Genomic DNA, 117,137 nt, shown 5'->3' with positions numbered 1-117,137 from the left:
ATAAAGGGGCACCTGGGTGGTTCAGTGGGTTGAGCATCTAACTTCGGTTCAGGTCATGTTCTCGTGGCTCGTGAGTTTGAGCCCCACATCGGGCTCTCAGGCTCTCGGGCTCTCTGCTGTCAGCGCAGAGTCACTTTGGATCCTCTGTCCTCCTCTCGGTGCCCCTCCCCCGCTGAGCGCATGTGCGCTTTCTCCCGTGCTCTCTCTCCCAAAAATAAATAAACATTAAAAAAATTTGTTTTCAAGGATAAAGATCTAGGTCACCCCACCAGATTACCCGCCCCCCCCCCCAAATATGACTGGCTGAGGTGCTTGCTGGGGACAAAGAGAAAGGGTGGTGGAAGAACACTCATCTCGTCATGTGACCAATCACAGCCGCGAGCACAGTTGTGGCCAAAGATGTCCTGTGTCTTACTTTGATATGGACTTTTGTACCTCACACTTGTCTTTTTCTCCTCTCTCATTCTCATGCTACCAGGAAGTATTAATGTATAAATCATGGCTATTTCCGTAACTCAATATTAGGCTACAGGATAGCAGAATCCGAATCAGGAAACAAAGGCACATTTATTCAGAGATGGGTAAGGGGGAACTTTGGGTTTCTTCTTTCGGTTCGGCTGTCGGAGGGATAGCTGAATCATACAATGTGAAAGCATGGTGCTCCGAGTACCTTTACTTGGAAGTTAAATGTTGAAAAGGAGGCGTTTGGATGCAAAGCTGAGCTGCATCTACCAGGGGTAGATTGTGCTGGGCTGGTTGTGGTTAACCCGGCGCCACCACCATTCATTTTTAAGGCTGAGAACTCTATTTTCCAGAATCCCCTTTCCCTTAGGGTTTTGGGATAGAGCCAGCCAGAGAGAGAAAGTTGTAGGAGGTTTGGAAGATGGAGGTGAATCAGTCACGGTCAAGTATGTGGGTAAACAAGAGATCCACACTGGCTTCCTGGAGCACGACCCCCTTCATCACTGAATTCTGAGATGGTCTGTACAAGCTTCTTGGAGAATCTTGAGACCCACCCACCTTGGTGCTTCAGGCTGAGGTCTTTAGCATGAGCTTCTTTGCTCTTGCAGATAGCTTCCATTACCTCTGTTCTTTTGGCTCTTCCCACACTCACGGAAGTCCCTGATTCTTTTTTTTTTTTTTTTAAGTTTATTTACTTATTGAGAGAGAGAGAGAGGGAGGGAGGGAGAGAATCCCAAGCAGGCTCCGCGCTGACACTGCAATGCGGGGCTTGATCCCATGAACCACGAGATCATGACCTGAGCTGAAATTAAGAGTCGGATGCTCAGCCAACCGAGTCACCCAGGTGCCCCTGATTGTAACACTTTTTTACACAACTTTTTTAGTTTTTAAGTAATCTCCACACCTAATATGGGGCTCAAATCCATGACCCCAAGATCAAGAGTCAAACACTCTTTCAGCTGAGCCACCCAGGGACCCCTACAAGGTAATTTTAGAACCTTTTTGTTCTTTTAAAAGAAACCCTGTACCCATTAATGGTCACTCCTCATCGCCTCTCTTGGCCCCAGTCCTAAGCAACCAGGAATCTACTTTCTGTCTCCATAGGTCTGCCTGTTCTGGACATTTCGTAGCCATAGAATTCACAATATGTGATCTTTTGCAAATGGCTTCTTTCACTTAATATCATGTTCTCAAGATTTACTCCTGGGCACCTGGCTGGCTCAGTCGGTAGAACATGTGACTCTTAATCTCGAGTTTGTGAGTTCAAGCCCCATTCTGGGCATAGAGTTTCCTAAATAAACAAGCAACCCAGTAAATAAATAGCTTTTAAAAAGATTTACTCATATTGTAAATATGAGTAATTGTAATTTACTCATATTGTAAATACTTCGTTCCTTTTTATGGCCAAATAGTATTCCATTGCATGGGCATACAGCATTTGGTTTATCCCTTCATCACGTGGCGGACATTTGGGTTATTTCTACTTTGGGGCTATTGTCAATAATGCTGCCATGAACATTTGTGTATCTGTTTTTGTGTGGGCCTATGTTTTCAAAATTAAAAAATATTTTGTACCGAAAAACGACACTTTCCAAATGAAAAGACAATCTACAGAATGGGAGAAAATATTTCCAAGTCACATATTTGATAAAGTGCTTACATCTAGAATATGCAAAGAGTTCTTACAATTCAATAATAAAAAAAGTTAATAATCCAAATTAAAAATGGGTGAAGGCCAGGGCACCTTGGTGGCTCAGTCGGTTAAGCGTCCGACTTTGGCTCAGGCCATGATCTCGCAGCCTGTGAGTTCAAGCCCTGCATCAGGCTGTCTGCTATCAACACAGAGACTTCTTGGAATTCTCTGTCCCCCTCTCTCTGCCCCTCCTCCTCTCATGCTCTCTCTCTCTCAAAAATAAACATTTTTAAAAAATAAAAATGGATGAATGGATAAAGAAGTTGTGGTTTATATACATGATGGAATACTGCTTGGCAATGAGAAAGAATGAAATATGGCCATTTGCAGCAACGTGGATGGAACTGGAGAGTGTGATGCTAAGTGAAATAAGTCAGGCAGAGAAAGACAGATACCATATGTTTTCACTCTTATGCGGATCCTGAGAAACTTAACAGAAGACCAGGGGGGAGTGGCAGGGGGAAGCAGAAGTTACAGAGAGAGAAGGAGGCAGACCATAATAGACTCTTAAATCCTGAGAAGAAACTGAGGGTTGATGGGGGCTGAGAGGGAGGGGAAAGGGGGTGATGGGCATTGAGGAGGGCACCTGTTGGGATGAGCACTGGGTGTTGTATGGAAACCAGTCTGACAATAAATTTCATATTCAAAAAATAATAAAAAAACAAAAAATAATAAAAATAAAAATGGGTGAAGGATTTCAACAGACATTTCTCCAAAGAAGATACACAAATGACCAATAAGCACAAGAAAAGATACTCAGCACCTGTTAGTAATCAGGGAAATGCAAACCAAAACCACAATAAGACACCGTTTCACAGTCACCAGGATAGCTGTCGCCAAAAAGACAAACACTAATAAGAGTTCGTGATACGAGACAGAGCTGGAACCCTCACACGTTGCTGGTGAGAATGTAAAATGTTGCAACAGTGTTTGGCAATTCCTCAAAAAGTAAAGAGAAGGCTCAGCAGTTCTGCTCCTAGGTACATAACCCAAGAGAGTTGAAAATATAGGTTCCAGGGGAGCCTGGGAGGCTCAGTTAAGGGTCCAGCTCTTGATTTTGGCTCAGGTCATGATCTCACAGTTCGTGGGTTCGAGTCCCACATCGGGCTCTGTGCTGACAGTGCAGAGCCTGCTTGGGATTATCTCTCTCCTTCTCTCTCTGCCCCTCCCCCTGACTCTCTCTCTCTCTCTCACACACAAAATAAACAAACATTAAAAGAAGAAATAAATGGGGCACCTAGGTGGCCCAGTCAATTACGCGTTTTACTTTGACTCAGGTCATGTGGTTCGTGGGTTCAAGCCCCACATCGGGCTCTCTGCTGTCAGCATGGAGCCCCCTTCGGATCCTCTGTCCCCTTCTCTCTGCCTGCCCTCCCCCCCCCGCTCTCTCTCTCTCTCTCTCTCTCTCTCTCTCAACAATAAATAAAAAACATATTTCCATACAAAACGGATACATAAATGTTCATGGCAGCATTATTCACAATAAATAGCCCCAAAGGAGAAATAACCCAAGTGTCCACCAAGTGGTGAATGGATAAATAAAATGTAGTATATCCACACGATGGAATATTATTTGGCCATAAAAAGGAACGAAGCACTCATATACACCACGATATGAGTAAATCCACTCTCTCTATTTTTTCTTTTGGCATTTGTACTTTGGGTGTCATACCTAAAACACTATTAACTAATGCAAATTTATAAAGATTATTCCTCTGTTTTCTCCTAACAGGTTTTTTTTTTTTTTTTGAGAGAGGGTACAAGTGAGTGAGGGACAAAGAGAGAGGGAGAGAGAGAATCCCACGAGGAACAGAGAAAGAGAGAGAGAAGCAGGGCTCACCCAAAGCGGGGCTCAAACTGACGACCTAAGAGATCATGACCTGAGCCACAGTCCGATCGATGTTTAACTGACTGAGCCACCCAGGCGCCGCTCTCCTCTTTTATAATTTCAGCTCCTCTATCTGGGCCTTTGATCCTCTCTCCGGGTCTAAGTTTTTGGACAGGACCCTTCCAGTGCAGTGATCGTGTTTTTCCCCCAGTGATTTTTGTTCAACGTTAGGCTGAAAAGCCCCTTCCCTGACCTCAATCCTTTCTACTCATGTACAAATTAACTTATCCAAGGCATTCATATTGTGATTCCTGAGGTGTTAGGGGCTGGATGTGTATATAATAGGTACAGTATTTGTCAAACAATCGTATTTATTGGGCAGCTGCTGTGTGCTTGCATGATACCGGAGCTAGAAAGGTGAGTAAAATATGATAGTTGTCCTCAAGGAGCAAGCACACAAGCTGGAGATTCATTCAGAAGTATTTATTTATTCGGTACTTTGTTTTATTTTAAGTAGGCTCTATGTCCAATGTGGGACTTGAACTCAGGACCCTGAGATTAAGAATCACATGCTCAGGGCGCCTGGGTGGCTCAGTCGGTTAAGGACCTGACTTCGGCTCAGGTCACGATCTCGCGGTCCGTGAGTTCAAGCCCCACATCGGGCTCCGTGCTGACGGCTCAGAGCCTGGAGCCTGCTTCGGATTCTGTGTCTCCCTCTCTCTCTGCCCTCCCCCGCTTACACTCTGTCTGTCTCTCTCTCAAAAATAAACAAACATAAAAAAAAAAAAAGTCATGTGCTCTACCGACTGAGCCAGCCAGGAGCCTCTGTCCAGCACCTTGAAGTGCCCAGCACCAAGCAAATAAGACATCCCTCTTTACTTTTATTTGCTGAATGGTGGCAATGAGTGCACAGGAGGGCACTAAATCCAGTCCAGGAGGAGGGGCAGTGGAGGAGGCAAGGTCTCTTAGAGGAAGTGATGACTGGCGGTCTTCCAGGATGGGTGGCAGTCGGCTGCTGAGGAAGGAAGGAGGCCAAGCCGACCTTCAGAGACGTGGCCTGAGGCGCAGAATGTACACTTCCTCGGTGGGCACCAGGCTGTGCGCGGGGGAAAACAGCGCTCCTTCCACCCAGAGAGGGAGGGTGGAGGAAGCAAGTTCCGGGCCGTCTGAAGCCATCCCAGGCAGAAGGCTCGCTTCACCCACTTTACTGCGTTGCCTAGAACATAGACCCTTAAATAATAAGACGTCAGATGCACAAACTCAGAGCCTCCCGGACGGTGTTCTGTACAACAGAAGATGCAGACGTTCACTGTGGGAAGTCCACCGTTCTCCAGACGGTTTGGGGAGCTTTTCACCTGAGCATCACAAGAAATACATTGAGTGCATGCCGGGAAATGCCATGTCTGCTGCACTCAGGCGGTGGGGGTGCTGCGTGGCAGGTCCTATAGGTCCAATTCTCCCTGAAGTGGCTGCTCTCCAGAAGCTGAACACAGCTAAAGGCAGGCTAAGGGAGGTGGCTGCAGATGTATAATGGTGCGAAGACCCAAAAGGGACGGTGAAAGCAGTTGAACGGCTGACAACTTCACCTTCCCCTACCGCCTGGTGCAGTAAGCGCTTGGCGCCCCCAAGGGCCCACCTTACTCTATGGCTGGAAGGCATTTGCTCCCTTCTCTGGCTTCTTTGCATTTTTCTGACCTCTTGGGGCAGCAGTGACCCACATGGATGTTAAAGTCAGTGGCTGTTCTCACAGCTGGAATATTGGTTGAGAGGGAGTAGGACTTCTTGATGGGGAGAGGAGAGGTTGGGAAACAATTTGATCTATTTCGGTCATTAGATGTTTGAGAAACTTATGCCAGGAATTCTGGTTTGCAGAGTCCAAAAAAAAAAAAAAAAAGCTAGCGAAGTTTTTAAAGTGAGAGCTACCCGAGTCACGTATCATCCGAGGGCTGCTCATGCAGAAGGTCTGATCTACTCTTCGACATCAGAGGGGAAGTACAGGTTCCTCCCGATTCCAGAGCCTCTGTCCTACGTCACCTATACCGAGCAATCAGAGCCTGAGTGAGCCACCTGGGGTCAGCGGTGGGGCCGGGTGAAGCCTCGGTGTCTGATGGATTTGGTCTTGAAAGGCAGTGGGGCCAGCATGGGCTCCTGGGAACAATGTCACCTGAGGGGTTGGCAAGTCTGAGGCGCGGGAGGCAGAGCAGAGCCTCCAGAGATCGTGCACCTGTGCTTCCTGTGCTGAATGCCACCAGAAGGGGTCGTGAGCTCTGAGGTGTCTGGATTTGGCCCTTTGGCAGCATTTGGGGTGGTGGTGGCTGGTGGTGGAGGCGTGAGGAATTGGAGGGCCAGGCCAGTTAGCAGGATGGGAAGCTCCAGGAGGCGGGAATGAATGGGCGGCAGGAAGCCCGTCTGAGCCCGAGCCAGGCCCTGCAGCCGCTGCCCTTGGATGTCACCTACCCTTTCAGTGTGCTGTGGACAGAACTGCTGCGGGCACTGCCCACCCGCGATCCCCATTCCCCCAACTGTGACTCCAGGGCTCCTCCGCCTGTACCTCTACCTCTGCTCTCGTCCCACGGCCCTTTCTCAACGCTGCAGCTCAGAGCTCTTTGCAAAGTAGCTCGGGGTCACAGGGAGGGTAAGGTCCCCGTTGCCCTCACCTGGAGCAGCAGCCACGCCGGACCCCCTCTGCTCCTGCTCCTGAGACGGGAGCCACCGAACGCTGTGGGCTGTCTGACCACGTGCCACTGCCCCCCCAGACCCCGACCGTTGGAACCATTCCCTTCCTTGACCTCACTGTTCTTCGTTATGACTTCTGGACTCTGCATCTACTAAGTCCCAGGGAAACGGAGGGTCCTGTCTGTTCTCTCTGGGGAACACAGCGCCCACCCAGCACAGCGCGGGGTATACACAGCAGGTGGCTGTTTTACAGCTCATGGGTGAACGGGTGGAGTGTCTTGTTTTCGCATTTTAGGGTGTTAGGGAATGTTCTCAGGTGAAAAAAGGGCACAAGAGAAATGTGGATGAGGGAAGCCATGGGAAAGTGAAGGGTCACGGGGACACCCATCCTTGTGGGCAGGGTGGACACCGTCAGGGGGAGCTATGAGGGAGGTGTGCCGGGGAAACGGCGCCACTGAGATCTGACCCCACACCATCATCTCCGTGTGTTCGTATCGCTTTTCTTGACTGAATGAGTCTGGGAACAAAAGTCACTCACTCATCTGTTCACGTCCAACTTGTAGAAATACTATCTTGGGGCGCCTGGGTGGCTCAGTCGGTTAAGCGGCCGACTTCGGCTCAGGTCACGATCTCGCGGTCCGGGAGTTCGAGCCCCGCGTCAGGCTCTGGGCTGATGGCTCAGAGCCTGGAGCCTGCTTCCGATTCTGTGTCTCCCTCTCTCTCTGCCCCTCCCCCGTTCATGCTCTGTCTCTCTCTGTCTCAAAAATAAATAAAAAACATTAAAAAAATTAAAAAAAAAAAAAAAAAAGAAATACTATCTTACTTCCATCGAATTTGACAAAAGTAACAATCCTGCCCAGGGACAGGAGGACATTAACACTCACGCCTGGCCAAGCACCCCAGAGACACTCATGTGGGGCCGGAAGGTGCACGGTTCGGTTCCCAGCTGCACACACAACCCTCGGAGCTTCCTGGAGTCACAGGAAATTTGACTCACATCCTGGGGTTGCCAGCTTTTTGTATTAAGGCCACCCCTGACGCGCTGAGTAGAAGGCAAAATTCTCCCAGCATAGGGGCCCCTGCGTGGCTCAGTTAAGTGACCCACTCTTGATTTTGGCTCAGGTCATGATCTCGTGGTTCGTGGGTTCGAGCCCCACGTGGGGCTCTGTGCTGACAGCGTTGAGCCTGTTTGGGATTCTACTAAGTAAAAACTTAAAAAAAATTCTCCCAGCTTAGATACAGTTCAGGGCCCATGCTGGCTGAGGCCAACTCTGGGCCTGGTTCCCAGAGCTCTCGGAGGCCTGCCCTCTCCCATCATGGCCACTTAGGGGTTTATGGCTGCCTTGGTCTGTTGCTGCTGTAAACAAACCCACCGTCCCCCTGGGAAGGACAATGGTGCCCTCAGTGGTCTCTGCCAACCCCAGCTGTTTGGGAGACCTGTGCAGACGACCGTGCTGGAGGCTGAGCCCTGGGACCACAAGACTCGGGAGCAAAAACTGCTTTATTCAGATCTGCGGTCAGTTACAAACTTGGTTTGTTTTTTGGTCACAGGCCCCAGAATGCCATTATTCTGAGTTCACATCAAAATACAAAGCTCAACATTTAGTTTGGAAACTTAAAAAAACCCAAAACACCCAAAACAAAGGTTTGGTTTAAAATCGTCGTTGAGATGTTCTCTCTGGTGCGTCCCCTGTAAGATGAATGCATGTGCTCGAGACCCTGTGGGGATGACTTTCGACAGAGAACATGAAATTGCTGTGTAGTATGAACATTCAAATGTCATCAAAAAGTTAGTGTCTTTGCACTCGATTCTACTGAAGGTACAAACAATGCCTTTGACCATCTTTGGTTGCAGCACCAGACGATGCCCAACTCCCATGGCCCAGCCACATCCCCTCTGCCCATGGGACAAGCGAGCCTGTCTCGGATGAGGCAGTGACGCTGGGCTGCCACCAAGCAACGTGCTTAATGGCTTGGGGGCCAGGAGGGAGCCAGAGGTGAAGCACTGGCCCACTGAGCATCTGTGCTCCTGGAGGATCTTTTCTTCTAGAAAGTGGAGCTGTAGGGCCCAGCCCCAGAATTGCTGGCAATGCGTGAAGAGTGACCCTCACTTTGCCAAATGCGATGGCAAAATCTAGGTTTAAAGTCAGGAATCAGAGAACCATCCTCTAACTTTCTCAGGAACCTCTAGGGTTTTGGAATCTTCTCTGGAACCAGACACTGAGGGACCGTCCTGCTGTCGGCAGGGAGAGGAGAGGCACGCCACCTTGCCAACCTTAAGGATGGCGAAGCCCCTCCTGGGCAGCACTGCCTCCCAGGCCTCACACAGCTAGACCCTGGGGCGTCAGGTTGGAGAAACGCCTGGAGGCCCATTTCACTGCAGGGCCTGTGGCTGAGGGAAGCAGGGAGGACCGAGCGGCTGGGTCCGGCACCGTCCTGTGACACTAACAGGCCCTTTGATGTCACTCCCTTCCTTGGCAAGCCTGGACCACACCCTTCCGGTTTCATCTCCTCTTACGCGTGGCATGGCTCCGTGGCTGCAGGAAAGTGGCCCCCTAGCCCGGAGGTGGCCTCTCAGGCTCGAGGGAGAGGCTGTGTGGGCCTCTCGCTGGCGGCCCTGCATCGGCACCCGGCCTGAGGTCAGAGATGGTGCAGCTTGCTGCGCTCGGTGAGCAGCGTCATGGCCACAGCGTACAGGAGGTAGCCCAGCACGAGGAGCAGGGCGCAAGGGAGGGGCCCAATACAGAACAGGGAGGCCACGAAGAAGGCCAGAAGCAGCGAGAGCAGCGTCCGGTAGCTGCCCAGGAAGCGCAGGCTGAGCCTAGGGCCCCGGGGACGGCGGGCCGCACACCCTCGTGCCACCGGGCTCAGCAGGTGCCTGTCTGCCAGCCCGGGCTCCGTGAGGTGGTACCGACAAAAGCTGCCGAGGAAGTCGGCACGGGAACACAGGGCTGCCATCGGGCCTGCAAACTGGGCAGAGACAGAGGCACGGGGAGTGGGCGCGGGCAGGGCCGCACGCTGCCCCGGCCTCTCCCCGAGGGTGGCAGGACCAGAGGCGGGGGCGGCCCTCCCGCGTGCACTCACCCTGCGGTTGATGGCGGAGGACAGCCGGAAGAGCACGCGGACCAGGCTGGCGATCTCATAGCTCCGGATGGGCTGCAGCTCTGAGTCACCCTGGTACTCGATGTCAAACCTTCGCAGCCCATTGATGATCTAGAAGCAGCAAAGGAGGCGAGCCCCGGGTGAAACCTGGGCCGTGCGAGCAGCCCTGCGAACGCACCTCTGCGACGCCTCACAAGTGCGGTCTCCGCTGCCGGGCCTGCCGGGACAACAGGGCTCGGAGGCTCGGCCAGCGGGAGCCACGGCCACGCCGCCAGGAGAGCGGAGCCCTCCGGGGTGTGGCCCTTACCTGGTACCGGCCCAGCGGCGTGAGGATGAGCCCGTCCTCCCCCACGACGCAGTCTGGGAGCTGCTTCTTCCCATTCTCATCTTGAGTCGTCCCCAAGGCAAGCGTGAGCTGGGTGAGCTGAGCCTCGCTGAGCTGTGAGGGAGGAAGCCCCGTGAGGAGGCAGTGCCGCTTCCTGCTACCTGCCTTCACTCTCGGGGTGAAGGGAGGAGACTGGCCCCCCTGGGCCTCTAACGGCGACAGCAAGGGGGCCCAGACGTGACATCGTGGGCACGGGCTGTATCTCCCACGGGCTGGGCAGGGGATGAGGGCCGCGGGACCGGACGCCAGGAAGGGGACAGCTCCCCCGGCTCGTACTCGGAACATCTGGCACAGGTACTCCAGGGCCTTCTCCAGGTACTCGTCTGTCTTGCGGACACTGTCCTGCCCTATCTCGTCCAGATCGTTGGCTGCGTAGGAGCCGTTCGTGTCTGCGGAGCAGAAGCCCAGCCACGACAGAAAGGGGCGGCCGGCCGTGCTCTCCCCGCACTGGTCAGAGATGGACTTGGCAGTCTGCTTGGCCTGCGTGATGAGCTGAGCCAGGCGCAAGACCTGCGGGGCATGGGGGCAGGTCAGCCAGCTCGGGTGGTGCCACCGCACGCCACCCAGCCACCAAACAGGCTGGCAGGCGGACCTGGAGGCCCTCAGCAGGCCAGGAGGAGGCCAGGGTCTTTCAAGACTAAGACGTGCATATTCTACGTGTGTGTGTGCGTGTGTGTGTGTATTTCCTTTGGAGAGACACGGAGGCAGACTGTGAGCAGGGGAGGGGCAGAGAGAGAGGGAGACACAGAATCCAAAGCAGGCTCCAGGCTCCAGTTGTCAGCACAGAGTCCGATGTGGGGCTCAAACTCAGGAGCCCTGAGATCATGACCTGAACCAAAGTCAGACACTGAACTCACTGAGCCACCAGGCGCCCCCAAGACGCCCATATTCTAAATGTGAAAACTTTCTAGCAAGTGCTGCCTTTATCATCAGAAAAAACGTAGACCGCACTGAAAAAAGAAAAAAAGCCAAGGTACAGCAGCGTCCACCAACACCCAACCTTCCTCCTTCTGTACAACACGTGTGCTCTCCCTGGCCCTGCTGTTGCCACGGCTTCGGGACGGCCGTGTGGCCTGGGGGAGCCCCAACTCACCAGCGTCCGGACCTCGGGCCCAAACATTGGGGTGTACTTGCAGTCCTGGCCCTCCAGGCTGTAAACGTGGCTCTTCACCTTGAAGGAGGCGTCTGTGACGGCTGGGGGCCACGAGGACAGGAAGCTGCCGGTGAAAGTGGGAGCTGTGAAGAGTCGGTGCTGGCGGTGCGGGATGACGAGTTCTGGCTCCAGGAACAGCTGTTCCCCTGGAAAGCAGAACCCGACTCTGGCTTCAGCTTCCATGGCACCAAACAGCCAGTAGCCGCTGGCTGGCTTCCTGGGTGCCGCTGAGGCTTCCGAGGGATAGGGACCGAGTGGCACAGGGGCCCAACTCCTAATGTTCCCGGAGCCCCCACCAGTCTCAACAGGAAGGCCGACATGCACAAAAGAAAACCAGAGAAGCTAACACCCGATAAAGCCATCTAAGACACGACACGGGCCAAGACTGCTTTCTGATGCCACCAAGAGTCACCAGGGAGACACAGCTCTGAGCTCTGCTTCCCCCGCCCAGCACCCCCGCAGCTCCTGCCCGGCACGCGTGCCACAGGGAAGGCAGGATGCCGCTAGGCTCCGACGTCCACCCCGCCACCGTGCACCAGGAGTCCCCGTGGCACCTCTGCCAGCCCACCGCGAGCCCGTGAGGCACATGCAGGGTCCGTGGGTCCCTCTCTAAGTGCTGCTTCCCTCTGGCTGAGGGCTTACCTTTCTGGATCATTTCAGCCAGGTTGGGCTGGGCAAAGACTTTGGCCACTCGGAATACCATGAGCGCGTTCTTGGGGCTGACCAGGTCGGTGCGGAGCGCGCGGCTCAGGAAGCCCACAAAAAGCTTGGTGTACATCAGCAGATTCTCCTGCACAAAGGGTGCCCTGGGGACCAGGCAGTGCATCAGGGCCCAGAACTCCCACTGGAGGCAGGACTACACCAGTCTATGCCCTCGCTTCACTAGCGCTCTCTTCCTTGGGTTCCAGGTTCTCGCCTGCCACGACCTCATCGTGGCTGAGGGACCAGGGGTGGGGGCAAGGGAGGAGGCACAAGGGAGGCAGGGAAGACCTAGGCCTCCTATAGACGGCGCAATCCTCTGTAGGATGCGGCCCTTCCCGAGAGGGCCAAAGCCTCCGCAGCAGAGGCTGGCCCGGGCACCAGAAGGAGCACGAGGAAGGCAGTCGTGGAGAGGAGGCGCTGGCGGAGGCTGGGGGGTTGGCCGTGAGGGCGGGAGGGGAGGCGGTGGTGGCTGCTATGCAGAACGCTAGTGAAGACGGGTCGGGGGGTGCTTGGGGGCGAGTGCAAACATACATCTGAGGGGAGACAGTCAACGGCAAGGGGACAGCACAGAGGAGTCACCAGCTGTTTCTGTGGGAGATCAAGCCCAGGGCCCAGACAACAAAGCACAGTCAAGGAGGGAGGGGCCTGTGCCCCACCTGGAAGCAGGTCCCCCTAGGGAGGACAACGGGCCGGGGCTCACCATCTCTCCGACACACACCGGGCCAGGCAGTCGCTGCTCTGAGCCTGCTTCTCAGGTGCATACCTCCAGGGCTGTAGGTAGCTCAGCCACATCTCCAGGACCTGGTGGGACACGTGTGCCCTGAGGGCCTGGAGGCTGGCATTCTGCTGGGCTGTGGGGCTGGGGCTTTGGTCCAGGTCCTTGGGTGGCCTGGAGCTCGGCTCCCGGCAGGCAGCTCAGGTGAGGAGGGGGTGATCCTAACCGTGGGGCTTCGGTTCTCCTGGAGGTGTTACCACGTTCTCTTCCCACACGCCACTCCGAGAGGGAGCAGGAGGGAACTCCGCACCCCCTATGATGTTTCTTTTTTCATCTTTAATTAAAATGATTTTTTTAATCTGCAGATAGCTGACACACAACGTTACATTAGTTTTAACCCTCAGGATATGTAACCCTCGTGCCAGCCCTTCGGAAGCGAGTGTGGAACGTGTGGAACACAGGAGTGCTTTCCCCAGCTGAGGGAGCGGAGCCTGTGAGGCTCAGTGGGGCTGGGAACCCACCCAGCGTGGACCCACTGGGTTCCAGGTCAGGGCAGACAGCTTTTCTGTACCTGGGGGTTGGCTCTGAAAACTCAAATGGGCAGAACAATGTGACCCACCAATGTGACCCTCTGCGGCAATAGCTGATTCCTTCCTGCATCCGCCCCACGGGACCTCCCTCATCAGGCACAGAGGGCAAAGACAAAGAAAGCAAGATGGGGCTGACACTCACGGCTCTGAAGGACGCATCCAGGGGCCAGTGGCCAAAGCAGTGCTGCAGGAAAAGGTAGAGTTTCTGCTGGACAAACCTCGGGACGGCGGCCCTGCAGGGGAGGGGAGGCGAGGAGAGGGTCCCCTCATAGGTGAGCCAAGTGGCTCCCGGTTCCAAGGGCCAGCTCTGCCGGGGTGAACACTGGGCACCCCTGAAGGCAAGGCCTCCTATTTTGGGCCCCATTTTTCACAAAGAAACCAAAGTTCAGAGAGATTAGGGAATGTCCCAAGGACACACAGCACACAAGCGGTTGACCTAGTATGGCTCCTGTGACCACCTCTGCTTGGGTCACCACACACAAGTCACCTGCTCTGCCGGCCCCAGTTGGCCTAGGAGTCAGGCCACCGTCCTGGCCCTTTTGACAGAAGGACTGGGGGAGCAGAGGGGAAGAGGAGGGGGAGGGTGCAACACAGAGCTCAGCCTCCCATGACAAATGAGCCACTTTGCAGTGAAGGCACTCCCAGCCCATCGGCTTTCCTGGGCATTCTGAGTGCGGTCAATGTAGATCTTCCACTCTGCCCACACTGGGGAGGAGGGGACAAGACAGGGCAACAAGATGGGGCCTCTTTCTGGCCAGCCTGGCTCTTTCTACTGAAGACGGCAGGCCTGGAAGGAAAGGCCGTGGCAGCCAGGCAGCCCCCACCCGCCTGTGGAGCCAGAGGAGGCGTCGGGAAACAGACCCAGGAGGGGTCAAGGTGATTTCCCACCTGCCCCACCCTGCAGACGCCTCACAGGCCGACCCCATGCCCTAAGGATAGGTTACTGTGGGCAACAAGTATGTGCAGTAGGAGGCAGTGGCAGCCAGGGACACGGGAGGCCTGTGCATGCCCTGTACCCACCGTTTGAACTCCTCCAGGGGACTGGTGGCGTGAGAGTGGGTGGAGGGAGAGACCTGCTCAGGCTTCAGGCTGTTGGAAAAGGCGTGCAGATGCTTTAGCAGCAGGCGCACCACCAACACGTGCTCCTCCGTGGGTGTGAACGACTCCTGAGGTTGAGGGGGAGCTGTGTCAGGACCCAGACTGGTCCCAGGGTGGGGCCCCCAGGCCTGGCCATGTATGTCCCGCCCAGGACCACTTCTCCCCGACAGGATGTGTGGGCCACCCACAGGGCCCTCCCTGGGCCTGGCACGCAGCAGATAGACCTCGCATGCCAGCTCTGAGACCCGCTAAGAGCACGCAAGGCAGGGCGGGACGGCTTTGCTAAAGCAGACCTGAATGCTTCCCTGTGTGCTTCCAACCGCTTCTTGCACCCTCTGCGGCTGACTCGGGTCATTGCTGCCCGGCCAAGTCCTCAGGGGTCCCCCCCAACTCCTGGCCAGCCAGAGGAGGAGCAGGGGGCAAGGCAGGCCAGTATCCCACCCTGGATCCGGACTCAGGGTCTCCTGCCTGCCTCCCAGGTATATGAAGACAGCTCGCTGGGGCCCATGGCTTCCTTTTTCAGGGAGAAACACTCCCAAATTCCTTCTCCTGCTGTAACCCTCACCCTTCCATCCACTTCCTGTCCTGGACACAGCCAGCTGGGGCTTGGCGCAGGGTGGCCCTTCCTCTATTGCTAACAGCCCTGCCGTCAGCACAAGACAAGAGTGCTTTCTATCTTGTCAGGTGAAATTCTCATTCACAAGGTTCAGGTAGGATCTTTAAGACCCAGCCCCGAGGGGAAAGCCTGTCTGCTGGCTCTTCTGTGACGGAATACAGGATGGAGTCTCCAGAGTGGCAGAGGATGGCACCGGCAGGATACGCTGCCTCCGGCTCCCAGCTCTGGGGTGCCCGGACGCGCTCCTCTCCCCACACTCACCCCCCAGGCCTCTGGGACCCCCACAACCTCGATAGAGCTTTTGGCAGCCTAGTCCAAATCCCGCGCAACGTTGAGGCTGGCACAAGCCGTGCCTCCTGGCACAGCCCGGGCACCCAGTCACAGCCCCACCACTGCCCGCGGCACTGCCTTCTCCGCTCTCCTTGCCATGGATCTGTCTCCACAGGCCTAGGCAACACACCACACGACTCGATAAGACTGCGGGGGAAGCTACGGGGCTTCAGGAGGAGATTTTCTTCTGCTTATCTGTAAGCTTAAGCGCTGAACTTGCATCATTCGAACAACAAAAAAAACGTAAGATATTTTCACAGTAACGGAGGATCAGAGGGCACTGTTGCCAGGCTGTGACTCCCCCCAGGAGCCTCCCCCTTTCTCATTCCTGGCCCCTCGCCGACCCACCCACCATCTCCCTAGCGGAGGACAGAGCATTTGCACTGAACCGGGAAGCTCCTTGGGCTATCTTCCCTCTGGACAGAAGCCAAACCTTCCTTCTCACCCCCCCCCCCCCCCCCCCCCGACCCTCGAGAGCCAAATCCCCACAGGAATCCAGCCACCGCTGCTGTAAGTGGGCCTCCTCCACCCGCACGGCCGTTAGGGACACTTTCCCAAAGCCAGTGGCATTTCTCACTGGGCCCAGCCCTTCTCAGCTCAGCAACCCTTCCCATGGTGGGTGGGGGGAGGGCTCTTACCCCTCCTGCTGTGCACTTTTCTCCAGGGATGCTGCTCTTGGCCAAGTGAGCCCTTCCCCAACACACGCTGGAGTGGTACCACTTCTGTGCTAAACCCGCCCCTGCTGGCCCTTCTGGATCATTCTCTTTCCTCTTCCCTGTGGCTGCTGCTTCTGAGTGGGAACCCTGTGCGCACTCACCGCCCCATCCCAGCAAACGTGATTTCTTATCTTGTGCTCAAATATCAGGTTAAATGCGGTGTGCTCCCACTGAGGGGGAACTGGACAGACCCCTGGCCTCGAGCATGGGATCTAGATGCATGCTTTCTGCCCAAACTTCCTGACATTCATCTCACGAATCCATGAACTACCAGACTCCATCTGCCCTGAAACAGCCTGTAGTCCTGCACTCCATCTACCGACCTCAAGACTTCAAATCCCTCCACACTGGTCATCTCTGCCTAAAGCAGACCAGTCTCCGTGAGGCCCTCTCTTGCTCTCGCCTACCTCTGTGGGAGCACAAAAGTCCATAAGAGGCCAGGCCCCAGCATGCTCAAGGGCCAACAGCCTCTCCAGGCTAGGGGACGAAGCCCTTGTCCTCCCTGCCCCTTGGCCTCACACAGGCTTGGGATTGACAGACCATGCCACCATGAGCCTTGGGGCTTCCCTGGGCTCAGTCAGTTCCTAGGTACCAGGCCCGCAAAGCCAGGTGAGTCAGGCCACTGCGAAGGCCACACTGTTTCCGCTCCCTCAACCCAGGGGCAAGCACAGAAGTCACCAACTCCCAAGAGCCTACCACATTCCAACTGGCTTGGGGCTTGGCCAGGCAGATCTGGTGGCCCCACACCCCAAACCCGGGCTAGTCTACCAAGCTGAGGGCTGAGCCAGGCTAAAGACGGATGCCTGCCACCATCCCCAACACACACTGGCCTCACTCTGCTTGGAATTGGCCTGAATCACCCCAGTTGGCCCCCGGCCGGACCCTCGCTTTACCACTGCACTGCCATGCGCTCCATGGCTCACACCACAGGGCAGGGGTGAAACAAAACAATATGAGAGCGGCCAGTACTTGGTAGGCGTGGAGGGCCTGGAGGCTGGGTTGGGCAGGGCTGTGGAGGGCGCTGGAGACACTGAGTCGGTAGTGCAGAACCTCCAGCTGAGAGACAACAAAACAGAGAAGCCAAGAACAGGCAGGGAGGGCAGAGGACAGGGCAGGGGACAGGAGGGGAGAGACCGGGGAGGGGACAGCAGGGAGAGAAAGACAAAAGTGAGCCCAGAAGTAAGGAGAGAAAACAAAAAACAAAAACAAAAACAAAAACAAAAGCACGTCAGTGACAATCCAAACAATCACAGCCCAGCAGCCTCAGACCAATGGGACACCACCCTCTCAGCCGCCCAGACGGAGCCCTTCCTGGTGGGCAGACTAGAGCCAGGCCCAAGGGGTGCTCTTCCACCTGCCAGGCAGAGGGACAGACAGACCCTCAAGGTCACTTGGGCAGCCTCCTTTATGTCTCTGGGGCCTGAAGTTCTCTCCAGCTCCCTGAGGTCAGCCTGACTCACTTTCCTTCCAGAGGGTCCTGCCCTCCCCCAACCCTGAATGCTCTGTGTGCAGCGTGTGCACACTGGAGCCCACCAGGATCCCAGGAGTCTTGCTGGGACACACTGATGGCCACCAAGGCCCTGAAGGCCCCGAGGCTCAGAAGAGAAATTTTTGAGGAGCTAGTTCCAGATGGAGACCTCTTTGCTCAAGAAAGAAAAATTTGGAACTTATTGGACTTCCCTGTGTTGTCCCAAGAAGAAAGTTACCAAACTGATATATGATGAGATCAGTTCCTAGGTGTCAAAGATCCAATCAGCGACCCCTCCTGAATGGGGCTGATTCCCAGGGTGGCACAGAGGCAAGCAAGGTTTAGCTCACCAGGCCTGACACCTTCCACACCCCACATTCCCGAAATCGTTAAAGGTAACGTGAACACTCATGGGTTCGAATCCTGGGAGACCCACCTCTCGTACCTCACCAGGACTCCCCAACTCCAGACACACAGAGCCCTCCATCAGTCCCGACGGGCCCCAAGAATCTGGTCATGGCCGCACACACCCAGAGGCAGCTGGAACCCTGAGGCTGGGACAGCCTGGGCCATGGGGGATGACAGCAGAGCTGGCTTAAGCTGTCCACCCCTACCCCACCTCTGCCCTGCCCCGCTGCAGCGACAAGGCCTGCTAAAGCAGTCCCCTTTAGCCAAGCACAACCCAGAGCCGGCCCTGGCACACATCCTGCCCTGGGAGGGCCATGCCTCCCACCGCGTACCATGCTTCACACGGGAGAGGTCAGAATGCGTGTGCCAGACCTCGAGGAGACAGGCACAGCCACAGACGCGCAGAGCAGGGGCAGGAAGCAGCACAGCAAGGAGGTGTCTGCCCTTCATGGCCTTCCTCTGGGCCAGACCCGGGCTCAGCGACAGCTCTCAGTGAGGAATCAGGGAGCACATGGTTCCCCTGTGGGGGGTCTGCCCAGCCTGCAGGAACACAGTGCAGGCCCCACAGTGTCCTGCGGGAATATGCGGTCTCTACCGACCATCTGACTCTCCTGAAGCCCTCCCTGCCCAGTAAGCTGAGGCAGAGCAGAGGCCCGGGCTGTAAGGAGCGAGCATACACTCCGGACCCAGGCTAGGCATGGAAGCACCACGGGACCTCTCAGAGCTGCGTTTCCTGCATCTTTCACATCAGGAAAACTGACCCCAAGGCTAGGATTTCCAAACGGTACAGCACAGGCCTGGGTAAATGGTAAGGAGCCTCAGGTGAAGCAGACCCCCATGGCTGTCCTTCTCCCCTTCCCACACACCAGGTTTTCTTAGGTTTTGCTTTCAGCCTCAATAGGAGGCAAAGACAAATAGGAAACAAAACAAAACAAAACAAAACAAAACACAACTAAACACCTCAATGGGTACCTGGTGGGGGCTTCCCAGTCGCCCCCTGACTACCAGTCATTCTGAGCAGCTCTCCCCCGCCCTGTGGTCTGGCCAAGAGGAAGCAAACGTGAGGAAGAAGGGGAAGGCTCCCCTGCTCCGGCAGGGACGGCCCACCCTCCTCCCTCGTATAGGGCTCGGGATCCTCACAGGAGACAACCTAGAGGACCTCTGTGACTGGCAGATCTGCTAAAAATGACAGTGAATGTGCTCCCCCTGGCTCAGAAGACAGAACGAGCAGATGGGAAGGCAATGCAGCAAAGCAGCCCCGGCCTCTGCAAAAGCCACATGCACAGGGGCTGAGTGAGCCCCCAGGGCCCTAGGGGGAAGCCTGGCCCCTGACCCCCGTGCACCAGCCAGGAACATGCAGCCAGTCCACTGTGGAAGCAGCAATGGCAGTGCAAGCACTTAGTAACGCGAGAGGCCCAAGACAGAGTTCTGGCTTTCCCTCTGTTCCCTGTGATGTCAAGGACAGAGATTTGGGTCACTCTGCACTTTAAGAGAGCAGTGGTTGGGGGCTGCTCCCCAAATGGGTACTCAGAAGGGCAGCAGAGAAGCAGAACTGGTTGCCAACACTTTGCAGAACCACCACCACTTGCTGGAATCACAGAGGGAAGGTCACAGGCCACCCTCGTGAATTTTAGCCTACAGAGTGTTAAGTCGTAAGGAATCTCTCAAGAATTCTGTCTGGCGTTGACAAAAGCAAAGTCTGAGGAGCAAACACAGAAGTGCACAGAAGCCACAGATCACACAGTTGGTTACAGGCCCCAGTTCACACGTTTCAGGCGGTTTCATGGAGCGTGAACCTAGGTGCCCACCCTGCCTAATAAGAGGCGAACAGAGCTGTTGTACTCTGACGAGTCCAGTAGGCTGCCGGCCCTGGGAACGTTCCAGGGACACAGCTGCCTTCACGCCTCTGCAAATGAGCATGCTGCCCTGTGAGGGAAGAGAGGGGAAAAAGAGGAGGAGACAGGCCAGGCTGCATGCAGGGAGGCATCAGATCCCACCCACTGCAGAAAGGGCTGCCTGCCAATGCTCTGGAGGAGGTGGAAGGCAGTACGGGCACCAAGGTGAGCGAAGTCGGCCGGGTGCCACCTCAGCGGGAAAGCAGGAGACGCTGTGATAGCAGAGGGAACAGGCCCGGATGTGACTCCCAGAGGCATCCGCAGCTCTCCTGGCCCCAGAGCACGAGCACCACAACCTCAGCCATTCCGGCTGCCAGGGAGGGGGCTCTGGAAATAGCATGGGGAGGACCCCAGAGAGGACAGGCCTGCAGCCCGCAGGGTGCAAGCCCACCCCAGAATGAAACCCACCTGCCGTCCGGCATCAGAGTAAGGGGTGATGGTGAGTTTCTGCTTCCCACCATCCAGCCCTTGACAACGAGCTGAGATCAAGGACAAGAAGCAGCAGGTGGACCAGGCACACCAGGGCCAGAGCAGAGGGGATGAAAAAGTGTGGCAACCTACCTTGGCGTGAGGGGACTGCATTTTTTGGTACATCTCCAAGGAATAATGATGAAGCCACATTTCAACAAAAACCTGCAAGAGAGCACTGGATGGTCAAATGGTTTCCATCTTAGGTATCACAGCCATTCCAGGGGCAGTTCTTTTCAACCAACGGTGTTGGGAAAACTGGGTATCTACATGCAAAAGAATAAAGCTGGACCTTTACTTCACACCATGAATAATAAATAACTCAGAATGGATGAAAGGCATACATGTAAGAGCTAAGACTTAAAACTCTTAGCAAAAACTGTGGGCAGAAAGCTTCAGGACACTGGACTGGGGCTATGATTTCTAGCTCTAAAAGCACAGGCAACAAAAGAAACCAGACAAATTGGACTTGATGAAAATTCAAAAATATTTTGCACGTCAGAAGACATTATCCACAGACAAAGGTCACCCACAGGATGGGGGAAAGTATTTACAAATCGTGTATGTGATAAAGAACGGATACCCAGGATAGAAAGACAACTCCTAAAACTCAACCACAAAAAAATAAAGCCACTCAATTAAAAAACGGGCAAAGGACTTGAACAGACATTTCGCCAAAGACGTACCAATGGCCGATAAGGACATGAATAGATACTCAAATCATCAACCATGAGGGAGGTGCAAATCAAAACCACAGGGAGACACCACCTCACATCCATGAGGATGGCTATACTAAAAGATAGAAAATGATGGGCATTGGTAAGGTCGTGCACCGCTGACAGGAATATAAAATGGTACAGCCCCTGTGGAGAATGGGATGGCGGCTCCTTAAAGTATTAAATAGAACTATCGTATGACCCAGCAATTCCCCTTCAGGGTATATACCCCAAAGAACCGAAATCAGAGTCTCTAAGAGATATCTGTACATCCATGTAGAAACAGCTATTCACAATAGCTAAAATGTGCTAACAACCCAAGTGGCCATCCATAGATGAACAGAAACACACAAAGGGGAATATCCACATGACAGAACATTATTGAACTCTGGGGCACCTGTGTGGCTCAGTTGGTTAAGCACTGGACTCTTGATTTCGGCTCAGGTCATGATCTCACGAATCATGAGATCAAGCCCTGTGTCAGGCTCTGCGCTGAGAATGGGGCCTGCTTAAGATTCTCTCTTGCGCCCCCTCTGCCCCTTTCCCCTGCTCGTGTGCATGCGCTCTCTCCCTAAAATAAAGCAAACAAACAAAACCAAACAACAACAACAAAAACGCTACTGGGGCAGGGGTTTAATATCCAAATGATGGTGATCACAGGAAACATCTCCAGCAACGTGGGAACAGGTTGAAAATGTCGAAGGTGGGGAAAGCTTTTACACGGATCCAATGGAAACTGAGCAGCGCTCATATTACCACGAGAAAGACAAAAGTCTTTGGAAAGGGGACGCTGGGATGAAAAATACTACCAATGACATACAGGTTAGACACATGGGCACGTTTCTTCTAGTCTGATTCCCACACGCCACAGCAGGAGAACACCAACAATTCAGAGCCACTTTCAGGCTGAGGACAGTCTTTAGGCCTCTGCCCCTGGGGGTGGAAGGTGGCCAGGCAGTTTATTTTGAAACAGAAGATGAGAAGAGCCTCCTCGCGCTCACCTGAAGCAGAGTTTCTGACCTCCAGATCTCATGGGAGGCAGGGTCTGCATTCACAGATGTCTGATGAGAGATGTGTCGCTTTAGGAGGCTGGTGTGGTGGAGGCCATAAGAAGCGAAGGGCATGGTTGGTGTTCTGAGGGAGACACAGGAAAAGGCCTTCGTTAGGGGATCCTGCTGGCACAACCAGGGGCAATCTCAACATCAACATCACTGGCAACAGTAACCATTACCACTTGTTGAATCATAGAACGACCCCCAAATCCATACAAATCCATATCGATACACACAATCAACAGACAGGAAGAAAAGTCTTTCCTACCACAGAATGCCCACTGATAACTATAGGATGAAACCAGACAGCTATCCTCTGGCAACCAACCAATTAATAACTGATTTGGCTGACGATCGTCAAGGGACACGAACGCCACTGATAATTACAGAGTCTCAGTAGATCTTCCCAACAAATCCCTTTTGTTAATTAATTTAGGCACAAAGGACCCATTTAATTTTATGGTAGGAAAACCTGGCCAACACCCCCTTGGCCCAGCGAACAAGACAATGTTGCAAGCACACAGACTCCACGGGCTGCTGGGTCTAATCACTAGGAAATACCAGAGAACTTAAGATAAGGGCATTCTGCACACCTCCAGGCTGCACGCTTCAAAGGTGTTGAGGTCAGGAACCAGGGAAAGACTGAGAGAGTGTTCCAGACTGGAGGGGGACCAGAGCCAACCACACACAGAGAGTGACCCTCCCCCAGATCCCAGCCAGGTGGCAAACATTAGTGGGGTAGACAGTGCAGCCCGAATGGGGTTTGAGGATTAGATGGCAGCCGGGTAGCAATATTAATTCCCTGACTTGGATAGAAGTGCAGGAGGCTGTGTAGGAGAATGCACTGGCTCTTAGGAAATACACTCCAAGACATTAAGAGGGAACAGGCATTGCATTTATAACTTACTCAAATGGCCCAGGAAAAACACATACAGATAAAGGATGAAATGATTCAGAAACGTAGGTGAAGGACTTATGAAAGTTTTTTGTTATCGTGGCAAGTTTTCTAGAAGTCTGAAATTCTATGTTAAAACAAGCCAACAAAATCGGGCCCAGAGAAACCTGCCTCTGAGAGGGTGTGAACCTGGCCAGCCCTGGTCCTTCTTGGCCGCAGCATTACTGATGCCGGAGCAGCCTCTCCCCACCTCCGTGCCCCCACCTCCTCTTTTCAATCTCCCCTCCTTGGGCACATCTGTGCACACATGTGAGGTCTGGGTCACAGCACGGCACATGTCAGCAGATGTGGGGTGGGCCTGAACCTGCCTCCCAGGGAAGAAGGCACACCAGCAAGACTGAGGAGGGTGAGGAGCACAGCTGGCAGCTCCCAGGTCAGGAGCGTCTCCTGGGGAGAGGCGGCCAATGAGCCACTGGCTAAATGCACCCCGCCAAGGCCTCAGTTCACCCTCGAGTTGAGGCTGGCTGTACACTCCCGTCCTGCACGGTCTAGCCACAGCCCAGCCTTGGACTGGCACGAAAGGCTTTTTGCCCCAGGGCCTCTGGCTCAGGCCAAGACCTGGTCCTGCAGCCTACACACATTCTTCCTGTTCTTATTCCTCCACATGTCAGCCCTGCTGTGGCCTGCCCACAGCCCCTTTCTCTCCAGCACCACCTGCCTAGTGCCATCAGTCAGCCCTGGCAACACACCGCTTCAGTGTGGGGCTTGGATGCACATGTGGGGAGGGCTGCTGTGGGCAGAACCCAGCCCACTCCCAGACCAAAGCCAGCCCTCGTCCTTGTGGCCACAGGACCTAATCACTGAAAACCCACACAGATGTCCTCCTTTACCCTCCTCTCCAGTCTGTGCTAGGGCAGCTGAGGTTGAGATCTCAGGCATAAGAAAAGTTGGGACACCATGAACAAAGAGTGGCACTACTGTCCCTATGAGCAATGCCCGCTGACCAGACCACCCCCTCATGGAAGAACCAGGCCTTAAAGGCTAGCCACAGGACTGGGCCACTCCAGGCCAAGGGCCAGGGCAACCAGAGAGCCTTACCTGGGAGCGGGTGAGGGGTTGGGCCCCCCAGGACTGGAGGAGAGTGCGGGGAGCACACTGCCTTCTGTGGGCAGGAACCATGACAGGTATCTGTCCACGAGGATGAAATAGGCACAGTCTGAAGTTCGTATGTGGAGAGTCCCAGGGAGTGGCTGGAAAAGCAAATCTGCATTGGTGTGTAGCTCTGGGTGCCACCCTGGCTGCTAACCCCAGCAACTGCAGGGCTCAAATCACTGCACATGAGCCCTGGGACATGGGCCATATCCCAACGGCCCGAACACAAGCACCTTGGGCAGTGCCAGGAGCAAAGTTCCCACCACAGGGGGCTAGACCCCACAGTCCTTCTCGGCACATGGGAAGATGACGTACAGCAAACTTCCCGGGCACCTCTGCCCTGCGCCTATGCCCAGTAAGCACTTCCTGTGGGAAGCCTTCCCGACTACCACTCGAGGCATCGGGTCACCCCACATGACCTGTCAAATCCGCCCACCAGCCTGTCATCCTCACTAAGTGAGAATGGCCTGAAGGGCGAAGGCTGGAGGAGGATGCAAAGGAGGAGCTGGAGAAATGAGGTGGAGACGGAAGAGAAAGAAAGTCCTAGGTCACAGCCCCCACCCTTCATGGGGGCTTTGGTAAAGAGCTGCTTAGGGGCATCCCTTTCATACCTTTTGAGTGATGAGGCTCAACGCAAAGAAGAACATGTAGTACTCGAACGGATCTGACGGCAGTGTCAGGGGGCAAACAGGCAGGGGTTGTTGGACCCCCCTCAGCATTACGTCTTGGCCACCCATGGCCTCCCCACCCCTGGGGGACTGACAAAGGATACTGAGGGCCAGGTTCAGGCCGAGGCCCCCCGTCGGGGGGAACTGGACCTTGTTGTGGTACAGGGGGCTGTCGGGGAGCACGCGCTCCTGGATGGATGCCTTCACGGGGCCCTGCGGAGAGAGCGTGTTGGGCTTGTGGACAGGCTCTGGCAGGGCGCCCCATGCAGCGCAGCCTTTGGGAGGGGTGCGGTGGAGGCCACAGGCACTCAGACCCTGCCTGGGGGAGTGGTGCCGTCCTCTGGGTAGCACCAGAGCAAGAGGGCCTCCACTCAGAATTGTTCACGCCATCCTCAGGAACACCCGCAAACAGCAAGGGCAGCAGCTGTTTGAGTTTCTGAGCCTTGTCAAGCACTTGATGTTCCCCGTCTTCTTTGCTCCTCAAACCCCCTGAACAAGTCATCCCTTAATTCTGCCCCCTGGACCGGAGACTCAGAAAAACAGCAACTGGTCACATGGCCCTGCCTGCCACTCAGCCAGGTACAAACCAGGAGTGTGGCGCCTTCCCCATGGGCAGAGTTTGGAATGATCTTTAAAAAAAGTAGCCACTGAAGTTCTATGTGCCACGCCCCCTGGGCCCCGAGCAGACACCATGGTGCCGTGCCCACTGCCGCAGCCCCTCAAGCCCTGCCCGCCTCCCCCACGGCCGCAGCCGCTGTGCAGGGTGCTCTGACCGAGCACGGCTCTCACCCCACGGCTTACTTACAGGCAGGTAGGAAACCGGAAAGTCAAACTTATAGTCTTCGGCCTGGAGCTTATAAACCAACTTCATCATTGGGCCACTGGAGATGAAATTAAAACAACAAAAACAGGGCAACGAACTGCAAACCATCTTGCTTTGACGGTTTTTTCTGAGTTTTGAGAAATTCAGTGCTTCAAGAATGGGATCACCATGAGGAAACATCCGGCCCCTCTCGGGTGACAAACCTACCTACCCGGGGTCTAGAAACTCCATTGCAATGCTGTACTCCACAGGGCTCACTCGCCCCTGTAAGCAGCGGAGGTTCCAGCCAACGAGGACACCGTCCAGGCTGCCGAAAATGCTCTCTACCAGCCACGGGAAGATGGCGTGCAGCTCCTGAAATGGGTGTGCAGGGGAGGCTGCGGGCAGGCTTGCTGAGGACCGGTGCCCACTGCCGGGCTCCATGCCACGTGAGCCTCCCACCCAGTCCAGCCCCGTGCCACAAACTGCCCACCTTGTTCATGGAGTGTGTACACATGAACTGGAAATTTCTGGAGTCACTGACCACCCCTGATGACATTCCTCTGATCATCGGTGAGAATCCTTGTCCAGGCCAGCTGCCTGGGCTTACACTACTATTTGATAATTCTGGGTGTGATTTAAATGTTATCTTTTCAGTATTTTCATCAGGGTTTCTCAATCTTTTTGAGCTGGATGCTTCCTTGTTGGGGCGGGGATTGTCCTGTGCATTTGGGATACTTACTAGCACACTTGGTCCCTACCCACTTGATGCCAGTAGCACCCTCCCCTGTGTGACAACCAAAAATGTCTCCAGACGGTGCTAAGTATCCCATGCAGGACAGAAGCACCTGTGGCTGAGAACCCCTGGCCTACATGCTGACATGTTTAAATGTGTCCATACACGCGACAGTTACAATACTGGGTCAAGCCTCTGTCCAGGGCAATGCTCAGAGGTAGGAATCAGGGGCTTATATAAGAACATTTTTCAGGGGCGCCTGGTGGCTCAGTCGGTTAGGCATCTGGCTCTTGATTTCCACTCAGGTCATGATCTCACAGTTCACAGGATCAAGCCCTGCACAGGGCTCTGCCTGGACAGCACAGAGTCTGCTTGGGATATTCTTTCTGTCTCCCTCTCTCTCTCTCTCTCAAAATAAATAAATAAACAAACTTAAAAAAAAATGTTTTTCAACGAGTATGAGACATGCCCCAAGGAGATGCTAGCACAGCTGTACCTTTGCTGGAAAATCCTCAATGACTTTAACCAAGTCTTGGCACCGCTGTGCAAAAGGCTTATTTACAGAGTCAGCTTTCAGGCTAGCCTAGAAGATAGAACAAACCAAAAAGATCATGAGCATATTCACTTGGTGGCTTTTGCGGTTATCCTGGCTCGAATCAAAACAGAAATCCAAATGATAGGTAGGAGTCAGACATACCACCGGCCTGGTTCCCCGGCACCTCGTGCCTGTGTCAGTGGCCTAAAGGACACGACTAGGAGACGCCTTGGCTCTCCACATCGCCAGCTCTCAGGCTTCTTCCCTGCACCCTCTGTCAGGCATCCCCACTTATAGCAGAGAACTGCACATTTGCATGACCGAGGTGACTTCCACACAATCCATAAGCAGGGGGTCAGCTCCAGGGTCAGTCCCACAACCAGAAGAGGATGCTTATGCGTAGGACACCCCTCAGAGACCACAGGGTACTCACTGAGTGTATACACGTGAACTGGAAATTTCCCATGTGACGACCCCCTGTGATGACCCCACTGTGATCATCAGTGAGGATGCCCAGCAAAATGAGAGTGACAGAAGGCCTCTTAACCAAGCTACCCTTTATTCAGTAGGTAACAAACCAACTAAACTCACTATCTTAAGAAACGAGGCACGCAGGTGAGAAATGATAGATAGCTTTAACCAAATGTTGACACTAATCATGAAGGTGATGGACAGGCTAGGAAATTCAGGACAAGAATGAAGGAAATCTACCCAAGGTCATGGGGTATGGATTAAGATCAGGAGAAAATATCGGAATGTGAACCAAGGGGGCTTTGCCCAAGGATACCTAAGGCCTTAGCCACCTCTAAATGAAGGTGGTGTCTCAGTCAGAGGTGGAAACCTGGCCTGTTGCAGCCACGGAGGGTGGGTAGGTTAGCAGCATGCCTGGTCTCTACCCACTCGATGCCAGAGGCACTGCCTCTGTTGGCTCTAGAGGGTGCACCATGGAAGGATGTCCTTCTGAATAAATGTTTACGAGAAGTATCTTCTGGGACCTGAAATTAGGAATCCTCACCACTGATATCTGCCTCACACCTAACTTCTTGGTGTCACGTTTAATACTTAGAGTACAGTCCTGGTTGCCCCCAGCACAGCAGGGTCCCTGCCCCTCCATTGTCCAGGGATGACAGTACGATTATTAGAATATCCCATAAATGTGTAAAGGTTTACAAGACATGAAAATTCTGATGTATGTCCTTTCCCGTGCTCCTCCCCAGACCTCAGGAAGCAGTAAAAATGGCATGTGAATCAACTTATCTTGTAGGTAAGAAGCTCCTCTTGTAGATAAGAAAAACAGGGCTCAGAGGTTGAGTAAACCCAAGGTCCTACACCATTAGGGGGCAGAGCCAGGTCTAAGGATTCTAATCCCAAGTCCAACGTTCTTTTCCTCACATGCCCCTCAGAAAACCACCAGTGCAAAGTTCAAGTCAGTGGATAGGACTCTCAAGTCCCTCAGCTGTAGAACCATCATCTCACTGACCCTCACGCCGGCAACTGACACTTACCAGGAGGAAGCTGGGCTGCTGCAGGTGAGGGAACGCCATAGCAGCCTCCCGGGGAACGTTGAAAACGGCCACCTTAGGAAACCACTGTGAAAAAACCAAGGCGAAATCTCAACATCTGCCACACGACACTATACTACAGCACAGCCTGTGCTGCCAAGTTTCACGTTTTACAAAAACGCTGTGCTGATGCAGTACGTGGTGGCCAGCTTCAGAGCCGAGTTCGCAGTGGCGAATCTGTAAAGCTTGTACAGCACTTGCTGTGTGGCACGCCTGGTTCTAAGGACCCTCCACGTATTTCCTCATTTAATACTCAGTGGTAGGCAGAATTTTAAAGATAGCCCTCCACGATTCAACCAAATGCTCATGCAGGTCCTGTGAAGGAATTCTGCAGATACAATTGAAGTCTCAAGTGGGCGGACCCTAAGATATGGAGCAGTTCCCATTGCCAGCCAGTAAGGAAATGGGGACCTTAGTTCTGCAGCCCGAAGGAAGTGGATTCTGCCAGCAACTCGAAGAAGCTTGGAAAGATTTTTCCTGAGAGCCTCTAGGTAACAGCAAAGCCAACCAACACCTTGATTTCAGTCTTGTGATATCCTAAGCAGAGAATCCAGCCAAGCCCTCCTGGACTTGACTATAGAACTGCGAGATAATAAATGGACGCAGTCTTAAGCTGCTAAGTTTGTTAAGCAAGAACAGACTCTACTTCCTCACGACAATCTGCTGGGCCAATACAGATAAAGAACTAGCAGCAGAGAGGAGGTAACTCACTTGCCCTCACTCAGCAGAGCCAAGACTCTAATATACTCATCTCCTAACACATCTCCCACAGAGACAGGTGGGTGAATCTCCCGAATGTCACCTGTGCTCTATGAGGATGAATGGAGGGGATGAGCAAGCTGGAGGAAGCTTTCGAACAAGCCATCAGAAAATCAGGAGCAACTCTTTAGATTCCCTTCTCTGACCATCCAGGTCAGAAACGGAAAATATCCAGACTTGAACAGGAAGGGAGCCTGCCGAGTCCCACTGATGATGGCTTTCCTGGCACAGCTGTGCCCACAGCAAGAGTAAAGGTGCTGAGGTGGCAAATGAAAGTGTATGTGGATGGAGAAAGACTAGATGCAAGGAGGCTGTGAGGCAGTGGAGTTGAGGGGAGATGTGCATCTCTGCTTCTTGGCAATATAAGCATCTTCCAGGTTTTCTTCAATTCTTGATATTAGCTATCAAATTCAGGTGTCTTTTTTAAATGGTTATTTATTTATTTAGAGAGAGCACATGAGCAGAGGAGGGGCAGAGAGAGAGAGAGAGAGAGAGAGAGAGAGAGAGAATCCCAAGCAAGCTCTGCACTTGAACCCATGAACAGCAAGACCGTGACCAGAGCCAAAACCACGAGTGATCAATCCATCAAGCCCAACCGAGCCATCCAGGCACCCGCTATCAAATTCAGTTTCAGGGAAAATGTAAACACTTTGCTCCTGAACCAAGTGGCCAGGAGAACACTGATTAAGATGACCAAAGCAGAAGGATCAAAGCAGCGTAAAATCTTGGCCTGTTTGCAAAGGGCAGAGCTTTAGAGACGATGAGGTGGAAGCACCTCCTTCTTAGACGAAGCCTGCATAGGCAGCAGCTTAAGAACTGAGGCCCAGAGGCACCAAAACAAGGAGTATTTCCAAGAGAGGGCAGTGTCTCGTCTGCCCTGTTCTCTAACGCTGACACAGCCTGGCTCGTCCATCACACCGTTCTCCGCTGTGTACCAAGTGTTCCCTTCATCCGCCACTTTACACCCACTTGCTTCAATGGCTGCTTCGGATCCTGTTGGGGTTTCTTCTCAGAGAGGCATCGCCAGTCATGCCAAGCAAATCACACTACTGCCAAGGCCTCCCTTTGGTTGCGCTCTGAGAAGCAGAGTATGTTCCCAGAGTATGCTCACAAGTATGCTGTTAAGTGAGCATGGGAGCTCCATATTACAGAAGACGAAACTGAGGCTCACAAAGGTCGGTCCACACAGGGAGGAAGAGTCAGGCGAGAAGCCACACCCGGCTCTTCCTCCCACACAGCCTGTGGAGCCCAAGGCTCAACTTTAACTTGAATCTCTCCCTTCCGCCAACCCGTCAACGAACGTTAACCAAGCACCCACCAGGACCGGGTGTGCGAGGCGCGCGAGAAGGTGGCACGAGTGCGCAGCCCACGAAGACGGCATGAGCGCACAGCCGAGCCCTTGGCTTCCCAGCCTGCCCGCCCGGCCGGGGGCAGAGCTACCGGCGCCGGGCCTAAGGCCTGCGGCTCGCGTAGAAACGGAAATGACTTAGGCGGAGGTCCGGAAGGGGGGGGGCCGGAACGCGGGGGCCGTCCCGCACGCGGCCGCAACCACTCACCTGTGGGACCCATAAAGTCGCCCGCCTAAGGGACGGAGACCGCCATTCGGCTACCCGGCGCCGAAATGTCGTCATCAAGCTGCGCTTGGCGTCACGCCTCCCCTGGCCTGGCGGGAAACGCACCGCTACCTCGGCGAGCAGTTACCTCAAAGGGCGCGTGCGCAAAGTGAAGGCCGGCGGGGTTTATGGGTTACACCTCCGGATGCGCGTGTGCAGCGGGGGCAGCTGTGTCCCTTAGCCCAGAGTTCCGTGTGCCCTGGAAGGAGCGCGCGTGCGCCTGCTAAAGAGAAGCCGTTTATTGAGGTCCTGGAAGCGCGCCCTCTAATGGGGAACTGGAGCGGAAAAATCATACACTGTGCATTGATTGACTGACCTTCTTACGATAGACGTTTATTGAGCGCCTTCAATATGCCAGGCACTGCCCTGGGTGCTGCTGCCCAAGCGAGAACGACCAATGCGGCCCGACCCTGATGGCCCAGAAACGGGTTTCTGAGGTCCGCCACGGCATCCCCTACGCCTAACACGTCTCCCAGTTGTGGGATCATTGAGTGCGACCCTCAAAAAAGAATTCTTGAGATGATCCGTGCAACTTAGTAAGTTCATTTAGGTAGCACGATACAGGACTTGTGGGCCGAAAGAGCTGCATTTTTGCTGTATGAAGCTAGTGGTTATATGCTTAGTGTTCAAGGGGGAGAGGACGTGCAGGGAGTATAGATCATAAATGTCTTCTTGCAATTTCTACTCCTAAAACTAATGTCACAAGATTTCTCTGGTGCTTATCATTCAGTTCGGTATTAACTATCGATGAGACATACAGGCGGTCATGAGACCCTTTAAGAATGTAGCAGCCAGTACTTATTTGATCCTTATCAAAACTATGCAGGCTATCAGCTTTCTGGGCTAAAGACGCACATTTTTCTGCTTTTATCCCTCATCATCCCGCAGGGAAATTTCTGCGGATCGAATGGCGGAGAGGAGACAAAGCGGTTTGCGCCCTCTGCTGTAGGGCTGCGGGGCAGGCCAGGCGGTAGCGCTTCAGGGAGAGAAGCGACCGGCGGAGCCAGTAGAAGGCGCTGTGGGAGCTGCCGGAGGGGCCCGGCGGAGGCGGGGTCAGAGGAGGGAGCGCGGCGGGGCGGGGCGCTCGTCTTCCCGCTAGCCGGGTACATGGCGGCCCCGGGCGCGGGCCCCGGGCCGGGAGCACCCCCGGGGCTGGAGGCGGCCCTGCAGAAGCTCGCGCTGCGGCGGAAGAAGGTGCTGAGCGCCGAGGAGATGGAACTTTACGAGCTGGCGCAGGCGGCGGGTGGCGCCATAGACCCCGACGTGTTCAAGTGAGCGCGCGCGGGTGGGAGTGCGCGCCCATCCTACCCCCCCCCCCCCCCAGACACCCCTGCTCCCCCGCCCGGGTCTCTGATCTGGAGGAGCCCCCCACCCCCACCCCCACCCCCACCCCGCCCTTTTCGGACCCCTTTGAGCGCCCAGAGTAGAGTTGGGGTCTTGAGGGAAGTGGCCTTCCTGGGCCTGGGCGAGGAAGGCTCACTGCCCACCGCGTGTGTTCTCTCCAGGATCCTGGTGGACCTGCTGAAGCTGAACGTGGCGCCCCTCGCTGTCTTCCAGATGCTCAAGTCCATGTGTGCTGGGCAGAGGCTGGCGAGCGAGCCCCAGGACCCTGTGGCCGTGTCTCTGCCCACATCGAGCGTCCCGGAGACCCGAGGTCAGAGCTGGGCCCGGTGCTCCCTGCCCCTGTGACTCAGGAGGCGGGTGGCAGGGGAGGCACGTGGGCGGTGCCAGACACAAGGTGGGCTTGGTCCTGAGTGGCCTGGCCTTACTGTGCGTCTTCTCCCAGGACCCACAGGGACTGTCCAAGGGCTCGCCTTTTGGTTTCCAGTCCCCAGTTTCGTTTCTTTGCTACCCTTTGCTACATATGCAAGTCCAGATCAGGTGGTCGCAAAGTGGGTGTCCAGGGTGGCCAGCAGGCTAAGCCTCATATGGGATTCTGCCTCCTTCCTTGGGTAGAAATGCTTTCATTCCACAAACGCGGGAACAAGGTGGCTTTGGTTCCTGTTCTCACGGTGTGTACAGCCTCCAGGAAAGTGTTCAGGGAGCGGGGCAGGCAGAGGTCTTACTGCCGCCCCTTAGCCTATACCCCATCTGGGCCCAGGTGCTGCCCAGGAGTCTAGCCAGCTGAGCGTTCTTCCTCGGATTGCAGGACGGGTCATCATGGCAGCCCCTGGCTGCCCTAGACACGCAGGGTGCAGAGGCCTGAGTGGGCCCCGCACTGGGCTCAAGTTTGAGGGGCCTCCTCACTCTCGAGAGTCATGACTGGGGGCTAAGCAGGTGCCCATGACAAAGGTGTCACAGTGGAGCTCCAGCTGCATCCTCCTGGTGTGTCGCATCTGCCCCCAGTTTCAGAAACAACCTGAATGCTTGGCCAGAAGCATTCGGGCACTCACAGACATCCTGAGAAGGGGCCGATGTTCAGGTGGGGGGCAGGCTGGGTCCCTGTGGGAGGGAGTGCCAGGGCCCTGGGTACCCACGCCCCCTTTCCTGAGAGGCCCTGGGCACTGGAGCGCAGGCTTCCTTACTGATCCACGCTCTGTCTGCTCTCTTTGTGTCTCTCTCTGACCTCCAGAGGCCTCCTTTCTCTCTGCCAAGAGCTGTAGTCCCCCTGCAAGGCCCTCCTTTTCCTCGGCCCCGCGGCCTGCGGCCTCTCCGGTTCTGCTCCACGGCCCAGCTGCCACGCACTCGCCTCTCTCTCCAGGGCCCCCCGGTTCCCTCCGGTTCTCTTGCTGCCTGTTCTCTCCTTTTGCAGGTTGCGTTTACTGGTTTATCTCTGGGGGTTGGTGCTCTTTCTTGTTTCTGTGGAAACTGCTGTGGCCCCTATTCGAGAGTCAGAGCAACTTGGAGATGAACTGCCAGGGCAGGACCCTATGGGCCATGCCTGTTACACAGCTTAGGGATTGGGGACACAATTTCAGATCTTGGTTTATTAGAGACCACTTGCAGTACTTCTGGAATGGGACCAACGCCCCCTGCCCCCAGAGGCCAATTCTGCCAGGTGTGACTTGTGCTCTGTAGAGGTGCCCTCACCCCGAGAGGAGGGCAACAGGCCGAGGGGCAGGAGAGCCTTTACTTTGCTGTAGAGAGGGAAGCCTTAGGTGTGAGAAACACCTTGGTTGCTTAGATGCTGTCACCTGACAGGTAGCCTAGAGGGTAAGATGTGATTGTCCTTTCCTGCCTGTTTCCTGAGCCGAGGGTACCTTCCAGGCATTGCCCGGTGTGGTGAGGCTGGAGGCCCAGAGCCAGGGGCGTGTGAGGGCCTGAGATCCCACAGATGCCCTGGCTGTGCTCTCCATATCCTTTCCCACATCACCTACCTCGCTGTTCTAGGTGCCACCTGAAACTCGGCATGGGGAAGGGCCAAGGGGCAGGTCAGGGTAGAGCCAGTAGACTACAAGGCTGAGTTGAGGAATCAGTGGGCAGAGGGAGGGAGAAACTGGGAATGGAGCCCTCCTCTTTCAAGGGGGTGTTGCTGCTTGCTCACCCAGTGACTGGGTGCCAGGCTGGCTCTCAGCGCTGAGGGCTCAGGGGGGCTGTGAGATGGACAGGTCCCCCTTCCGGTTTGGGAGATGGCTAGAGACACCAATGGTGACAGAGACAGGAGGAAGCCAGTGTAGCCAGCCTTGCTGGAGCAGCAAGGGTTAAGCAGGCTCAGAGTCCTGTTGCCCTGCAGCCCTTTGAGGTAGGAGTAGTGGGGAGCGCTCCAGCCTGAGATGCGGGCCCAGGTCACTGGTGGGAGCGGGCCTGAGCTTGGAGGGGAGAGGTGGGAAAGGGAGGGCGGAGAGCCCAGAGGTGGAGTGGGTTTGCTTTGGTGCTCAGAGCACTGACACAGAGGGGCTCGGAGAGAGGTGGGGAAGAAGCCCCAAGCATAGGGACAGGAGTGGCATGGAGTGCTGGGCCCCACAGGGTTTTCTCAAGTGCTTATGCCTTGGGTCTGCTGGGTTGGGCAGCCAGTGGCCAGGATATGAGGACATAGAGGTCCTGGGGAGGTGCCCAGTGAGGGTAGAGGGCAGCCTGGAGAGGGGGTGGGTGGGGAGGCAGTGGAGGGGAGTGGGGCACATGAGGGGCCATGCCAGGAGTGTGCTGTGGCCAAGAGGCAGAGGCCATCGGAGACCAAGAGCTCTGAGGCCACATGTTGCAGAATCTGTCTGTCCACACAGACCTTGGGCAGAATCTGAGGTAGAAAAAAATGAGGAGAGTTGTCAGAGTGATCAGTTGGGGGGCTGTGGTAGCCTAGGATCATGATGGGGGTTTGGGGCTGTTAGGGCTCGCTGGCCTTAGGTTTCCCACAGAATTGGGGTGGCAGCTGCTGCAGACCAGGGGCTGGAGGCCCGCCCAGGAGTTTGATCTGGTAAGCTGCAGCATGCTCAGCATCCAGGTGGCCTGTGGGGACTGTCACTGACAAGCTCATCCATTCCTGGCTTTACTAGGCAGAACATGGGGAAACAGAAGACCCTAAGAGCACAAAGAGGGTAAATGCTTGTCATGATGAGGGTGTGGTCACCAAGGAAAAATAGAATTCGGTCGAGTGTTCTCTGCTGAGGCTTAGGGAAACTGTATGCTTTAAAAAGATGTTCCTCTGGAATGTGTAAGATGAAGTTTGGTGTGCAGAAGCTGTGAGCCCTACACAGAGCTGCGCTGTCCAGTACAGGAGCCATGGGCCCCCCAGGGCTTGCGGCTGAGACTCACTGCAAGTTTAAGTATACACCAGACACCCAGATGCCAGAGAACTGGAACAAAAAGAAGACCTCACAAGTAATTTTCATATCGATTACATGCTGAAATGGTAATATTGCACATTTTAGGTTAATTAAAATACATGATTTACATTAATTTCCTGTTTCTTTTTACTTTTTTTTTTTTTTTAACATTTATTTATTTTTGAGAGAGAGAGAGAGAGAGAGACAGAGCTCAACTGGGGGAGGGGCAGAGAGAGAGGGGGACACAGAATCCGAAGCAGGCTCCAGGCTCTGAGCTGTCAGCACAGAGCCCAACACAGGGCTCCACCCCCCAAACCATGAGATCATGACCTGAGCCGAAGTCGGACACCTAACTGACTGAGCCCACCCGGCCCCTCCCCCACTTTTTACTTTTTAATGTTGCTACTGGAAAATGAGTTACATGTGGTTCACATCATATTTCTGTTGGGACAGTGCTGCTCCAGAACAATTGAACTTTGCCTGAAACGCTGAGTCAGGGCTGTATGTACTGCATGTGTGCAGGAGAGGGTCACTTCTCCTAAGAAGCACAGGCCCAGTTAAGGGCTAAAAGTGCATGTGTGCATGTCCATGGTGCACATCAGTCTTTGTCATTATGTCTGTATGTGTTCTAGAAGCACTGACTGATTAAGCCACTCCTGTGTGCTCAGCCAGAGAGGGCAGCAGGACTGGCTGGTGCGTGTAGACCTTCTGGTGGGCTCTCGAGTAGCAGTGATAGGTGGTCCTGGCTGCACGCTCACCCTGGCCACCAGACCTTGCCAGCCAGCCTTGAGGAGATCAGGGCACTTGCTATGCTGCCTCACCCCCTTGTTCTTTTCCTTCCTCACACACACATCCGGTGTCCGCTTACGGCCAGTCACTAATATTCGACCTCAGGGGCCCCACCGGCCCATTTGAGCACGAGGGAGTGCTCCCACCATAAAGGGGAAAGGCCACTCCCGGGGAACATGGGCAAGATGGGAGCAGCTGCTCACATTCTGGGCTTTTTGTCAACCCTTGATCCCCCCGCACCTCTGCCAACAGAGCTTGCAGGGGATGGGGAGTTGGGATCACATGGGCCACACCAGAGTTAAATGGTTCAGTGGGTCCCGCTGGGGCGGGCCAGCTCCCCAGCCGCAGGGGGTGTGTTTAGGGTTGCCTTTGGGGTTTTGCTTCATCTGGGGTTGGGGGGGTTCGGTCAGGTATTAGGGGTAGGAGGAGCACCAACTTTTTAACACCGTGAGCCAGGCGGTTTTTAACCTTCAGTGCTCATTGTCTTTGACACCCGTGAGGGCTCCTCAGGCATCGGGCCTGGGGGCATGTCACTGCCACCCACCCTAGCCTATAGTCACCTTTGGCTCAGTCCTGCCCTCCAATCCATGGGACCCTAACTACCCCATTGCAGGGAGCTGGGGCAGGGAAGACCGGTTCCAGAAAGTCCCCTGCTGTGTCCAGGACAGAGCAGGTCTGTCCACTGACAGGCCCTCACACCATTCTCCTCAGACCAGAATGCCTCCCCAGCTCTGCATGAGGCCTAAGTGGGTCTCTCCACTAACTGAGAGCACGTGATTCCTGAAGGTTCCAAGAATTGCAGAGCTCGATAAACGGTTAGATGGTTTTCTTAATGGCTCAAATTTACATTGGTGTCTTATTTCCAGGGTTTGTCAGCCTCATCAAGGTTAAAAATGAACATTATTTGCTATTTTCTCCTTTCCTCTCATCCTGGACTTTCCAGAAGGGCCCTGGTCATTATACTGAGGGGGGAGAGGAAATTCAGATATACGGCAGGGTGAAGAAAAGCTGCATTCAGACCCGGGCCCACGTCTGAGACCCACACTGCCATTTTGGGGGTGGCCTATGCTTGAGCTGTATTTTCAGGTCCTTCAGGAGCCCTGGGCCTAGTCTGTAGGATGCCTAAGCACGCAGGGGTAGGCCAGGTGCTACAGATGAGTTATGCCAGTCTGGCCAGGCCTGGAGAGGGACATGGCCTCATAGCTGACCAGCAGGTTGGGAGCTGTAGGGTGGCGGGGCTCGTGCACTCACAGGAGACAGGATCCTTGCCCACTGACCAGTCAGTGGGAACCAGAATATCAGAATGTGTAACAGGAAAAAGGAAATGTGTGGTGACGGTTCTCTACTTTTGTTTTTTCCATGAGCCACTGGCAGGCTGAGTTGGCCCAGCTTCACCCCACCACGTGCCCTTGGCCCTCTGTAACGTGTTATTACATCTCCATTGAATCAAACCTGTGCAAGCCCAGGGAGGCAGGGCAGGGGAAAATCTGAGCTGTGGCATTCCAAGCAGTGGCACCATGGTAACCCTTTCCACCCCACTAGGCAGCAAAGACCCCCTGTTGTTCCCTGGGGAGGAGCTGTTCAGAAATGCTCTTAGGAAGGGCTGTCCTATCTCTGCAGGAGTCCTGGGGAGAAAGTAGTGTCAGAGAGGATGGAAAGGGAGTCTGATGTCTTGAAGAAGCCAGGAACTGCAGTGTCACAAATGTAGGTGCCTCCCCTTGTTCCAGGTGACAAATGGTGAACCAGGAGTGACTCAACATGCCCCCAAGAAATTCATGGTGTCTGTTCTCCAAAAACCCACATGTCCCCATTGCAGGCTGTTTATTTGACTAAGAACTGACATTAAGGTTGAGGGTCAAACATGGGACGCATCCCCTGGTCAGAGTCTGCAGGATGGACCCTGCCAGGCTGGAGCAGAGAGGAGCCCTGGCTGGGGAAGGCCCAGTGGGGAGGGACTGTGACCCAGGGGGTGAGCCTGCTCCCTGGGCACATTTTGTGCCTCCTGGTGTCCTCTCGGTCTCGTGAATGCTGTCAACATCCTGAAGCCAGGGAAGCCATTCCTTTAGAATAAAGTTTGGCCCAAGTGTGATTACAGATCTTCCTGTCTTCACAGAAAGAGGGGAAGGTAAGTAAATTACAAGTCAAGGGATATCTGCACCAGTGGTCTCCATCTGAAGGTGACTACCTGTGGTCAGGGCAAGCTTCCTGTGAGCAGTCAAGCCTCAGCATGAAGCCAGTCACAGGATCCTGGAGCTGCACTTGAGAGCAAGAGGCTTGACCAGCGAACGTTTGCAAAATACTTTGAGGTAGTCAGGGAAACGCCTGAGGGAAAGATTCCAAGGTCCAAATCCAAAAGCCTGACTTCCATTCTTGATGGATGTGCTTCCAGCAGTTCAGCTGTGGGTGATCTGGAGCAGGGAGCGCCAGGGGAGGCTTCGAAGTGGTGGCCCTGGTGGCGAGCCCTCCTGTGCTGCTGGTGGTCGGGCGATTCCTTACACTCTCCAGGGCGGGAGTCAACCGGCTGAGCTCACCTTTCCCTAAATGGGCCTTGCGGACTTTCCCCATTGTTCCTCGTGCTGCTTCTGTCCTAGGACCTATGCTCGAGGGCCTCTTGCACTCTGTGGAGGACTTCTCTCGGATGTGCCCTCTCCAGGTGGTCCTCAGCCTCAGGGCTCAGAGCTGAGAGGATCCCTGGCTGAAAGGTCGCACAGAGATGTACCAGACGTAATGTGCAAGGAACACAAATGTAGTAGGTGTGCCGACTGTGGAGTCTGCCCTGGTTCCTAACAATTGTGTTCTGCGTCCGCTCAGGGAGAAACAAAGGCAGCACGGCTCTGGGTGGAGGCCCAGCACTGGCAGAGCGTGGCGGCCGGGAAGGATCCAGCCAAAGAACGCCCCGACAACCCAGTGCTACCAGGCTGCCGAAGGGGGGCGGGCCGGGGAAGAGCCCCACTCGGAGCAGCACCTGAGACGGGCAGACTTCTCACGCCGCCCAGCTGTGGGCTCCACCAGCCTCCTAGCAGAGGCTACGTGTGGTTTCCTCCGGTTGGTAATAAAGCTTTGTGAAAAACCGAGGGTCCATCCAAGCTGTTTTCTATCGCCTTTTGAATACATTAAGGCTCAAAGATTGAGAATCAGTTTTGCACTGTGGGCCTAGATGTACTGCAGCTGAACGTAACAACCAACTGACCTAAACCAGTGGTTTCACCCTACAATACCTTATTTTCAGGTCATAGAGAAAATATCTGTATGGTTGGCCCATGAACAAATGGGGGTCAGGGGCACCAACCCCTGCATAGTTGAAAATCCAAGCGTAACTTTTGACTCCCCAGAACTTAACTACCAACAGCCTACTGTTAGTAGGAAGCCTTACTGATAATATACAGTCAATTAACACATCTTTTACGTATGTATTATAGACTGTATACATATACTATATATATCATATACTATTACATACTGTATTATGCTCTAGGAAACTAGAGAGAAGAAAATCGTAAGAGAAATACATTTACAGTACCATGCTGTAAAAAATCCACATAGAAGTGACCTGCACAGTTCAAACTCTTGTTACTAAAACTTTTATAAATGCACGTCAACATGTTTCGCTGAAGAGAAAGGTGCAGTGCTTTTGCCGAGACCATTCCCAGGGTAGAGCTGCAAGGGTCTGAGGGTGGAGTGGAAATGCTGTCTTACGGGTTACGTGCACAGTGAAGTCAAAGATGAGCCGTAATCTAGAGCTCACCCTGTGACTGTGAATGCCATGGAGAATCCGATACAACTCCAACACCCCCCCCCCCGCCCCTGCCCAATGTCCTCGCCCTACACATTTGACCCACAGCATTAAGGACTTTATGGACAGCCCCCTTCCATGGACCTCAGGTGTTCAACCTCCAGTTCCAAACTTACACATTAGTCACCATGTGCCATCAACAGAGAAACCTGAAAAATTGCAAATTCCATTGAAAGCCTAACTCAGTTTTGCTAGAATCTAGGCAATCTTTGTGCTTTGGAACCTCAATTTGGAAAGAACTGTTTTCCCCAGGCCATGCAGATCATGTCAAGTATGCACTGGCTCCCTACAGATGTAGGCAGTGCTGTACACAACTCACAGTGCAGCCCAGGACAGCTTTCCACACGGCCTGACAGGCCTTGGGGTCCTACCCATCCGGGCAGTCACATGAGTGTATCCCAAATGAGCATCACACTAGACCGAAGTTTCATACAGAAACTTTAATTGGAAACAACTGAAAACCACCTGTGCTGCAGGGTGGCAAGAGAGAGAGGGAGAGAGGAATGCCTGCCAGCCATGTCCCCATTCAGTATTCTTCCCCTTCTTCAGCCTCTGCTTCCACGGAATCCACACCCACCTCTTCATAATCTTTCTCCAGAGCTGCCAGGTCCTCCCGGGCCTCGGAGAACTCCCCTTCCTCCATGCCTTCCCCCACGTACCAGTGCACAAAGGCTCGCTTTGCATACATGAGGTCAAACTTATGGTCTAGGCGGGCCCAGGCCTCGGCAATGGCGGTAGTGTTGCTCAGCATGCACACGGCCCGCTGCACCCTGGCCAGGTCCCCTCCGGGGACGACGGTGGGGGGTTGGTAGTTGATGCCCACCTGCCAGAGAAGGGGAAGAAAACAGTCTGTGCAACTTCTGTCAAACCCAGAAACGGTAGCTGCTTTCATGGGAACAAAAGACACGCAGGTGCCTTCTTTGTGCCAGGCAAGGTGTCAGGTGAGCAGGGTGCTGGTTTCCAGACCAGGAAAACTGGGGAAAAGGAGCCCTGGCTCCCGGCTCAGTCCCAAGTTGCCTGAAGGGCTGTGTCCCAGCAACTGAGACATGTGACAGGTGCTCAGGTAACAGGGCTGTTTCTTCTAAAAGGGGAGGCTGCTTTGTATTGCTCATGTTATTTTCCCCATAGGCTTCTACAAGATGGGGATTCATTTCTGTAGCTGAAACCTCTTCCACTCGATTCAGAGTACTATGGTTGTATCACCAGGGGAGATCATACCCCCGGTCTCCCACCAAATGAGCCAGCCTGTGCATAATAGGGCGACAGGCACACCCTCAGGTCCTAGGACTGTTGCTACTACCGCAACAGGAGGTGGCCTATGTGTGTGCTAAGTAGGAGAAAGGGGGTGATATTCGAGGGCTGGGTCCAAAAGGGGAGGCATTCTAAGTTTCCAAACCAGGAGACACCACGACCAGAGGTTTGGGCAGGAAGGAATACACAGGGTCAGTTAGAGCTGGGGTCGGCAAACTTTGTCTATAAAGAGCAAGACAGGGACGCCTGGGTGGCTCAGTTGGTTAAGATGTGCAACTTCAGCTCGGGTCGCGATCTCACGGCCTGTGAGTTCGAGCCCCGTGTCGGGCTCTGTGCTGACAGCTCGGAACCTGGGGCCTGTTTCCGATTCTGTGTCTCCCTCTCTCTCTGACCCTCCCCCGTTCATGCTCTGTCTCTCTCGGTCTCAAAAATGAAAATAAGTGTTAACAAAAAAAAAGAGCAAGGCAGCACATATTCTAGGCTGGGTGGGCCACATGGTCTCTGTCACAATTACTTAATTCTCTCTTTGGAGCACAAAAGCAGCCCCAACGAGACACCAATGAACAGGTGTGGGTGTGTCCACATAAAACTCTACGTGGCTGGTCTGCCAACTGTGCCGATCCCTGAACCCAGAATAGGAAGGGCTAGTGAAGGACCCGCTGCAGCAAGCCCACCAGAAGCAGTAAGGTCTGAGCCAGCTAGGCGGCATGGAAAGCAAGGCAGAGGGAAGCACGTTTTCCCAGATGGAGAGCATCGACAGCTTAGCGTCCAAGTACTGGACAAAGCTGAAGAGCTACAGCAAGTTTCCTATTCTGTATCAGATGGAAGACCGGCACAAACTGTGTTGGAGGCAGCCTCTGCCCAAACTTGCCAATCTTACTAACAGAGAAACGAGTACGTTGCCGTTTCTTCCAAAAACATCCATGACCATTTTTCGTTAAATCAAATGCTGCATGGGACGTTTAGATTTGGTTTAATTTCCTTATGCCTGAAGAATGACGTGGGATTTAGGAACACTGATGTTTACAGTGATACCCCAATTTCAAATATCCACATAAATTATCAAAATGCCCTTCAAAATTGCTACATTTCTAAGTCCAAACTATTTTTCCCACACTAATTCTTTCCCCCAGAAGCGGCAACAAAAATCCTTCCAAAAACTTTCTGTTCTGTTAAAAAAGAAAATTCTCACGCAGATACACAATGTGATAACTCAGGAAGGGAGTTCAAATGGCACCACTGAATAAATTCTCACTCCGGCTCACTGATTTAGGACCAAGGGGCTGGCTGCCATGGAACAGGGCATCCCCTACAAAGGGCATGCCGTGCTTGGTCGGCCGCCTGCTGACCGGTAACGCCACTCAACATCACCCAGTCCTACCTTAAATCCAGTTGGGCACCAATCCACAAACTGGATGGTGCGCTTGGTCTTGATGGTGGCGATGGCTGCGTTGACATCTTTCGGGACCACGTCCCCCCTGTACAACATGCAGCAGGCCATATACTTGCCGTGCCGAGGGTCACACTTGACCATCTGGTTAGCCGGCTCAAAACAGGCATTGGTGATCTCGGCCACAGACAGCTGCTCGTGGTACGCCTTCTCAGCTGAGATGACCAGGGCGTAGGTGGCCAGGGGGAAGTGGATGCGGGGGTAGGGGACCAGGTTGGTCTGGAATTCCGTCAAGTCCACGTTCAGGGCCCCATCAAATCGCAGGGAGGCCGTGATGGAGGACACGATCTGCCCGATCAGACGATTAAGGTTGGTGTACGTGGGCCGCTCGATATCCAGGTTGCGCCGACATATGTCGTAGATGGCTTCGTTGTCCACCATGAAGGCACAGTCAGAATGCTCCAGGGTCGTGTGGGTGGTCAGGATGGAGTTGTAGGGCTCCACCACGGCCGTGGACACCTGCGGGGCCGGGTAGATGGCAAACTCCAGCTTGGACTTCTTGCCGTAGTCCACCGACAGCCGCTCCATGAGCAGGGACGCAAACCCAGAGCCGGTGCCGCCCCCGAAACTGTGGAAGATGAGGAAGCCCTGCAGCCCCGTGCACAGATCCGCCTGAGAGAAACCAGAGACCGTGAGTCAGTGCCTGCGGAAGCCTCACCGCCGACCTCCGACAAGCCACGCTCGCTTCTTTGCCTCTGCGGGATGATCACACATTCAAATCGTCCACAGCGCACGTGCAGGACGCTCAGGAGCAAAGCAAGGCAGACGTTAGAGATGTACGGACGCACTGAAGCCACACGTGAAGGGAAACGTGGACTCAAGGTTCTGGCCTGGGGTTTTGCCAGAGCGACCTCCTGGTCGCAATCCCTGCACACCCTCCCGTCCGGGGCAACGTCCGCAGGAAGCCTTCTCGGCACCCCCTTACCAGTTTTCGGATCCGGTCCAGGACCAGGTCGACGATCTCCCTGCCGATGGTATAATGGCCTCTGGCGTAATTATTGGCTGCGTCCTCCTTCCCGGTGATCAGCTGCTCTGGGTGGAAGAGCTGCCTGTAGGTCCCTGTGCGCACTTCATCTACAAAGAGGACACGTGGGCCGCAGGGCTTCAAGCCTGTTGTCAACTCACCAGGAGGGGTGGGTTTGGGGACCGTCGGGATCTACCAAGCACGTGCCGTTCCTCGCGGGTCGGCGGCATCAGGGTCTCGTAGAAAACGTCTCTGCGTCATACGCAGACCACAACAGCAATCTATGGCTCAGCAGGTAGTGTCAAGTGGAGGTACAAAGTCCAATCTGACTGGTCCTCAAAGAAGGGAAACCACTCACACCCGCACACAGGTGATTCTGCACGTGCATAATACGTATGTCCTCCTACCCACAGCTACCTCAAAGAGTGTAACTAAAAAATCGCTTACGTACTAGACAGTCACCAGGTCAGCATGACCTTGGCCGGCCAGTCCCATCAGGGCACCCTCTGTGGCCTGCCTCTCACAGGCTTTAGGGTGACATCCTGTCTTCCCCTGGGTGGCCACTGAAAGGTGCTCTCTCCTGGCAGCTCTCCCTGGCAACCACTTCAGCCTTCTAATCCGGAGGAAGCCAACGAATGTTCTCTACTTACCTTTCTGTCAGATGCGGGTCAAGATTCTCACGCAGCAGCATTTTGGTGTGCGCAGCGTTAAGGAGGGACCGGTGCCTGGGCACCCCGCAGGTGGAGTCTACACAACCACCTGCCCGGGGCTGAGGCGGCCACGAGCGAATCTATTACCAGCCTATGTTTTTCCTGTCCGTTAGGTTCTCCTAACTTAGGAGCCTCAGTTTCTCACCTGATGTGGCCACAGGCGTGTACTTGTACACCCCGTCCTTTCTGCAGAAAGGATTCAAAGGAGCACAGAGGGCACGGAGGGGGCTTCAGGGAGGCTCTCCCACTCTCCCGGGAAAGCCGCCCAAGTGCCCGAGTACCTACCGACCACGGTGGGCTCCAGGTCCACAAACACCGCTCTGGGCACATGCTTGCCAGCCCCAGTCTCGCTGAAGAACGTGTTGAACGAGTCATCCCCACCACCGATGGTTTTGTCACTTGGCATCTGACCATCGGGCTGAATTCCATGTTCAAGGCAGTACAGTTCCCAGCAGGCATTGCCGATCTGGACACCTGCCTGCCCCACGTGGATAGAGATGCACTCGCGCTGGGAACCAGAACACAAACGTTGAGATCCCCTTGTCTTCAAGGGAACCGACGCTATATGGCATGGAAACCATATCAACACACACATCTACACGTATTTCCCATTGTCTATGGCTTTCCCAGAAGGCTTATGTGACCCTTTTCAAGTCCCTATGAAAACTGAGGTGCTCTAAACCACCCTAGCTACTAAGTGCCGGACTTAGCCCCTACACAAAAGTGTTTGCTACCATACACGTAATGTCAATGATAAACGCCACACCATACAGTCACATACAGCCACAGTCACCATACAGCCACAGTTATTCTCGAAAGAGTATAGCGATTAGTTTCTGATGGTGTCCTGTCCAAAGAGAATGTAACAAGTAACAGATCAGGGGAGGAAGAGTGGACTTGGACACAGGTCACCATGGCCCAGGTGCCCGTGGTCACCATATGTGTGCCATCCATCTACCCATCTACAGCCACCCTCTATTTTCTCCACCCAGGGCTGTGCTCAGGGAGGCTGACCCATCTGGACTGCATTAAAGGGGCTTCCTTGCACCTGGCTTCTGGTTGCAGTAGCCAAGGCAGGCATCGGCAAGAGACTGCGAGGTTAGAGGACAGTGTGGTCAGGGTGCTCACTTCCTGGCTCCCACCCTGCCGGACTGCCATGGGCTCCCTGAGTGTGTTTATCAAGGCCACAAACTTTCAGCAGTCAGTGTTCTTGATAAAGCCACCTTCTCAGCTTCTAGTGACCACTCCCTTCACCTCAAGGCTAGGAGTTAATGGCAACCAGACATCACAAATGGTAGGACACCACACTGTCCTTTGGTGGTTTCCTTAGACTCAAAGTACCTATTTTGACTGTATCCTATCTTTCCTGCCATAAACATAACTGTACAGTCATTAATCATTTGTTCTATTTTAGACACCTTATCCTTACAAATACATAGAGGAGATCAAATAAAATTCAAGGTGTCCCACCTACCCTAAATCCTAATATACAATACCAAGAACTTGAAGTCCTGTTTTTTAAGTTTGGCAGGCAATTTTTTTTTTTTATTTTTAAGGTTTGTTTATTATGGAGAGACAGCACAAGCAGGGGAGGGACAGAGAGAGAAGGAGACAGAAGCCGAAGCAGGCTCCAGGCTCTGAGCTGTCAGCACAGAGTCCGACACGGGGCTCGGACCACAGACCGTGAGATCATGACCCGAGCTGAAGTCGGACGCTTAACCGCCTGAGCCAGGTGCCCCTGAAGTCCCGTTTCTTATCACACAAACACCAACTCTCCAATTAGGGGCATAGAGATTCACGTAACGCCACAATACCCTAAGAATCCATCCCAGAAGGAACTATTCAGTTGCAGAAAGAACTTCTCCAATGACAAGGAATGCACTCCTTCAGAGAAGAAATTCATCAACACTCTGGGAAGTCTTTTGGAATCCACACAATCACACCATTTACAGATCAGTATTATTCATTTTGCCTTACTTAAATCCAGGCAGCCGATGCTTCACAGGATGCCTGATTTAGCCTTCTACGGACTCAGCCCTAGTATGATCACAGGAAGCTCTGTACCCTGAGAAAATCCCTCAGGTTTTTCTTTTACAAAATGGGGGCTGGTGTGCTACATGATCTGCAAGGCCACTTCCATCTGATTATCCAATGGAACTAACGAAAAGCAGTCAGAGAAATCATTCCTAGCTTTCAACAGAAAGCCATTAAAAATTCATCACCAACCTCACCTGGATCATTAAAATTTTACCTTACTTTACTCAGCCTTATCTTCATCCTCTTTCTTTTCAAGCTCCAGTCCAACTGCTCTCTTCATATTCTTGGCAGATTACTTTGTTCCCTACGTACCCAGAAGCTTCAGCTTCCAGACAGCAAATGCGCAGACCTTTCTGCTCTCTTCCTCCTGTCAATTGTTTCTACTGATCCCCCTACCCGCTAACAGTCCTCAAAGTAATCACTGGCCTTCTCAGGCCACTAGAGATCCACAGACCTCTTCAGGGTAATTGGAAATTAAAGCGATTTCAAAGTAGGACTACTGACATAACCAGCCCTTTTCACCGTGTTCACATTTCACCGTGCTCACTGATGGTGCATAATCAAACAGTGGGTAAAACTGGGGTGCTTGGGTGCCTCAGTCAATTAAGCATCCAACTTCAGCTCAGGTCACGATCTTACCATTTATGAGTTTAAGCCCCGCACTGGGCTCCGCACTGACAGTGCAGAGCCTGCCTGGGATTCTCTCACGCTCTCTCTCTCAAAACAATAAACTTAAAAAAAAAAAGTGGGTAAAACTCTTAATGCCCTAGTACAAATCAAGGTAGTGGCACCAAACTATACCAGTGTTCGTTAGATTCTTCACCCTTATTCACTCACGGTAAAAAGACCAAAAAAAAAAAAAAAAAAAAAAACACAGGCAATTTCATTTCAGAATATTCATGATGAAGCAAAAAATGATTATTTTATAAAACATCCACCCTCGAGTACTGTGATAAAACGGACAGTATCCATAAAGCACTTGTGCACCTGCTGAAATACAGCTGTTTGAAGAAACAGCACTTGTGTGCTTTCAGTTGCCAACTGAACTAGCTTTTTTCACAGAATGTTATTTTCCTTGCAAGAGCCGACAAACTATGGCTATTGCAACCTGGATATCTGGTGTTTAAGTTAGCATGTTGTCTGAAAGTAAATAAATATTTTCAAAATTTCTAACATGGCAAATGACTATGGAGATAACCCACATAAACAAAGGCTTTTTGGAGTCCTAATTTGTTACACTGTAGAGATGTCCATGGAGTGCCTGGGCGGCTAAGATGGTTAAGCATGACTCTTGCTTCCCCATCAGGTCATGATCTCATGGTTTGTGAGTTGAGCTCATTGGGCTGGCAGTGCAGAGCCTGCTTGGGATTCTCCCTCTCCCTCTCCCTCGCCCCTCCCCCACTTGCACTCTTTCTCTCTCTCTCTCAAATAAACTCTATAAAAAAATAAATACTGTAGGGGCACCTGGGTGGCTCAGTCGGTTAAGTGTTGGACTTCAGCTCAGGCCATGATCTCATATCACATGAGTTCGAACGCCACGTTGGGCTCTGTGCTGACAGCTTAGAACCTGGAGCCTGCTTGGGATTCTGTCTCCCTCTCTCTCTGCCCCTCTCCCACTTGTGCTGTGTGTGTGTGTCTCTCTCTCAAAAATAAACATACGTTAACATACATACATACATACATACATACATACTCTAGGGATGTCCTGGGACCCCAACGTTTGAGAACCACCTTCCAGGCCTCAGGAACCCAACATAACGGCTGTCCTCAGAGACTGAGTCAAGGCCACCCAACAAGTCAAGGTCACCCAGCTTCCAACCTGGCTCATAAAGTTACAATTTTCTTTTTTTTTTTTTTAATTTTTTTTTTCAATGTTTATTTATTTTTGGGACAGAGAGCGACAGAGCATGAACGGGGGAGGGGCAGAGAGAGAGGGAGACACAGAATCGGAAACAGACTCCAGGCTCTGAGCCATCAGCCCAGAGCCTGACGCGGGGCTCGAACTCACGGACCGCGAGATCGTGACCTGGCTGAAGTCGGACGCTCAACCGACTGCGCCACCCAGGCGCCCCAAGTTACAATTTTCGAGAAGACACCTGCACCTGCCGACCCCCTTCATCCGGGACATTACCACGACGCAGGTTGCCGCTGCCCTCAGGGTTCGCACACCCAGAGAACAAGCGAGAGGACTATCATCTGTTCGTCCGGGCAGCCCTCGGCCTCCCGTGCCCAGCCCAGCCCCCTCTTTCCCCCGATCTCCACCCCCCTCCCCCGCCACACACACACACACACACACACACACACACACACACACACACAGAGCCCCGGTCCTAGGATTTGTCCCAGTCTTGCCCCACCCAGGGGCCTCATGTGGCGGGCTTCATCCTCCCTCCTGCCTGGGCCTCTATGAACCGAGAGTGGCCGGCGGGGGCCTCACCATGGTGAGTTCAGCTGCTACCCAACGCCGTCACCAGACCTCAACCGCTGCCACCGATGCCACGCGCCCAACTGCAGCTGCTGCGCGGTGCACCCGGCCCGGGATTGGCCCGCCGCTGCCCAGGTGCCCATTGGTCCTCAGTGCCTCGGGGCGGACCTAGGCCTGGAATCCCGCTTCTGATTGGACGTTACTTGACTTGCGGAGTATGGTGCTTTCTGATTGGATATGGCTTTGGCGGGAAGGCTGTGGCCTAGCCAAAGCCGAACATTCTGATGCATCCTCGGATGTTAGGTGGGAGTGGTCACGGTTTTCTCTGCGTGGGACATAGCACATTTTCGTGCACGTAAGCCCTCAATGTGAGCGTGGCTTCACATCAAGCTTGTGCTGCCTTCTTGCATGGAGGCCCAGGCCCACTCACCTGTCTGCTCGTGATTCCGGTCTTTGCAAACGAGACACCCTCTCAAGGCCTGCCCACCATCTACCAGTAACCAATGCAAAGGAGAGCTGCTCTCCCGTGCTTCGCAAGCCAATAAAAGACTTGCACCAAGTTTTTGCCTTGAAGATAGGCTATTTGTTGGTGTGGCACCACCCAGGAGAACGTAAAACCAGTGTTCAACGTCCCGAACTTCCTGATGGCTTATAAACGAGGGGTTTTACGGGGAAAGTTGGGGGCAGGGCGGGGGCCCGGGGCGGGGCGGTCTGCTGAGAAGGTGGACGCTGTTGATTGGAGGCTCATGAAGTCATGTTCACAGATGTTACTTTGTTACTTCAAGTGGCTTCATCTGGTCCACGGAGGTGTGTTCTATCTCAAGAGACTTGAGATAGACTAACAACCAACAAGATGGATGCCAGCTTCATACCCAAAATCTGCACCCGGCTTTCTTGTCCACCCTTTTTCCGGTGCAGAAAGGCCTTTGCCATCCAGCGCCCAGGAACCAGGCAGGACTTGATTACTTCTTTAATCTGGGGATTTCTGAGTTTCTGGGGACAAGGGAGTTGGAGGGTATACCCCAGGCTCCCCTGCCAAGGCTGGGTTGGAGTGCAGTGTCCATTTTGGGGAACTTTGGTACAATCACCTGATTCTTCCATTCTGTAAAGACTGACTTAACTTTCTTTGGGATCCACTGTGTATTTATTTCTGAGAAAAGCAGGGTAAAAGGAATTCTGGCATAACCCCAAACTTATCACCAGAATGCAACATCCTTTCTGGTGATTCCCTAGAGCATGTTGGAGCAGACCCTTAACTTCTTACAGAAGAGCGGGGAACTCTGCTCCTGCAGTGGCACACAGCAGGTAGAGGAGCTGGGCTTTTTCTGTAGGCCTTGGGAACATTTGGATAGTATGATTAGGTCGGCCCTTAGAAAGATAGCTTTGGGGGCGCCTGGGTGGCGCAGTCGGTTAAGCGTCCGACTTCAGCCAGGTCACGATCTCGCGGTCCGCGAGTTGGAGCCCCGCGTCAGGCTCTGGGCTGATGGCTCGGAGCCTGGAGCCTGTTTCCGATTCTGTGTCTCCCTCTCTCTCTGCCCCTCCCCCGTTCATGCTCTGTCTCTCTCTGTCCCAAAAATAAATAAACGTTGAAAGAAAGATAGCTTTGGCGGCAGGGAGGAGGGAGATGGAAGGAGGTCAACGGAGAGCCAGGGAAACCAGGAGAAACCCTCCCTGCTTCTTCCCTCCAAGAGAGTGAATCCTTCTATCTTAGGTCACCTGCCATAACAGAACACCATGGACTGGGTAGCATAAGTAACGGAAGTTTATTTTCTGGCGGTTCTAAAGGCTAGGAGAGTAATGCAAGGTCAAGTTCTGGAAGGGTTGGTTTCTAGCGAGGGCTCTCTTCCTGATTGCAGAAGGCTCCCTTCTTGCTGTGTCTGCCTATAGGGGTGGGAGGAGAGAGCAAGCTCTCGGTGTCTCTTCTTACAAGGACACTAATCCTGTCAGATCAGGGTCCCACCTTTATGACCTCATGTAACCTTAATTGCCTCCTGTTTCCAAATATAGTCGCATTGGGGGTTAGGCCTTCAACGTAGGAATTTGGCAGGGGGACCCAATTCAGTCTATAACACCCTCCTCCACCCTCACGGCTCCAATCATTCCACATACATAACTGAATTGTAGCCTGTATCACATTTTAAAGTACTACTTATTTTTTCTGGTTTTAAAAGTAACACATATTCAGAGGAGAAAGTGTAGGAAATGAAGAATAACATAAGGAAAATAAAAATCATCCCCAAACCCACACCTTATAGCTAAACATTATTAATATGTCAAGGTATTCTTAGTTTTTTCCCCCTGTGTATATACTTATACATGGGTTTTACAAAATTGGATCCAACAATATGATTTTTTGTTTTAGTAACAACTTTCTTGAGATATAATCCACCTACCATACAATTCATTTTTTAAAAAATATGTTTTTTGTTTGTAAGTAATCTCTACACCCAATGTGGGGCTCAAACCCACAACCCTGAAATCAAATCACATGCTCTACCAACTGAGCCAGCCAGGTGCCCCACAACTCACCCATTTAAACTGGTGTACAATCCAGTGGTTTGCAGTATATTCACAGAGTTGTGCAACCATCACCACAATCCATTTGTAAAGTTAGGGTAGGTGACTTATTTGTTTAAGTTTATTTATTTATTTATTTATTTATTTATTTATTTATTTATTTAGAGCATGAGTGGTGGAGGGGTGGAGAGAGAGAGACAGAGAGAGAGAGAGAGAGAGAGAGAGAGAGAGAGAGAATCACAAGCAGCTTCACACTGTAAGCGGGGAGCCTGAAGCAGGGCTCAAACCCACAAACCGTGAGATCACGACCTGAGCCAAAATCAAGAGTTGGATGCATAACTGACTGAGCCACCCAGGTGCCCCATCACAATCCATTTTAGAACATTTTTATCATCTCCAAAAAAACCCATGCTCTTTCGCTGCGAACCTCCAGTCCCTCCCATCTCCCTAGCCCTAGGCAACTTCTTTTAAATTTTATTTGAGAGAGAGAGAGAGAGTTTGTGTGTGTGTGTGTGTGTGTGTGTGTGTGTGTGTGTGTGTGAGAGAGAGAGAGAGCAGGAGCAGAGCAAGTGAGTGAGAGAATCCCAAGAAGGCTCCATGCTCAGCATGGAGACACAGGACACAGGACTCAATCCCCTGGGATCACAATCAGCTGAAATCAAGAGTCAGATGTTCGACCCACTGAGCCACACAGGCGCCCCAGCCCTAGGCAACTTCTAATCTACTTTCTGTCTTGGTAGATTTACCTATTCTGGACATTTCCTATAAACAGAATCATACAATATGTGGTCTTTTGTGAATGGCTTCTTTCACAGCATCATGTTTTCAAGGTTCATTCATGTTGTAGCATGACACATTCCTCCTGTTACATGATACATTCCTGTGGTAGCATGATCCTTCACTCCTGTTTCTTGTAAACAGCTTTATTGAGATACGGTTCACATACTCTACAATTCATCTATTTAAAGTGTCCAATTACTTTTGGTGTATTCACAGAGTTGTGCAGCCATTACCACAAGCAAGTTTAGAATGCTATCATCACCTCAAATTTCATTTCTTTTTATGGCCAAATAATATTCCATTGTATGGGCATACCATTTTTATTTTATTTTTTAATGTTTATTTTATTCATTTTGAGAGAAAGAAAGAGCAAGGGAGAGAGGGAGAGAGAGACTCCGAGGCAGGCTCTGCTCCACCAACGCACAGCACAGAGCCTGATGCAGGGCTCCATCCCAAGGTTCGTGAGCTCATGACCTAAGCCGAAATCAAAAGGCAGTTGCTCAACTGACTGAGCCACCCAGGTGCCCCTACACCATATTTTATTTACCCATTCATCAGTTGGTGGACATTTGTACTTTGTGGATATCATGAATAAAGCTGCTGTGAACACATGTTTTCATTTCTCTATGACACGAATTGCTGGGTCTGTGATAAGCTACAGGTTCAAACTTTTAAGGAATTGCCAGACAAACCATGTGATTTTTTTTCAATCCTGATTTTCTCACTTAACATTAACCATGTGCTTTTTCATAAACTGTTAACGTGTTCAATGTTTTTTGAACGCTTGGCTTTTAATGATTGCAGAGTTCCAATTCTTAGTTAATCAGTCCCCTGTTATTGGGCATCTAGATTATTTCCAATTTTCATATTATAAACAGCCTTTCAGTGAGCATTTTTGGGCATCAATATTTTTTTGTGAAACTTTTAAAAATATTTATTTTTGTGAGAGACAGGGAGAGAGAGAGAGAGAGAGAGCACGAGTGAGGGAGGAGCAGAGAGGGAGGGAGACACTGAATCTGAAGCAGGCTCCAGGCTCTGAGCTTTTAGCACAGAGCCCGATGCGGGGCTCGAATGCATGAACCTACTGAGCCACTCAGGCACCCCTGGACATCAATATTTTTATGCATCTCTGGTTATTTCTGAAGAGCAGATTAGTCAGACCATTGAATCAAAGGGCATAGGCAGTTTTAAGGCTCTTGGTACATAAAACCTTCCAAAAACCTTGTGTCAGTTTGCGCTCTGCAAGTTGAGTTTGGGAATGCCAGTCACACACCACCTTATATTTTCATGGTCTCTTGAAGTCACCAAGGCAGGAACTTTGGAGATCTTTGACCCCATACCCAGCTCAACATGTAGCACACAGCACAAGTTCATGTTTCGGAAATTAGTGTGAGCAAAGGAAGGCCCACCCTCTGCATTAACAGAGGCCATGGGATGGAGAGGAGGGTACAAGTGTCTGAGTCATCATGAAGACAGGCTCCACAAGACTTACCACCCAGCTGACATGGGGACTCACTGCAGACTCAAGTGGTAATAAAGCATCATGAGGCCAAGAACTCTCCACATGGAAGTTGAAGTGGCCATTGTGAGAGGAAGCCACATACCGCAGTCACTTAGGGACAGACGCCAGTAGGGACGGGGTGTAGACTGGAGGCAAGTCTTTCGTACTCCACTCTGTGGGCAGCAGTCTTGATATAAAGTGCTGGAAGAATTACCTTCACTGAGATAGCGAGGTCATCAAACTCTCTGTCCACTTGGATATCCTGAGGAGAAACCCATTACAAGGCAATACATTACCACCTTCTGAGAACTTTGCTGGTTTTTGCTGGTACACACAAGGTTTTGGAGAAAATCCTTAGGGCAGCTTCTCTCCTATGGATGACAATGTCATTAGTCCCCAAACTATGAAAATAGGGAAGGGAAGGGGCTCCGGGGAGCTCCTTGGAGTCTGTGATTTCTTGACCTGCAGGTTGGTTGCATAGGTCTGTGCTGTTTGTGGAAATTCACACCCCAATCCATGTGCACTTTTCGGCATAAACCTTATTCCTCAATAACAAATGAAAAGGCACGGGGAGTGAGGGGAAGGATACTAGCACCAATAGTGTCTTTCTCTACATAGGCCTTTTCTGTGGGGTCTGCTATCTCATCCCATCTTCACAATGACTCTGGGTGGGAGATTTTAGCCTCATTTCACAGAAAGACCAGGCTGAGCCCTGGGAATGGTTTTACACGAACTGTAAGGATTTAGAAGTATTTCCCTTACAGTTATTTATTTTTGAGAGACAGAGAGACAGAGCACAAGCAGGGGATGGGCAGAGAGAGAAGGAGACACGGAATCCGAAGCAGGCTCCAGGCTCTGAGCTGTCAGCCCAGAGCCCGACGCCGGGCTCGAACTCACAAACCGTGAGATTATGACCTGAGCCGAAGTCAGACGCTCAACCAGCTGAGCCACTCAGGTGCCCCGAAGTATTGCCCTTAAAACTGAGAAGATCTAGGCTAGGGAGATTAGACTAATAACAGTCAAGGAATAGGAAAATGGAACATTGCATCTAGACAGGTGTTGCTCTCCAATTCAGAAGATCCCATGTTGATGGACTCAGGATTTGGTCCCAGGCCTGATTCCAAAGTCTGTGGTGTTTCTGTTATGCTAAAAGCTTCTGTTAATAACCATACATTATATTGAATAAGCATGTATTTTTGCAGAAGTTTCATATATAATTCCTTTTTTTTTTTTTTTTTTTTTTTTTTTAACGATGGAATCCAGTGCTGACAGGAATTCTCAGAGCAAGCGGAACATGGTCAAGGCATGCTACTCTCTGGCTTTGGAGCTGTAGAAACTGGGCAGGCAGAAGGAAGCAATAAGCAATAAGAAGAAGGAAGCATCAGTTGTCCCAAGCCTGAAGGATTGGAACTGTAAAAACGTCTCTGGAAAGACTTTGCCACAAAACTGGTTTTAAATAAATGAGGGTTAGAATAAGCAGTGATTTGTGACTAGATTTCAGTTTAATAACTTGTTTTTGGGGATTCTCTCCTTAATGTTTTACTGCTTATATAATTTTCTCTATATATTTTTAAGTTTATTTATTTTGAGAGAGAGAGAGAGAGCGAGCAAGCAGGGGAGGGGGACACAGAGGGACAGAGAGAGAATCCTAAGCAAGCTCCCTCCTTTCAATGCAGAGACCAACATGGGGCTTGATCTCATGAACCATGAGATCATGACCTGAGTCAAAAGCAAGAGTCAGACACTTAACCAACTGAGCCGCCCAGGTGCCCTGAATTTTCTATATTAAAAAGGCACAATTGAGATGCCTCGGTGGCTCAGATGGTTGAGCATTTGACTCTTGATTTCAGCTCAGGTCATGATCTCAGGGTCATGGGATTGAGCCCTGCATCAGGCTCCATGCTTAGCATGGAGCCTGCCTAAGATTCTCTCTCTCTCTCTCTCTCTCTCTCTCTCTCTCTCATTCTCTCTCTCTCCCTTTGCCCCTCTCCCCTAAAAATAAAAAAAAAAAAACAAACCCACAACTGAATGAAAAGGAGTCTTAATCTCCCTCAAAGCCACACGAGTGAATCTTCCAACACCAATATCCACCTGCAGGCAGAACAGTCCAGGGGGTGAGGTGGGTAAGTACTGAACCTTCAAATCCAAACGTCAGTGAACAGTGAGCTAAGTGTCCTCTGAGGCAATTCTCTCTCAGCCAATGAAGAACCCAGGCATGAGTCAGAGATGAGACCGCAACGGTATCCCCCAGTCAGGAGTGGAAATAAAGCCACAGTGGCATTGTGACCCTCCATTCAGGCCTGGGGTGGAACTCAGACTTAGCCACACTGAGTATCTGAGCAGGACATGCTGTTTCTCTAATCCCTACTTTCTTCCTCTAAATGAGAACTCGTGGGGCTGTTGGAAGGATCACAGATGAGATTTATGAAAAGCTCTTACAGAGAAATCCAGCAGTTCTAGGGCAGATCCTGGATTATCCCGGACAGACTTTAGAACTCCAAAGCAGCCTTCGCCTCGCATGGGATTCCTGGACATCTGAGAAACACACACACAATTGAGAAAAACTGAGCCCAGGGAAGCTGGAGGTGGAGCAAGTCAAAAGGGAGGGAAGGATTCTTCATCTCTGATGACAAGTGCCTCAGGACAGCCCCACTGTCTCAGCTCAGAATTTGTCTCCACTGACAAAACACCCTGGGTGAGGCGGTGAGGCTGGGGAAGAGGGGAAGGGAGTATGCACTGGCTGAGTGCCCACCATATGCCCAAATCTGTGCCAGGTGCCAAAGATACGGACACACAAGGCACAGCTCTGCCTTTAAGGAATTCACCCATCACGGGGAGGAGAGGAAAAGGAAACATCATGAAAATGCAGTGTGATAAGTGCAATGAGAGTGTACATCAACTCTTCTGGGGAGGTGAAGTTTACGCACCCGCACTGAGCTTTACGGGTGAGGCGGGCAGAGCTGGGTATTTCAGCAAGAGCAGGAGGAGCAAAACAAAGGGGAGAAATTGCATCATGTGCAGAAAATTCAGAGCAGCTTGGGGTGAGCGAATGAGCTTCAGCGGTGGAAGGCAGAGGGGCTGTGGCAGAGCCCAGAGCCCAATGTGCGGTGAATGCCATACTACTAACCTTGGATTTATCCAGAGGGGAGCCGTTGACAGGTTTAAAGCAAGGAGGGGACGGGAGCATGTTTCTGCTTTAGAAAGATCAACTGGCAGGTGAGAAGGAAGGACGAGAGATGGGAAATGCACAGGTCAATGGAACTTGAGGGGAAGTGAGAAGGAAGAGCAGGCAGCCCCAGCACCCTGCAGGAAGTAAGATGAAGGTTGGAAGGCAAGGAAAAGAGAGGGAGGAGTGAGCACTGGGCGCCTACTTCTGACTCAGTGAGGAGCCCCCCCTCCCCCACCACCAAGAGGCAGCCCTTAGAGAGAGAGGATGCCTTCGGGTTGTGCTTTATGCCCATGGGACATCTAGGGGATGGTCCAGCAGGTGGCTGTAAATGGGGATCCAGAGCTTAAGAGAGGTCTGGGCTGCAGGGGGGAGCTTGGATGGGAGTGCTTCAGGGGGCTCTTCTTCTTCTTCTTCTTCTTCTTCTTCTTCTTTTTAATGTTTATTAGAGAGAGAGAGAGAGAGCACGTGCATGAGCAGGGGAGCCACAGAGAGAGGAGACAGAAGATCTAAAGTGGGCTCTGCACTGACAGTAGAGACTGATGCGGGGCTTGAACTCATGAACCATGAGATCATGACCTGAGCCGAAGTCTGATGCGTAACTGACTGAGCCACCCAGACACCCACACGGTGCTCTTCTGCCAGTTGATGGAGCTGAGAGCCAGGCAGGGCTGGATGCCCCCCAGGACCTGTCCTCTGAGCACAGTGGCCCACTTGGGCTTCACCTTCCATTGCACCCTCCCTTTTCCTACCCGACTGGCAATGCTGAAGAAAGGGAAACCCCATCTGTCACACAAGGCCTCAAGTAGGTCTGAGCATAGCCAACGGTACACCTGGGCTGACCCAGTGAGCTGAGAAGGAGCAAGGACAGTCGGGAGGTGGAGGTGACACTGCTGGGGGTTGGGGGGAGAAGGATGGACGAGGGAGGAGTCGGAAGAAGTGCCGGGGTCAGGTCAGAGGTGGGTGAGGGAATGGCAAGGGAAAGAAGTGGTCATAGGAGGAAACCAGGAGGTCCCCTCCCTCATCTGGGCTCTAGAAATTTCGTACCCTGCTGCCACTGGAGTGGGGAGATGAGGCAGGGGAGGGATCTGTGTGGACACATACAGGCAGGTCTATGCTGGGGCCTGCCCCATCAGGCTAGCACTCACAACAAGAATCCTCAGTGTCTGGTTGACCCGGAGGCCCAGGCCCAGGCTCAGGGCTCCCACTGCAGAGATGCGGTTGTTGCTGCAACAGAAAGACATATGCATTTTGCTACCTTCCGAGCAGCTGTGTAGAGCCAGACGGTCCCAGGGTCCAACCTGGTGTTGCTGGTGCATCCACCTGCTTGGGCTTCATGTTCCAGCCTCCACTGATGCCCCAGGGACCCTGGGCAGGTCAGTATGTAAAAGCTGGATAACAACCCTGGTTCCCAGTGTTGAGGGAGATCACTCAGCAAGCACACCTGGAGCATCCCTCCCCTACTTTCCCCTCCCTTACCCCCGCCCCCCACGACCCTGGGATCATGACCTGAGCCAAAATTGAGTTGGACACTCAAACAACTGAGCCACCCAGGCACCCCTCCTCCCCTTTTTAAGTGAAGATGTTTTACATATATGTTTTCACTAGCAGCCCCCACCTATCCGTCAGGAATTATGAGCTCCAAGGTACAAGTGCTGAACTTGAGGGGCGCCCGGCTGGCTCAGTCGATAGAGCCCGTGACTCTTGATCTTGGGGTCATGAGTTTGAACTCTTGTAGGGTGTAGAGATTACTTAAATAAATTTTTTTTCAAACTTAAAAAAAAAACAACAACCCAGTGCTAAACTTGAGTGAGAAGGAGGGAGCTGGGTGCTCTTGGATTGTGTCTCAAGCCCCATCGTGGGTAAACTGTGGTAGGCTTGGGAGTTGCTAAGGTGGTAAACAGTAGCAGGATCATGGAGTCCCTGGTCCCTCAGGTGGCTATGGATCTGGAGACTGTGACACAGGGCCACCCCGTGTGCCTCACCTCATGTTGAGCTCTTCCAACACATTGTTGGTCTTAAGTGCCTCACCCACTGCAGATGCTCCAGGATCTCCAAAGCCATTGTATGAGATGTCCAGGACTCTCAGGAAGATGTTTGCCTAGAATGCAAAAGAGTGAAGCCAGGAGACCACCTGTGAAGTGGGGAAAGCCAGGGGTCACCGCCTCAGAGCCCGGGAGGCCCAGGGTGCAAAAAAGCACGGGCTGAGAGCAGAAGGTCAGAGGTTCCTGGTAAGAGTCTTGTGGCTTGGATGACGGTGACCGGGAGAACCAAATGACTGGAAGCACGGCACCAAGGGTGGTTGTGGGTGTGGATGATCCTCAGAGACTGAGAGGCCCACTGCTCAGCAGCAGACCCCAGGGACACAGTGGTCTGGTTCCATGGCTGCTGGGGGCGGGGGGGGGGTGGCGAGGCTCAAGGGCAGGTCCTCTGAGGCACAGAGCAGAATGACAGAGGGACTCCGGTGAAGGGCTTTGGGGGGGCTGTGATGGGGAGAAGGGCAGGAGCTTGTGGGTGCACTGGGAGGACAGAGCCTGACCCACCACCCTGTGGGGCAGGATCCCCAGGTCAGCCCCTGAGGAGGGGGGCAAGGCAGCTGCTGCTGTTCCCTGAGGAGGGCCCCACAAAGCTAGCCAGCACCAGGGGCATCCTGGCAGGGGCTAGGAGCCACACATTCCTGAGGCTTATGAACCACAACATCGAAGGAAGCAGGTGGGATGTTTAAGACTATGTGCTGGGACGCAGGGTGCAGGGCTGTCATCTCAGGGAAGCATCTGCATGTGCCCATAGCAGGCATGTGTCACCAGACTGCACGATGTCCCCCACCAGCCATATGTCTGTAATAAATGGAGAAGGTGTACAACATTGAACTGCAGACCCTTGAGTAAGTGACATGAGAGTGAGCACGGTATTTTGGAGTCACGAAATGGGGCTGGGACAATTAAAATCACCAAACAAAATATTCTTTAAGCTCTGCTTGAAGGATCCAAGGGTCATTTCTGAAGAGCTGCAAAGATAGGAAGATGGCACCTGGGAGACTGTCCCCACAGGACAGGCCAGAGGGCAGATGGGTGACAGAGGTGTTCATACCTCCAGTGCCCTGGCAAAGGCTACAGCTCCTGGTCCTCGAAGGTGATTCCAGTTTATATTAAGCTCGGTGAGTCCAGTATTTTCTGCCAGGGCTGGTCCAAGCATCTCCCCTTCAGAAACACCAAGACAGGCCTTATTCACTCTGTTCTTTCCCTCAAAAAATAATACCGGTGACCGCTGTGTGCCAGGGTCTCTGCTTGGCACAACAGTCACCAAGTTGAACCCTATATGGGCCTGCTCTGTCCTAAAAGAATTCACATTTAATGGGGGAGAAGCAGTTGACCCTTGAATAGCACAGGGGTTAGGGGTGCCAGCCCCTGTGCAGCCAAAAATCTGCCTATAACTTTGACCGCCCCCCCAAACCTCAACTACTAACAGCCTACTGCTATTGGATTTTAGAAAGAAGACTTTATCGAGAATGTAAAGTGTTGATTAACACATATTTTGTATGTTATACATATTATATGCTGTATTCTTACAATAAAGTAACCTGAGGAAAATATTATTATTATTTTTAAAAATTTGTTTAATGTTTGTTTATTTATTTATTTATTTATTTATTAAAAAAATTTTTTTTCAACGTTTGTTTATTTTTGGGACAGAGAGAGACAGAGCATGAACGGGGGAGGGGCAGAGAGAGAGGGAGACACAGAATCGGAAACAGGCTCCAGGCTCCGAGCCATCAGCCCAGAGCCTGACGCGGGGCTCGAACTCACGGACCGCGAGATCGTGACCTGGCTGAAGTCGGACGCTTAACCGACTGCGCCACCCAGGCGCCCCTAATGTTTATTTATTTTTTAGAGAGAGAGACAGAGCGTGAGCAGTGGAAGGACAGAGAGAGAGAGGGGGAGACACAGAATCAGAAGCAGGCTCCAGGCTCTGAGCTGGCAACAGAGGGCCCGACGCGGGGCTTAAACTCACAAACTGAGAGATCATGACCTGAGCTGAAGTCAGACGCTTAACCGACTGAGCCACCCAGGCACCCCAATATTATTATTATTTTTAAACGTTTATTTATTTTTGAGAGACACAGAGAGAGATCGGGGGAGGGGCAGAAAGAGAGGGGGACACAGAATCGGAAGCAGGCTCCAGGCTCTGAATGGTCAGCACCGAGCCCCACATGGGGCTTGAAGTCACAAACGGTGAGATCATGTGCCAAAGTCAGATGCTCAACCGACTGAGCCACCCAGGTGCCCCACCTGAAGAAAATATTAAGAAAATTATGTGGGGCACCTGGGTGGCTCAGTAGGTCGAACATCCAACTCTTGCTTTTGGCTCAGGTCATGATCTCATGGTTTGTGAGATCAAGCCCAGTGTCAGGCTCTGTGCTGACAGTATGGAGCCTGCTTGGGATTCTCTCTCTCCCCACTCTCTGCCCCTCCCCCGCTTATGCACGTGCTTGCTCTCTCTCTCTCTCAAAATAAATAAATAAAACTTAAAAAATGAAGGAAAATCATAAGAGGAAATACACTTATAATACTAGACTGTATTTATAAAAAAAAAAATTGTGTATAAGTGGACCCACGCAGTCAAACCCACATTGTTCAAATGTAAATACAACTTAATGGGATGTGTGGGACTACTACAAATAGTAGTACAACTACAAATACAACTACAAATGGGGATGTGTGGGAACAGCGTGGGGACTTACTCCCTTTTGAGGAGGGTCAGGAAAGTGAGGAAAAAGGAGATAATCTTGAAGACTGAGGGACTCACCAGGTGTGTGTGCATGCACAGTGGAAAACAGACATGGGAAAGAGCAAATGTGTAGAGGCATGTGGGAGCATAGAGCACCTGAGGAAATTCCCACAGGCCTGGTGGGTGGGGGGAAGCCAGTGAAATGAGGTAGCAATGATGGACACTGGAAAGATACTGAGAGGCCATCAATGCTGGACCAAGACTTTTGGGCACAAACCGATTAGTAGGCAGGGAGGGCTTTAAGAAATGACAAGGCCGGGCTCCTTAGTGGCAGGTGTAGGGTATGGACTGGGGTAGGCAGGGGCAGGGTTAGAACCCAGGACACCAGTTGGAAGGCTTGTGCCATAGTCTATAGGCAAAAGGTGATGAGGCTGGTGCAGCTGTGTGCAAAGGAGACACTTGTGGTGGAGAAAGGAAAGAGGGTGCAGTGCAGGGTAAGAAACCCCGAGAGATTTTTAGCTTATAAAATGCAGAGAAGCCCCAGCCACCCATCATGCTCTCCACTCTGTCAGCATTCAGCCAGTCTGACCTGCTCCCATGCCTCTGGGTTGTCCCCCTGTGTAGAACTGTTGACCCCCTTCTTCACCTGGATAACAGCTCCTCGTCCTTCTAACCTGGGTTCATGACATCAGGAAGCCTTGCTTACCCAGCTGGGCTAGGCTGCCTCAGGCCCAAGTCACTATGCTTCTATCCTTCCAGGCTCTGATCTAATGACCTCTCTTTGCCTGGCCAGTCTTTCCCATCAGCCTAGGAGTCCCTCAAGGATCTGAATTTGACTCCTCTCCATGGTCTCAGCTCCTCCTCTTGCAGGTTTAGTGAGGCTAGTTTGAAGAAATGCACGGAAGAAAAACAGATGCACTAATTAAGCAGTACTAGCCTGCTTGGGGGGTGCCTGGCTGGCTCAGTCAGTAGAGCATGCAACTCTTGATCTAGGGGTTGTGAGTTCAAGCCCCACCTTAGGTGTAGAAGTTACTTAAACACGAAATATTTTTAAGTTTATTTATTTATTTTGAGAGAGGGAGAGAGTGAGCAGGGGAGGGGCAGAGAGAGAGGGAAAGAGAGAATTTGAAGCACGCTCCACACTCTCAGCTCAGAGCCCAACTCAGGGTCAATCCCACAAACCGTGAGGTCATGACCTGTGCCAAGATCAAGAGTCAGAATCACAACCTACTGAACCAACCATGAGCCCCAAAAATAAAATCTCGAAAAAAGAAAGAAAGAGAGAGGAGAGACAGAAAAGAAAAGAAAAGAAAAGAAAAAAGAAAGACAAGAAAGACAGAGACAGGAAGAAAGACAGGAAGAAAGAAGAAAAAAAGAAAGAAAGAAAGGCAGAAAGAAAGGCAGAAAGACAGAAAGAAAGAGGGGCACCTGGGTGGCTCAGTCCAGTAAGCATCCAACTTTGGCTCAGGTCATGATCTCACAGTTGGTGGGCTCGAGCCCTGCATCAGGTTCTGTGCTGACCTTGCAGAGCCTGGAGCCTGCTTCTGTGCCTCCCTCTCTCTCTGCCCCTCCCCTGCTTGCGCTCTGTCTGTCTCTCAAAAATAAATAAAAATGTTAAAAATGTTTAAAAGAAAGAAAGAAAGAGAGAGAGAAAGAAAGAGAGAAAGGAAGGAAGGAAGGAAGGAAGGAAGGAAGGAAGGAAGGAAAGAAGGAAGGGAGGGAGGGAGGGAGGGAGGGAGGAAGGAAGGAAGGAAGGAAGGAAGGAAGGAAGGAAGGAAGGAAGGAAGGAAGGAAGAAAGAGAGAAAGGAAGAAAGAAAAAGAAAGCCAGCCTACTCCAGCAGGACCCCCTGGAGCAAGATGCTTTGGCACCTTGGAGAGCTCCCTGCAAGGCTGCTAGGACTTCCCAGTGATGCCTTCCTGAGCTAGGACTCTGGATTCCACACTTGCACTGGGTCTGACACGGCGGGTTCTCAGATACAGACGCTTCTAGGGCTGAGAAGAGAGAGCGGTGGTCCGCACTTTGTAGGGAAACCCTTCTTTCTGAACAACTAGAGGGTGAGGAGATTCTCCAACATGCATGATTGGCCTCTTGAAATTCCCATACTTGGTCTTCATGACCTCTGTAGCCAACTATGAGGCAGGGGCTACCTTCGCCATGGGTCAGATCGGGAGATTGAGACCTAAGCTCTTCACCCCTCAAGGCAGTTGAGATCCCCACAGATCTCCATTTAGGGAAACAAAATGGTCCTGCTGAGTCTGTCCTTTTCCAAGATGAAGACCTCCGTACTCCATATTTGTGCAGGCTTCACAGAGCTTTAGCTTCCGGCCCCTACTATCCTGGCTGTCTCTCTGGTGCTTACTTTTTCACTGTGAAGATCTGGGAGACATCTATACATAGTTTTTTGGAAGTCTGAAATAAACTTCTCTCCCTGTTTTCAAGTTTATTTATTCATTTTTGAGAGAGAGAGAGAGAGAGAGAGAGAGAGAGAGAGTAGGGGAGAGGCAGAGAGAGAGGGAGACAGAAGATCTGAAGTGGGCTCTGTGCTGACAGCAGAGAGTCCAATGCAAGGCTTGAACTCAAAAACCACGAGATCATGACCTGAGGTGAAGTCAGACACTTAACTGACTGATCCACCCAAGCAGCCCTGAACTTCTCTTTTAATTTCACAGACTTCTCATGATAATTCTCTTAGAAGGGAGGCACCTGGGTGGCTTCGTCAGTTAAAGCGACTGACTTCAGCTCAGGTCATGATCTAACAGTTTGTGGATTCAAGCCTCATATTGGGCTCTGTGCTGACAGCTCAGAGCCTGGAGCCTGCTTCAGATCCTGTGTCTCCTCTCTGTCTCTCTCTCTGTCTCTCTGTCTCTCTCCCCACACACACCCCCCCTTGTGTTCTCTCTCTCTCTCTCTCTCTCTCTCTCTCTCTCTCTCTCTCTCTCTCCCTCAAAAAAAAAAAGATAATTTTCTTAGAAGGTAAATGGCTCTCTGGCAGTTAAATTCTAAGGCTGATTCTCAAAGGCCAAGGCTGGTACCATTCCTACCCTAAGCAGCTTGAGACAGAAAAGTGATTCCCAAACTTTCTTGATCAGATAAATCTCCTGGGGTACCCATTAAAATGTAGATGCATGGGCATCCCCCCACCAAGATTCTGGTTCAGCAGACCCAGGGCCCAGGAATTTGTATTCCTAACCCAGGGTCCTGAGTGATTCCTGTAACTGACTGGAGTGCTTGAGGACAGACAGGTAGAAGTGCATGCTCCTGGCAAAGCTGATAGCCTGTGCAAAGGCCCCGGGACATGAGAGAAAGTGGTGAGATCAAGAAATCCCATCAAAGTGGATGTACGTGAAGACGGTACTTGAAATAAAATCTTCATGCCTTTTGCCAAGATTTGTAGGCCTGAAGCTCTCCACTGCCTCTTCAACTCACAGCTTGGTCCCTCTCTCCTGGCTCACTAGCCCAGTCACACCGGTGTCTATCAGTCTGGGAAATAAGCCTGCATGTTTACTGTTCCTCTGCTTTAAATGCTCTCTCTCTCTCTGGTCTTGCTATTGCTGATTCCTTCCCACCCTGCGCATTTCAGCTTAAATGTCATCTCACAGAGCCCTCCCCAACCACCTCTCTATAGCATTCTTCTCTAAAATCATTCCTTTTGTTTATCTTGTGGCACCAATAATTGTAGACAATTATCTAGTTAACGTGTGTTCCTTGAGGCCCGGGACTTTGTTTTGTTCACAACTGGGTCCCTAGTGGCTAAATTAGCACCCAGCACATGCAGCAGCAGGCCATGACTTCCGTGGAATGGATTAAGGGTTCTGTGTGGAAGGACAGGGAGAGGGGCAGGCTAAAGTGGAACATGGGAAATGGGAGCCAGAGTATGAATGTTCAGAATGGTCCTGCCAACCTTCACCCACCCCTGCCCCAGGAAGATGGGCTCAAGTGCCCCCGTGGTGACCCTGGTCAGATGTTACCTGCTTGGTCATTCAGCTGGTTATGGCTCAAGTCCAGGGCTTTCAGGCCTGTGTGGGCCAGCAGGAGTTCAGCAAGGTACGGGGCTGCCTGCTCGTCTAGGCCATTTCCTGCCAGCTGTATCTTCTGCATGGTTGGGTTCACCATGAGGGCAGCACAGACAGCCTGGGCTCCCACTGCTCCCAGCTGGTTCTCCGACAGGTCCACATCTAGGGGTCAGCACCACTTCTCAATCAGTGGGATCCGAAGCCCGGCACCACCCTCTTCCGCCTTCCTCTATCCCCCAAACCTCCAGACCTGAGGCAGCAAGAAGGGGCTTTGCAGCTGGACCATCCTGGGTCGCATGGTGACTCTGCCACTCACCAGCTGCCTCTCCCCAGGCCCCCAGGCAGCTTCTCTGATGCCCACACCCACCCCACGCATCCACAAGCTTCTTTGTCAAGGGGTTAAAACCGCCTACTTCATGGAGCTGTGCAGGATGCCTGCGATGGAGATCCAGTCACCCTGTTGATGATTCATGCCTGGCAGCGATATAATACATCCACAGAAGTCTTCACTGATGCATTTCTGGGAACTGGCAATGACGGCCCAGGTGGCCATGCTTGGAGCATGTCACATATGCAGTTTCATTTAATACTCAGTACAACTCCAAGGGCTAAGTAGTATTGTTGGGGCCATTTCACAGATTGAAAAGTAAGGCTCAGCAAGGGTGAATGGCTTGCCCAGGGTCATCCCTGGTAGAAGGTGGCTCATCGGTGGTAGAGGTGGCGTTTGCATCCAGCCCCACTTCATTCCCACCCAGCCCTCCACCCTCTCACACTGTCCACCCCTTGGCTCTCTGTTGGAGGACCCTTTCACCCTGCATTTAGGCAATGGGAGGCCACCATATGGAGGGGGAGGTGCTGGCCAGCCAAGGAGGGGAGTGGGGAGTAGGCAATCAGGAGAGGAGTAGCAGCCAGCATTGGGGGCACCACAGAGATTCTAACTCCACCCCCATCAGCCCCACCCTGTGTTAAGACCCCTGCACCAGCAACACCAACAGGCCCCAAGTGAGAAGGCCCAGCTATGGGGGGAGCCCACACCCCTCAGGAAAGGGAGGACTCAAATGTGCCCACCAGCCCCAAACTCAGCACTTACCACAAATGCTGCTGCTTTTGCTTAGGGCACCTGCCAGGGCCTCTGCACCGGCCCCACAGAGCCCATTGTCTCGAAGGTCCAGCCGCTTGACATAGGGATTGGAGTTCAGTGCGAAAGCCAGAGCCCGGGCACCCTTGGACAAAGAGGGGCCTGAGGGGCCTGGTCTTTCCTAGGGGCGAAGGCCTCAGACACAGCTAGCCACTACCCTGGCTTGTTTCCAGGGCTCAGCCCACCTGGTGCCCTCCAACTGGACGGCTCTCTCTTTCCCACATGCCCAGGGGACACCTGCTTCTCTTTTAGGCTTCACCCAGATCTCACTTCCTGGAGCCTTCCCTGACTGCCCCCCCCCCCAGCAGGTTAGAGGTCCCCTGCAGGCCCCTCAACCCTTACACTGAGTTCTGTCATAGCCTCGATCCTACCTGTCACCCAGATACAGGGGATGGGACATGCCTGGCACATAGCAAAGTTGGGGAGTGTGCAGTATGGGTTCAAGAAGGGGCCACTCCATGGCTGCTGCCTCTGAGGTCCTTTTACTCCAAGCCTGGCCCCGGGGTTTCCCCAAGGTTACCTGGGGCCCCAGGCCACGGTGCCGCAGGTTCAGCTCTGGGGCGCTCCCTTGGCGCAGAAAGCAGGAGGCGGGCACAACTCTATGGGCCTGGCAAGACCTCAGGTAGAGGGTGTCCTTGACCAGTTCTCCAGGCCCATGGCTGCCTGATAGGAGACAGGGAGATGATGAATGTAGATCCCTCTCTACACACAGTAGCCTCCTCCCCCCCACCCTCTGTCACCATCCAGTCTGTGTTTCCCTCTAGAAGCATTTCTTCCTCTGCTAGTAGAGACTGAGGCTCAGAGAAAGCAAATCCTTTCCCTAAAGTCACACAGAAAGTAATAGCTAATCTGAGTAGAGCCAGGATCAGGACCCTGCCTGTCTGATGCCAAAGTGCATGCTATGTGTTTTCCACTGGGTTGCAGAACACGTATGTTTTGTGAACATTTTATGGGGGAAGAAACTGAAACAATTCTGTTTTATACATTCATTAGCTTCGTTGTTCCTGGGGGTTGGGAAAACCCAGCCCTGATCCCATTTCTGGGTAGGACACCCCCTCTTACACAGTTTGGTGGAGTTTTTGCATTTTAACATCACTTTGGGGGTGTTTTCTTCTTTTCTCTCTCTCTTTTTCTTTCTTTCTTTCTTTCTTTCTTTCTTTCTTTCTTTCTGTCTTTCTTTCTTTCTTTCTTTCTGTTAAAGTTCATTTATTTACTTTTGAGAGAGAGAGAGAGAGAGAGAGGGAGCAGCAGAGAGGCAAAGAGAGAGGGAAAGAGAGAGAGAGAGAGAGAGAGAGAGAGAGGGAGCAGCAGAGAGGCAAAGAGAGAGGGAAAGAGAGAATCCCAAGCAGGCTCTACCCTGTCAGCTCAGAGCCTGACTTGGGGCTCAATCCCACAAACTGTTAGGTCATGACCTGAGCCGAAATCAAGAGTCCGAAGCTTAATAACCAACTGAGCCAGTCAGGCACCCCTCTTTTTTTTTAAGATTTTATTTTTAAGTAATTTCTACACCCAAGATGGGACTCGAACTCACAACCCTAAGATCAAGAGTCCCCCACTCCACCTACTGAGCCAGCCAGGTGCCTCTGGAGGTGTTTTCTTTTTTTTTTTTTTTTTTTCTCCTTTCCTTTCCTTTCCTTTCTTTCTTAAGCTTATTTCTTTCTTTTGAGATCTTTCTTTCTTTCTTTCTTTCTTTCATTCTTTCTTTCTTTCTGAAGTTTATTTATTTTGAGAGAGACAGAGACAGTGTGAGTGGGGGAGGGGTAGAGAGAGAGGGAGAGAGTGAGAGAGAATCCCAAGCAGGCTCCACACTGTCAGCACAGCGCGTGATGCGGGCCTCAAGCTCAAACTCATGAAACCATGAGATCAGGACCTGAGCGGAAATCAAGAGTGGGACACTTTACTGACTTCGCCACCCAAGCGCCCCTGGAGGCATCTTCTAAAGATGGAACTCCTGATGCCGCCAGGAGCATGTGGGGAGGGCACAGGACTGGAGAGACCACAGGCTGTCCTGAAGGTGTCCCACGGGGGGGTGCGCTCCCTGCTGGACAGGGGTCCCCTGCCTACTTGGCCCCAGCCTGCCCTCTGCAACCCTGCGGGATAAGCTCCCAGTTGAGGAGAAAGGCCTGCCCCCATCCCTGCCCGGGAGCACCTTCCGTCTCCTGGTCGGAGTCTGAATCAACTTCCGAACGCTGTTCGGCCTCCGGAGCTCCTGCAAGATGCCCAGCGGCCGCCGCCTCCTCCTCCTCCTCCTCCTCCTCCTCCTCCTCCTCCTCCTCGCCTTCATTCTCCCCAGGCCTCTTGTAGGGACCCCTCATAGTTACGCCCATTTCTCAGTGTCAGCAATGAGGCGGAGACTGCACCGCACAGCAACTCGAGCCCTTCCCCGGGGATGTGGGCGGACCCTCCGTCTGCGCCGATCAATTGGCTATGCCGTGCAGCGAACAGGCGTCCGCTGCAGCCAATAGGAACGCTCCCCTCCCGACAGCCGTCGTCTGGGCAACCCAGGTGTTGTGGGTTGCTATAGAAACCGTCGCTGGCCTGGGTAGACCTTTAGCCTGCTGACAAGCTGAGCGGATGAGAGCGTGCTCCGCGGTTTCAGCATCGGTCCCCCTTCCCCGCCTTCCACGGACTGGGGAACGTGGCTGACTCCAGAGTCTGTGCCTTAGTCCCTGCGCTCTGCGGGCGCACGGCACGAGAAAGCCTGGGGAGCCTTGCAAAGCCCCATCACCCTCCTCTCTGGAGCCAGAGTCACGCTCTCACCGTATGGCTGCCAGTTCTCTCTCATGCTCTGGCGTCTCATATGCTATTTCCTCCACCAGGAACATTCCTCTCCAAGTTTCCTTGTTGAACTTCAGAATCTGCAAGCGTCACTTCAGAGATCACTTTTTTCCTGAAGTTTTTCTTCCTTTCTTTTTTTCTTTTATTAATTGTTTTGACGTTTACTTATTTTGGAGAGACAGAGAGAGACAGCGTGAGCAGGGGAGGGGCAGAGAAGGAGGGAGACACAGAATCTGAAGCAGGTTCCAGGCTCTGAGCTGTCAGCACAGAGCCCGACGCGGGGCTTGAACTCACAAACCGCAAGATCATGACCTGAGCCCAAGCCGGACGCTTAACCGGCTAAGCCACCCAGGCGCCCCTTTCCTGAGGTTTTTCTTGACCCCTCCTCTGGGCTCCTGCAGTCCTCATGCTGCCCTCTCACAGTACCTATGACACTTGTCATTTCCTCCTCCTTCCCTCCCCCAAGGAAGTGAGGCCAGAGGGCAGGTTGCAGGGGCTGCTCCTCTCTGCCTGGCCCTGGGCCCCTGCAGAGGGAGAGGGTGGCAGGCCCTGGGCAGCTGGTGGTTGGGACTAAACCCAGGGCTGAGGGGTGGAGGCTGGAACCTGTCCCAGTGGAAGTGTCCCTTTAATAGCTGCTGGCCCGCCGGCTTGGACGCCTGCTTTACCTCCTATTCAGCTGTGGCTGCAGCTGCTGTGCTGACTCATGTGCCCCAGCAGACAGCAGGAGCTGGAAGCATGGGCTCCCCGGGGGCCCTGGCGGGCTGGGGGCTTCTGGATTACAAAACGGAGAAGTATGTGATAACCAGGAACTGGCGGGTGGGCGCCCTGCAGAGGTTGCTGCAGCTCGGGGTCATGGCCTACGTGGTGGGGTAAGAGAATGGCTCCTGGGCCACACTGGCTGGAGGGATAATGACTCTTAGTCCTGGGCTGAGGGTTGAGGGTTTGACTCTTCAGGGGCTGAGCTGGTGGTAGCAGAGGGGAGCGGGTGGGAACAGGGGAGCAAGTAGGCAGAAGGGAGGATCTTTGTCTGTCTGGAGGTCAGTGGATACAAGAGCAAGCTGTATGCTTGTGTACTCCTTCCTGTGTGTCCACCTGCCTCCTCTCCTGTGCCTTGTTGCCAGGCCCATATTGAGCTCTGCACACAGAGCAAGATGGGCCCCCGCCCATACCCAGGAGGCCCCTGGTGGGGTAGGAAGTAGCTCCTGGTGTTTGGGAGAGCTGCAGCACTAAGGTCCCCGATAGAGACCACCAATTTTAGCTGGGTCGGGGGAGTCTTTAAGGAGGAGTTGGGCCTAGCCAGGACGGGAGGAGGGTGTTGGCCGGTGAAGGAGGAGGTGATGGGCATCTCCAAGCCCATGGGTGCCATGAAAGACTGGCTCTCTGATCATGGTTGGAGCTTCTGATCTGTGCAGGGTGTTTGGGGTGGAAAATGAGGCTGGAGGGGAGCTAGGGGCCCTGAATCCTGGGTTGGGAGCCTGCAGGGTGTATGAGGAGAGAGGCTGAGAGGGTGGGTCCCACTTGCTTACCATGGGCCAGGGACGTGCCACACTGCCCATCAATTCTTCCTAAGGTGGGCTCTCCTCACCAAAAAAGGCTACCAGGAGCGAGACCTGGACCCCCAGATTTCCGTCATCACCAAACTCAAAGGGGTTTCTGTGACCCAGATCGAGGAGCTGGGTAACCGACTGTGGGATGTGGCAGACTTCGTGAAGCCACCACAGGTAGGTGCCGTGGTTCTGCTGCTAGGCAGTGACACCTCTGATACCACCCTTGCAGAGAATGTGTGTGAGAGAGGCATGTGATGCCAGAGCAGGGTGCTGGCACCGTCATAGGGCCGGGCTTGGGAAGAGCCTTACAGAGGAGTGGTGCCTGGATAGGGCTTTCTGGGATGTGTAAGGAGTGTCTAGGAGGACAAGGGGACAGACCAGGAAGCCAGGCCAGAGGAACAGCCTTTACAGAGGCTGTACTTAGAAGAGTGGAAAGTTTAGGAACTCAAGGCTTGAGCTTGAGGGTGGGGCAGGAGAAGCTTGGGGAACCAGGGCCTTGAGCTTCCTGAATGCTCCCCTCCCTGACCTGGGACACTCCTCCTCTGGCCCTCCCACGAGGCATTTCTGGCTCCTCCCTTTACCCAGATTGCCCACAGCCTCAGTTTCTACCTTTATCCTGCCAGTGCCAAAACTGTAACCCCAGTGACCACCTGCCTCTAGCACAGCTGCCTCCTGGGTACACACCCACCACGTCCATAGAAAAATCATCTCCCTCTCCCAGTGTGGCCTCTCTTCATCCAATGAGGGCCAAAGCTGGACCTGTCCCTCCCTCTGACCATCCCACCTCCTAGTAGTTTTCACCGCTGCCTGTGTCGTACCTGTAGGAGGCCGTGACCTTCTAGTGGGTAGTGGGTCCCCGGATGCACTCTACCCAGCAGCCAGCCTGAGCTGTCCTATATGTTATCAATCAGAGCTTGACAACCCTTGTTTCCACCCCGGGGAGACTTCCTTTCCATAGTGGTGGCCACCGAGTCCCTCCAGATCCTGACCGCTGTCACACCTGCTGCCTCCTCTCTTTCCTGGGTGTGCATTGCCCCAAACTTTCAGAACTCACACACACGGCGCTTGGATGCCAGCCACCCTGCCTGTCCTTAGCCACCGTTTGCCCAGGCAGAGTTCACCACCTGCTCCACTGGCCCCTGACCATGTGTGCAACGAGGGGCCCGCCTGCCGACTAGCCTGGGCAGGCTCCTGGTCCAACTCAGCTCTGGATCTTCAGTGCCTGGAAGCAGGAGGCAATTGGAAAATTCTGGTTGAAGGAATGAATACAAACATGGAAGATACACTTGTCTCAAAGAGGCAGCTGTGGGCTTAGAAAAGGCCAGAAACCCAGCTGGCCTCTCTTCTCTATTTCAACTTGCCTCACTGGAGGCGCTCTCCTGGGGCAGAGTTGATGACTTGATGGGGCCAGGACCCCTTTCCCCACAAGCCAAGCTGCCAGCTTCTGGCCTCTCTCTTTTGGAGAGGGAAGCAGAGACTGACTCTGACACTTGCTTTCTAGGGAGAGAATGTGTTCTTCTTGGTGACCAATTTTCTTGTGACGCCAGAACAAGTTCAGGACAGATGTCCAGAGGTAAGGTTGCTCAGGAGCTTCCCAGCGGGTCCCTAGTTCCTCTGCCAGACCTGGGTCACCAGCCATGTCCTCCGCTCGCCTTCCCAGGTAACTGAGGGCTTAGTATATATATGCTACTGTATCCCAGGCACTGAGCGAAAACCTTTTAGTGAATCATTCCATTTAGTCTTCACAAATACCTTGCCTGGTAGGAATCACTAATGATCCAGGAGCACCTGGATGGCTCAGTCCGGTAAGCGTCCTACTTCGGCTCAGGTTATGATCTCACAGTTTGTGAGTTCGAGCCCCACGTCAGGCTCTGTGCTGACAGCTCAGACCCTGGAGCCTGCTTCAGATCCTGTGTCTCCCTCTCTGCCTCTCCCCCGTTCACACTCTGCGTGTGTATGTCTCTCTCTCTCTCTCTCAAAAATAAATAAACGTTTACAAAAAATTTTTAAAAAGGAATTACTATGATCCCATTTAAGATGAGAATCTCAGTAAGGTAGAGTCACATGTTCAAGGCCGCCCAGTCTCTGGTCCTCCAAGCAGTCTTCTGGAGTCTTCCACTGTAGCCGCCTGTGAGATATCCAGGCCCCTTCCCTTCCTGGTCCCACCTCTGGGCACCTTCCAGTTTGTCAGAACTGGGTATAAGACTCAGGTGAGCTCTAATAGAGCCCTTCCTCTCTTGTATGCACAGACTCTATTAATGTGTCCCAAGTCAGCTTCCATTTTTGTGGGCAAGCACGAAAACACCAGCTTGTGCTGACCTGAGGGTCACTTATGATCTCTGGGCATTAAAAAAAAAAATTTTTTTTAACGTTTTATTTATTTTTGAGAGAGAGAGAAAGACAGAGTGCGAGTGGGGGAGGGGCAGAGAGAGAAGGAGACACAGAATCTGAAGCAGGCTCCAGGCTCTGAGCTGTCAGCACAGAGCCCGATGCGGGGCTTGAACTCACGGACCGCGAGTTCATGACCTGAGCTCCACTCAGACACTTAACCGACTGAGCCACTCAGGTGTCCCAGGCAGTTTTTACAACTGTGGTCACACCAGAGTCGCTCATCCTATTCTTGTCTATTTCTCATCCAGAATTGCAGGTTTTCCACCTAAAATCTCCCCATTGTCCCTTGCCTAAGGGTGACCCATGGATCCAGCGTCTGTCACAGTGCACAGTGCTCTTCTCTCCAGTTATGGGGTTTTTTTTTCCCTCAAATTTGTGTGTGTGTGTGATAAAATACATGTAACATAAAATTTACCATCTTACCCATTAAAGAATTTTTTTTGTTTACTTTTGAGAGAGAGAGAGAGAGAGAGAGAGAGAGAGAGAGAGAGCAAGCAGGGGAGGGGCAGAGAGAGAGGGAAAGAGAGAGAGAGAATCCCAAACAGGCTCCATGCTGTCAGCTCAGAGCCCAATGTAGGGCTTGAATTCAAACCTCGAGACCATGACCTGAGCTGAAACCAAGAGTCGGACACTTAACTGACTGAGCCACCCAGGTGCCCCGCATCTTACCCGTTTTTAAGTGTATGGTTCTCCAACTGTGGATTTTATTTGAGCAGTTGGGACTCAGGACATAGCCTTGGAAGCCTACTTCCATGGTAACAGCTTTTTAAAATCACCTCTAACGCGGGACACCTGGGTGGCTCAGTGGGTTAAGCATCGACGACTCTTGGTTTCGGCCCACATCATGATCTCACAGTTTGTAAGTCTGAGTCCTGCATTGGGCTCCATGCTGACAGTGAGGAGCCTGCTCGTGATTCTCTCTCTCCCCCTCTCTCTGCCCCTCCGCTGATTGCTCGCTCTCTCAAAGTAAATAAACTTAAACAAACAATTTTTAAATCACATCTAACATTTAATTGCTTGCAGGGCTGGGGAGTAACTGTGTGGTCACCTGTCCCCTGTGTCCTGATTGTTGGTGCCACCACAGTTGCTGGAGGCATCACATGTCCTAGGTTGGCTCTGTCCACAAAGGATGTGAAGCATGTGCACGAAGGATGTGCTTACACACGGCAAACATACACGATGTCCTTCATTTTCTAAATGCTCAGAGGACATCTGATTAATGTTCAGGCTGTAGGCTGTCCTGAAAATTTCCTGAAGCCATCATTCTGTGTTTTCTGGATCCATGTGATTTGCCTCATGTCCCAGCTTCTAGGTCTTCCTATGAAACTACTGGAGCTGGGAAGTAATCAGATCTGACAACATGGCTTCTGGAGACTCACCAGAGATCCCGCCAGCTCTTCTCGGCGGTCCTGGTCATCCGGTCCTTCCCGACATATTGGCTGTGCTCCTTGGAGACTCACAGCCTTTAGCAAACAACTGCTGAGCCTCTTGGGGGCCAGGCCTGATGCTGGACTTGCAAGACTCCACCCCCTTTTATCTCAAGGAGCTCCTGCACAGGCAGCCCAGCCAAGGTGGCCGGTCCCGTGATGGGGGCAGAGGCTGCAGCTGCAGACCCAGGGAGGCATGTCTGCCAGCTCAGGGCCTCAGGAAGGGTTTCCCACAGAACTCAAGGCTCAAGTGGGATCTTGAGACGGTCCAGGCAGAGGGAGCTGTATGAGCAAAGGGCCCAAGCTATGTGAGATGAGGCACCTCCAGGGTCACCTGCTGCTGAGTGGGGTTGGAGCCTAGATTTGGATTCAGGTGGCAAGGGGGTAGCCCAAGACCTCAGGGGCCCTGTGAACTCTGCGAAAGAGCTAAACTTGATCACAGGAGCATGGCAGAACTAGGGATGGTCTCTGCTGAATGAATGAGGCAGATGATGCAGAGAGCGGCCCCGTGGTGGTTATCATGAGGTTCGATTGGAGGAGACGGTGGCCCAGCCAGGGTGGAGGGGAGGGGCGGACTCAGGACACAGGAGGCCCCACTCTGTCCTCTGCCCACGTATCACGGTCCCAACCCCACACAGTCCCACTGTCTCGTTTGGCTTGGAGTCCCCAAGTCCTTCTTGCCACCCTGGCACACCGCTCCTCCTTCTGCTCCTGAGCCAGGTAACCTGGACAATGGTGCTCACTGTCAGCCTGGGGCAGAGCTGTGTCTGAGAGCGTGCCTTCCTCTTTGGGGGGTGTAGGACCCCCAGAAAGTTTGCTAGTCCCCCCTTCTGACTGATCGCCAGAACGCTTTGCCCAAGAATAAGTAGGGGAGGGACTAGCCTATGGTCCCTCAGCAAGTGTGTGTGGTCCTGCCACTTCCCTACCCAGCCCCCTCCAACTAGGTCCCTGCCCTTTGTTCACCGTGCCCCACCCCTCCACTCTGGCATGAACTAGCCCTTCCCAGAGTCCCTTCACCTTCCCTGTTCTGTTGTCTGAGGTGGACCAGAGGATCTGGGCCTCCGGCCAGGAGAGAGCTATCAGGAAGGAAGGAGGCTTGCTCTGCCTTGGAATACAGCACCTGCACCCCTATCTGGCGGGGGGTGGGGGGTGGCGGTGCTTGCCACCTTCCTCCTCCAACCACCTCCTTTTATTTTTACCCTCCAGCTTTGCCATGTGCCCCCGAACTCAGGGACCTCTATGCAGCTAAGGCAGGGAGGGCTGTGTCCCTGCAGACTGCAAGACTGGGTCACAGAGGGGAAACAGTCCCCGAGCCCTTGGCCACTTTGCTTTCCCTACCTCAGCACCCTTCCATCCCGCTGGCTAACTGCTGGGCTGATGAGGACTGTCCGGAAGGGGAGACGGGGACACACAGCCACGGTTGGTAACTGTGGGCCCTGTCTTCCATGGGCTCCCCTGGGTGGGGGCTCCAGGGCCCGGGCTGGGACCCTGGGTGGTTCGTGAGGGCAGGCCTGGTGGTGCCTCTGCATCTCTCCTTTCTGTCAGTGGCCCCCTGCCCTGTCTCATCCCCTGGCCCTGTGGAGATTTGAGGGCCTGGTGTTTGTTTTGTATTCTCAAGGCATGAAAACGGGCCAATGTGTGGAATTCAACGGGACCCACAGGACCTGTGAGATCCAGGGCTGGTGCCCCGTGGAGAGCGGCACTGTGCCCATGTAAGTCTCTCCACCCACCCCCACCCACCTCCAGGACAAGGCCCCAGAACCCAGGAGTCTGCCCTTCACTTCTTTACCAGCAGGAAGCCCCTACTGGTCCAGGCAGAGAACTTCACCCTGTTCATCAAGAACACTGTCACCTTCAGCAAGTTCAACTTCTCCAAGTAAGTGTGGGTGTGTCCTGCTGGCCCCAGACCCTCCTTGGGTCCTGTCTTACCTGACCGTCTGTCCCATCCCCCACCCCCACCCCCAGGTCCAATGCCTTAGACACCTGGGACGCCACTTATTTCAAGCGCTGTCGCTACGACTCACGCTACAGCCCTTACTGCCCTGTGTTCCGCATTGGGGATCTCGTGGCTGCAGCTGGAGGGGTCTTTGAGGACCTGGCATTGCTGGTGGGTCCATGGGGGGAAGAGTTCCAGGAAGGCTCGGGGAGAGGGTCCCGGGGCCTGCGTGCTGGTGAAGCAGCGAGCAATGTGCTGTGTGCAGGGAGGTGCTGTGGGCGTCCGAGTCCACTGGGATTGTGACCTGGATGCTGGGGGCTCCGACTGTCGGCCCCACTATTCCTTCCAGCTGCAGGAGAGGAGCTACAACTTCAGGTGCGGCCCCTACTGCCCTCCTGCTGTTCCTTAGCCAGGTCCCCCCACTGTCCTGTGGCAACCAGGACTGGCCACACCCTGGCCCAGCTCTCTGGAGATTCCATTGTGTGTGTGAGGAGGGCCCCAGGGGCAGGAGGGGTGTCCTAAGCTCTGGTCCCCCAGCACAGGCTCTGTCCAGCCTCCCTCCTGATCCCATCCCCCTTCTGTTCCCTGGGACTCCTCAACCCCCCAGCCCCTCTCCCACCCCACCCTGCCTCTAGCACCTCCCTCCTCGGCTGGCGGCGGGGGGGGGGTTCTTTTTTACTTTTCCCTTAGGTCTTATCTCAACAATGTCAAAAACCTACATAAAAATGCAAAGCCATATACCCTCTATCTGGGTTCACTAGGGTTTTTTTGGTTTGGGTTTTATTTTTTATCATTTTGCCACATTTGCTTTCTCTCTCCCTCTCTAGAACGAGCTGGATATAGTTAGATAGATTTCAAAGGGAAGCATTTTAGAGTAAGTGGCAGACATCTGACACTCTTCCTCTCAACACTGTCCTGAGAATGAGGACCTTACCCACGTGACCACGGTACCACAGTCACACTCAATACATTTAACATTGGCAGAGTAAATCGAATATTTACTCTGAATTTCTCCAACCATGCCAATAATAGTCCTTTATCTTTTTATTTTCTGATCCAGGATGCTTTCAGGGATCTTGTGTTGCATTTATTGTCATGTCTTTGAGTCTCCTAAACAGGTCTCCCTCAACCTGCCGGGAATCCTTGTCACTTCCTGTCACCTGGTCATTGTCACACATACGCGCACACAGCCCCCAGGCCTAGAGACCATGTCCCTTGACATTGCTCACTGGGCTTTTCCTGGCCTGGCTTCCTTGACCTCCCCGGCCCTTTGCAATGATGAGGGGCTGGCTCCCTACCCACATTCTGCTTCCTGCACCTCTGTGCTCTTACCTGTCCTACTTTCTCTGTCTAGAACACTCCTTCCTGACCCCTGGAAGACCAGCCTCAAAGTATCCCTTGTAGAAAGCCTTTCCCACCCAGTTTCTAGGGGTAGTGAGTTCCCCCTCGCCCTTTGGACTCACACAGCCCAGATCTTGCCTCCCTACCTGCCCCCTCCCCCAGTAATAGTGTCTATGTAGGGATCCTGCTGTCCCCTCTGTCCCCTCAGCAGGCAGGGAGCTTCTACGGGGCAGGTCCCAGGTTGCCTTTTCCCTGGGTCCTCAGCAATGGCACAGGGGGAGACAGCTGGGGATGGGGGTTTTTAGAATCAATGGATGGGTAAGAAGGAGGCCTGGGAGGACCAGCCCAGCCCAGGAGTGGCAGCAGAGCAAGCCACCAGACTTTCCTACCCTCAGGACAGCCACTCACTGGTGGAAAGCCTCAGGTGTGGAGGCTCGGAGTCTGCTCAAGCTCTATGGGATCCGCTTCGACATCCTTGTCACTGGGCAGGTAGGAGGTGTTGGGTGAAGGCAATGGGTGGTAGGAGTAGGAGGGGGAGACGGTCATAGCTCTAGAGGCTCAGCCCAGGTCGGTCTCAGGCAGGGAAGTTCGGCCTCATCCCCACGACCATCACTCTGGGCACCGGAGCAGCTTGGCTGGGTGTGGTGAGTCTGACTAACGTGGGCTCCCTTTGGTTGCAACTGCGTGCCCAGGCCTGCCCGAGTGCATACCTGAGCCCCACCCCCCGCCCCCCACTCCTCTCCCGTGCATAACGTTGTCTTGTGGTGAGGGCCGGGGAGGTGGTAGAAGGGCAAGTTGAGGGCCAGGGCACAGGTCTGCCCTGCCTTTCCCAGATCACCTTCTTCTGTGATCTGCTGCTGTTGTATGTGGACGAAGAAGCCCATTTCTACTGGAGGACCAAGTATGAGGAGGTGAGCCACGGACCCGTCCAGATCCTTGGGTTCTGTTACACTTTGGAGGATGTTGGTCAGAGCCCTGATATGATGTTCTCATTTGCAGGCAAAGGCTCCGAAGGTGACCACCAACCCCGAGCAGACAGAACCAGCTTCTGCACCCCCGTGCATGGCTGCCCAGGTGTCTTAGAGGGGACCCAGTCTGGGAGCCAGACACCGACACCAGAGTGACCGTGCCAAGGCTCCGGTCTCCCACTCACTGGCCTGTTCCTGAGGCCTGCAGCTGTTCCCCGCTGGTTGTGGGGTGGGGGTGGGGGCCCACCTTGGGGACCTCCTGGGCAAAGCCCCAGCAGGAGCAGGTATGGGGGAGGGGAGAATTCCACCCTCCTACTCCCAGACAGACTGTCTCTCCCCTGACTCCAGCTCTAGCAGGATGCTGCCTGGGGGAGCCAGAGAAGCCAGTTTCGTATAGAGACCTGCAGCAGAACAGGAGCCACAGAGAAGGGGAGCCCCTGGGATACCCACATGACAGGGCAATGGTCCAGTGGGGCTCCTGCTGTGTCTAGGTCTAAAGAACTCTCTCCCAGCCTCCATCACCAGTGTTTTCAGAGGTGGCCTACTCACCAGCTGTCAGCACTGACCCTCCCACTGGCAATGGCGGACTCCGGCCCTCCTCCCCCTACCTACACCCCATCTTAGGTAGAACCCCTCCCTCTCAGCTGTGCCCCGCTGGGGTCTGTGCAACTGGAGTCTAAAGCAAGGTAGAAAGAAGCCTGACAAGAGGGGTCAGCTGCTCCCATGTTGGGTTGCCTGAGGTGGGCTCCTACCCAACTCTGGGCCTCATCCATGGAATGAGGGGTGTGTAGGAAGTTAATCCAACCCCCTGGCACCCCAGGCAAGGGCACAGGCACCCTTTGGTCTCACACCTGCCCAGCTTATGAGCATCAGCTCCTTCTTGGTAGTAGCCCTTGGGGTGTGGAGGGTTGGGATGGGGAGGAGAAGGTGAAGAGGTTGAGTTAGTGGTCACTGGATCCTTTGGGATCTTCTATACGCCTCCTCATTAACCCCCCAGCCCTGGAACCTGCTCACTGGAGCCATGGGGTTAGGGAAGCTGTCCATCTGCTACCCAAGGTTATATCTAAGAACCTGTCAGGGCATCTGCACGTCCCAAAGGACACAAAGACCCCCAGCGGGCTGGCCTGGTATCTTTCAGGGTCTGAGTCCTGCCTGCTGGAGAAATCCCCCACCCCCCACAGCCCCATATCAGTAGGGGAGGAACAAGGGCTGTAGGAGCCAAACTCCTTCCTGCTCCCAGGGCAGAGGCAAGGATTTCGGAGTACCCACCCCAGGGAGGCAAGGGGCTTCTTTCTCATGGGTCCCTGGTGACCAGGGGTGTGCTGGCAGTTTGGCGGTGGAGCAACAAAGGCCAGCTGGGGAAGACCAGGGCTGGCGCTCAGGCTGAACTAGCATCTGGGAGGCACCTGGAGCCCCAGCAAAGCCTCAGGGTCTCTGCTGCTTCTCAGTCCCCAGAGCAACGTCCATGGGGAGGCAGGTTCAGAAGAGCCAGGGTGAGAGAACGTGGCTCTGAGGTGTGGTCATTGGAGTTGGGGTCACATGTACCTGGTTGTCCTCAGGGCCCAACGAAAGCTGTCATAGCTGCAGAAAGTCAAGAGTAAAGCCTGCCAAAACCAGCAGTTTCCTGTGTAGTCCTTACAATGTAAGCAGCCTTAGCATTTCCCCAGAATACTCCTGGGGTGCTTCTAGGCTGCATTGGGATGGCGGGGAGGAAACTCAAAGCCCAGCCAGGGACCTCCCTGAGTGGAGAAATAATTCAGTGTTCAGGGAGGCCAAGGCAGGTAGAAACCATGGACAGGAGAGAGCTGCACGGAATGAGCTCTGTGGATGCCAACAGAGAGTCCCACTTGAGTCTACAGTGGGGCACCACTCACTACTCAAGTGTGAGGGACTTCTCAGCTCACATTTGTCATGATGGTAAGGTCTCCTAACTCACATAGCCCTGAAGGGAGTCCTCAGTGGTGGGGTCAAAAGAGGCCTACGCTGGGGTGCCTGGGTGGCTCAGGCGGTTAAGCGTCCAACTTTGGTTCAGGTCATGAGCTCATGGTTCATGAGTTCGATCCTCACGTTGGGCTCTGTGCTGTCAGTGCAGAGCCTGCTTCAGATCCTCTGTTTCCCTCTCTCTGCCCCTCCCCTGATCTTGCACGCCCTCTCTCTCTCAAAAATAAACATTAAAAGAGGCCTATACTAAAGGCTGTTTGGAACTCACCTAAAGCTTAAAAACAAGCCTCAAAAGGAGCAAATTGTTTCTAGATATTTAATAGCACCCCAGAAAAAAAGCCTAAAAATATTTAAGGGAATACCAAAAAGAACAAACAAAAACAGAAAAACCTTAGCACCCAACAATTTAAAATTCACAATATCAATCTAAATTTACAGGTATAAACATACATGCGTGTGTGCGCACACATGTGCATGCACATACACACAGTATGTGACCATATGAAAAGAAAAAATAATCGATACAAACAGACCCACAGATCCATAAATGACAGATGACAGAACTAGTAGACAAGGACATTAAAATAGCTATTATGTATCCAGATGCTCAGGAAGGTAGAAGAAAAAATGAGGAATGATATAAAAATCACCTAAATTGAACTGTTAATGATAAAAAAAAAGAATGCCTGAAGTGAAAAATACACTGGATGGAATTAACTGCTGGAAGAGATTGGAGGATGACAGAAAAGTACTGGAATAGGGGCATCTGGGTAGCTCAGTTGGTTGAGCATCCGACTTCGGCTCTGGACATGATCTCACAGTTCGTGAGTTCAAGCCCCATGTAGGGCTCTGTGCTGACAGCTCAGAGCCTGGAGCCTGCCTCAGATTCTGTTGTGTCCCTGTCTCTGCATCCCCCCTGCTCTGTCACTCTCTGTCTTTCAAAAATAAGTAAAACGTTAAAAAAAATCTTTTTTTAAAGAAGCAAAGTAAAGACTTTTTCATACATCAAAAACTGAGGGAATTAATAATCAGCAGATCACTACTACAAGAAATATTAAGGGAATTACACCAGACAGAAGGAAAACACTAGATGGAACATTGGAACTACACAAAGGAATGAAGAACACCAAAACTGCTGAATATGTGGGCAAACATAGAAGACTTTTTATTATATTTTAAAAATATAATTGAATGTTAGGGGCGCCTGGTGGCTCAGTCAGTCAAGCATCTGATTTCAGCTCAGGTCATGATCTCAGTTTGTGAGTTTGAGCCCCACATCAGGCTCTCTGCTGTCAGTACATAGCACACTTTGGACCCTCTGTCCACCTTTCTCCCTGACCCTCCCCAGCTTGAGTGCATACACATGCACTCTCTCAAAAACAAACAAAATTTTTAAATGAAAATAAAAAATATATACAATTGAATGTTAAAGCAAAAACAATGATTTATTATGGGGCTCATAATTCACATAAAATTAAAATACCACCAGGGCACCTGGGTGGTTCATTCGGTTGAGTGTCCAACTCTTGGTTTTGGCTCAGGTTATGATCTCACAGTTTGAGTTCAAGCCCCACATCGGGCTCTGCATTCACAGTGTGGGGCCTGCTTATGATTCTCTCTCCCTCTCTCTATTCCCCTCCCATGTACTCTCGTGCTCTCTCTCTCTCTCTCTCTCAAATAAACTTAAAGACATAAAATAAGATAAAACCAACAGTGGCACAAATGGAAGTATACTGCTGGGACATGGTATAGTATCACTTGAAAGCAGACTGCAATAGACTGGAAATGTGCTCTATAATCCCCAAAGCAACCACAAAAAGATAAAATGAAGTGGTATAGCCACAAAGCTAATAAAAAAAAAAAAAGATAAAATGGAATTATAAAAATCCAAAGAGGTAGGAAAAAAGAGGGAAGGGGGAACAAACAGGAGATAAACAGAAAACAAACATTAACCTGGCAGATTAAAACCCAACCATACTAATCATCACATTAAACATCGTTGCAAATTAAATGAAAATACCTAATTAACAGGCATATTGTCAGAGAAAAAAATAAGACCTAACTATAAGCTAAGTACAAGAAGCCCAGAGATAGGTTAAAGAGTAAAGGATGGAAAACAATATACCAGGCTAAGGCTAAACCACAGGCAAGCTAGAATGGCTGCATGAACAGTGCAGTTTTCATTTCACTTTATTTTCTGATGACACTGGCTTATTAGCGATACAGGCTGGCCTTCGTCTGCCAGAAGGGAGCTGGGATGGATTGGATGGGCACCCATCAGGCATTTCTTCAAGCAGGTTTAGAGGAAACACGCCCTGGATGAGGCTGAGCAGCAGGGCTGGGAGGAGTGCACAGGCACATGGCAGGGCAGGATGGCTCTCAGGCACACAGAGATGAGGTGACAAGCCTGGAGTCTCCTACTTAGCCACTCATCCCCCACTTCTCCAGGAGTGCCAAAGTGGGCTCTAACCCACTGCTGGGTGTATTAGCGAGACCTCAGAGTCTCGAAGTTCTTGGCATTCTCCTTGGTGAAGGGGGGGGCTGCCTGAGCAATACCTGGTTGACAGCACCTGGCCTGCAGGGAAGCCCAGGTGGAAAAGGACATGCAGCACGGTAGTGAGCAGGGTGCGATAGCACAAGCCAGGACCAATACTGTTGCTTTCAAAGCAAAGAATTTTTCTAAGGAAAGACGGTCGTCTCATAATGATAAAGCGACCAATTCAACAGGAAGACATAACAATCCATAATGGTTATGTATCATTAGAGTCACAGCTTCTCCATACAGAGCTTCAAAATATACAAATACAAACAGAGGGGAAAGGTGAAATAGACAATCTGCAATAGAAGATTTCAACATTCTCTCATAACTGACTGAACTAGATGGAAATCAGTCAGGGTAGGGAAGATCGGCAAACAATATCAACTACATGGAGCTAAATTACATTAGAGGACCCTCCACCCAACACAGCAGAATACATTCTTCTCATATGCACAGGGAACATTTACCAGACAGACCATATTCTCCACCAACCATAAGACAAGTCTAAATAAATTCCAAATAATTCAAGTAAGAGTTTGATCGGTAGTGGGAGGGGAGAGTGGACCCCACATCCCTGAGAAGCCCTGCTCCTGACACCATCGCCACACCCCTGGAACAGCAAGGCCAAGACCCTCAGCCGCCTCCACCCCCAGAACTCCTGACAGCAAGCCCAGATCATTTCAAGCATGGGTATTATTTCTCCATCATCTAATTATGATCACATTACAGTTCAGAAATCTCAAACTACTTCAAGTTGTTTCTAACTTCCTAACTCAGCACTGTAATCAACTAGCTTTTAGAACTAACAGTCTGAAGCCTAAAATTTCTGCTTCTGGTCTTGTTTTTAATAAGTGAAAGACTTGTTTTTAATAAGTGAAATATCATGGCTGATATTCTAATTCTGATTCCAAACTGCAATAGTGAGCCAGAAAAAAATTACCTTTAGAGGCAGGGACAAATTCTCCAGAAGGTACTCAACTTTGCGATGAGGCTCAGGGATTTTTTTTTTTTAATTTTTTTTTTCAACGTTTATTTATTTTTGGGACAGAGAGAGACAGAGCATGAACGGGGGAGGGGCAGAGAGAGAGGGAGACACAGAATAGGAAACAGGCTCCAGGCTCTGAGCCATCAGCCCAGAGCCTGACGCGGGGCTCGAACTCACGGACCGCGAGATCGTGACCTGGCTGAAGTCGGACGCTTAACCGACTGCGCCACCCAGGCGCCCCATCAGGGATTTTAAACAAAATGTCTGCTGCTAGGATTCCTATTCTGTTTTATTATTATTATAATTTTAAATGTTTATTTATTATTAAATAATATATATTTATATTTATTTATATATTATATAAACATTATTTATATTAAATACAAACATTTATAAACATATTTACATGTTTATAAATGTATATAACATATAATTATATATAAGTAATTATATTATATATAATATATAACATAAATATGTAATATAAATATATAATACAAAAATTATAAAAAGTATAAATTTATAAATTACATTAACTTATATTAAATATGAACATATTTACATGTTTATTTTGAGAGACCACAAGCGGGGGAGGGACAGGGAGGGAGGGATAGAGAATCCCACGCAGGCTCTGTGCTGCCAGCGCTGAGACAGAGTTGGGGCTTGAACTCACTAATCAGGGGATCATGACCTAAGCCAAAACTAGAAGTCGACACTTAACCAACTGAACTATCCAGGCGCCCCCCCCAACCAGGATTCCTATTAAAATCATTTTCAGACACAAACTCTTCTAACAAAGAGAAAGTACCTAAAATGGCCAACATTTTCTCAATGTAAGTTCTTTTGGGTTATATTTACACTAACTTGTCACCACCTCCCCCTCCCCAGAAGTTTCCTAACTTAGTTGATTCAACTAAGTACTATAAACTTTAAAAATCAAATTTTAGGCATTTCAACTTCAGAAGACCCTATCGTATCAAGCAACAATGACAGAATAGCTCTTCTGAAAGTATTAATCATGGTGTTTTTCTTCTTTAAGACAAAGCCTCTGCTAATAATAGCTCCTAAAAATGATGAAATGCACAAATATCTTCTAATCCTGAAGCTTCCTTTTACCTGTCTGGCAATAGAAGATAGCTTTCCTTTACACTTGGAATAATTCACCTCTACAAATAATTTTTTTGAGCAGTTTTATTTCATGCTGTACAATGACCAATAGGAGAGGCCTCAAAACCAGAGGCTTTACAGAGGAAGAATACAGAGGTCAGTATGAATTATTATACAGTGAATTATATAGTTTGTATATATACAGTTATATGTGTGTATATATGTGTGTGTGTATATAATATGTACAGGATTATTCTGGCTGCTCTCCACATAAGACTCCTCTTAGGCACCACTTGTTTTGGAAGTATACAATGACAGAGGTGTTGGTTGGGTTCCACTGATGTGTAAACTATTAATGGGTTAACTCAACAACTACCTAGTAGATCTATGAGCTGAGGATATAAAAATGCACAAATTAAGGGCAGAAGCTTAGTCTGCTGTGGGAAGACAGAAATTCTCACATATTGCTGATAAAAGGGGATCTGACAAGATCTACAAAACCATAGTAATCCACTTCTGGCATCCCAAATACACCTACACCAGTCAAAACAGCACAGGCACAGATTACTCATTGCAGTTTCATGTATAGAAGACTGGGGAAAAATCCAAGTATTCAGAGACACGGAACAGGCTGAAAAATCTACAACCACACATGAGAGTACTATGTGGCAGTAAAGTACGAAGCAAATCTTTGTATGCTGACTCGGAGGGCACTGGATTTTTCATACAATGAAAAAACGTGGTGCAAGAGTGTATACTGTGTGCTATTTTTGGTGCAAGAAGGGGTGATATATACATATCTATTCCTGTTCGATTCCTTTGGCTCTAAGAAAATTCTAAGTATAAACCAACCAAAAAATGTATGTATGTATGTATGTATGTATGTATGTATACATATAAAAAAAGTATGTGTGTGTGTGTATATATATATATATATATATATATATATATATATATATACGCATACATATATATATTCAAATACATACATACCAAACCCTATCTAATGGAGGAAGCAAGATTTTTCAGCATATACCGTTTTCTATCATTCTTATTTCAATACGTTGTAAATAATGCCTATCTATATAAGTGCCCTGGTCAGCCCACAAAGTAACAGGGGCAAGTAGGAGAGAATTCGAGCACAACACTTGGTGTTGCTTAGGGAAGTATGAGCGAAGGGTAACGGTGGCAGGCGCTAACCCCAGACCCACAAGCTCTGGACTTGATCCCGGGTAGTACCAGCATCCTGGCGCTGCCAAGTCGGGGCACCCCTGCACCCCACTGCCACCTAGGTCTGTCCCTCAAGCTTCCCCCTGGCCTCCCGCCCCAGGCTGCCCGCCGTACCATGGTGGTCGCCTTCTGGCCGCACTGTGGTATCACCTCCTCTCAGATTAAAGACGCGCTCAACTGCTGCCTGCCAAGCCGCGTGCCGCGTCCTCATTGGCTCTCTGCCCACGCGATTACCATTGGCTCCGACTGCTTCAGGGGGTGGGTCCCACGATCCGACCTCAGTTGCCATTTCTTGACCGGCGAAATAGCTTTTGATTGGTTGCCACTTTGGGCGGGAAGTGGCGACTTTCATCCCTTTGGACGGAAAGTGGCGACCTGATGGTGGGGATGCAGTGGCTGAGCGTCTTTTGCAGCATTGATAGGATGCTGCAGGGCTGACCCCCGCTGAGCGACTGTGGACGGGCAGCCTCAGGGCGCCCCCGATTAGGAGTGGAGGCCACACTACATAGCTTACACCACCCGAGCCCCATATGTTCATCTGTAAAATGTAGTTGTACTACATCTTCGTTTTTACCTGTACACGGATATTGGAGGTGACAAGGGCTGATGACGATAAAAAGGGTTTGGCAGACTTAAGTTTGAGCAAATACATGTAAGGACTATTTCTTTAGCAGACTTTTGCTGGTGCTGATGTTAGTATCCTGGGCTGGTAAGAATTTTTAAGTCCTGGGTTTGTCGGGGCAGATATAACAGGATTTCTGCAAGAAGTGGACGTGATGTGGACCACCGGACAGGATTGGTTTTGCCTTCTAGGAGACTTAGGTTTATCACGGTCTCAAAGAAAGTATCGCGAGTTTTCCAAGCAGCAAAGAGGAATAGGGGGTGGGCAAAGCAGGCGTGGAGACAGGGAGGTCTGAGAGTTGTAAGATTCAGCCAGGAGCCTGTGCTGTAGCAAAAAGGGTGACACTGGAGGTTCTGGGTGTGGCCAGCGTGACTGTGGCCAGGCTAAGGAGTCTGGCTTTAACTGGTGGGTAGGAAGCCAGCCACAGCTACAGATTGGATTGGCTATTTAGGGGGTGTATAAGGCATCAGGGGGAGGATGGGGGCAAGGAGACCCCACACTGCAGAAAGCCAAAGAATTGCTCACCCACACACCCACACAGGCTTGGTGAAACGATACACAGAATTTGAAAGGTTCCTGGAAGGGAGGCTGATGCCCTCAGTTCACTACCCCATTACTGCTGCTGGTCCATGGGAGAGCCAGAGTTTACCCTATGGAGGAAAAGAACCCCTTGTCTTGGTTCTTCTAAGCACAACCTGAGTGAACTGGAATTCTCATATAGAAGGCAGGATTAAAAAAGAGTTAACTATCAAGAATATAAATAAATAAATGCAAAGTATATGTAACTTATAAACTTAATTACATTATAATAATGTATAGATATAATGTAAAAAATTTCGAAAACACAGATGCAAAATGCAGATTTCTTTTTTGCCCTGCCTACCACTTCTAGGTCAATGGAGGTACGATGTAATGTTCACAGTAGCAGTTCAAATGGTCTAGGTTTGAGCACCACCTCCCACCTCCCACCATGCATTCAGTGGGAACAACTCTTCAGCTCTCCACTTCTCCTTTGCTCTGGCAGATTTCAGAGACAGTGTGGTCTGGAGGTGAGAAGAATTAGAGAGTTGAGAAGCCCAACGTGGTGTATTGCATTGATTATGGAGGGGCACCTGGCAGACTTAGTCAGTGGAACATGTGACTTGATTTCGGGGTCATGAATTCAAGCCCCACATTGGGCATGATGCCTTATATATAATATGTAGATATGACCTGATAAATAAGGGCAAAAGCCACCCACATGGGGTCAACACGTAGCTCCCTCAATATCTGAGCTCCCATTCCCCTTTGGAGAAGTGAGACACAAAGAGTTGTTTTGATCAAAGGTGCAGTTTCAGTATACCCACACAAAGGAAAAGTCATAAGATTTATTGTTACTTACAGATCCCAGAAGTGAGGGTGCATTGAGTGGTGGCAGGGTGGGGGTGTGGGGTGGGGAAAGGCAAGTCCTCTGTCCAAGGTCACAAAACAGCAGGAGATAGAGAGCAGGGTAGCTGTTCTTTAGAGTGGAGGTCACTAACTTTTCCTGGACTTAACTCTAAGTGGATATTTTATTTATTTATTTATTTATTTATTTATTTATTTATTTATTTATTTAAAGATTTTGTTTTTAAGTAATCTCTACACCCAACGTGGGGCTCGAACTCACAACCTTGAGATCAAGAGTCAAGTGCTCTATGGAGTGAGACAGCCAGGTGCCCCTCTAAGTGGATATATATTTTTTTTTAATTTTTAAACGTTTATGTATTTTGAGAGAGAGAGAAGAGTGTGAGCGGGGGAAGAGCAGAGAGAGAGGGAGAGACAATATCCCAAGCAGGCTTCATGCTGCCAGTGCAGAACCCAACATGGGGCTTGATCCTGCAAGATCATGACCTGAACCAAAATTAAGTCAGATGCTTAACCCACTGAGCCACCCAGGCGCCCTTAAAATTATTTTTATTTTATTTTATTTTATTTTATTTTATTTTTTAAGTTCATTTATTTTGAGAGAGACAGAGAGAGAGCACATGTAGGGGAGGGGCAGAGAGAGAGGGAGACAGAAGATCTGAAGCAGGCTCTGTGCTGACAACAGAGAGCCGGGTGTGGGGCTCGAACTCAAAAACCGTGAGATTATGACCTGAGCTGAAGTCTGACTGAACCACCCAGGTGCCCCTAAATTTTTTTTATTAGAGAGAGAGAGTACACGAGTGGAGGAGAGGAGAAGAGGGAGAGAGAGAGAGAGAGAGAGAGAGAGAGAGAGAAGAGAGAGAATACTAAAGAGGCTTCACACTTGGTGCAGCGACCAACTTGAGGCCTAATCCCATGATCCCAGGATCATGACCTGAGCTGAAACCCAGTTCGTTAGTCAATTGACTGAGTCACCCAGGCGCCCCTAGTGGATATTTTAAAAGGTGCAGGAAGAGGAGGAGCTAAAGCTGGAACTTACAACAGGTATCCTAAACTCAAGTCCTTACCCAGTTGTCCAGACTCTGGGTTGTGAACAGGGTTATCCTGCCTAAGCAGCAACTGAGAATAGCGTTGTTTTCGTCATCACAGTAGGGCAGCTAACTGGGGCTTCCGGGGAATGGTGTTTGGAAAAATAGACTGGAGACTCTTCCCAGGGAAGAGTGGGTACCAGGAACCAGGGTCAATTTGGGGCAGAGAGGGTGATAGGAAATGGGGAGAGGATGCACCCCTAGTAAGGGCTGGAGCAGGTGGGGACAGATGTGACTGTCATTGCCAGGGCTGAGGGCAAAAAGAAAGGCTGAGGGAGGCACCTAGGTGACTCAGTCAATTAAGCGTCTGACTTCGGCTCAGGTCATGATCTTGTGGTTCGTGGGTTTGAGCCCCGTGTTGGACTTTGTGCTGACAGCACAGAGTCTGCTTGGGTTACTGTCTCTCCCTCTTTCTCTGCCCCTCCCCCCCCAACAAATAAATAAATAAAGTAAAAAAAAAAAAAGAGTAATACCTTGACTTGTGTCAGGCAGCACAGATGGACCAGTTTGGGGGAAAACAGTGGTTTCTCCCTTTCTTTCTCTGTTCCTCTGTTTACTGGTCTTCATTTTTCTCTGAGCACTCAGCCCTTTATGCTCCTGGAGTTCTTTATTGGAAACAGTTTGGTGATTTATCTTAAATTTTTTTTAAGTTTATTTATTTTGAGAGAGAGAGAGAGAGAGAGAGAGAGAGAGAGAGAATCCCAAGCAGGCTCCACACTGATAGTGTGTATACAGCTCAGTGGTTTTTAGTATATCCACAGATTGTGCAATCATCACCAGTAACTAATTTCAGAAAATTTTCGTTAACCCCCCCAAAAAAAAACGAGAGCATGTAGCCATTTGCAATCATTCCCCTTTCCCTTCATCCCCTGGAAACCATTAATCTGTCTCTGCCTCTATGGATTTGTCTATTCTGGACATTTCATATAAATGAACTTGTATAGTATGTGGTCTTTTGTGAATGGCTTCTTTCACTTAGCATTATGTTTTCAAGGTTTGTCCATGTTTTATCACCTCTTTATTCATTCTTATGGGCAAATAGTATTTTACTGTATGGATATTTCACATTTTATTTGTCCGTCATCAGTTGATGGACATTTTGAATGCTTCTAGTTCTTGGCTATTAGGAGTAATGGTGCTATGAAAATTCAGGAGCCAGTTTTGTGTGGATACATGTTTTCATTTCTCAAGTATATACCTAGGAGCATAATGGTTGTATCATATAGTAACTTCGTGTTCAACATTTTGAAGAAGTACCCAGCAGTTTTCCCAAGCCACTGCACCATCTCACATTCCCACCAGCAGTGTATGAGGGTTCCAACCACTCCATATCTTCAACACTTGTTATGACCTGGCTTTTTGACTAGAGCCATCCTAAGGGGGTGCAAAGTGTAGCATCACACTGTGGATTTGATTTGCTTTTCATAATGACGAATGATGACAAGAATCTTTCCATGTGATTACTGGACATTTGTATATTTTCTTTGGGGAAATTCCTTCTTAGATCCTTTACCCATTTATATCTATATATTTATTTTTTATTTGAGTATAGTTGACACACAATGTTACATTAGTTTCAAGTGTACAACTCAGCAATTTGACAAGTTTACAAATTATACTATGTTCACTTTGCCACAAGTGTAGCTACCATCTGTCTCATTACCAATCCTTTACCCATTCTTAAGTTAGGCTATTTATCTTTTTATTGTTGAGTTGTGAGAGTTCTTTTTTTTTAAGTTTATTTATTTATTTTGAGAGACAGAAAGAGAGAGAGAGAGTGGACAGAGAGAGAGGGACAGAGAGAATTCCAGGTAGGCTCTACACCATCAGCGCGGGGCCCGACATGGGGCTCAAATTCACAAACCGTGAGATCATGACCTGAGCTGAAATCAAGAGTCAGATGCTTAACCAACTGAGCCACCCAGGCACCCCTTAAGAGTTTTTTTTTTAATTTTTTAAAGTTTATTTATTTCTGAGAGAGAGAGAGAGAGTGTGTGTGTGCACGCACGTGCATGCGCACATACACACACAAGCGGGGGAGGGGCAGAGAGAAGAGACAGAATCCCAAGCAGGCTCCACACTGTCAGCGCAGAAACTGATGCTGGGCTGGAGCTCACCAACTGTGAGATCATGACATGAGACAAGATCAAGAGTCGGACATTTAACTGACTGTGTCACCCAGGTGCCCCAAGAGTTCTTTACATATTCTGGATACAACTCCGTTACCAGATACATGATTTGTAAATATTTTCTCCCATTCTGTAGATTATTACCTTTTAACTTTCTTTTTTTTTTTTTTTAATTTTTTTTTTTAACGTTTATTTTTGAGACAGAGAGAGACAGAGCATGAACGGGGGAGGGGCAGAGAGAGAGGGAGACACAGAATCGGAAGCAGGCTCCAGGCTCTGAGCCATCAGCCCAGAGCCTGACGCGGGGCTCGAACTCACGGACCGCGAGATCGTGACCTGGCTGAAGTCGGACGCTTAACCGACTGCGCCACCCAGGCGCCCCCCTTTTAACTTTCTTGATAGTGTCCTATGAAGCACAAATGCTTTAAATTTGGGGGCACCTGGGTGCCTCAGTTGGTTAAGTGTCAGACCTGGGCTCAGGTCATGATCTCACAGTTTGTGGGTTTGAGCCCTGCATTTGGCTTTGTGCTGACAGCATAGAGCTTGCTTTGAATTTTCTGTCTCCCTCTCTCTCTCTGCCTCTCACCTTCTGGAGTGCTTGTGCAGGTGCACTCTCTCTCTCTGTGTCTCTCTCAAAAATAAACATTAAAGGGACACCTGGGTGGCTCAGTTGGTTGATTGGCCAACTTCAGCTCGGGTCATGATCTCACAGTTTGTGAGTTCGAGCCTTGCATGGGGCTCTGTGCTGACAGCGTGCAGTCTGGAGCCTGCTTTGGATTCTGTGTCTTCCTCTCTCTCTGCCCTGCTCATGCTCCGTCTCTCTCAAAAATAAATAAACATTAAAAAATTTTTAATAAAATAAATAAATTAAAAAAGTTTTTAAACTGGGGTGCCTGGGTGGCTCAGTTGGTTGGGTGTCCGACTTTGGCTCAGGTCATGATCTTGCGGTTCATGGGTTCAAGCCTCCCATTGGGCTCTCTGCTGTCAGCTTGGAGCCTGGAACCCGCTTCGGATTCTGTGTCTGCCTCTGTTTCTGCCCCTTTCCCGCTCGTGGTCTGTCTCTCTGTCTCTCCTTTCTCTCTCTCAAATAAACCTTAAAAATTTTTTTAATTTAAAAACTATTGCCTAACCCATGGCCATGAAGATTTACTCCTATGTTTTCTTCTAAGAGTTTGTGGAGAGTTTATCTAAACTAGTCCGTAATGTTGCTGTCTCAGCAATTATTTTGTGTGGCTTAGTAGCCTACAGGGATCTTAAACTGATACTGGCCCCTCCCAAGAGTGTACGCCCTAGATAAGAGCCCACTTATTCACAAGTATATGTAAGTTCCTGATATGATTCTCCCAGTAGCCCTTGGGATAAGCATTCTCGCTGCCACCCCCTGGGCGGGCGTTCCCCTTGTGCACTCTTTAGATAACACCTCTGCAATGTTTACCAAAACCCGCTCTTTTGAGTTTGAATAGACCAATCCAGTCTTAGCCTGGGAACCCCAAAGTACTCCACCTGCAGACCTTAATAAAGGCATGTGCAATAGGTTCTGCGAGCTCTCAGTCTGCACCCTGCCTTAACCTCCTGGTGTGGTCCTTCAAGGTATGCTATGTACCCCCTCTAGGACCTGTGAGTAATAAACTTCTCTATTTCAAAATTTTTATGGCCTTTTATTAAACCTAGGTTCACCATCCAGTGCCTCCAGGGATCTAGTTAACACATGTTAATTTAGGGGTGCCTGGGTGGCTCAGTTGGTTAAGCATCTGACTTCAGCTCAGGTCATGATTTCATGATTTGTGTTTGTGCCCCGTGTCGGGCTCTGTGCTGACAGCTCAGAGCCTGGAGCCTGCTTCAGATTCTGTGTCTCCTTCTCTCTCTGCTCCTCCCCTGCTCACGCTCTGTCTCTGTCTCTCAAAAATGAATAAATGTTTAAAAAAATTTTTTAAATCAATTGGCCATCAAAAGAATGAGAAGACAAGCCATAATCTAGGAGAAAATATTTATTTATTTTTTTTTAATTTTTTTTTCAACGTTTTTTTATTTATTTTTGGGACAGAGAGAGACAGAGCATGAACGGGGGAGGGGCAGAGAGAGAGGGAGACACAGAATCAGAAACAGGCTCCAGGCTCCGAGCCATCAGCCCAGAGCCCGACGCGGGGCTCGAACTCACGGACCGCGAGATCGTGACCTGGCTGAAGCCGGACGCTTAACCGACTGCGCCACCCAGGCGCCCCTAGGAGAAAATATTTATAAAAGATAAATCTGATAACGGACTGTTATCCAAAATACACAAAGAACTCTTAAAACTCAACAAGAAAACCACATCCCAATTAAAAATGGGCAAAAGATCTGAACAAACACCTACCAAAGAAGATATACAGATAAGCATATGAAAAGATACTCAACATCATATGTCATTAGAGAATTGAAAATGAAAACAACAATAAGATACTACTACACACCCATTAGAATGGAGAAAATCCAAAATGTTGACATTACCAAATGTTGCTGAGAATACTGAGCAATAGCAACTCCCTTTCATTGCTGGTGGGAATGTAAAATGGTCCAGCCATTTTGGAAGACAGCTTGGCAGTTTCTTAAAACACTAAACATATTATTACCAGATGATTCAGCAATCACACTTCTTGGTATAGGCATACTTGTTTTATTGTTTCACTTTATTGAGGTTTTTTATATAAATCTTATAAATTGAATTGAGCATTGCCAGACTTCATTGAGGAGGTCTATCAGTGCCATTTTTCCAACAATATTTACTCACTTTGTGTCTCTGTCACGTTTTTTGGCAATTCTCATAATATTTCAAATTTTATCATTATTACATCTGCTATAGTGATCTGTGATCAGTGATCTTTGATGTTACTATTGTAATTGTTATGCAGTGCCACAAACCATGCCCACATAAGATGGCAAACTTAATAAATGTTGTGTGTGTGCTCTGATTGCTCCATCAGGCACCTGTTCCCTCATCTCTTTCCCCCTCCTCAGGCCTCCCTATTCCTTGGAAACAACAATATTGAAAGTGGCCAATTAATAACCCTACAATGGCCTCTAAGTGTTCAAGTGAAAGGAAGAGTCATGTATCTCTCAATTTTTTTTAATTTTTAAAATATTTATTTATTTTTGAGAGAGAGAGACAGAGCTTGAGAGGGGAAGGGCCAGAAAGAGAGGGAGACACAGAATCTGAAGCAGGCTCCAGGCTCTGAACTGTCAGCACAGAGCCTGATGTGGGGCTCGAACTCACGAACCATGAGATCATGACCTGAGCCGAAGTCAGACGCTTAACCAACTGAGCCACATAGGCGCCCCTCTCTCATTTGAAATCAAAAGCAAGAAATGGGTAAGCTTAGTAAGGAAGGCATGTCCAAAGCCAAGATGGGATAAAATCTAGGTCTCTTGCACCACACAGTTTGCCAAGCTGAGAATGCAAAAGAAAAGTTCTTGAAGGAAATTGAAAGTGCTATTCCAATGAACACATGAATGATAGAGAAACTATAAGAAAGTGAAACAACCTTATTGATGATCTGGAGAAAGTTTTAGTGGTCTGGATAGAAGATCAAACCAGCCACAACATTCCCTTTAAGCCAAAGCCTAATCCAGAGCAATCTCCTAACTCTCTCCAATTCCATGAAGGCCAAGAGAGATGAGAAAGCTGCAGAAGAGAAGTTTGAAGTCAGCAGAGGTTGCTTCATGAGGTTTAAGGAGAGAAGCCAGATCCACAACAAAAAGTGCAGTGTGAAGCAGCAAGTGCTGATGTAGAAGCTATAGCAAGTTATCTAGAAGATTAGCTAAGATAATTCATGACGGTGGCTAAAGTAAACAACAGATTTTCAATGTAGATGGGAATAGCCTTTTATTGGGAGAAGATGACATCTAGTACTTTCATAGTTAGAGAGGAGAAGTCAATACCTGGCTTCAAAGCTTCAAAGGACAGGCTGATTCTTTTATTAGGGGCTAATGCAACTGGTGACTTTAAGTGGAAGCCAATGCTCTTTACCATTCCAGAAATCCTATGGCCCTTAAGAATTATGCTAAGTCAAAAAAAAAAAAAAAAGAATTATGCTAAATCTATTCTACCTGTGCTCTATAGAACATCAAAGCCTGGATGATAGCACAGCTGTTTACAACATGGTTTACTGAATGTTTTAAGCCCACTATTGAGAACTACTGTTCAGAAAAAAAAGATTCCTTTCAAAATATTACTGCTCATTGACAGTGAGCAGTCACCCAACAGCTCTGATGGAGATGTATAATGACATTAATGTTGTTTTCATGCCTGCTAGCACAACACCCATTCTGCAGCCCATTAATCAAGGAGTAATTTCAACTTTCAAGTCTTATTATTTAAGAAATACATTTCACAAGACTATAACTGTCATAGATAGTGATTCCCTTGATGGACCTAGGCAGAGTCAATGGAAAATGTTGTGAAAAGGATTCACCATCCTAGATACCATCAAGAACATCTCTGATTCAGGGGCACCTGGGTGGCTCAATCAGTTAAGCGTCCAACTTCGGCTCAGGTCATGATTTCACAGCTTGTGAGTTTGAATCCTGAATTGAGCTCTAGGGTGACAGCTCAGAGCCTTGAGCCTGCTTCAGATTCTGTGTCTCCCTCTCTCTCTGCTTGCATGCTCTCTCTCTCAAAAATAAACATTGAAGAAATTTTTTTAATTTAAATTTTAAAGAACATTTCTTATTCATGGGAAGAGGTCAAAATATCAACATTAACAGGAATTTGGAAGAAGTAGATTCCAACCTTCATACATAACTTTGAGGGGTATAAGACCTCAGCGGAGGAAGTAGTTGCAGATGTGATAGAACTAGAATTACAAGTGGAGCCTAAGATGGGAATGAATTGCTGCAATTTCATGATAAGACTTGAACGGATGAGCAGTTGCTTCTTATGGATGAGCAGAGGAAAGTGGTTTTTTGAGATGGAATCTATTCCTGGTGAAGATGTTGAAATGACAACAAAAGATTTAGAAAACAGACGTGGTTGATAAAACAGTGGCAGGATTTGTGTGGATTGACTCCGATTTTGAAAGAAGTTCTAGTGGGTATAAAATGCTATCAAACAGCATTGCACACTACAGACAAATTGTGGAAGGAAGAGTCCATCAATGAGGCAAACTTCATGTCTTCTTATTTTAAGAAATTTCCACAGCCACCCCAACCTTCAGCAACCACCACCCTGGTCAGTCAGCAGCCATCAACCTCAAGGCAAGACCCTCTCTTCCAGCAAAAAGATTGACTCACTAAAAGTACATAAGATATTTAGCAATTTTTTTCAACGTTTATTTATTTTTGGGACAGAGAGAGACAGAGCATGAACGGGCGAGGGGCAGAGAGAGAGGGAGACACAGAATCGGAAACAGGCTCCAGGCTCTGAGCCATCAGCCCAGAGCCCGACGCGGGGCTCGAACTCCCGGACCGCGAGATCATGACCTGGCTGAAGTCGGACGCTTAACCGACTGCGCCACCCAGGCGCCCCTAGATGTTTAGCAATTTTTAACAACAAATTATTTTTTCATTAAGGTATGTACATTGGTTTTCATAATGCTGTTGCACACTTGACTACGGTACAGCGTAAACATAACTTTTATATGCACTAGGAAACCAAAAATTTCATTTGACTTGCTTTATTGTGCTATTTGTTTTATTCATTGGAATCAAACCTGAAATATCTCCAAGATATGCCCATATTTATCCAAATCAGTTGACAGATTATTTCCATACCAAAACTTGCACATGGATTGTGTGTGATTGCCAAAACTGGGAAGCAACCAAGATGTCCTTCAGTACATGCATGGGTAAATAAACTATAATAGATCCAGACAATGTAATATTACTCAGCACTGAAAAGAAATGAACTGTCAAGCCATTAAAAGACATGAAGGAATTGGGGTGCCTGGGTGGCTCAGTCAGTTAAGTGTTCGACTTCAGCTCAGGTCATGATCTCACAGTTCGTGGGTTTGAGCCCACGTCAGGCTCTGTGCTGACAGCTCAGAGCCTGGAGCCTGCTTCATTCAGATTCTGTGTCTCCCTCTCTCTCTGCCCCTCCCTCACTTGTGCTGTCTCTCTCTCTCTCTCAAAAATAAATAGACATTAAAAATATTTTTAAATTATTCTAAGCATCCTTTTTCCCAGCTTTACTGATATATAATTGACATATTCTAAATATCTTTATGAATATATTTATTCTTTTTGAGATTATATAAGTAGAATTATTTTCTTAATTTCATTCTGGATAATTCATTGCTAGTGTATAGGAAGGGATACAATTGATTTGGAGATTTTTTTTCCAGCTTTAGTGAGATATAGTATTTTTTTCCAGCTTTATTGAGATATCCTGTAAGATACTTAAAGTGCATGTCACAATGATTTAATTACTTAAGCACTGTGAAAGGATTCTTCCCATATAGTTCATTAACACATCCATCATATCATATATTTACTTTTTTGGTGTGAGAATATTTAAGGTCCACTCTCTCAGAAAATTTCAATTGTGTAATACAGTCTTATCAAATATAGTCACCACACTATACACTAGATCCTCTGATTTATGTATATTGCTCTTGTACCCTGCACCTTTGCTGGACTTATTAGTTATTTTGTTGGGTGGATTCCTTAGGATTTTCTGTACATAAGGTCATGTCATCTGTGACTAGATATACTTTTACTTCTTCCTTTCCAATTTGCATTCCTTTTATTTCTTTTCCTTGCCTAATTGCAGCTATAGCAATAGCTATAATTGCTATAATTGCTATAGCTGCTACCTCCAGTAAAATGTTGAGTACCAGTAGTGAGAGTAGACATCCTTATGTTGTTCTTGATAATAAGGGAAAGCTTTCAGTTTTTCACTACTTGAGTATACTAGTCAAGGGTTTTTCATAGATAGTCTCTACCAGGCTAGGGATGTTCCTGGTTTGTTGAGTGCTTTCTTCTGTATGTATTAAGATGACCATGTGGTTTGGTCCTTTATTCTATTAGTATGGCATGTTACATTGCTTGATTTTCCTGTGTTAAATCAAACTTGCATTCCTGGGATAAATTCCACTTGACCCTTTTTTTTTAAGTTTATTTATTTATTTTGAGAGAAAGAATGCAAGTGGGGAGAGAAGAGTGAGGGGTGGGGGGAGAGAGAGAGAGAGAGAGAGAGAGAGAGAGAGAGAGAATCTCAAGTAGGCTCCACACCACCAGTGGAGCCTGATGCAGGGCTCAAACACATGAACTGTGAGATCATGACCCAAGGCCAAGTCAGATGCTTAACCAATTGAGCCACCCAGGTGCCACTACTTGACCTTTCTTATATGTTGCTGGATTTGATTTGGTAGTATTTTGTTGAGAAAGTCTGCATCTATGTACATAAGGGGTAGTTGTCTGTAGTTTTGCTTTCTTGTGACGCCTTTGGCTTTGTAGAGTAAGTTGGGAAGTATTCCCTCTCCCCTCTTCCCCCTTCCTCCCTTCTCTTCCTCCTCCTCCTCTTCCTTCTTTTTCCTTTTTGGTGCTCTAGCTTCACTCCACCTTCATAGGTTGCTCTGTGTAACTGCCTTGTTCAGTGGGGCCCCAGAACTTGGCTGAGTCATATCCCTGGAAGTTTACAATTCACTGTATCAACCATGCTTGCCCTCAAACACATACTCATATATGTGGTGAGAGCCTTCTCTGGGTGGATAAACAGTTTTCTGAAACACCGCGTACCAGTTCTCAGGTAGTTGTTGATAGGCCTTGGGGTAGTTTCTGTTACAAAACTGGCCCAGTCTCTCAGGTTGAAGTGCATTTTTCTAGATGTTTGTGGAGACATTTCAGAACAAGAAACATCTTCTCGATTATGTTCTGGCCAAAGGGGAGTGAAGTAAGGGAGATGTTGTCCCTACAGGAAGTGGGAGCTCGTCTGAGAAGTTCTTTAAGATAACATCAGCCAAGTATCAGAAAGGATCAAGGGGATTGGCCAAGGCAGAGTGTTCTGAGTGGCATCATCTTGTCTGGGAGTCCACCATCCTGTCACCAGCTCATTGAAACACAGAGGCTGCAGGTGCCCTGAAAATCCATTTTGGTCTTGCTTTGCTTGGATGGATTGTCATCATTTTGTTGACAAGTTAAGACCATGTCAAGCCAACTTTTTCACTTTCAAAAAGCAGTAAGTGCAGAGGGACAAAGACCCCTCAGCCCCGGGAATAAGTAAGTCTGAGGTGAGTTTGTGATGGCTACATGATGGGACATGGGGGTTGCCCATGCTGTGGGAAATGGCATGGAGTGGGTGCCCAGCATATGACCTCTCACTGATACCCATGAGTGAGAAGCTGCTGTTTGGGTCCCCCAGGGTCCTCCAAGCCTGATTGGTGCTCCTAGGCTGGGATGGGCTGTCACTGGCATCTGAGGAACCCTAGGGTTGTCCCAAGATGGAAAGCTATAGATTTTCCCCACAAATCCACTTGCCTCCTTTCAGAACAAGGCTCGGAACAGCCAGCAGTTCCCTTAGCTCACAGAACACTCCCCAAAAGCCGTGCACTCCCTCTCCCTCAGCAATGTATGAGGGCGGCTTGCTGCCATCCCATTGTACAGGAGAGGTCAGGGATTGGCCAGGGCCACTCAGCCAGACCCATACCCTCATCTCACCAGAGGCTTGCCTGAGTCCTTGCAGCCCCCAAAATGCCCCAATATTGGGGGAGGGGATCTTGGACAGTAACTGGCTGAGCAGAGTACATGTGCTGGGATGAAGAATCAAGGAGGGTTACTGCAGCCACAGCAAGGGGGTGCATTCCAGATCCCTCCAGACCTGGTCCCTACTCTTGCCTGCCTCCTGAGGCCACCCCAGTGATCTGGATTAGTCACTTCTGGTGGCTTGGGCTTCCTCATCTGTGAACCAGACACAGTAATAGGGCGTCCCTAGATCTGGTGAGTTCTGGTCTGGATCGTGTGAGGTATGGGTACGGTGGGCTATCTGGATACTTGTGTGACAGCGAGGTGGGTGGGGCGCCGTGCTGGATCTGGGGATCTGGCGCAGGGGGAGTGGGGGCGGGCTCTGTGCACGGGCGACGCCAGCTGGCTAGGCAAGCACAGCACGCAGAGCGGCGGCAGCGGTGACAGCAGGTAAGTCTCAGCGAGTCCTACAGGGACGTACTGGGGCCTGAAAGGAGGCAAAGACTTGGATATCCGGGTGGAACTGGCTCTAGGGGCAGCAGCGGAGGCGGTAGCCTATCAGGGCGGGGGCAGAGAAAGAAGCTTTGGCTTCTGGTGCAGGGCTAAGAGAGCCCCACCTCCGGGCCTGTGCGTCTGTCCCCAAGTCTCACGGGGCCAGGGAGGGAGCGGGGGGGGGGGGGGTGGGGGGGGTGGGGGGGTGGGGGGGGTGGGGGGGTGGGGGGGGTGGGGGGGGTGGGGGGGGTGGGGGGGGGTGGCGGAGGGGGTGGGGGTAGTGGTGAGTGCCAATGTCTGAGGCCAGATGGCCGCCTGGTCCCCGCCCAGGGCAGCAGGGCTGCTCCTGTTCCGGGGCCTGGAGGTCTGGAGACCTGCCCAGCTCCCGGGAAGTCTGGGGCTTCCACCTTGCTCTTGGATGCCAGACCAAGGAGAGTTTCCCAACCACACTTCCTGGAGCTGCACCCTTTCCACCTTCAGACCCACCCCCACCCCTGGCCCCCCAAGCACGCCCAGGTCCAGCTGCAAGAGGTTCCTTCACCTGCCCAGAGGCTTCCCTGTGACCTCCTGCCCACTTCTGACTCATCCCAACCCTCAGGCAAGCTAGCTATGCAGGTGTTCGGTCCGGGTGTGTGTGTGTGTGTGTGTGTGGGTGATGGATGGACAGAGCAGACTGAAGCTTGGCCCGAACCTAACTGGGCAGCCTGTCATTCCCCTCTTGCCCTGGTAGGTGCCGGCAGCTGGCTTGGTGCTCCTCTTATCTGCCCATCATGCTCAGGGGGCTGCCCAGCACTGCCAGCCTGGCGCGCTTCTGCCAGAAGCTGAACCGACTGAAGCCACTGGAGGAGTCCACCATGGAGACATCACTGCGGCGCTGCCTGTCCACGCTGGACCTGACCCTGCTGGGCGTGGGTGGCATGGTAGGCTCAGGCCTCTATGTGCTCACAGGCACTGTGGCAAAGCAGATGGCTGGCCCTGCGGTGCTCTTGTCCTTCGCTGTGGCTGCCGTGGCTTCCTTGCTGTCAGCTCTGTGCTATGCAGAGTTTGGGGCACGGCTGCCACGTACGGGCTCTGCCTACCTGTTCACCTACGTGTCCATGGGTGAGCTGTGGGCCTTCCTCATCGGCTGGAATGTGCTCCTCGAGTACCTCATTGGTGGTGCAGCTGTGGCCCGTGCCTGGAGTGGCTACCTGGATGCCATGTTCAACCACCGCATCCACAACTTCACTGAGGCCTATGTTGGAACCTGGCAGGTGCCCTTGCTGGCCCACTACCCAGACTTCCTGGCTGCTGGCATTATAATTTTGGCCTCTGTCTTCATCTCCTGCGGAGCCCGGGTTTCCTCCTGGCTCAACCACACATTCTCTGTTGTCAGCCTCGTCATCATCCTCTTTATCATCATCTTGGGATTTATCCTGGCCCGCCCACACAACTGGAGTGCTGAGGAGGGTGGCTTTGCACCTTTTGGCTTCTCTGGCATCATGGCTGGCACCGCCACCTGCTTCTATGCCTTTGTGGGCTTTGATGTCATTGCTGCCTCCAGTGAGGAGGCCAGAAACCCAAAGCAAGCTGTGCCTGTAGCCATTACCATCTCACTTGGCCTGGCAGCTGGCGCCTACATTCTTGTCTCCACCGTGCTCACCCTCATGGTGCCTTGGCACAGCCTGGACCCTGACTCCGCACTCGCTGATGCCTTCTACCGGCGGGGATATAGCTGGGCTGGCTTCATTGTGGCAGCTGGCTCCATCTGCGGTAAGGGGCCATTCAGGCACGGTGGAAGTGACCGGGGCAGTGGGGCCCTGCCCTAAGCTTCCCAGGGATCACATCTCCATCTGGGTCTGTTACTGGTTGCATATTGGGCCCAGGAAGTTGCTAATTATTAGACTCTCCACCTAGGCTTGTTGAGAGGGATCTACCCACTGTCCCCTCCTAATTGTACATTAGATGTTGGTTCTGAGCATGTGCTTTCAGGTCCTTTCCTGGGAGAAGGACTTAGTCCTCATCAGATTCTCTGACGGACCTGTCACCTAAACTAAGGTGTCCATTTCTGGTGGGGGGGAGGTGGGGAGTAAGCCCTCAGGCTCACCTTGAGATCCCAGACAAACGCATGCCCGTGCTCCCAAGGGGTTGGGCATGCCCTGGCTCGCAGAAGAGGCCCCTGGTAGGCCTGTCACCATGCTGACCAGTCCCCCACCCTCTGCCACAGCCATGAACACTGTCCTGCTCAGCAGTCTCTTCTCCCTGCCACGCATCGTCTATGCCATGGCCGTCGATGGGCTCTTCTTCCAGGTGTTTGCCCAAGTGCACCCCCGGACGCAGGTGCCCATGGCTGGCATCCTTGTGTTCGGGGGCCTCATGACTTGCCTGGCACTGCTGCTGGATCTGGAGGCATTGGTCCAGTTCCTGTCCATTGGCACACTGCTGGCCTACACCTTCGTGGCCACCAGCATTATTGTGCTACGCTTCCAGAGGACCCCTCCGTCCAGTTCCTCAGGCCCAGCCAGCCCTGACCCCAGCGTCAAAGAGTACCATTCTTTCTCGGACCACATACAGCTGGTGGGCACCGAGCAGGACTTAGCCCCCGAGCCTGGGCAGCTGCGGCCAGCCCTAAGGCCCTACCTGGGCTTTCTAGGTAGGTACCGCCCTGGAGCTGCTGTGGCTTGGGCCCTCGGCATCCTGGTGGCCTCGGCCATCACCCTGGCCTGTGTACTGGTCTTCGGGGACTCAGCCCTGCACCTCCCATACGGGGGCTACATCCTGCTGCTCCTGCTCAGCTCTGTCATGTTTCTGTTCAGCCTCCTCATCCTGGGGGCCCACCAGCAACGGCGCCAGCAAGACACCTTCCAGGTACCTTCCCCAGCCAATCCCCACTGGCCGTCAGCCAAGCTAGCTCTCTTTGCCCCTTCCTCCTCTACTGTAGCAGGATGAATCAGGGCTCACAGGGTTGGGGAGGCCAGTATGCCCATCTCCCTCTCTTTCTGCATGGCAAGTGGGCGCTTGTTTCCAGAATCTCCAGAGGTGGAGAACAGCTCTGTGGACTCTTGAGGAATCGGGCCCTGAGCCAGCAGACCTTCTCTGCAGCCCAGCCCAGCCCTGCTCTTCCCCCTCAGATCCCCATGGTGCCCCTGACTCCAGCCCTGAGTATCCTCCTCAACATCTGCCTCATGCTGAAGCTAAGCTACCTGACTTGGCTGCGCTTCTCCATCTGGCTGCTGATCGGTGAGTGGGGGCCAGGCTTGGGGCCCTGGGTGGGCTGCAGGAAGAAGGCAAGGAGGGCAAGCAGGGCCGGGACCTGCCCTTCAGTCTCCCACAACTCCTGCAGGGCTCGCCGTGTATTTTGGCTATGGCATCTGGCACAGCAAAGAGAATCAGCGGGAGTTGCCAGAGCTGACCACCACACGCTACGTGGTGTTCCCCAGCACCAACCTGGAGGAGACGGTACAGACTGTGCAGCCCCCCAGCCAGCTGCCCTCCCAGGAGTCCAGCCCCACGGAGTAGCCCACCAGTCCGTGAATCGAGCTGGAGGCCCGCCCATGCTTGCTCTGCCCTCACCCCACCTCCTCAGGAGCCCTGAGGAGCTGGGAGTCCCTTCTGTCTGAGCCAGCTCAGGTTTGCAGGCCTGCCCATGCTGAGGGGTCCCCCAGACCTTAAAGCCTTAGCCCAAGTGCCTAGCTTTGGGTTTTGGGGAGTGGGCCATGGCCAGTGCTGGTGTGGGGAACATTTTGCCCAGAGCCTTACTGTTCATGAACAACTCCAGTTACTTGGGCAGGTGGGGTGGGTTAGGGTGGGTGGGGAGGAAGCCTGCAACCCCAGATAGCCATAATAATAACCTCTTGGCCAGCCACATGGCTGCTGTGTCCACCATTGCATTCTTTGTGTCACTGAGTCCTCTCCTGCCCCCAGGAACCAGGTGATTGTTCCCAATCCATAGCAAAGATGCCAAAATTTGGCAAGAGGGGGGCACCAGCTGTGGTCAGGGACACCACCGAGCCTGAGTCCTGGGGTCCTGCCCTCAGGCCGGTGCCCTTTGCCGAGCTCAGAGGGAAGCTGCATACACCCCCGCACACACCATGAGAGGAGGGATCCATGAAAAGGGCAGAGTCAGGCTCCCCTGCACAGGCTCCCCACATGTCCCCTGGTTGGGGGGCAGATCCAGAGAGCAGAGCCTGGGTCCCAAAAAAGGCCACCTAGAAAGGGCAGTGGAGTTCCAGGCCCCTCGTGGGTTCCCAGGGTTTCCAGGAAATGTAGTCCCCAGAGATGTAGAGGTACACTGCATTGGCACACGTGACTCTTAAGCATGTGCCCACCTGGCCCACATGGCTACCCTGGTAGTTCACACCCACATGCAGACTGAGGCAACAGCTGTTTCCAGCTCAAGCCTGGCCACAGCTTTCCAGCTGTCACAGCTGGCACTCATCCTCTCTCCCCACCTCTTTCCTCAAGGGCTTTGAGAGAAAGGCTACACACGTGTATGATATACGCTCCCTGTATACGGATGCAAAATACCCGGGCCTGCTCCAAGTACCTTTGAGTCCAACTGGTGGCTGTGAGGCTCCAGTCCTTGGGGGGGTCATCAGGCCCTCCCTGCCCCCTACCACTGCTTTCAACTACCCATTCCTGCATATAAGGACTACACAGGAAACTGCTGGTTTTGGCAGGCTTTACTCTTGACTTTCTGCAGCTATGACAGCTTTCGTTGGGCCCTGAGGACAACCAGGTACATGTGACCCCAACTCCAATGACCACACCTCAGAGCCACGTTCTCTCACCCTGGCTCTTCTGAACCTGCCTCCCCATGGACGTTGCTCTGGGGACTGAGAAGCAGCAGAGACCCTGAGGCTTTGCTGGGGCTCCAGGTGCCTCCCAGATGCTAGTTCAGCCTGAGCGCCAGCCCTGGTCTTCCCCAGCTGGCCTTTGTTGCTCCACCGCCAAACTGCCAGCACACCCCTGGTCACCAGGGACCCATGAGAAAGAAGCCCCTTGCCTCCCTGGGGTGGGTACTCCGAAATCCTTGCCTCTGCCCTGGGAGCAGGAAGGAGTTTGGCTCCTACAGCCCTTGTTCCTCCCCTACTGATATGGGGCTGTGGGGGGTGGGGGATTTCTCCAGCAGGCAGGACTCAGACCCTGAAAGATACCAGGCCAGCCCGCTGGGGGTCTTTGTGTCCTTTGGGACGTGCAGATGCCCTGACAGGTTCTTAGATATAACCTTGGGTAGCAGATGGACAGCTTCCCTAACCCCATGGCTCCAGTGAGCAGGTTCCAGGGCTGGGGGGTTAATGAGGAGGCGTATAGAAGATCCCAAAGGATCCAGTGACCACTAACTCAACCTCTTCACCTTCTCCTCCCCATCCCAACCCTCCACACCCCAAGGGCTACTACCAAGAAGGAGCTGATGCTCATAAGCTGGGCAGGTGTGAGACCAAAGGGTGCCTGTGCCCTTGCCTGGGGTGCCAGGGGGTTGGATTAACTTCCTACACACCCCTCATTCCATGGATGAGGCCCAGAGTTGGGTAGGAGCCCACCTCAGGCAACCCAACATGGGAGCAGCTGACCCCTCTTGTCAGGCTTCTTTCTACCTTGCTTTAGACTCCAGTTGCACAGACCCCAGCGGGGCACAGCTGAGAGGGAGGGGTTCTACCTAAGATGGGGTGTAGGTAGGGGGAGGAGGGCCGGAGTCCGCCATTGCCAGTGGGAGGGTCAGTGCTGACAGCTGGTGAGTAGGCCACCTCTGAAAACACTGGTGATGGAGGCTGGGAGAGAGTTCTTTAGACCTAGACACAGCAGGAGCCCCACTGGACCATTGCCCTGTCATGTGGGTATCCCAGGGGCTCCCCTTCTCTGTGGCTCCTGTTCTGCTGCAGGTCTCTATACGAAACTGGCTTCTCTGGCTCCCCCAGGCAGCATCCTGCTAGAGCTGGAGTCAGGGGAGAGACAGTCTGTCTGGGAGTAGGAGGGTGGAATTCTCCCCTCCCCCATACCTGCTCCTGCTGGGGCTTTGCCCAGGAGGTCCCCAAGGTGGGCCCCCACCCCCACCCCACAACCAGCGGGGAACAGCTGCAGGCCTCAGGAACAGGCCAGTGAGTGGGAGACCGGAGCCTTGGCACGGTCACTCTGGTGTCGGTGTCTGGCTCCCAGACTGGGTCCCCTCTAAGACACCTGGGCAGCCATGCACGGGGGTGCAGAAGCTGGTTCTGTCTGCTCGGGGTTGGTGGTCACCTTCGGAGCCTTTGCCTGCAAATGAGAACATCATATCAGGGCTCTGACCAACATCCTCCAAAGTGTAACAGAACCCAAGGATCTGGACGGGTCCGTGGCTCACCTCCTCATACTTGGTCCTCCAGTAGAAATGGGCTTCTTCGTCCACATACAACAGCAGCAGATCACAGAAGAAGGTGATCTGGGAAAGGCAGGGCAGACCTGTGCCCTGGCCCTCAACTTGCCCTTCTACCACCTCCCCGGCCCTCACCACAAGACAACGTTATGCACGGGAGAGGAGTGGGGGGCGGGGGGTGGGGCTCAGGTATGCACTCGGGCAGGCCTGGGCACGCAGTTGCAACCAAAGGGAGCCCACGTTAGTCAGACTCACCACACCCAGCCAAGCTGCTCCGGTGCCCAGAGTGATGGTCGTGGGGATGAGGCCGAACTTCCCTGCCTGAGACCGACCTGGGCTGAGCCTCTAGAGCTATGACCGTCTCCCCCTCCTACTCCTACCACCCATTGCCTTCACCCAACACCTCCTACCTGCCCAGTGACAAGGATGTCGAAGCGGATCCCATAGAGCTTGAGCAGACTCCGAGCCTCCACACCTGAGGCTTTCCACCAGTGAGTGGCTGTCCTGAGGGTAGGAAAGTCTGGTGGCTTGCTCTGCTGCCACTCCTGGGCTGGGCTGGTCCTCCCAGGCCTCCTTCTTACCCATCCATTGATTCTAAAAACCCCCATCCCCAGCTGTCTCCCCCTGTGCCATTGCTGAGGACCCAGGGAAAAGGCAACCTGGGACCTGCCCCGTAGAAGCTCCCTGCCTGCTGAGGGGACAGAGGGGACAGCAGGATCCCTACATAGACACTATTACTGGGGGAGGGGGCAGGTAGGGAGGCAAGATCTGGGCTGTGTGAGTCCAAAGGGCGAGGGGGAACTCACTACCCCTAGAAACTGGGTGGGAAAGGCTTTCTACAAGGGATACTTTGAGGCTGGTCTTCCAGGGGTCAGGAAGGAGTGTTCTAGACAGAGAAAGTAGGACAGGTAAGAGCACAGAGGTGCAGGAAGCAGAATGTGGGTAGGGAGCCAGCCCCTCATCATTGCAAAGGGCCGGGGAGGTCAAGGAAGCCAGGCCAGGAAAAGCCCAGTGAGCAATGTCAAGGGACATGGTCTCTAGGCCTGGGGGCTGTGTGCGCGTATGTGTGACAATGACCAGGTGACAGGAAGTGACAAGGATTCCCGGCAGGTTGAGGGAGACCTGTTTAGGAGACTCAAAGACATGACAATAAATGCAACACAAGATCCCTGAAAGCATCCTGGATCAGAAAATAAAAAGATAAAGGACTATTATTGGCATGGTTGGAGAAATTCAGAGTAAATATTCGATTTACTCTGCCAATGTTAAATGTATTGAGTGTGACTGTGGTACCGTGGTCACGTGGGTAAGGTCCTCATTCTCAGGACAGTGTTGAGAGGAAGAGTGTCAGATGTCTGCCACTTACTCTAAAATGCTTCCCTTTGAAATCTATCTAACTATATCCAGCTCGTTCTAGAGAGGGAGAGAGAAAGCAAATGTGGCAAAATGATAAAAAATAAAACCCAAACCAAAAAAACCCTAGTGAACCCAGATAGAGGGTATATGGCTTTGCATTTTTATGTAGGTTTTTGACATTGTTGAGATAAGACCTAAGGGAAAAGTAAAAAAGAACCCCCCCCCCGCCGCCAGCCGAGGAGGGAGGTGCTAGAGGCAGGGTGGGGTGGGAGAGGGGCTGGGGGGTTGAGGAGTCCCAGGGAACAGAAGGGGGATGGGATCAGGAGGGAGGCTGGACAGAGCCTGTGCTGGGGGACCAGAGCTTAGGACACCCCTCCTGCCCCTGGGGCCCTCCTCACACACACAATGGAATCTCCAGAGAGCTGGGCCAGGGTGTGGCCAGTCCTGGTTGCCACAGGACAGTGGGGGGACCTGGCTAAGGAACAGCAGGAGGGCAGTAGGGGCCGCACCTGAAGTTGTAGCTCCTCTCCTGCAGCTGGAAGGAATAGTGGGGCCGACAGTCGGAGCCCCCAGCATCCAGGTCACAATCCCAGTGGACTCGGACGCCCACAGCACCTCCCTGCACACAGCACATTGCTCGCTGCTTCACCAGCACGCAGGCCCCGGGACCCTCTCCCCGAGCCTTCCTGGAACTCTTCCCCCCATGGACCCACCAGCAATGCCAGGTCCTCAAAGACCCCTCCAGCTGCAGCCACGAGATCCCCAATGCGGAACACAGGGCAGTAAGGGCTGTAGCGTGAGTCGTAGCGACAGCGCTTGAAATAAGTGGCGTCCCAGGTGTCTAAGGCATTGGACCTGGGGGTGGGGGTGGGGGATGGGACAGACGGTCAGGTAAGACAGGACCCAAGGAGGGTCTGGGGCCAGCAGGACACACCCACACTTACTTGGAGAAGTTGAACTTGCTGAAGGTGACAGTGTTCTTGATGAACAGGGTGAAGTTCTCTGCCTGGACCAGTAGGGGCTTCCTGCTGGTAAAGAAGTGAAGGGCAGACTCCTGGGTTCTGGGGCCTTGTCCTGGAGGTGGGTGGGGGTGGGTGGAGAGACTTACATGGGCACAGTGCCGCTCTCCACGGGGCACCAGCCCTGGATCTCACAGGTCCTGTGGGTCCCGTTGAATTCCACACATTGGCCCGTTTTCATGCCTTGAGAATACAAAACAAACACCAGGCCCTCAAATCTCCACAGGGCCAGGGGATGAGACAGGGCAGGGGGCCACTGACAGAAAGGAGAGATGCAGAGGCACCACCAGGCCTGCCCTCACGAACCACCCAGGGTCCCAGCCCGGGCCCTGGAGCCCCCACCCAGGGGAGCCCATGGAAGACAGGGCCCACAGTTACCAACCGTGGCTGTGTGTCCCCGTCTCCCCTTCCGGACAGTCCTCATCAGCCCAGCAGTTAGCCAGCGGGATGGAAGGGTGCTGAGGTAGGGAAAGCAAAGTGGCCAAGGGCTCGGGGACTGTTTCCCCTCTGTGACCCAGTCTTGCAGTCTGCAGGGACACAGCCCTCCCTGCCTTAGCTGCATAGAGGTCCCTGAGTTCGGGGGCACATGGCAAAGCTGGAGGGTAAAAATAAAAGGAGGTGGTTGGAGGAGGAAGGTGGCAAGCACCGCCACCCCCCACCCCCCGCCAGATAGGGGTGCAGGTGCTGTATTCCAAGGCAGAGCAAGCCTCCTTCCTTCCTGATAGCTCTCTCCTGGCCGGAGGCCCAGATCCTCTGGTCCACCTCAGACAACAGAACAGGGAAGGTGAAGGGACTCTGGGAAGGGCTAGTTCATGCCAGAGTGGAGGGGTGGGGCACGGTGAACAAAGGGCAGGGACCTAGTTGGAGGGGGCTGGGTAGGGAAGTGGCAGGACCACACACACTTGCTGAGGGACCATAGGCTAGTCCCTCCCCTACTTATTCTTGGGCAAAGCGTTCTGGCGATCAGTCAGAAGGGGGGACTAGCAAACTTTCTGGGGGTCCTACACCCCCCAAAGAGGAAGGCACGCTCTCAGACACAGCTCTGCCCCAGGCTGACAGTGAGCACCATTGTCCAGGTTACCTGGCTCAGGAGCAGAAGGAGGAGCGGTGTGCCAGGGTGGCAAGAAGGACTTGGGGACTCCAAGCCAAACGAGACAGTGGGACTGTGTGGGGTTGGGACCGTGATACGTGGGCAGAGGACAGAGTGGGGCCTCCTGTGTCCTGAGTCCGCCCCTCCCCTCCACCCTGGCTGGGCCACCGTCTCCTCCAATCGAACCTCATGATAACCACCACGGGGCCGCTCTCTGCATCATCTGCCTCATTCATTCAGCAGAGACCATCCCTAGTTCTGCCATGCTCCTGTGATCAAGTTTAGCTCTTTCGCAGAGTTCACAGGGCCCCTGAGGTCTTGGGCTACCCCCTTGCCACCTGAATCCAAATCTAGGCTCCAACCCCACTCAGCAGCAGGTGACCCTGGAGGTGCCTCATCTCACATAGCTTGGGCCCTTTGCTCATACAGCTCCCTCTGCCTGGACCGTCTCAAGATCCCACTTGAGCCTTGAGTTCTGTGGGAAACCCTTCCTGAGGCCCTGAGCTGGCAGACATGCCTCCCTGGGTCTGCAGCTGCAGCCTCTGCCCCCATCACGGGACCGGCCACCTTGGCTGGGCTGCCTGTGCAGGAGCTCCTTGAGATAAAAGGGGGTGGAGTCTTGCAAGTCCAGCATCAGGCCTGGCCCCCAAGAGGCTCAGCAGTTGTTTGCTAAAGGCTGTGAGTCTCCAAGGAGCACAGCCAATATGTCGGGAAGGACCGGATGACCAGGACCGCCGAGAAGAGCTGGCGGGATCTCTGGTGAGTCTCCAGAAGCCATGTTGTCAGATCTGATTACTTCCCAGCTCCAGTAGTTTCATAGGAAGACCTAGAAGCCGGGACATGAGGCAAATCACATGGATCCAGAAAACACAGAATGATGGCTTCAGGAAATTTTCAGGACAGCCTACAGCCTGAACATTAATCAGATGTCCTCTGAGCATTTAGAAAATGAAGGACATCGTGTATGTTTGCCGTGTGTAAGCACATCCTTTGTGCACATGCTTCACATCCTTTGTGGACAGAGCCAACCTAGGACATGTGATGCCTCCAGCAACTGTGGTGGCACCAACAATCAGGACACAGGGGACAGGTGACCACACAGTTACTCCCCAGCCCTGCAAGCAATTAAATGTTAGATGTGATTTAAAAATTGTTTGTTTAAGTTTATTTACTTTGAGAGAGCGAGCAATCAGCGGAGGGGCAGAGAGAGGGGGAGAGAGAGAATCACGAGCAGGCTCCTCACTGTCAGCATGGAGCCCAATGCAGGACTCAGACTTACAAACTGTGAGATCATGATGTGGGCCGAAACCAAGAGTCGTCGATGCTTAACCCACTGAGCCACCCAGGTGTCCCGTGTTAGAGGTGATTTTAAAAAGCTGTTACCATGGAAGTAGGCTTCCAAGGCTATGTCCTGAGTCCCAACTGCTCAAATAAAATCCACAGTTGGAGAACCATACACTTAAAAACGGGTAAGATGCGGGGCACCTGGGTGGCTCAGTCAGTTAAGTGTCCGACTCTTGGTTTCAGCTCAGGTCATGGTCTCGAGGTTTGAATTCAAGCCCTACATTGGGCTCTGAGCTGACAGCATGGAGCCTGTTTGGGATTCTCTCTCTCTCTTTCCCTCTCTCTCTGCCCCTCCCCTGCTTGCTCTCTCTCTCTCTCTCTCTCTCTCTCTCTCTCTCTCTCTCAAAAGTAAACAAAAAAAATTCTTTAATGGGTAAGATGGTAAATTTTATGTTACATGTATTTTATCACACACACACACAAATTTGAGGGAAAAAAAAACCCCATAACTGGAGAGAAGAGCACTGTGCACTGTGACAGACGCTGGATCCATGGGTCACCCTTAGGCAAGGGACAATGGGGAGATTTTAGGTGGAAAACCTGCAATTCTGGATGAGAAATAGACAAGAATAGGATGAGCGACTCTGGTGTGACCACAGTTGTAAAAACTGCCTGGGACACCTGAGTGGCTCAGTCGGTTAAGTGTCTGAGTGGAGCTCAGGTCATGAACTCGCGGTCCGTGAGTTCAAGCCCCGCATCGGGCTCTGTGCTGACAGCTCAGAGCCTGGAGCCTGCTTCAGATTCTGTGTCTCCTTCTCTCTCTGCCCCTCCCCCACTCGCACTCTGTCTTTCTCTCTCTCTCAAAAATAAATAAAACGTTAAAAAAAAATTTTTTTTTAATGCCCAGAGATCATAAGTGACCCTCAGGTCAGCACAAGCTGGTGTTTTCGTGCTTGCCCACAAAAATGGAAGCTGACTTGGGACACATTAATAGAGTCTGTGCATACAAGAGAGGAAGGGCTCTATTAGAGCTCACCTGAGTCTTATACCCAGTTCTGACAAACTGGAAGGTGCCCAGAGGTGGGACCAGGAAGGGAAGGGGCCTGGATATCTCACAGGCGGCTACAGTGGAAGACTCCAGAAGACTGCTTGGAGGACCAGAGACTGGGCGGCCTTGAACATGTGACTCTACCTTACTGAGATTCTCATCTTAAATGGGATCATAGTAATTCCTTTTTAAAAATTTTTTGTAAACGTTTATTTATTTTTGAGAGAGAGAGAGAGAGAGACATACACACGCAGAGTGTGAACGGGGGAGAGGCAGAGAGGGAGACACAGGATCTGAAGCAGGCTCCAGGGTCTGAGCTGTCAGCACAGAGCCTGACGTGGGGCTCGAACTCACAAACTGTGAGATCATAACCTGAGCCGAAGTAGGACGCTTACCGGACTGAGCCATCCAGGTGCTCCTGGATCATTAGTGATTCCTACCAGGCAAGGTATTTGTGAAGACTAAATGGAATGATTCACTAAAAGGTTTTCGCTCAGTGCCTGGGATACAGTAGCATATATATACTAAGCCCTCAGTTACCTGGGAAGGCGAGCGGAGGACATGGCTGGTGACCCAGGTCTGGCAGAGGAACTAGGGACCCGCTGGGAAGCTCCTGAGCAACCTTACCTCTGGACATCTGTCCTGAACTTGTTCTGGCGTCACAAGAAAATTGGTCACCAAGAAGAACACATTCTCTCCCTAGAAAGCAAGTGTCAGAGTCAGTCTCTGCTTCCCTCTCCAAAAGAGAGAGGCCAGAAGCTGGCAGCTTGGCTTGTGGGGAAAGGGGTCCTGGCCCCATCAAGTCATCAACTCTGCCCCAGGAGAGCGCCTCCAGTGAGGCAAGTTGAAATAGAGAAGAGAGGCCAGCTGGGTTTCTGGCCTTTTCTAAGCCCACAGCTGCCTCTTTGAGACAAGTGTATCTTCCATGTTTGTATTCATTCCTTCAACCAGAATTTTCCAATTGCCTCCTGCTTCCAGGCACTGAAGATCCAGAGCTGAGTTGGACCAGGAGCCTGCCCAGGCTAGTCGGGAGGCGGGCCCCTCGTTGCACACATGGTCAGGGGCCAGTGGAGCAGGCGGTGAACTCTGCCTGGGCAAACGGTGGCTAAGGACAGGCAGGGTGGCTGGCATCCAAGCGCCGTGTGTGTGAGTTCTGAAAGTTTGGGGCAATGCACACCCAGGAAAGAGAGGAGGCAGCAGGTGTGACAGCGGTCAGGATCTGGAGGGACTCGGTGGCCACCACTATGGAAAGGAAGTCTCCCCGGGGTGGAAACAAGGGTTGTCAAGCTCTGATTGATAACATATAGGACAGCTCAGGCTGGCTGCTGGGTAGAGTGCATCCGGGGACCCACTACCCACTAGAAGGTCACGGCCTCCTACAGGTACGACACAGGCAGCGGTGAAAACTACTAGGAGGTGGGATGGTCAGAGGGAGGGACAGGTCCAGCTTTGGCCCTCATTGGATGAAGAGAGGCCACACTGGGAGAGGGAGATGATTTTTCTATGGACGTGGTGGGTGTGTACCCAGGAGGCAGCTGTGCTAGAGGCAGGTGGTCACTGGGGTTACAGTTTTGGCACTGGCAGGATAAAGGTAGAAACTGAGGCTGTGGGCAATCTGGGTAAAGGGAGGAGCCAGAAATGCCTCGTGGGAGGGCCAGAGGAGGAGTGTCCCAGGTCAGGGAGGGGAGCATTCAGGAAGCTCAAGGCCCTGGTTCCCCAAGCTTCTCCTGCCCCACCCTCAAGCTCAAGCCTTGAGTTCCTAAACTTTCCACTCTTCTAAGTACAGCCTCTGTAAAGGCTGTTCCTCTGGCCTGGCTTCCTGGTCTGTCCCCTTGTCCTCCTAGACACTCCTTACACATCCCAGAAAGCCCTATCCAGGCACCACTCCTCTGTAAGGCTCTTCCCAAGCCCGGCCCTATGACGGTGCCAGCACCCTGCTCTGGCATCACATGCCTCTCTCACACACATTCTCTGCAAGGGTGGTATCAGAGGTGTCACTGCCTAGCAGCAGAACCACGGCACCTACCTGTGGTGGCTTCACGAAGTCTGCCACATCCCACAGTCGGTTACCCAGCTCCTCGATCTGGGTCACAGAAACCCCTTTGAGTTTGGTGATGACGGAAATCTGGGGGTCCAGGTCTCGCTCCTGGTAGCCTTTTTTGGTGAGGAGAGCCCACCTTAGGAAGAATTGATGGGCAGTGTGGCACGTCCCTGGCCCATGGTAAGCAAGTGGGACCCACCCTCTCAGCCTCTCTCCTCATACACCCTGCAGGCTCCCAACCCAGGATTCAGGGCCCCTAGCTCCCCTCCAGCCTCATTTTCCACCCCAAACACCCTGCACAGATCAGAAGCTCCAACCATGATCAGAGAGCCAGTCTTTCATGGCACCCATGGGCTTGGAGATGCCCATCACCTCCTCCTTCACCGGCCAACACCCTCCTCCTGTCCTGGCTAGGCCCAACTCCTCCTTAAAGACTCCCCCGACCCAGCTAAAATTGGTGGTCTCTATCGGGGACCTTAGTGCTGCAGCTCTCCCAAACACCAGGAGCTACTTCCTACCCCACCAGGGGCCTCCTGGGTATGGGCGGGGGCCCATCTTGCTCTGTGTGCAGAGCTCAATATGGGCCTGGCAACAAGGCACAGGAGAGGAGGCAGGTGGACACACAGGAAGGAGTACACAAGCATACAGCTTGCTCTTGTATCCACTGACCTCCAGACAGACAAAGATCCTCCCTTCTGCCTACTTGCTCCCCTGTTCCCACCCGCTCCCCTCTGCTACCACCAGCTCAGCCCCTGAAGAGTCAAACCCTCAACCCTCAGCCCAGGACTAAGAGTCATTATCCCTCCAGCCAGTGTGGCCCAGGAGCCATTCTCTTACCCCACCACGTAGGCCATGACCCCGAGCTGCAGCAACCTCTGCAGGGCGCCCACCCGCCAGTTCCTGGTTATCACATACTTCTCCGTTTTGTAATCCAGAAGCCCCCAGCCCGCCAGGGCCCCCGGGGAGCCCATGCTTCCAGCTCCTGCTGTCTGCTGGGGCACATGAGTCAGCACAGCAGCTGCAGCCACAGCTGAATAGGAGGTAAAGCAGGCGTCCAAGCCGGCGGGCCAGCAGCTATTAAAGGGACACTTCCACTGGGACAGGTTCCAGCCTCCACCCCTCAGCCCTGGGTTTAGTCCCAACCACCAGCTGCCCAGGGCCTGCCACCCTCTCCCTCTGCAGGGGCCCAGGGCCAGGCAGAGAGGAGCAGCCCCTGCAACCTGCCCTCTGGCCTCACTTCCTTGGGGGAGGGAAGGAGGAGGAAATGACAAGTGTCATAGGTACTGTGAGAGGGCAGCATGAGGACTGCAGGAGCCCAGAGGAGGGGTCAAGAAAAACCTCAGGAAAGGGGCGCCTGGGTGGCTTAGCCGGTTAAGCGTCCGGCTTGGGCTCAGGTCATGATCTTGCGGTTTGTGAGTTCAAGCCCCGCGTCGGGCTCTGTGCTGACAGCTCAGAGCCTGGAACCTGCTTCAGATTCTGTGTCTCCCTCCTTCTCTGCCCCTCCCCTGCTCACGCTGTCTCTCTCTGTCTCTCCAAAATAAGTAAACGTCAAAACAATTAATAAAAGAAAAAAAGAAAGGAAGAAAAACTTCAGGAAAAAAGTGATCTCTGAAGTGACGCTTGCAGATTCTGAAGTTCAACAAGGAAACT

The 117,137-nt window shown here is 51.8% G+C and overlaps 7 protein-coding genes across 16 annotated transcripts; 3 read left to right on the top strand and 4 right to left on the bottom strand.

Moving 5' to 3' along the window:
• Nucleotides 1-8,142: 8,142 nt before the first annotated feature.
• On the bottom strand, nt 8,143-30,902 carry LOC147575454 (sphingomyelin phosphodiesterase 4). 7 transcript variants are annotated; one of them, XM_086682313.1, is made up of 20 exons: nt 30,739-30,902; nt 28,367-28,450; nt 26,823-26,909; nt 25,823-25,965; nt 25,594-25,669; nt 24,893-25,001; nt 24,732-24,784; nt 24,067-24,218; nt 22,023-22,155; nt 20,399-20,470; nt 17,036-17,122; nt 14,327-14,472; nt 13,449-13,539; nt 12,702-12,802; nt 11,942-12,105; nt 11,252-11,445; nt 10,423-10,656; nt 10,069-10,200; nt 9,744-9,872; nt 8,143-9,629 (listed from the first exon to the last, which is right to left on the bottom strand). In XM_086682313.1, exons 1-20 carry the CDS (start codon nt 30,811-30,813, stop codon nt 9,300-9,302), a joined length of 2,592 nt encoding a protein of 863 aa, XP_086538439.1. In that variant the 5' UTR covers nt 30,814-30,902; the 3' UTR covers nt 8,143-9,299. The 7 variants fall into 7 exon arrangements, 6 of the variants coding, with proteins under 6 accessions (XP_086538439.1, XP_086538437.1, XP_086538438.1 ...); XM_086682311.1 differs by having other exon boundaries at nt 11,240-11,445; nt 30,739-30,901; XM_086682312.1 differs by lacking the exon at nt 30,739-30,902 and adding an exon at nt 30,501-30,656 and having other exon boundaries at nt 11,240-11,445.
• Nucleotides 30,903-30,950: 48 nt separating this feature from the next.
• LOC147575453 (mitotic-spindle organizing protein 2B) lies at nt 30,951-39,356 on the top strand. 2 transcript variants are annotated; one of them, XM_086682355.1, is made up of 5 exons: nt 30,951-31,331; nt 31,684-32,066; nt 32,301-32,449; nt 33,368-33,547; nt 39,096-39,356. In XM_086682355.1, the coding sequence occupies exons 2-5, from the start codon at nt 31,903-31,905 to the stop codon at nt 39,251-39,253; spliced, it is 651 nt and encodes a 216-aa protein (XP_086538481.1). In that variant the 5' UTR covers nt 30,951-31,331; nt 31,684-31,902; the 3' UTR covers nt 39,254-39,356. The 2 variants fall into 2 exon arrangements, with proteins under 2 accessions (XP_086538481.1, XP_086538482.1); XM_086682356.1 differs by lacking the exon at nt 33,368-33,547 and having other exon boundaries at nt 30,975-31,331.
• A 1,146-nt stretch (nt 39,357-40,502) lies between these two features.
• Nucleotides 40,503-49,056, bottom strand: LOC147575452 (tubulin alpha-3 chain-like). Its single transcript, XM_086682336.1, has 5 exons — nt 48,927-49,056; nt 44,738-44,960; nt 43,704-43,852; nt 42,710-43,390; nt 40,503-40,900 (listed from the first exon to the last, which is right to left on the bottom strand). Exons 1-5 carry the CDS (start codon nt 48,927-48,929, stop codon nt 40,604-40,606), a joined length of 1,353 nt encoding a protein of 450 aa, XP_086538462.1. The 5' UTR covers nt 48,930-49,056; the 3' UTR covers nt 40,503-40,603.
• Nucleotides 49,057-53,313: 4,257 nt separating this feature from the next.
• LOC147575451 (leucine-rich repeat-containing protein 74B-like) lies at nt 53,314-69,074 on the bottom strand. Its single transcript, XM_086682846.1, is given in 10 exon segments — nt 53,314-53,875; nt 53,877-53,974; nt 56,152-56,247; nt 58,027-58,105; nt 58,864-58,979; nt 59,969-60,078; nt 65,577-65,783; nt 66,712-66,844; nt 67,280-67,422; nt 68,909-69,074. Coding segments are annotated over 10 exon segments (1,203 nt in total). The 3' UTR covers nt 53,314-53,820.
• Nucleotides 69,075-70,165: 1,091 nt separating this feature from the next.
• LOC147575450 (P2X purinoceptor 6-like) lies at nt 70,166-80,766 on the top strand. The gene is made up of 12 exons (XM_086682348.1): nt 70,166-70,406; nt 71,108-71,258; nt 72,586-72,657; nt 76,246-76,321; nt 76,521-76,614; nt 76,698-76,778; nt 76,868-77,009; nt 77,104-77,213; nt 78,575-78,668; nt 78,758-78,823; nt 79,013-79,090; nt 79,179-80,766. Exons 1-12 carry the CDS (start codon nt 70,273-70,275, stop codon nt 79,260-79,262), a joined length of 1,182 nt encoding a protein of 393 aa, XP_086538474.1. The 5' UTR covers nt 70,166-70,272; the 3' UTR covers nt 79,263-80,766.
• A 20,449-nt stretch (nt 80,767-101,215) lies between these two features.
• On the top strand, nt 101,216-105,079 carry SLC7A4 (solute carrier family 7 member 4). Of its 2 annotated transcripts, none has more exons than XM_086682324.1 (5): nt 101,216-101,276; nt 102,049-103,070; nt 103,525-103,950; nt 104,429-104,537; nt 104,641-105,079. In XM_086682324.1, exons 2-5 carry the CDS (start codon nt 102,089-102,091, stop codon nt 104,915-104,917), a joined length of 1,794 nt encoding a protein of 597 aa, XP_086538450.1. In that variant the 5' UTR covers nt 101,216-101,276; nt 102,049-102,088; the 3' UTR covers nt 104,918-105,079. The 2 variants fall into 2 exon arrangements, with proteins under 2 accessions (XP_086538450.1, XP_025789260.1); XM_025933475.2 differs by having other exon boundaries at nt 103,525-104,165.
• An 882-nt stretch (nt 105,080-105,961) lies between these two features.
• LOC112870214 (P2X purinoceptor 6) lies at nt 105,962-116,566 on the bottom strand. 2 transcript variants are annotated; one of them, XM_086682337.1, is made up of 12 exons: nt 116,325-116,566; nt 115,473-115,623; nt 114,074-114,145; nt 110,407-110,482; nt 110,114-110,207; nt 109,950-110,030; nt 109,719-109,860; nt 109,515-109,624; nt 108,060-108,153; nt 107,905-107,970; nt 107,638-107,715; nt 105,962-107,549 (listed from the first exon to the last, which is right to left on the bottom strand). In XM_086682337.1, the coding sequence occupies exons 1-12, from the start codon at nt 116,456-116,458 to the stop codon at nt 107,466-107,468; spliced, it is 1,182 nt and encodes a 393-aa protein (XP_086538463.1). In that variant the 5' UTR covers nt 116,459-116,566; the 3' UTR covers nt 105,962-107,465. The 2 variants fall into 2 exon arrangements, with proteins under 2 accessions (XP_086538463.1, XP_025789101.1); XM_025933316.2 differs by having other exon boundaries at nt 109,950-110,033; nt 116,325-116,558.
• Between the last annotated feature and the right edge of the window lie 571 nt (nt 116,567-117,137).

Source organism: Puma concolor, chromosome D3 (genome assembly GCF_028749965.1).
Source record: "Puma concolor isolate L17-30 chromosome D3, mPumCon1.1.hap2, whole genome shotgun sequence".
Classification (NCBI taxonomy): domain Eukaryota; kingdom Metazoa; phylum Chordata; class Mammalia; order Carnivora; family Felidae; genus Puma; species Puma concolor.
The sequence above is the reverse complement of the archived record's forward strand: the minus strand, read 5'-3'. Positions and strand labels throughout refer to the sequence as shown.

Coding starts and splice junctions, on each gene's coding strand:
- LOC147575453 (XM_086682355.1), top strand. CDS start 31,903: ATGGCGGCCCCGGGCGCGGGCCCCGGGCCGGGAGCACCCCCGGGGCTG. Junction 32,067..32,300: donor ATAGACCCCGACGTGTTCAA/GTGAGCGCGCGC, acceptor TGTTCTCTCCAG/GATCCTGGTGGACCTGCTGA. Junction 32,450..33,367: donor GAGCGTCCCGGAGACCCGAG/GTCAGAGCTGGG, acceptor TCTGACCTCCAG/AGGCCTCCTTTCTCTCTGCC.
- LOC147575452 (XM_086682336.1), bottom strand. Junction 43,853..44,737: donor CCTGGAGCCCACCGTGGTCG/GTAGGTACTCGG, acceptor TCCTCTTTGTAG/ATGAAGTGCGCACAGGGACC. Junction 43,391..43,703: donor TGGACCGGATCCGAAAACTG/GTAAGGGGGTGC, acceptor GGTTTCTCTCAG/GCGGATCTGTGCACGGGGCT.
- LOC112870214 (XM_025933316.2), bottom strand. CDS start 116,458: ATGGGCTCCCCGGGGGCCCTGGCGGGCTGGGGGCTTCTGGATTACAAA. Junction 110,483..114,073: donor TTCAGGACAGATGTCCAGAG/GTAAGGTTGCTC, acceptor TCCCTACCTCAG/CACCCTTCCATCCCGCTGGC. Junction 109,625..109,718: donor TTGAGGACCTGGCATTGCTG/GTGGGTCCATGG, acceptor TGCTGTGTGCAG/GGAGGTGCTGTGGGCGTCCG.
- LOC147575454 (XM_086682311.1), bottom strand. CDS start 30,813: ATGACGACATTTCGGCGCCGGGTAGCCGAATGGCGGTCTCCGTCCCTT. Junction 25,966..26,822: donor TTGAGGATTTTCCAGCAAAG/GTACAGCTGTGC, acceptor CACCCATTTCAG/GAGCTGCACGCCATCTTCCC. Junction 14,473..17,035: donor AGGCCCTCCACGCCTACCAA/GTACTGGCCGCT, acceptor CCTCAACCTCAG/GAGTCGTTCACACCCACGGA.
- LOC147575450 (XM_086682348.1), top strand. CDS start 70,273: ATGGGCTCCCCGGGGGCCCTGGCGGGCTGGGGGCTTCTGGATTACAAA. Junction 77,010..77,103: donor TTGAGGACCTGGCATTGCTG/GTGGGTCCATGG, acceptor TGCTGTGTGCAG/GGAGGTGCTGTGGGCGTCCG. Junction 79,091..79,178: donor GGAGGACCAAGTATGAGGAG/GTGAGCCACGGA, acceptor TCTCATTTGCAG/GCAAAGGCTCCGAAGGTGAC.
- SLC7A4 (XM_025933475.2), top strand. CDS start 102,089: ATGCTCAGGGGGCTGCCCAGCACTGCCAGCCTGGCGCGCTTCTGCCAG. Junction 103,071..103,524: donor GGCAGCTGGCTCCATCTGCG/GTAAGGGGCCAT, acceptor CCTCTGCCACAG/CCATGAACACTGTCCTGCTC. Junction 104,166..104,428: donor GCCAGCAAGACACCTTCCAG/GTACCTTCCCCA, acceptor CTTCCCCCTCAG/ATCCCCATGGTGCCCCTGAC.